Raw genomic sequence first — 144179 nt, forward strand, 5'->3', positions numbered from 1 at the left:
ATTCAGGGAAAGGATGTGGGAGCACGAACGTGTTCTCCATATCCTCTGTTTTGCAGAGTACCAGCAGACCACTGGTGCAGAATCAACTACTAATAGTCAGAAGAGACCCTGGAAGTGCTCCATGGTAACAGTATTCAGTAGAAGATTTAATCACATCTGAGGCTGGATTTTTAAAACAAAATTTAAACCAGAAAGCCTAATAAAGTACAGTGAGCAGGTACATAAAGCTGACCTTTTAAAAACTTACTGAATGTTGTATACCCCACTGTACGAATCATAGGAAAAAAATCAGCTTTCAATTTAAAATAAACACACACGCCGAAACCTAGGCCTCCCTCCAAAAACCACCAGTAAGAACAACAATCATAAAGAAATGGGAAGGATGCTTATAGGTCTCTTAGGCTCACAAAGCAGAGTTTTTGCAGGCCTAAAAAGTCAGGATTCCTGGTAACAATCCAGTGTGCTGTTCTACAATCTCTTTTAATGTAGCACAAATGCTGAGCTGGTGACAATATAAAAATATCTTCGGAACAGCACTGCATCACACAGTCTTTTTAAATGTTTCAGGCCTTTCCACTTCAAGGTACAGCTTCTTCTTCACTTTCAGTCATTTGCTGTATAAACGAAGCGGGGTCCCCCGAAACAAGAGCTCTGGTCCACATGTTGATTTGGGGCGGGGGGTGTCATTTCTTCCACTTTTGCTTTGGGGCTTTATTCTTAAATCTCTTCTCCTGTTTTGGTCCTATGGCAGCTTCTGATTTTCTTTTTTTGTCACTGAAGAAAACATAAAAACACAGGAAGTGAATATACCACCTGGGTATGATGCACTCAAGGCAACATTCTGTACCAAGAGTCTGAATGTTTTTTTAAGTCAAATTCTGCAACCTGTATAAAAAATCATGGCAGTAAAGAAAGTTTGGCTTTCCCCCCTTTATATAACTGACTATTTCTTACTAGGCCTGTGGAAGGGCCAAGAGCTATGCAGGGCGCCTTGGGCCTTGCTCTTAACTACTGGAAGTCACTCAGGATGTCTGCATTCAGTGCCCACAAATTTTCAAAACCTTTTTAATAGCAACAACAAGGTCTAGTAATTAAAAAAATATATTCTCAGGATAATGATTCCTTATCAAAGACCATGCAGCCAAAACTAAAGCTACATCACATAGGAGGGAGCAGTAATAGGGAGGCTTGTTTGTTATTCCCAGTTTCCTTGGGAAAGTCTGAGTTGAATTAAATGAATTCAGTTGCACTCCATTATTTATCGTATGCACTATCATGTCTTTATTGCACTGCTCTCCACATTTGTAGTCCTGCTTTATTGGCTTGTTTCTTGTGCACATGATGCTACTATTTTTGCATTCTCTAATTGTGATAGTCCAATTTTTATGCACTGTTGGTATGTATTATACTGTTTTATTGTGTGATCCATCTTGAGCCTCTGTGATAAAATCAAAATATAAATGAAGTAAATACATACATATGCATGGCAAAGGCAAAGGTCCCCTGGGCAAGCACCAGGCCATTCCTGACCCATGGGTTGAAGTCACATCCCAATGTTTTCTAGGCAGACTTTTGTTCACAGGGTGGTTTGCCAGTGCCTTCCCCAGTCATCTTCCCTTTACCTACAGTAAGCTGGGTACTCATTTTACCAACCTCAGAAGGATGGAAGGTTGAGTCAACCTTGAGCCGGCTACCTGAAACCAACTTTTGTCGGGATCGAACTCAGGTCGTGAGCAGAACTTTTGACTGAAGTATTGCAGCTTACCACTCTGCGCCATGGGGCTATTACATATGTATGGCAGGGCATATTTAAATAATCTAGTATTACAGTGCCCAAGTCAGTCATGCACTGTATTTAACCAGCAAGAAGTGAGAAGTGTTCCACTAAGGCGGCTGAACCACCTGAGAAAAAGGTACACCAGGCTGGCTTCATGGAAACAGAATATAGGCAAAAAAGTCTTGGGAATTAACTATAAACACATAAATACTTGAAGGAAATCTGACAAATGGCTCTCAAAGTCAGTAATTTGCTCATGAACTGATTTTTTTTTTAGAAGTGAGGGCCTGGCCAACATTCAATAAGAGCGAATTACTGAATCCTAATATTTACATAAACAAGCACAGCTAAAGAAGAAGAGTTGGTTTTTATATGCTGACTTTCTCTACCACTTAAGAGAGAATCAAACTGGCATACAATCACCTTCCCACAACAGACACCCTATGAGGTAGGTGAGGCTGAGAGATCTCTAAGAGAGCTGTGACTAGCCCAAGGTCACCCAGCTGGCTTCGTGTGTAGGAGTGGGGAAACAAATCCAGGTTACCAGATTAGCCTCCACTGCTCATGTGGAGGTGTGGGAAATCAAACCTGGTTCTCCAGATTACAGTCCACCACTCTTAACCACTGCACTACGCTGGCTCTCTTCTACTGCATCAATTCACTTTCCCCACTGCTGTTCATTTAGTTCTTCAGTTGCATGTTATTGCTGAGGTGCTGGATATACTAGGCAGGACACATCACTTTAGAAACAAGCCTGCCCTGAATTTCCTGCTGCACTAACCTTTTCAGACTGACAATGGAAGTGTTCTGTCCTGCTTTGGTCAGCACTTCATTCCATTCTTCATCATCGCCTCGGATTACGTATCTAAATGTGAAGCAGAGATTTTAAAAATCCTGTCAAATAGATCAGTTAGTTCAGAAAAAAAAATGACGTTGCTCTCCAACAACAAAGGCTGGGTTCAAAGCTAGCAGTTATGTATGAAACTAACTAAAAGAATCTCCTCAACACTTCCCCCCCCTGCAAGATAGCTATCACTGCGGAGGAGCTATTGCACAGGACGATTACTGAGGAGTGAAGGGACACATTCTCCAAATTAAACTAAGTATAACGGATTAAGACAGCTCAGACACACAGGATGTTCAACTTCAGTAGCCTTTGGGAGAGGAAAGCCACAGAACTTCATTTAGGCTCTCCCAATATTCAAGCTGTGTTTATATGTTAGATATGACCTTCCAGAACTTGACATCAATTCAAGGCCCCCATAAAAAGGGGGAGGGAATCCAAGAACAAGATTCAAGTCCAGTAGGACCTTAAAGACCAACCAGATTTCCAGGGAGTAAGCTTTTGAGAGGCAAAGCTCCCTTTCCGATGAAGTGAGTTTTGATTCTCGAAAGCTCATACCCTGAAAATCTTGCTAGTCTCTAAGGTGCTCCTGGACTTGAATCTTCAGAGTAGTCTGTAGAGAGACCTATTTGACCTTTCCCCCCAACAAAGTAGCCCTGGCACTCCTTTTCTAATGAAACACTAGCCCATGTCCTGTCTTAATATGGCTTCATGGAAAATTGTAGAGATGCAACCCTTGGCACTAGCAAACCTACCTCAGCAATGCATCAGAAGACAACATGCCTCCTGCTAAATATCTTTTCTAGGTGGCAAGAGTGTATGAGCGTAACATGAACTTTCTTCAAAAGCTGGGAAAAGTCAAAGCCTCTCCTGAAGGACTTGAAGCCTACCAGTCTGGCTTAATGCAGCCGCTAGCGTCCTAGTTGGTTTAGTACTCTATATAAATTGATCAGACTGCCTTTGCCAATGTGCTAGATCATGCCCTCCCCTATTTGCATAATAATCAAACATACAGAACTAAGGCCAAAAACACTATACTAAGTAAACGCCATAAGATGCAAAACAGCTTTTAGTGCCAAACTTCAACCATGGTGCAACAATACTATAACAAAGCTACTATTATTACAATCTCTAAAACAATGACTCCCCCATTTGCAGGCAGCCAATCAACGCTGATACCAAAAACAAGACTCATTTTCCCTGTACCATTCTTGGTCTTAAGTGGATACTGTGGCAAAAGTAGTTTAGGCCAATTAAGCCCAGTCTTCTGGAAACAAAGTATTCAGTGCAAGGGAGGGGTGGAGGGGGTGCTTACTGTGAAAGATTGAGGTCTTTCAGCTTCCCGATCTCTTGTTTGTGTTTCTCCTGAAATTCTTTTGCTGCTTCTTCCTACACCAGGGGAAAAACAAACAATTTTACATACAACATACACTGAAGAGTTCTGTCTTATGAAGACCATACAAAATCCTAACAGGCGCCAGCAAGCTGGCCACACCCTAGGAGACATTTGTTGCTTAACGTATTTAATACACCCATCTATTTTAAGTGAAAGCTGATAATGCCAAAGAATAATGTCCCCCAAAATACCCCCAACACTGTGTGTGTGTGTGTGTGTGTGTGTGTGTGTGTGCGTGTGTGAAATGCCGCCAAGTCGTTTCCGACTCATGGCGACCCTATGAATGAAAGTTCTCCAAAGTGTCCTATCCTTAACAGCCTTGCTCAGATCTTGCAAACTGAGGGCTGTAGCTTCCTTTATAGAATCAATCCATCTCTTGTTGGGTCTTCCTCTTTTCCTGCTGCCCTCAACTTTTCCTAGCAGTGACTCTTGTCTTCTCATAATATGTCCAAAATACGACAGCCTCAGTTTAGTCATTTTAGCTTCTAGGGTAATGTTCAGGCTTGATTTGATCTATAACCCACTTATTTGTTTTTTTGGTGGTCCAGGGTATCCCCAACACTATGGTACTAAATTACATGCCATATGGCAAGAAGGCAAATGACAAACGTTCTCTACAGAAGAAAAGCCCAGCGTTTCATTATGCAGAGTCACCATTAACAAGTCTCTGGGCCAGGATGGCAGCAACTTTCCCTGCTGCCCCCAAAACCTGATAATCAGACAGAAGGTGTTTCTCGACCTTTTCATCATGAACAATAACCAGTGATCGATTTACTATCCATGGACTGTGAGTTAAAGCACTATTCCTCTGGTCTGAGGGGGTAAACAAAACCAGTCTCCTCAGAGCTCTAACATTTGAAACCTTAAGAGAGTAAAATTACCAAATCTTCATTTAATGATTTCAGGGTTGGCTCCATTACGACTTCCTTTGTTGATGCCATCTGCTCTTCCACAGCTTTTTCCTGGATCGTGTTGAATAACTGACGAAAAGAATAACCAAAGAGTGATAGAACTTATTTCTTCCCTCCAGTATGATGCTTTACATAATACAGAGGCCACACGCTACGAGACTTCTGCAGCATTCCCCCTTCCTATTAATTGACATTGCCGCAACCCTGTTAATCAATGAGGTTTTATAATGCTGAAACTTGAAGGGCTTGAGATAAGCAGCACCACTGTCCCTTGGGAATTACCAATTTGTAGCCAAATGGCAGCTCTCCATTTATACAACCAACTTGAGGAACAGGAGTCCCACTCACCACTATCCCATTCAGGCTCAAATTAACTGTGATGGTCATGTGCAAGTTCCCTCCAGCTAGCACTTCCCCAGGGAGAAAGAAGCTTGAATTTATGTGAGGCATTTTGAGCAGACAATGAGAAGGAAGGAAAAGGGTTGAGCAATCTTCCCGCCAAGGCACAGAGGAAGATTAAATGTCCTGGGTAGTTAGATCCCCAGAAACAGCTTACCTAAGTCCTAAGAACAATTGTGGCAAACCCTGAAGTACACTGCTGATGTAAAGTGTACTGTCAAAGCAAATACCGAGTTGTACCCACATGCTCCATAGCTCTAATGATAGAGACTTTTCATGCCTCTTCCACTGAATCAAGACCCCTTGCATTAGAAGGGGGCTCCATACTGGACAGGTTATTGAACACAAGATCTGGAGACTACCATTTTCTTGCATTTGGTTAATCTGGAGATTTCAGCAGTCCTTCTAAAATGTTTGTTACCTGAACAACTTTGCGGATGATCCGGTTAAAGAGACCCATCAGCTGACCACTAGGAAGTTCTATCTCTTTCTCCAATTGATCCACAGATTTGTGCTGCAAGCCAATCCCAAGAAGAAGAGCCTGTTTTTTTAAAAAAAGAGATGTCCTTTCATTGATTCAATGTGACAAACACACTGCACTTGGGCAGGAGGAACTGGGCCCTTCAGCTGCCCCATTAAAATTGTTATAGTTTCAATTCTGGTTTTTTTTTTAATCCATTCTCCATTCTTTTTCTCTCTGCATCCAACATAACATTCTCTTCTTTCTGTTTTTGAGCCCCTTTCATTTAACCTTCTGTCCTGTTACCTCAGCCCCACCCACGCTGTTGATAGGCCTGTGTCAGTTTGCGCATGTTCTCACAAAGAAATGGAAAAGGGCCTCAGATAATGGGCATTTGGAATTCCACCAAGGAGCTCCACAATGTGTCGAGGGGGGATACTACCAATCATGCTGTAGGTGTCGTATTGTGTAGGATGTGCTATTATTTGGCCCAGGGAATGGGTCTTGGTAACAGCCTGAAGGATTCCAACACAGCTGTATCTCAGAAGCTAAGCAAGTATAGCCAGTTTCTGGATCCCATCAAACATCCCCATATGTACCACCATGAGCTTCACGGAGGAAGGGCAGAATACGAGTTCAACAAAGACTTCAGTATTATTGAAGCATATAATATACTGAAGCAATTCTAATATAGGCGCCCCATTGAGAAGACACAGGCTGGTATGCAAGTATGCCATTATCCAGTGAGGGGAACTAAATTAACATGGCTGCCATAGGGAAGAACTGGTGTAGATATAAAAAATAAGGTACCTACAGACTGCGTAGCAGAAAGGGTTATGTCTCCAAGCTGGCTGAGAAACCGCATCCTTGAGATAGTAGGGATCATGTCCATAATCAGATGATAATCGACCATGTTCCTTGAATACATCTCCAGCCTCTTCAGATCATATGGGATAAAAATGGCTTCTAATTCACTACGGCTGATTGCTGAGGGAGACATTCATTATTTGAAGATGGAGAGAAAAAGAATTGGAGATTATACTTGCTATACAGAACGCAGGAACCAGATACTCAAAATCATACCACTTCCTCAAGATCTTTGGCTTTTTTGTGGTTTTAAGAAGAGGAGAAAGAATTTCTTCTTGAGGGAAGAGCAAGAAATGAGCGCACATGATGAAAAAATTGTAAGTGGGTCCTGCTATTGCAGGTTAGGGTTAATGTGGATGTTGGGCCTGAAAAGGCTGAAGACTTCTGGCACACATCCTGGCTGCAGCATTCTGCACCAATTGAAGTTTCCAAACACTTCTCAAGGGCAACCCTACATAGAGTCTATTGTGTGTGTGTGTGTTAAGTGCCATCAAGTCGCTTCCGACTCATGGCGACCCTATGAACGAAAGTCCTCCAAAATGTCCTATCTTTGACAGCCTTGCTCAGGTCTTGCAAATTGAGGGCTGTGGCTTCCTTTATTGAGTCAGTCCATCTCTTGTTGGGTCTTCCTCTTTTCCTGCTGCCCTCAACTTTTCCTAGCATGACTGTCTTTTCCAGTGACTCTTGTCTTCTCATGATGTGACCAAAATACGATAGCCTCAGTTTAGTCATTTTAGCTTCTAGGGTCAGTTCAGGCTTGATTTGATCTAGAACCCAGTTATTTGTTTTTTTGGCAGTCCAGGGTATCCGTAACACTCTCCTCCAACACCACATTTCAAAGGAATCTATTTTCTTCCTATCAGCTTTCTTCACTGTCTAGCTTTCACACCAATACATAATAGGAAATACGATGGCATGAATTAATCTAGTCTTGGTGGCCAGTGACACATCCTTACACTCCAAAATCTTTTCTAGCTCCTTCATGGCTGCCCTTCCTAGTCTCAATCTCTATTAGTCTATTAGAGTTATCTAATCTAGAAACCAGGGCACATGGTGCCAGATCTTTTCGATCCAGGAAAGGCCGCAGCTGACTAAACCAGCTGAAGATGATAAAAGGCACTCCTGGCCAACACTTCCACCTGCGTATCCAGCAGTAGGCCTGGGTCCAGGAGCACCACTAGACTACAAACCTGTTCCTTCAAGGAGTGTGCAACCCCATTCAGAATGGGTGACACCTCAAACCCTGTGTCAGACCTTCTGGTCACCAGCAGCACTTCCATCTTGTCAGGATTATGCTTCAGTTTATTAGCCCGCATCCACTCCAAAAACTGGAGTGGTCAGTTCAAAAACTTTGTAAGAAGCCCAAGGGTGTATACTTACGGGGTTGTGGTTGCTGCTTGATATTCCGGTTCTGCAAAATATTCAAAGCCAATGAAGGTGAGAAAGTGCTAAACTGATATGACAAGAGAGACAGAAACCTCCTCCTGAAGTCTGCAAAAGAAGTGGAAAATAAAAAGTTACTCCTTAAGTCTTAAAGGATAGTTTTATAACACTTGTTCCTTCACCTTTAGTGTGATCAACACAGTCACTTCAGAGATGGTCTTAAGATGACTATTACCTCAGTGTCATGTGGAGAGACCACAGAGCTCAACATGTCAGACTGAAGTTCAGATTTCTAGAAGTACCAATTTCCACATGACACTAAGGCAGCAACAGTTGCTGTGCAAGACTATTTCCAGCTCCAAAATCACAGTTTAAACCAGCCCCAAAATGTTGTCCTTAAGTTGGTTACCTTTCCAGAAGGCAGACAGCCAGCTCCCCTCCTCATTCTCCTCATCTTCATTCAGCATCTTCAGCATGATGCAGGAATGCTCCCCGGTCAGATCATTCTAGAAATCAAGGCACTGTCCTTGTAACATTTTACGTGGCGCTATATTTTCAGTAACTGACAGCTTAAAAACAGGTTGCTCTCAGGGAGAAAATCAGCACCAGGAGAAGTCAAGCAGCTAACCAGCATTTCACGGTAAAACGATAACTGCAAAGAACTTTTCAAACCTCTATTTAAATTATTGAAAGGATTTCTCCCTTCCCCAAAGAAAAATAAACCAGGAGTTCTGTTTCTAACACAACATTTATAGTAAGGCTGTCAATCACTTAAGACTTTTTAAAGTCTATTAGTCTAGTAAAGGTAAATAATATGCATGTTACCAAGACCTCAAAAGAGCTAACTTTAGCAATGCTAAAGTAAGGTGGTGTTGGATTACCTATAATTTAATAAACGAAAGGTACGACATTGTTAGATAACCTATTTCAAGGACTTGAAGAAAAAAAGCCTCAAAATTAAGCAAACTTGCAACCCTACTACCCATTAAATTGCCCCACCACTAATCAAATAATATGCTTACTGTTAATTTATCTGCTGGTTAAACTGAGTAATGATTGCAATCCTAATTTTGAGTGTCACTCTGTAGGGTAGAGGTGTATTAGGGGTTATTTGGATAAGGAAATTAGACTTACTGGAGTCTGCCTCAGATAAACGGGTACAAATCCAGCTCGTTTCCAAAATCTAGTAAAAGGATAAACAAAAGAAACTTGATTGTATTTTAAAGCATATGCTGCTGCTTTGAAGGCTATATAATCCATATATCTTCAAATTACACACTTGTTTTTGCAGACTTTTGTGGCAGCCCCAGAATTTGCCTTGCCTTTTTTTCCAATGCATTTTTGGCACTGCTTCCAAAGATGGCTTCAGTTCTCCTTCAGTCTCAGCTGCCTTCACTGATGCCATTCACAACTATGTCTGGTAGCCTAGAAAGTATTGTGGCATCATCATATTCACTATGTGATCCCTGACAAAGTAAAAAACCAATCAGGGGGCTAATCCAGGAAGGAGGAGGAGCAAGAAGAAACAATGGTCACATGAGTTATCACATGAAGCTCCTTTAAACTGAATCAGACCCTTGGCCCATCAAGGTCAGTACCGGCAGTGGCTCTCCAGGGTCTCAGACGGAGGTCTTTCACATAATCTACTATCCACTCGTTTTAACTGGAGATGCTGGGGATTTAACCAGGGACCTTCTGTATGTGGAGCAGATGCTCTGCCACTAAGCCATGATCCCTTCCCAAAGATGACCCAACAGGATGAAGTAAAGGTAAATATTTCCACAACTTCTCCGAGACAATCTGTTCTCCAGTGCAAGACCTACTGAAACAAAAGGGAGCAGCACAAGAGCCTGAACTGCATTGGGGGGGGCATCCCCCCCAATGCAGTTCAGACTCTTGTGCTGCTCCCTTTTGTTTCAATAGGTCTAGCACTGGAGAACAGACTTGTCTCGGTGTGCATCTGTTCCATAAAAGCCCATCCGAGCACTTGTCCCAAGGTAAGATACTATTATATATACACTTTGAATTAATCAGGTTGTTTCTCAGAAAGATGAATGGATATAATGAAAGAATTAGCCAGACACTGGCACCCCTTTGCCTCTTTCCCATTAAGCATGCAAATGCAGTCGAACTCTTACTTTAGTAGCCTTGGTGTCAAGCCATAAGACACCCCAAGGTAGTCGAGATTCTCTGCTTGCCTCTCGCTCAGTTTGAAAAGGAGAGGAGGAAGGTCCTTCCGAGGCCTCACGGCTTCCTCCAACAAACTGACAGCCTAAAGCAACGAGAGAACGGTTGGCTTAGCAGGAAAACAGGAATTGCTGAAGATGGGCCCTCCCTGCCAAAACCGTTCCATGGAGATGCAACGTCACCACGCAGCAAGGCATGCCAAATCACGCACAGAGTTTTCCATACCTCGCTGCTCACGGTAGCAATTTCTCTTGGCTTCTGGTTGACTTTCTCTTCCAAGCAAGGAAACTTGCCTTCATAATACATCTGCACCAAACGCAGAGCTCTGCTGCCATAACCCATCTGGTGAAAGAAATTTGGAATAAAAGGAGGACTACCAAAAGAGAAGAGCACTGAAAAGATGACGATTCGAGACACTTCCAACATTTCTTTGCCACACGTAGATGTCAGATCGCTCTTGCATACAGAAACAGCTAACAGTCACTCAGTAAATGCAGATCGTTAGTCGTTAAAAAGTTGCAGAGGATGCATTCACTACACTGGCACCGAAGGATGCAACTTTAACTTCTGGAGTGGGCAATTCCACCCTGTTTTGGAATGCAATTTATGACTTTGAAACAATTGTTCCAAAGACTGTTCCCACATGACCTGTCACATACTGGATACCTCCACAGACATTTCCATACTCACTGACTAGTGTTCCCAATCATGAACTAGTTGTGCATGAGTGTTTGGCATACATCTCTTTCTGTCTCTCTTCCCCATATTTATCTGTACACACCCCAATTTTATATACTCTGCCTCCACGTGTTTTCTTATCTCTGCCCACCCCCCCTAATGAAAGTCACATGATGGGGTATGCCCTCTTCCTTCCACTGCAGCAGGTCAAACAGGGATTAGGGAGAGGAGTCCTTCCTCTGCTTCATGTGATCCGAGCAAACAGCCCAAATTCCACAACACAGTTATTCACTAGCCATTAGGAGCCACAGTGATGGATCCATATAAATTTGGTTTCTGCCTGGTTTTGAGAATAGCTTGGTCACCTTGTTGTGATCAAGGAGTGTTGTGTTATTTGTGAGAGGCACATTGTTTATAGATTTATTAATACAGCATAAGCCAGTAAAAACACATGTGTCATTCATACAAAAGGTAAAAAATTTCAGCAGTTCAACCAAAAAACATTCTTAATTAAAATTTCCAAATAATTTATAATAGACTAAAATTGACCAAATTATGATTTATCTAAATTGCAATTGCCCAACATTAGGGGTTGAACTTTATATGCTATTGCACAAAAATTGGCTACCTGTTTTACCATCTGGGCATTCCCTTCCCAGAGGAGACTCTTAATTCTCCGTTCACATTGTATATATGTATGATCTTATTTAATGTAATCCACCTCGTGGATCATTTTGACAGGAAGACAGCATATAAATAAATGTTTATTTATGCCTTAACCTGTGGCTATCAGGCCGTCTTACAAAATATTAACAATTACTTTGCAATCATTTTGATCTTTCTCTGTCGTTCAACAGGATAAGTTATGGGACAGTGTAATACATTACCCCTTGATAATCAGGATGGACTGCAATGCGGACAATTCTCCCACCAGAGAGGCTACCAAAATCTGGATCTTGGAACTATAAAGAGATAAAAAGGAGGAGGAGGATGAAGTCATTTATACTGAACTAAAAAGCATTCATAATATAAGATGAGCCAAGCAAATATAAACCGAGCAGTTGCTTTGTTACCTGCTCTGAAATGGTCCATGGAATAAGATCTCCTGACGCTTTCTTCCCTCTGGAAAGGCTGTTCATAATGGATTGGCGGGAGATCTCGCCCTCTAAACACACCTGCCAAAAGCAGAGGGGAAATAAAGCAGAGAGTTGAGACCCAGCACTGGAGCACTGTGCTGCAATCAGCCACTGAAGAGGGTAGAGGTATTTGACCAACACAGCTCATCTGAAGTTAATGATTTTAATGCCCACAACAGGAGTATGGTATAGTGGTCTCAGCCGGTTCAGACTCCTATTGAGCTCCCATAAAAGATAAATCCTATTGCAAGGTTTAAAATGTAGAAGTTGCTGGAAGCAGTTTTTAAATGAACTATTTGGTTTCTGTTACAAATTCTTCCATTTATATATGACTGCAAATCTGTACTAAACTGAGCCTTCGAAATAAACGTGTTCCATCTAGACACGAAATAATGTTCCCCTCTAGACTCAGCTCATCAGACTATGCAAACCCAAGCTATGTGATCTCTACAATTTACTATTGTAACATGTTCTGTGTGGGGCTGCCCTTGAAGGCAACTAAAAAGCATCAGCAGGTTTAAAAAGCAGCCTCCTGCTCATGGGATTGAGCTGATATGGCCTTACTACACCTGCATTGAGAGGTGCGCTGGCTAGCTCTTTGCCTCTGGGTTCAATTTAAGATGCTGTCTTTAAGCCCTTCACAACCCAGAGCCCACTTACTTGAAGGACTGTATCTCCTGGAATCAACCCAGGCACCGTTTTACATCTGCCCTAGAAAGAACCCCTTCTTTGTATCTAGCCTGACTGATCTTTGTTAGAAATTGAGCCTTTTCAGTACCTGTACCACCACTCCGGAACAGTCTTCCAAAGACCATGTACAGGTTGAGTGTCCCACATTCAGACATCCCATATCCGGACTGATCTGAAAACTGGACCCTTCAAGCAGGCATGCAGGCAAGTCCATGCGACCCGTCCTCTCCTGACTTCTGAGAGGCCGCGCGGATTTGACTCACAGCCACGCTGCCCGGTCTTTCCAAAGCCTGGAGACGCCGGGCGGCATGGCTGTGAGTCAGATCGAACTTTGGTAATAGGGAGAGATGCTAAACTGAAGGCCAGGCGTGCTTGCAGAATACCCAGCTTTCAGTTTACCATCCCCACCGCCACCGAAGTTTGACGGAGGCGGGGAAGGAAGCTAAACTGAAGAGCATGCCTTCAGTTAACTTCCCTCCCCGTCGAACTTCAGATCCAAAATCTGGAAAGATGTGAACTACAGACCACTTCTGGTCCCAAGCTGTCCAGATGTGGGATACTCAACCTGTACCAACTATCGCTTTAAGAAAGAAAAACGTGTGGGGTGGGGTGGGGGGGCATTTACTTAAAATAGTTGGAGTTTGTAGAATTTTTATGGTGATTAATAGATTTGGATTATTTGAGAGTAGTGTATCTATTCTATGTGCTCAATTCTAGCCTTTCGGTAAGTTTTATTCCATTTAATTAGCTGCTGTGTATTTTAATTACTTATTCTAAGACATCCTGAACCTTATTATAAAGGCAGGATACACATATTTTGAATTTAAACAGGAATTCTAACGGCAATAACTTCCCAGTTCCCTATCAGTAAGAAATCAATTTCTACTAAACTCATATTGGAAAGACTGAATCTTATTGGATATCCTAATTGAAACACAATATGAGTAATGGCAGCATGTATTGTGCTTTCTAGCTTGCTAGAAGTTTGGTACCTAGCACCATCAATACATAAAACCAGACACCGCCAGGCATCTTTCTGCTGTTTCCTTCCCAAATTAGTACAGGTCACTGAAATACAAAAATCTTCTCCCTCTTACCTGGACAACGGCAAGCACTTCTGGCAAGGAATTCTGGGTAGGTGGAACTGGTGGCAGAAGGCAAAAGAGATGATGAGCGGGCGCATCTGAAAGCATCTGGAGGTCATTGGGAGAATTCTGGAACAACACGAGCATGCTACTGAGTTAGGTCTCTAGCACACTCCCTCTTTGTTTAATTAACTAGATTTTGATACCACCCTCACCCGCCAAAGTGGGCTCACAGCAGTTCACAACATAATGTAACAAATACAAAATATCATACCAATTCATAAAACCAAATGTAAATAAACTGTAATCCCAGTAAAACCCAACAACAGATGGCATCCCCTACCCACAATCAATCCCCACATTAATATAAAGAGGGCAAATAACCCTGAATCAATAAAATCAGGGAACAATAATACACCATGCCTAAGGCTGTCAAAGATAGGACATTTTGGAGGACTTTCATTCATAGGGTCGCCATGAGTCGGAAGCAACTTGATGGCACTTATGGTAACACACACACATACGTGATAATAATAGTTAGCCTATAAACTGGCAAGCAAGTATAGGGTTGGATCCTGCAAATCCACGGGTGCACAGGTAAGAGATCCTTCCCATATTCCTGCCCTCCGGAAGTCCCCTCTGACTCCAAGAAAAATGATCTGGTTCTGGATCCACCCAGACTAATAACTACGCAGGTCATGGGACAACATTAAGGAGGTGCAAGAAAGCAGTATCACCTCCCTCTTCCACATCGACTTAGCTGGTGCCATTTCTACTTCCATTTGTTTATTTAAAATATATGCCCATAAAAACATCCAAGGTGGCAATGCTGCCTACACTTCACTGTTCCCTGACCCCTTAATGTATGACTCCTCTAATGCCTGCCTAAAGTTTCCTAAACGCACTCTGTAAATTGCATGAGTATTTTCTTCAGAATGCAACTCAATGCCATGTTAGGCACACATCCTTCCTTCAGAAGTGACAGCATTTCCTAGTTAGCAGCCCCACAGCGGCTAGATTGAATATCAATCTAGTAAAACAAAAAAGCAAGGATCTCTGCTCTCAGTAGATTTAACATTATGGATAAAGATTTTTTTTCTAGCTGTGCAACCAACTGAATGAGAAAATTAAAAGCTGGGGGCGGAGAAAGAGAGAGTTTATGCCAAGCATTTTATCTCGTAGTAGTAGTAGTAGTAGTATTTGTTTGTTTAGCCATAGGCCATTACAAAACTTCCTTACATAAATACAGAAAACTTAAAATGATATCAAAAAACGATAAAATTACAACAGTATGCAATTCCCTGGTAAAATAATTACATATGCAATATCTGTTAAAACATTATTTGGATTCCTGTGCAGAATTTTTCTTAATAACTTCAAGGGCTCTAATCTTCCTGGCTGCAATAGCAAATTGTGATATTCTAAAGGTTACGGTACATGCGAATCAGAAAGTAGGAAGATCAATTTATCAAATTCAGAACAAAAAGTTACTCCCTTCAGGATTCCATCCAGAAATTTAGCTCTTGGCTCACTATACAGTCGACATATTAACACATAGTGAAAGATGTCCTCCAATGATGAGGATCCACAGACACATGTGCGATGTTTCTTTGGGGTGTTTTCTCTCATAGAGCTTTTACTGGAAAGTCACAAGTCCCTATTCCCCAAAGGATTCCAACACAGGAAAGAAAACAACACCACTAACCTTGTAGTGAGAGGCCACATACAGAGCCATCAGCCTCTGAAGAAAAGCTTCCGACGCTCTGTGATAGCAGAAGAGAATGTCTCTGTTCACATAATACCTAAATGCCACAGGTTAAGGGGAAACACTACTGAAAGAGGCCACCCGGGGACATATCAGACTGCATCTGATCTCCATCTGCTCTACTGCTGTGCACTGGAACAGCCTGCTTCCATGCCTTTAGCAATCATCACTAGTAGAAACAGGAGAAGGCATCCTGCCTTGTAAGCCTGTTCCGCTTCATTTCCAACAACCTTTTCTTGGTGTTGGAAGTAATACTGAAACATCAGTCCTGCGTACAGAGGCACCTTAGCCAACACACACAGTAAGAAAGAGGTAATGCACACACACACACACAAAACAAGGGATTGCCTGCAACTAAGGAGCCGAGGGGCACTTAAAGTGGTCATCACTCCATGCTGCTTTGCCTTTAAATCAGTTCCCCTGGAGAACCAAGATCAGTTCCCCTGGAGCAAATGGCTGCTTTGGAGGGTGGACTCTATGACATTATACTCTGCTGAGGTCCCTCTCCTCCCTAAGCCCTGCCCCCCAGGCTCCACTCCCCCCAAATATCCACGTATTTTCAAACCCAGAGCTGGCAACCCTAGCTGCAGTGGCCAGAGTGCCTACAAATATAGCAGGTAAGACAAAGGAAGCTGTCAGGCATCCTAACCGCTGTAGCTTAGGCTTACTGCTATCCCCATTTTAATAGAAGAGGGCATCATCATCATCATATGGGTTTTTTACTATAAAGAGGACTGAACTGGTTTCAAGGCCTAGATATAGAGAGTCTCTGTGCTGGGAACAATCTAAGTGGTGGGGCAAGGTAGTAGGGCTTCAGCTGCAATCCCACGCATATTTATCTGCAGCTAAGTTCACTGAACATAGTGGGACTTACTCCAAGGAGACATGCATAGGACTGTGCCACATATCTTGAGTGCCAGCCCCCTGTGTGCAGTCCACAATGCTTACCCAGACATGCACATGTATGTGTCAAACCCATCATCCACCACATCTTCTGTAGAGGACAAATCACATGAGCAAAATTTACACATATAGGGATGTTAATACCCTAACATGACAGAGCTGTGGTAAGGTTGCACAAACACCCAATATGCAGTATAGTGCCATGTAAAGTCTACACAGCAGGCCTTATGTTAACCAGTCCCTTAGGGTGTACATTAAAAGTGTCAAAGATATAAAAGCCAAAGCTTCCATCTCACGTAGCTATTGCAAAACCCCACATAGCACGAACACCAGCTACAGCAGAAAGGATACAAGTCACAGGTCTCGGGTAGCGGGCAGCCAGAGATAATCCTAGTGATGTTGAGACAATCCAAGCACAGCAAGTCGTTCAGCCACTTTTCAACAGGATCTCCTGGGGCGTAACGAATGGATTCCTGGAGGGAAACTTCATGCAGCGTACGGACTGGAAAGAGACACAACGCGCAAGAGAACACAAGTGAAATATGTAAGACCAACAGGCAATCCAGGTTTCTTTAAGGGGGGGGAGGTCAGCCACCTCCTTCTTTCTCATCTCTGTTCTTGGTGGATGAGTTCAAAGGATTATCCACTCTGCACACAGTCCCGAACGGGAAGTGATTTCATATTAAGCTCCCATGAAACATGCTGAACTAGACAAACACTGAAGGATCTGAGTTAGGGGAAGTGGCAGGTGTGCATAGTACACGCTTTATCCAAAAACATCCTGACTCAGCACACGTGTTTGCTCTTTTCTATGAAAGCTCACAGGGAAAGTACCCTATTCTTATCCTCCGTGCTGAGCTCACTATGCAAATTTTGGAGGTGTGTTTTTTTTCCAATGCTGTTTGGGTGGGATTTTTGATTTCTTATTTTTAACGTAACATAAACATGACGTCAATAGGAAAATCAAAGTGAAAGAACTAAAATTGTAAAAGAAAAAAAATACATGTAACATATTCATCCAAAACCGTCAGAGAACAAATTGTTCCTTTGTAGTATCACCATTTTGTTCTTGTGATGATTTTGTAGAAAGCACCTTCATCCTTCAATACAGCAAATGCAAAAAGAAAATTCCCACTGAATAAGAGCAAAAGTCCAGCTAGCCCAGCATTCTGCCTCCAGGAAGCCAGAAGCAAGGCATGAAGGCATCTTCCTGTGGGGTTGCACCTCCAGCAACTGCTGTTCAGAGGTTCACTGCCTCCAGTGATTCCATGCCATCTCTTTATTATTGGAGAAATAAGCTTCATTCTACTTGCTTCATAAAACCAACAGTGCAGTATGATATGGTCCATCGACTCAATTCTCCCTGATCCACAGGGACAAAACCGCTCTTCCAGTGGTACCTTTTTATACCGGCCTTCTGTTATGGCTGAGGGGAAAGTATTACATCTTGCCATTGTATATGCCCTACGGTGTGATGGGACCTCTAAGAGTGAAAGATATAATGCTGGGGCGGCTATATATTTTGTTGCCTGTTGAGCCCAATATTTAGGAACACATGCAATGTCATTTTGCCTTTCTATATCATACAGCCTTTGCTTAACAATGTCCCTGGCCCTTTCAATCAGCATCATCTGTAAGGACAATCCATAAATCAGAAAACGACAGCTGTTAGTACTGTGATAGAAAATAAGCAGATTTTATACACATGTGGTGGAAATGTGAGAGCTATATCATTTTGGTCTGAAATAGTGAAATGGCTAATGGTTGGAATTGAGGTTGATATTCCATGTAAACACGAGATATTCTTGTTAAATCTGGTACCTAATCTAGTTAAAGATCAACTTTATATGGTGTTACATATGATAACTGTGGCTAGAACAACCTTTGCCAGTCACTGGAAACAAAAATCAACTCCAAAGATAGAGGAATGGCTGGTTAAAGTTAAAGAAATATATGTTTTAATTAAGCTAACAGCATATCAGAAAAACAGAGATACAATAAGATTGGATGCGGTATGGTCACATACAATAAGAAAAATAGAGAATTTCATAAATAAGGGCGGGAAAGAGGAATGTGTTGCGCTCAGTCAGGACGTAATAATGAATATGAAGACATAGAAATAAGCTGTAGCATGGGAGACTTGATCTTATTTTATTATGTGTATATATATATATATATTGTATTTTAAATTACAAAGACTGTCAGTAATTCTGCTTTTTTTTAGTTGTTGTTATTGTCATTGGTTTTTCCCCAATAAAATAAAAAAAAAAATGAACCAGAAGAACACAGGCATGCAAGCAGATCAGCAACACAGAGCTCATGCAATGCAGCCCTTGGGGAAAATACCTGAAGAGAGTTTAGCAGTTGCCGTTGTTTTGTTCTCTGCCGTCATGCTGGCTTGGGCTTGTGTGCTCTGTTGCCGTAACTGCTGGATCAGCTTCAAAGACAAGGAACGGCCAGTGCCTTCATAGCTATTAAAACGACAACATGCACAGTCAAACGGAAAGAGAAACACATATAAATGCTGGAGTGCTTAACGCACTGCCAGCAGCAGAAACAGGAGCCACGCTCCATGACTGGAAGATTCACATGGTACGAGTCTTTTGCCCTTGTCACACTTGGGAATGTGTGTGTGGGGGGGTCATGCTTCATTCTTCTTCCCCTAAAAATTATTAGCCCATCAGAGAAAGCTAGGCCTGGGTTCTTATGCTTGACAGAGGAGGTTCTAACTGATGTTAGAGGCACCCCGTGTAGTCACATCTATGCTCCTTCATGTTCCCTACTCAAACAGCATACTTACCCATTGATTGTAGAAGCCATAAATACAAGGTAAGGGCCGAGCAGTTTTTTCACCAGGGGCAGGGGAATAGCAGCAGCTTCATCAATCACTACAAGTTCAGCCTGTCCCAGTTTCACAGCATCAGCAGGGTGTATATACTTGCCAGAAAAGGAGAAATATGAGGGTGTTTTTAAAAAAAGTAAAACGACCGTTCTGCTAAGAGCTAAATCAAAGGGGCAATCCACAAACTTTCCCCCTCAACTCTGGTTCTATTTGAAGTAAAGCTAAGGTGGAGAAACCATTTTTTAAACCCTGTTTGCAATTCCAGTCACTGGGATTCAGATGGCAGTTGTGGTTACAGAAAAGAATACCGCATTAAATCATGAGCACCATCATCTAACACAGTTACACGAGCAGCTTAGCACTTATTGTGACAAAGTTAGCATATAAGCAACTTGTCTGTTGGGCAGATGACACATTTCACAATACTGGTTTATGCTGACTCTGAAGCTAGTGTTGGGTCTCACTGATTGGGGGGAAAGTGGGATATAAATATTCTTCATAAAAATGTAAATGACTGTAGCATTATGGCTTAGAGAATGAGTGCTGAACCAGGAAATTCCCAGTTCACTTCCCTTTGACACAAACTGACCTAGTGGTCTTAAGCAAGCACAGATCAGAGTAGCCACTTTCAGCTCCAGTTACCTCACCTTCAATAGTGTCTTTGTAAATATTATGGTCATAAGGGCCATGAAGTATTTCGGGCATTCTGAAGTACTACATATTATCATCAAGAATCAGGAATAGTCACCACACACCTTTGTTCTTCACAAACTGCAGAGATAGGGCCAATCTAATGCCTTAGATCTGCACTGGAATTTTTTTTGCCATATCTGAAGACCACTGCATACAGTTTGCAAGATGTCCTACTCTCTCACAGGAAGTGAACAACACCCTATGTAAATTTTACTCTCCATTTTATCCTGTGGTGCAGCTTAGGCAACAAGAATGTGAGTGGGCCAAGATCACCTGGCACGCTGTCTGACAATGGGGATTTGAGCTCAGACTTCTCCAGCCCTAATTGACTTCAAGCATTTCCCACACTGCTCTCCAAAACCCATGGCTATGAAATATTACCAAAGAGATCTGCTTTAAGGAATAAAATCTGACTGTGAAGAAGCAATAATGCCTGACTTTTGCAAAGCAGTTACTGTGCATAAGGAATCTCAGGAATCACAATGTGTTTAACGAAAAAAGAAAAATTGTATCGAAAATTATCTACCTGGATAGTCTGTCTGTGCTCTCTGAATACGTTCACTCTAACGACTGCTTTGTTAAATTCCGGGTTGAGAGACTGAATTATTTCGTAATCCAAGTGCTCCTGAAAATAGAAGCAAAGAAGAATATTTGAGAACCAATTAAAAAATTCACAGCACACTAATCAATAAGGGGAAAAGCTATTAACTTGCTTGGCAAACTGCTCCCAGAGTACAATGTGGTACACCAGGATCCCTTCTGCCCACCAAACCTATGTCTTTTTGGTAACATATAAGGCACATTCCAACATGGACAGGTCAGCTATGTGAAAAGTTCTCCATTTTGAAAGATATGGATAAATCATTACCAGGCACAGGCATGTGAGAATGTACATGCAGTTGCACCATATATACATCACATCAAGCTCTGGAGGTAATGGGTAAAGCACATTTATGCTTCTCCCACTACATGCTTGGTTTACACTTTATACAATGCGCTTAGCACGTGTGTATGCATGAAAACTATGAACGATCTAGTTATCAGAATGGCAGTGGTATCCTAAACAGAGTTATACCCTTCTAAGTCCACTGAAATCAATGGGTTAAGGAGGGTATAAAACTCCTTAGGTTTGCCATGTTAATAGTTGATCAACTGACCATTGGTGTTGCCATCTGCAGGATGACTATTTGCAATACCAACAACAGTTCAGGCACAGAACTCAAAATGATATTTTAAGCAAATAATTTTCTGTGTTCACTAATTTAGAAAAATAAAACTCCTCTATAGTCCTTAAATAAATACTTGATCTCATTTGCAGAAAGATTGGCCATTAACTTACTTTTGGTCTCTCACACAGCCAAGAAAGCCAGTTTACTTCTATTAAGAGCTTATAGTCAAAGGCTACAGCAGGCTTAAATACAGCAGGAACGATAACAGTATTAACACTCGAATCTTCATCGTTCAGAAAGACCAGTAAAAAAGGAAACACATTAAGTGCTTTAACTTATCATCACAGGACGGCAAGATGGCTGACTCAATAGTGAATTCTCTGTTCAGTTACCTAATCAGAGAACTGCTTGCGGTGTAGTAAAGATTATATGTAACCTAGGAATCTTTGACTGAAGATTGTCACATGTCATAAAGGAGCTAATCTGGTGACTGGTCACAGGCTAAACTCTGAAGGAACATGATGCATGCGTCTGTGACAGGACAGTAGATGGAGAGAGTTCCTGGAAACCCTACATACATTGCCCTGATTTCCATTATGGAAGGAAGGGGGGATTATAAATGTAATAAGAAAATACTGATGGAAGTTTAAAGTGACTATTATTAACATCAATGTACTTTACTGCATCAGTCACACACAAAAAAGTGGGTTATATCGCTCAATGGTAGAGCACCTGCTTTTCATGCAGAACGTCCCAGATGCAATCCTCTGAATCTTTAAATAGTTCAGGCAATGAGAAACACCTTAACCCAGGACTCTAGAGAGCCACTAACAGTCACAGCGAACCCTACTAACGTCGATAGGTTATCAGTGGTCTGACTCAGCTTAAGGAAGCTTTCATGGTCATCTGAAAGAACTACCAAAGTACTCTGCATGACGTGTTCATCTTACCTGATACTGTAGTGCATCAAAGCCTTTAAATACAAATTCAAACAAGGTGTGAAGGTTATCTGGACTGGGAGACGTGACGAAAATGTTGGAATAGCTACACACAAAAAAGGGGGGTGGAAAGAAGAGTTATAATTTTGGAGTGGTGGCTGTATTTGTCTATTGCAGAAACACATACAAAAAAGTCTTGTGGCACAACTTAAAATACTAACACATTAAGATAACAAATTAAAATACCCTCCTCCGCCATGCCAGTGTGTATATGTCTGTCAGTCAGGGACATGTTTCAGGCATCTGATCAATGTGCTCCAGTCCACAAAACTATAAATCTTAGTCTTTGAAGGGCCACAAGACTTCTTTAGATTATGTCGTATTTTTGTACAGAAATGGTGAAAATAATTCTTCAGCATACTATAAATGTTTAATGCATAAACACTGGTGTGAAGTGTCCCAAGTCTTAGAGAAACTGGTGTTCAAGACCTTTGAACTACTTTACAAAAAATGTTCCTAGGATTTGCGAATAATATGCCCTTACTGCTTTGTATGTACACTGCAGAACCATCAATGTACTACTGATGCAGCCCTTGACTCTGGCCTAGTCCTCACTGAGATGGGAAAGCCGTGCCCAGCTTCTGCCATTTCTCATTGTAGGTGGGGCACAATTTTCATGAGTTCTTTGCAAATATATTTAGAATTTGGGAGATTATAAAAGTCTAAAATCCTTTTGTCTGACCTGGATAATCCAGGCTAGCCCAATCTCATTAGATCTCAGAAGCTAAGCCGAGACAGCCCTGGTTAGTACTTGGATGGAAGACCACCAAAGCAGGCACTCTGAATGTCTCTTGCCATTTAAACCTTACAGGGTTGCCATAAATTGATGGCAAAAAAAAATGCTTATATGATTGATCTTCTAGTCAAAAATCCTTAAAACCATAAAGTGAAAAAGCTAAACTTAAACTAAAAATTGAAAGAAAAAAATTAAATCATGCACTAGCACACTTCAGTAACTAAAATGTATCTATGCTTAGCTAACCAAAACTTACCCAAAAGCCACTGCTCCAGCTACAGCCAATCCTAAGGCTGCAGATTTACCACGCCCCCTGGCAGCTGTTAAAGCCACAGTGCTTCTCAGTGTCTTCTCAGAAATGGCTTCAATGAACTTCAAAAGTGCTTTTGCCTAGCAATGAGGAAACAAGTAATTAGTACAGATTATTGTGGCTGATTGGTTAGCTTCCTTGATAACATTTCATAAAAGGTATGCTTGAGGCAGCTCACAAAAAAGTACAATATACAATAATCAAAAATACATTGCAAACTAGACTGTTTAAAAGTAAAAACCAGGGACAAAATTCTGATTCAATAATAATAATAAATAATAATAATAATAATAATTAAAAGTTTTCACTTGACACTGGAAGGCTGCAATGAGGGCACCAAACACAACCCCTGGGGGAGGAAGCTCCACAGCTAAACATTTAAAAACATGCAAGCAGGAGATGTTAATGGAAGCTCTATTTAAAACTATCACATTGGCTCACCCCAATGACCTGGGATCATCCCAGCATGAATGTAATACGTGCCTGATCCAGAGTCTTACAGCTGTCAACCAGCACTCCAACAGGTTGTGTGTCCTGAAGACTCTTCTGCAACTCCTTCAGCTCCATATCCTGAGGACTCAGGCTGTCGTCCTATGTGTGAGAGTAGAATTGCCCGAATCAAAACAGCTTCTGTCATTAAATTCACAAACACTGGATACAAACCTAAGGAGAAATTCTCATGCTCAAGCCCAACTGAATTTTTTAAAAAATGGATTATACGAATTTAAAATATTCTTCTGTACTGGAATTTTAATTACTTCATTTATAGTTGAAGTCCAAAAGCTTCAACTTCTATCCAACACATACTTGCCTGAGATCGGGGTGGAACAGGTACAATATTTGCAATGTGGCTAGAGATTGGGAGAATGTTGAGCTGATCATCAACTACCATACACATCTTACAAGAGGCCAGAGACAGAATGAACCTATGTAAGGAGACAAGGAAGACACCACCAGCAGAGAAATTGAATAGGTAGATTTTTCTTAGCCTGCAACCAATTCCTTATCCTACAGCCCATCTACATGGGATGCATCTCCCTCTGGATGAAGCGAGCCGAGGTAAGTGTTCGAAAAAAGTTAATCATGCCTAACCGTGATAAGTTTCTATTCAGTAGCTTTAACCTATATTCAGGGTTAGCACTCTGATTCAGCTTGCAGCAAATTTTAAACAAGATTCAGGCTTGGAACCCAAGCCCCACTTTCAGCAAGCAGTAGAAACTGTGTGGAATATTCCAGCTCTTGTTTATGTTGTGGCCCATGAGTTTCCAATGTATTTATTAGGAGGATTTAAGCAGAACATTAACTATCAAAAAAATCTAAATCAATAGACAGTAAAAAAGAAATATATGTGAATTAACATCTTAATTCACCCCTACTTCCGCCCAAGTCTGTGCATACATAGCTATCCTGTATAACCAGGATATACTGATTCCAGAACAAAGATCTGCACGTCATAAACAAAAAAATTGTATAGTCCACCAACTGACTTCTTAACTGCAAGAGGTCAAAAGAATGCAAGAGAGTGAGCTAAATTCTCAGAAATACATATTTTCTTATTGTCCTTCCACACTGTGAGAACATGCAAATCTACCAACATTTGTGCTTCTAGTCCCTTCACCTAAAAGAAAATTTCTTTGTGATGGAATTTATGCCCATTTACTTGCAAACATATCTATTCACATTTTAAAAATAAACAAATGGAAAACAAGCTCACAAGTGAGGGGAGCTAAGTTTCATTCTTGACTCCTGACCTCACTGCAGTCCATTCCTTTAAGGTCCATGTTTCAGCTTGGTTCTCTACCAGTGCAAAAGCCAAGAAAAATTTTTTCCTCATACAATGGAGTGCTGAGAGGTATTGGGGGGGGGGGGTTTTCCAGGGCGTAGGTCTCCTCATGTGTGCATTTTTTTCGGTCCAAAAAATACACCCCTCCTCCCTTTTACACATGAATGAGTAGACACACAAGTGCACATAGCTCCCTCCATCACATCTGATTTGGCCACAAGGAAGCTTATGAATATATTTAATCTTGAAAATACGCCAGTACTATCCACCACAGGACATTTGAACAGACAAGGTATCAGTTTTGACGGAAATTTCAACAAACAGACTACTCAGGGAGGTAGACAGACTTTCCCTCCCCACCCATACTTATGTGGGCAAAATAATGACAAAACATACCTCTCATTAAATCTGCCTACTACATCCTGATGTGCCTCTGTTCGGTATCGGGAATGTACATCCTAGAACAGAAAATGAAATCCAACAAATGTTACACAAAGACCAATGGGTCAAGCCAATTCAATACCACCACTCCCTCTACTTTGATTGTGCTACCCTCCCAAAAATTGGACTCTGAAAATTTTGCGTTAATGGCTCCTAACCCCCTTCCCAAAAAAACTGCTTAATGAAAGACAAAGAAAGCAGGTCCAAGTTAGATTCATTTCTACCCTACATTTCAGAAGCTTTTAAGTTACTGGAGATGCACCCACTAGGACACTCAGAATTATGATTCTGCAGGTAGGTAAGCTTCTAGCACTGACTTAACCTCTTTTAAAACAGGAATGATACTACACATGGTGTCGCCATGCAAAGAAAAATTCTACAGCTGAATTACAGCTTGTCCAGCAACTAGAAAAAACATAGATATACTGCCATAAAGGGGAAAATGCAAAACTAATCACCATTATAAATATAGGATACTCTGCACATGCTCAGAGATATGATGCATGTCACCCATTCTGGATTAGGTTCTGTGACTGAAAAAGTTTGTGTTAAGCCACTGTGGTTTCCTCAGTACCCTGATTAGAACTATTCCTTGGCACAGAAACACAGGAGGAAAAACAAAACGTCAGTAGTGTAGCTGTATGCAGACACGGAGAGCTCCCAAGCTCTCTCAAGCACAAGGGAAAGCATCCCAATAGGGCATACCATGGTCATCGTGTACAGCTGTTTCAGGGAGTTCATTGTTCTCAGAAGAATTGCAACTATGCCGCCACCTTCCACAGTTTCCACAGTTCTAGCCAGCAGGTTCGGCGTCAAGGCTTCAAAGTCCTGGAAAAAAAGTACGCAGAAGATTTTTGAAGGAAATTTCCTGTGAAGACACCACCTTTTCACATGTCCCTGCACCCATGGAAAACTATTCACAGATAATCAGTTCCCTTCATGCGGGGTGGGGGGGAGAACAGGGGCTGCAAGAAGGAATGAGCAGAAGTCCCTCCCCCACCCTTTCGTGGGCACAACAAGCTCCCTGAACCGAGCAAAAGATCTCACAGGGAGTGGGGTGCAGCAAAGGCAGCTGCAGAAGGAAGTCGGTTAAAGCCTTCAATCTAATCCATTACATTTTCAGATTATGTTACACATACGCTGTTTGAATGCCTTCAGCCTCATTCTTAATGTAAGTATTCACAAGGGCTTGAATCCAACCACGCAGTTCCAAAGACTTACTGGCTCATGTGAGAGTGGAATGCCCCTCACTTCAGTCCAGTGAGATCTGCATCTGGTGGGTTTTATGGATGCTACCTTGCAACTGACCAGTGTGCCTCTCATGTCATTCTTATGAAAGTACAATTAAAGTTGCCATTCTTATGAAAGTACAATTAAAGTTGGCCAATCTAAATCCAACCAATCACATGTGATGATTTGCAATACAGTAGGTGGCAGAAATTTGAAATAATGTTTTATGGATTCTTTTAATAATGCTTAATACGTTTACTTGTGTTCCAGGCTGAATTTTTCACGCTGAACCATCATTGAAATGACTGCAAAGATGGCGCATATCTGCTACGCATTACTTAAGAGCCCATTTAACGCGACCTTTGGTGTTTGCCCCAAAGAATCCCCTGCAGGAACCATGCAAAATAGCAGCGGCACATTAACTATGCACATGCTAATGGCAATGCAAACAGGAACAAAGGAACAGGCGAGTGGGGGTGGAATTTCGTCTTTTGCATAGGGGCCATGAATAGGCATTTTAAAAGTCGCATTTAAAAAAAGAGCTTTGAGCAAGCATCAAAACTGACTATGCATAAATGGCCTAAGTAAAATACTTCAGTACAAAACGATAAGTAACGTTCAAGTTAAGTGCTTTTAAATTTACTTTTGAAAATATTTAAATAAAGACATTAGTTACTGGACACAGCTACAGCACTTCGGACAAGCCAAGCATAAGAACCACCAAAAGGACTCTGGCATTTACAACATCTTCCTACCTGAAGGACACACATGCCAAAAGTATTCCCAAGAATTTTGTGTGTTTCATTGTAGTAACAGTACCGAATGTTTGTAGCTGCTACAAACAACTCAAAGGGGTCATCTTGTTTCAGGTCTAAAGTCCCACTTTTAATCTTCTTTTGCAACTGTCTCATCCTTTTTTTACGATGGCTGGAGGGGGAAAAAAAGGGGAATTACAGTCAGATCTCAGAAGCTAAGCAGGGTCAACCCTGGTTAGTATTTGGATGGGAGACCACCAAGGAATACCAGGGTTGCTGTGCAGAGGAAAGCAATGGAAAACCACCTCTGTTAGTCTCTTGCCATGAAAACCCCAAAAAGGGGTCGTCGCAAGTCGGCTGCGACTTGACGGCACTTTACACACACACACACACAAGAAATCCTCACTGGGGAAAACAGTCGTTTAAAATTATGTTCTTAGATTAGGAGCAAAGCATATTGATCTAGTTCTAACTTTGATGGACAACTATTTTAACCCCACAACTACTAGGTGCTTGTGCCCTTTTAAAGATCCAGGGTCAGCCCATTTCTATCAGCTGAAACAAAGACAGGTCCTTAGGTGGAGGAGAACTCCAGGCACAGGTTTTTCAAGGGGGAAATGTCAGAGTCATTACAGAGAACAATAAACTAACTACTGACACTACTAAGGAGACTACATGAGAAGTCTAGAGAAATTAAGACAGGAAAGGGTATGTCTGGCCCACAGGTAGACAAAAAGGATGAACAGTGCAATTCTAAACAGAGTTACACCTTCTAAGTCCATGGGCTTCAAATCTGTATAACTCTGCTTAGGATGGAACTGGAAATCTCCAACATCTGTTCAGCTTCAGGGCAATAAAACTGCGCCCTACCCAAAACCCAATATTTATTTGTTAACAGTTAGGAAAATGTGCTTTACAAATCTTTGGCTCCGATTTAAAAAGAGAGAAGGCAACCATTTTTACCTGCTGAAGCCCAGCTCTTTCTTATAACACCATAATACTGAAGGCCTGGCTTTTACAGCTGCTTTAGACAACATATGATGAAGAATGACCACCTGTCAAATGACCAGAAAGAAATCGATTACCTTGTAAGGAAATAATGACAATGCATCCACACATCAGAAAAGCTGCAAGGAAAACCCCTACATTAGAACTTTACTTGTGTTTGGTCTATGTATTTATGGCCAGGAAGAGGCAGAACTACTGTTTATAATCATCTGTTGCACTTCAAGACAGAGGGCACTTTCACATATGCCAAATAATGCACTTTCAATCCACTTTCAATGCACTTTGCAGCTAGATTCTACTGTGTGAAATGGCAAAATCCACTTGCAAATGATCGTTAAAGTGCATTTAAAGTGCATTATACAGTATGTGTGAAAATGCCCTGAGTCTGGAAGGGGGGAGGATAATCCCATCCATGGCAGAGAACTTTGGACATAATTGAATTAAAAAAAAATCCTAAGTAACGTGAGAGACCAATCAACAATTCCATCTTTTGAAAGCTTGCTCAAACAATGAAAGCAATGCAAACAGCAAACTATCTAAGGCAAGGTATACTGTCAACAATACAGAACGTGGATTGCAAGGTAAAGACAATGCAGGAAAAGTAAGATGTGCATTGCATTAGACAACAATCCAATTTCATTATAACTGAGCTGTTCAATTCTACTTCAACTCTAATCTTTTTTTTAATGCCTTCTTGAACATTACTGTTTTGGACAATTTGCAGAATAATAGAAATGTGGGAGCCTTCCTGACTTCCTCAGGCAGACCATTGCACAATAAATAGACATACACCCTATTTACTTGAAAGGAAGATGACCTTCCCCCCCAAAAAAATAATCACGAAATATTATTAACTGAAACTTGTATGCAAATAGAAGATGACCTCCTCTTTTCTTTTCTTTTTTATAGCATATCTGGAAAAAAAACCTTGTCTTGCATTTCAGTAAATCCAGTATATGTGTGTGTGGGTATTGCATGACTCTGGAGATGGCACCAGCTGAATGGATAGAGCCATTGCCTCTCAAATATCTAGCAAGGAACTTTTCCCACAGCAATACTTTTAAACAATGGTAACTTTTCTAAGGGATACTTTAGAACTCATCCACAGAATTAAGCTTTTTAAAAGGATGGAACATTCAGCATCCATTGTCATCAATTACACCTTTACTTTGTTCATCCTTTAACAAAGCTCAGAGAGGACTTTCTGCACTGTCCCATCTAGCCATGGATGCTGCCCAAGTGAGTTTCCACAACACTACAACATCAAGTGGGCTAATAATTTACTGGACAATTATAGCTCTGCGCAATGCAATTATTTTTGCCACTAAAATTTCTCATAAAAAGGGACCACCAGGGTCATCTAATCCAACCCCCCTGCACAATGCAGGAAATTCACGACTACCTCCCTCCCCACATCCCCAGTGACCAGAAGATGGCCAGACACTTTGCCCTACAATCACATGGAGAAAATACATAGTGAACTAACAATACACTGACACATTTTTATTTTATTAGATTTCTATCCCATCTTTTCCCTGCCAAGGCAGGGCACAGGGCAGCTCACATCCAGCATAGATGCAATTGGTCAAAAAATCAATATCATATAATATAACAATCATTAAAACTATAGCATTATCTGATAATTAAACAATTAAAATCACAAAATCCAATAACATCAATGATGCTTCTATATCAGTAGTGGTTGGAACATTCAGGTGGGAGAATGGCAGGCATGTAAAATAGAGTAAAGGTGGAACAAGATGGAACAGGGAGGCCAGATTATGATGGAACCATCACTGTCCTCAACCATAGGCCTGGCAGAACATTTGTGTCTTACAGGCCCTGCGGAATTGAGCTAGGCACCACAGGGTCCTGGTCTCATTAGGCAGAGAGTTCCACCACAAACCAGTAGATCTCTTGGGTAATTGCTGCATGTACCACATAATGCACCATAGGAATGCACCATGGGGAGAAATTTCAGTGGATAATAACTGCCTCAACTATACAATGGCTTACAATGCAGGATCATAAGCTGAAAAGAAGGCTCCCGTGTTTGCCTATCCAGCCACCACCACTATAGATACAATAAATGAAACACAGGAGTTTTCTACCAGAACATCAACAGCACATATAGCCAAACATTACTTTTTAAATATTTTACTCCTAATGGCCATAAGCTAGTCTTCACCTGATCTTTGCCATGATCCCCGACTACAACAAAGAGCGTCCTGTGCCGTTCAGCTACTCCATTCTCAATCAAAACTCGAATGCGATTATCCACCTTCTTGCGCTGCATTGTCAGCTAAAAACCCTGTAAATATTTTAGAGATGACAACAATAACAGTATTACTGCTGTAAAGATTATTGTAGCAGTTGGTTTCCAACCTTTTTATTCTTAGTTCAGACATATCACTCTTTCCTATGTATTTGATTTGAAGTAAGAAACAGGAAAGCTATCTTCAAACAATGACATTTCAGCATGGCCTTTATGGACTCCAAACTCTTAATAATTCAAGAGGCCTACCTGATGGTGAACCTTCCCATATGGAAACATTGTGAATTGTACACCATGCTATTACACTATTTGGTAAAACCAGATTGGACAGAGAGAAACATATTTTCTTCCACAACACCTTGGCATATTTTAAGAATAAATAACCCTTGCCCTTATTTTGAAATTGTTCACAATCATACACACAACGACATACACAGGCATTATCCTATGCAAAGATCTCCCCCTTCTCCCATATTGTACCTTGGGGAACAATTTTGAGAATTAAGAAGTTTCTAGGTGTACTTCCAGAAACCCCACAACTGGCTGTACAATATTTTGTGCAAGCAGAAATGCAGCAAGTTTGACAGCAGAAACAGCTACTGTGGACTTTTTTGCTTTTTTTGTGCAAGAACTCTTGCATTAAAGCTGAATGAATTGTAATTGTAACTACAATATAATTACTAGCAACATACAACAAAATTTTGGATGTACACATTCTTGAAAACCTTTTTTAGACATGCAATCACCAGTGTTAAAAATTCTAGGTATCCAACCACCAGAAGCCAGGGGTTGTTTTCTTCTGCTGGGTATGACCAAGCTTAGCGCAGTTGCCAGTGTTAGCACCCAAGTTCTAATCCCCACTTGGCACGAAGCTCACCGATGCCCTTGGCCAGTCATTTTCTCTACCTTATCTCACAAAATAGTTATGAAGCTAACATGGGAAGAGAGAACATTACACTGCTAACATGAAAGGTGGGATAAAACTGTAACCGACAGATAAGCTCTACTGTTCTCAGCTTTAGTTCTGTGTTACTATGATGAGGTTTGCCCATTTTTACTCAATAAATCCACTGATTTTAATGGTTCTTATTCCCACACGCATAGGATTGCAGCATCCATGCTGATATGGTAAACAAGGGTTCGTGGGGGGAGAGAGACCTGAGATCGTTATTTCAAGAAAACAGTTTATTTGCAGCTGCTGACTCAGAGGCCCTAATGGGCAGAAATCTCTGAGCCCCGATCATACTGAGGAAGGGATATTTATCCAAATTCAAGATATGACAACCCATCAACATTCAGGGTAGCGCTGATAACACTCTAGGCATCGAGGCGGCAGTAGAGTAACAGTAGAATAACAGTTTCACCCAGTTCCTCCTATCATTGTTTATAGTTCACTCTGACTCTCCATGACTCTTAACCCACTTCCTTAGCACACAGACATACAGGGATATTCTGCCCAGCAACAAGCTATTCCCTTGCTGTCCTAATACATTTAGAGAAAGGAAAAGAGATTATTACAAATTGCTAAATCAGTGATCTTCCATAGTCAGGGGAAGTCTACCTGCTGTCACAATGCAATGACAGAGAAGGATCTAGTACGCTTATGTGAAAATGAACTCTACCGCTGTCGTTGAATTTAGTTTTGTAGCTTGCGAGTTTCACTGGGGATCTGGAAAGGTTATAATGAGTACCCAGCTTGCTGGGGGGGGGGGTAAAGGGAAGATGACTGGGGAAGGCACTGGCAAACCACCCTAACCCAACCCCTAAACAAAGTCTGCCTAGAAAATGCCGTGATGTGACGTCACCCCATGGGTCAAGAATGACCCGGTGCTTGCACAGGGGACCTTTACCTTTAGGACACGAACGGGACAAGGGAGAAAAGAGACACGCCTTGCCTTACTTGAAATGCCTACAAGCCCTCGAGGAGAAGCTGGACAGATTTCCGACGGGAAAGAAAGGAAAAGCACTGGACGAACAGAAAAAGGAAGCCGGCAGGAAAAGGCCTCCAACGTAGGTCACTCTCGAGGCTGGAAAGCTCTGCACATTTTCTGCACGGTCAGCCCCAAGGGGACACAGGAGCAGACTGCCCTGTAAACAAGTCTCGGATCCAACACGCCCCTGGGGTCCAAGAGCACGCTCAAACCCACCCCCACAAAGAGCTCTTTTCATACCTTTCCCTCTTTCTTCCTTTTAAACCCGGGCGGCAAGAGAAACGGCAGCGGCAACCCTGGATGCCGAAGGCCCGCTGCCCACGTGCAAAACCATGTGGGCTGCGGGACAGACAGCAAGGACCCAGGGGCAGCCCTGCGACATGCCAGAGAGAAGCCTGCAGGGGGTTGGCTGGGGAGAACTCCCTCCCCTTGACGGCAAAGACGGAGGCAGCCTCCAGTGGGGCCTTTTTTTTTTTGCCCTGCACCCTGCTTTCACCGATGAATCGCAGGAAGAGGAGGAGCTGAAGGCGCGGCTTGTTTTTCCCTGGCTGTCTTACAAAAGTTGCTATGGGGGGCTGGGTTATTTCCTCCCTGTGTGCCAAGGCCGTTTATTCATGGAAGGTTTTGCATTGGATTTGTCACTCTACAGATGCACATTTCCCCCCTCTGAATTCTCAAAACTCTGCACGGGGGCTTATTGTTGAGTTTTGAGAATATGGATGGGGGGAAAGTGCATCTAAAGAGTGGCAAATCCAATACAAAACCTTCATTCACATGTAAGTCGACGCAGCTGCATTCCGTTGGGACGTTCTGGGGGGCCCGTGTGTAGGATTGAAAGCCAATCACGTGCGCTTCTGCCCCCGAAGTTCAATTCGGTTTTATAGTACGATAGTGGCCCTTTATGCACGGGAGGTTTTGCCGCTACCTGGATGCGTATTTTCCCCATCCGAATTCTCAAAACTCTGCACGGGGGCTTATTGTTGAATCTCGAGAATTTGGATGGGGAAAACGTGCATCTAGAGAGCAGCAAATCCAAGGCAAGACTTCCCACGCATAAATCCCCAGTGACACTCGCAGGCTAACACAATCCCGCGTGAGCTTTCCTGAGTCAAGGCTCACTTCGCCGGATGCATAGATTGGAGCATCCATAGAAGATAGACTCAAAAGTTACAAGCCACGGAAAGGGGGAAGTGGGTATTTGTGTATTGATCTCTTTTCTGCGAATGTACGCTCTGCGCATCTAATAAAAGAGCTCTGGGATTGTCAGCCGCTCCTTTCGGTTTAATGCAGACTAACGTGACTACTAAAAATAAACACGCGAGTGTTTTTAAGAGCAATGATAAAACTAACATGACATTCTGAACCCTAAAAAAGTATTCCTTTTGAAGCAAGTCCATTTGAACTAAAGGGGGATTGTATGCTGGATTATCTAGTTCCGGTATAGCTATCTCACGGGCTCAAATCCCATAACAAAGAAAACCAAAGATTAAAAGTTAGATTCGTTTCCAGCAGCACTTCAAGAGACCAGGTGTAAGCTTCCGAGTCAAAGCTCCTTTCCTCGGATATGAGGAGAAACGGAGATCTCGGAGTCCTTTTAACCCAGTCGCAAGGTGGGAGGAGTGGGGTGGGATGCTTGTAAAGGATGCAAAGGCACATTGCATATTGTAATCAGCTTGATTAGAGCAAAGAACGTATCCCCTGAAACTCCTGTTGGTCTCTTAAGGGGGTTACCGCATTAGGTATTCCCAGCGATGTATCAAGAGTTTGGAAAGTGACGGGGTCTACTCCCACTTTCCCCATGTGCCCTGTGTAACGACCCCTCCCCTCTGCCTCCTGTTCCCTCGTCCCAAAGCAGCCCTTTGCCTTCCCTCATGGTCTTAGCAACTTGCGCATTGGGGCATTTGCACTTTGAGGGGGTTTGACCTCCTCCTTCCATTAAATCCAGGTAAGTGGCACTTACCACGATGCCTTCCCACCCACGCCCTATGCTAATCTATGTTAAGTGACTTGCATAAATACTACTACACAGTAGTCTAGACTACACTAAACTATAAAATAATATTTGCTGCAATGTTATTGTGTTACAAATGGACATTGTGATTTGTCTCTGATTTAGTATCCCTGGGTTAGTATTGCAGTCACCTCTGCCACAGTGCCACCTCACTTGCATGTAGGTCTATGTGTATGGATCTTGTGCTGTATAATTTAGAGTATATGTTACATCACTTAAACTCAGTTGACATTACTAACATTAGACCTACTGTAGTACTATTAATAGCAATGACAGGATTATTGGATATATTTATACATTGTATATGAACCCAGGTATAGGACTATGCATAGATTATTAGTGATTGAACCTGAGATTCAATCACAACATTGAACACTTCTACGGTAATCATGTAGTGGTTATTTAAGATTATAAATTTATGATGCAGTACTAATAACCAGGTATTGATAGTTTGTGAATATATGAATGGATAAGCTTTTTAATTGTGCAAGTTGAGAAAATTGTTGAATGTAGTATGGTAGACCTATACATAGATGAGGCTAGATCAGGGCCAGACACCCTAGCTATGCCAGTAAGCTAGATCTAGGTCTTGTCCAGCAGTTTTGTGAATCAGCACACAGTAGAGTTTGTATTAAGAATAGAGACTGTTCGACCAATTAAAGGAATGACACGTTCATTATGGAAGCAGAATGTTTAAATATTTAGGTCTTGTTGCAAGCACACTTATATAATATAACCCTACATCGGACTGGTGTGGGACTAAATACTAACTATTTAAGATATATATTTCTTAATAATAACCCTTTCAGCAGAAATGAAAAGTAATGTTTTGAGTGGAGTACAGAAGAGGAAGGGAGCTGCAGAGAAGGAGAAAATAGGAAAACTTCCAAAATTTACATTGTGGCTCAACACAGGTGCAATGACAGCCACTTATACCATTCCTTCAGATATAGCATCCACATCTACATCCATTCCTTCTACCAATCATCCAGTTTCAGCAGACATACCACCATTGCCTGTTACTGCTGCTGGTGACATTTTACAAGAGGAAATACCCAAATCTGTATTAGTAAAGGAGTTTGCAATCCAAAACACAGATCTGGGGCTATGGAACATTAATGATACTAACACAATAGATTACTGGATTCGTAGCAGGCCCTCATCATGTCAGAATCATGACTCCTTCAAACGTGAACTGCGGAATGGCGAGTGTGTAAAACGTGAATGGCTACTCTATTCACCATCCCAAGGTCGTTTGTACTGCTTTGTATGTCACCTATTGTCCAAGAAAGAATCTCCCTTTGCTACATCGGGGTTCAATGACTGGAAGCACAGCAATGTTATTGTAGAACATGAAAATGGAGAACATCGAAAGTGCATGATAGCATATCTGATAAGGCATAAAGAAACTGGAAGTGTAGTTTATTACTTGAGCAACATCACTCAGAGCAGGAATATTGGCATAAAGTGTTGACACGTGTGGTTTCTGTAATTCGCTTTCTTGCCTCCAGAGGTTTGCCATTTTATGGAGAAAATCAGATTATTGCGTCAGCAAAAAATGGCTACTATTTAGGTATACTAGAGCTGCTGAGTGATTTTGACCCTTTCTTGGAAGAACATCTCAAAATGTATGGAAATCCTGGAAAAGGGAATCTCATATTTATCTGCAAATATTTGTGAGGAATTTATTGAATTAATGGGACAACAGGTTCTTTGTACTATTCTTGAAGTAAGAGTCAAAGTATTATTCAATAAGTGTAGATTCCACTCCAGACATCTCACACACAGATCAACTGACATTTACTGTCTGATACATTAAAGGCTGTGAGCCTGTGGAACGTTTCTTGATGTTCATCCCCATCTTTTCTCATGGAGCAAAGGATCTAACAGACACTGTTGTGTATTTTCTTAATGAGAACAACATTCCACTATCAAACCGCCATGGTCAGTCATACGATAATGCCTCAAATATGTCTGGATGATATACTGGATTGCTAACACAGATTCATCAACTCAATGAGTTTGCCATCTATGTCCCCTGTGCTGGACACAGCCTGAACTTGGTGGAATAAAAGCAGCAGAGTGTTGTCTACAGATGGTAAAATTCTTTGACCTTGTTCAGCATCTGTATTCATTTTTTGCTGGTTCTACTCATCGCTGTAATGTATTGACATCTGTAGGAAAAGATTTTGTGGTCAAGCGTCTGGCACATGATGGTCAGCACATTTTGATGCTGTTCATGCTCTGTATGGGGTTTTTGAGAAAATAAAACATGCACTGGATTCTCTATCAGCTGACAATGAACAGCAAGTGAATACAAGGCGAGAGGCAAAAGGATTGAGCAAAAAAATGGAAAACCTGGAAACAATTTTTTCTCACATTTATTTGGAATGACATGCTAGAATGAACAAAACAAGCAAGGTCCTGCAATCAAAGGATGTGAACATCCTTGTTGCCACAAATCTTTTTGAGTCTATGAAAACCTATCTTCTGGAAACTAGACACAAATTTAGTGAATATGAATTAAAAGCCAGGAATATGTGTCCAGATACAGATTACAGTGATGGGAAAAAACGGGAACGAAAACGAAGTATGCGTCTTAGTAGATATGATGGATCAGAAGAGGTACTTCTCAGTAAAACCGAAAAGCTCAGGGTGGAAACTTTCCTCCCTATTCTGGACACTCTAATCTTTGAACTGACAAAACGTGCACAGGCTTATTCAGATTGGAAATCTGTTTTCTTTCTTCAGTGAATTGAAAACCATTGCTTCTGATGCACTCAAGAAAAAGTGTTAACATCTGGCTAATATGTATCACAAAGACCTGAATTATGATGACCTTCTAAATGAACGTGAGCATCTCAAGCACTACATGGCTCTTGATGAAAATTGTGAGACTCTCCCTGCACTGTACAGAAAAGTAATTTCGGACAATTTGAAATCTGTATTCCCGAATGTTGAAATTGCACTCAGAGTGTTCATGTGCATGATGGTGACCAACTGTACAGGAGAACGTTCTTTTTCAAGACTGCTTCGTAGCACAATGGGGCAGCATCGTTTGAACTGGCTTTCACTCATGTGCATGGAAAATGAAATCCTGATCTTCCGCTAGGGCAGCTGAGCGAAGCACTCGTCTCCCCGGGGGCTCCCAGAGGGGGAGGCCAAGAAACGTCTTAAATAGGGGTGTAAACGCGTCCCTCCCGATTCCTAAACGGTGGAACGGGTATCAGGAAATCTCCTGCAGCCGATGAAGAGCGGTTTGACTCCTGAGTTTTACGACTTCGGAGATTCAGTAGTAGTCCCGCCAGCTTGAGGGGTAATAAATCGCCACAGACATCTCTTTGGAATTTAGGCTTCGCTCTCCCCTATCTATTACCATCTAGCAACTATACAGAAGGAAGAATACCTACTCTCCTAAAATCTGAGTAAGTTTAAAAGAACTCCTTTGTTTTACCTGGATTTGGAAGTCCCAGGAGACTGCTAAATACATCAGTCGAATCCGTATCTCCCCACTCAATGTTTAAATGACTCTTTAAAAACAAGAAAAGATCTGATAACTTGGCAGGGATCTTATCAATTTGATCAGTGGGAAGACATAACAACTAAGATTTTTGAAAGACGCTTCAGTTGCCAATCAGGAACTACTAGGTATAAAGGGGAGGGAGGAGTGGAAACCCCCACCCCACCCCAAAGAGTAGTCTTTCTAACTAAACAAAAATTTCCTGCCACGTCCTTCCCGGAAACAATCTATCATCGCGAGAGAGTCAGAGAACTTGGAATCGGAAGTGTGGTATTAGTGTGTAACTGGCAAATATTTCCCAAGTTCCTGACCACAAAGAAGACGGAAGGTCTATGATCCTGATTCCTGCAGCACCTCCTTGTTATTTACTACACTGGAATTTGCCTGGATCTTATTAACTGAGTTTCAACAGAAATTTTCAGAAGTAGCAATCATGGAATATCTGATTACACAGATGGAACAACTCTCTGCTTTGATGAACACTTCATTTCAACTTTTAATCAAAAACTGGACACCATCTCAGACGATCTTAAAGACATAAAAACCCAAATTATCACAATGAGATCAGAGGAGACACTAGAGGGCCCTCTAGCTGACAAGAGAGATGAAGAACAGAAGAACCCTGCAAAGGAAACAAGGAATTACAATAAACAATCTGCAATAGCCCATTTGACAACAATGGATTTGAATAAAAGACTTTACCAACAATCTCCAAGGATGCTCTTCGACGATTACTGCTAATGTGGAAAAGAAAAATGCTGGAAATTCCAGACAAAGGGACTAATTTAAAAGAGTCTAGTGTCTTTTCTGGATAAGATCGAAAAGGAACTGGTTAAAAGGATTGGTTATAATGGAAATAGAACTATATATGATATTAATTTACTAGAAAAACAATATGTATTAAATGAGTGTTAGGGAGAAATGGAGGACTTACAAAATAATCTTTAATGGAAATAATCAAATGCTTTTTATTATACTAATCCATTTATTAGTGAGATTTATTTCTTTTCTTCTTCCTTTTATTCTTATTTCCTTTTTTCTTTCCTTTATATGATCTTACTTACTATTAATCTTTTTTTTCTTGAAAAATATAAATGTTAAAGAGATCAATAAATATTAACAATAGTACCAGGATTAGAATATTGTGCAAAAGAGATTACTAATTTATCACAAGATGAAGGGAGGTGTAGGGGAATAATAATAAATTATTAAAAAAAGAAAAGAAAATGACATCCTGAAGACCATTGACTTCAAGCCAATAATAAAGCAATTCTCTGAAAAGAAATGCCGCAAATGCTTGTTATAATAAGTTCGTAGTAATTTCATACTCTAATCTATGTGGTTTACTGAGTATTATTGTTTTTCAAGCCTTGTGTATTGTTCAAATGTTTATCATGTTGATTAGTTGCTGCTGTACAGCATGTTTTTAATGTTTTAACACCAGTTTTGTTGAAGTGCCAATAAAATAAATATATGTTTAATATTATCGACCATTTACTTTTTATTCCTGTGAGTGGTTGTAGTAGGGGCCCCAGCACGCTGGTTTGCCCTGGGGCCCATAATGCTGTTAAGACGGCCCTGATATTGCCAGATATTTTACAGTAATACATCTTTCAATTGAAGGCTGTTTAATAATTGCATCAGGCACCAGTGTGGTATTAGATTAGGATTTGGGAGACTCAGATTCCGATCACCACTCTGTCATGGAAGCTTGCTGGGTGATGTTGACTAGTCACACAACCTTCGTCTCACCTACTTCACACAGTTGTTTTGAGGACAACATGCAGACAGCAACGCAAGCTGATTTTGGGCCCCTACTGGGGAGAAATGTGGGGCATAAATGAATAAATAGTATTCATGATAATCACTGATGGGTTAAAAACTCCCTCTAAACCTGAACAGTTAATATATGTAAGAGATTAGTCTTACTTTTGGGTGTCTCCTAACATTGATTCTAGCATATAATTCTAGGTCCCGCTTCCAAATCAGGGTTTAATTTCTGTAGTTGTTAGCAGAATATATTTAGGTCCATTTTTTCATTTGTACTGGCAGAAACTTGTTTGGAAGGAACTACTGATGACATCCTATGTAGAAGTTATCACTGGTGATAACAGCCATATAGAAATAACACTTCCAATAATTTAAATTCCATTATTTAATAAGCATTCCAATTCCCAAGCTTTTGCCACACACGAACTACAAAATAAATTCCACCATTGGACTGGAGAAGTAAAAGGCAATAAAATGATTCACCAACCTGATCTGCAGTCTTTCAAGTCCAGAATACAGCAGAATAGGCACCAATTTGAATTTCTGCCAGGAATTTCCAAAATAATCACTAACCTCAGATGTGTAATTTCTAAAATTCACAATATTTGCATAGATACATATTACAACTTTAGCTTTGACCAACTCTAACACAACGTACAAGCCATCCATCAGTCACATTAATGCAATACTCACAAGTTTTACTTACTCAAGTTTTAATGTAGAGGAAGTATTACTTCTGTAAGCACCCTTTTTCTTTCAGATGCAATGTGCAGTTATAAAATGAAGTAAAATTCTTGGAAATGCCAAAGGTAATTTATACTCTTTAAATTTGTACAGTAGTTAAAAATAACTCTTTAATCCAGCAGCAAAGGTAACTTGGTAGATGGGAAAAGTGAATTAGATTACAATGGCAACACCAACATTAGAAAAATACCAAGATGTGTTTAAATTTTGTGAAGCTGTGGTAGAAACAAGAATGGCCTAACTCACTTGAGTGAATGAGGGACATTTTAACAAAAAGTATTCAACAGTCATACACTGCAGACAGGGACAGCAGGGTGCCTGAAAGATCATATTGACACTAATTATATTTTAACTAATTAAAGAACCCTAAATGTACATCCACAATGTCTTAAATCAGCCTTCCCCTAAATTGTTCTAGAACACTAGTGTAAAGTCTTTATTCCCTTCAATAAACTATGTATCTCTCATACACATTCTGCCCCTTTAAAAGCATTCAGATGTAAAACTAGCAAGAGGAACTCAAAAGGTGCATTTTAGCTTCATGTGTGAGGATGCTTGAAAAGGATGTACATGATCTGTAAATGGACTGTTATTAATGTAGTCAGGAATTGTAGAATGGATGATACAAACAATACATTTTTTGTTACACAATTCACAATTTCTCCATGAGTACCGTTACCAAAAAGACTGTTAGGAATGGCAGTAGATTAGCTAAATTAAAACAAGTTCTCTCACTGCTATATACACTATGCGTTTGGACACTATAACCTCAAATAAAGAAATAAGAAAAAAAGAATCCATAAACCTTTGAATACTGAAAGGATGAATCAAGCCTTGGGCGCCTTCTGAAGCAGGTGAATGCTGGTCTCAGCTGCAGACAGGATGCTAAAGTATTTGACTGAATCAGGCAAATAAATACAACCACAGTTCTTCACTGCCCAGAACTTGCTGGAACTGAGTCAGGACTATTTAGCTTTTCTCCAAGCTCTGAACGTTTGGACAAGCCTTTCCCAGTCACGATTGTCACTGCCTGATGAATGTAAGGCAAAGTAGGAACAGAACCCAAACAGAACCCCAAATGGGGATCAAACTCAGTCTTTTGGTCATGTTGAATCAATCTGAAGAAAACAATGACTAATTTTAAAGCAGAGCCCTAATAGTTTTAAAAATTCTCTTTGCTTGATTAAATTCAGATACAGAAGAGATGTTACACCACCATCCGGAAAAATCGTGAAGATAAACCAACTAGTTCCCATATGAACCTTGCCCAAAGTTGTCTGAAATGCTCTTTGACAACACAGCATTTTGGGCTCCACGGAGTTCTGCAGCCTGAGAATAGAAGTGCTCATGGTAGGACCTCATTGTGCTGCACGGCTCTTTACCCACCACATAGCTAGATTATGCAAATCAAGCATGAATGTTATTTGCATAATTTATACCTGTCACAGCTTCTCCAGGTCACAACTGGCGCTACCTCAGCATAAAATTATTTTGTAACTGAATATACAACCCTGATTTACATTTCCCTGGGTTGGATCCAGTCTCCCATGAATGGAAGAAGCTAGTGGAAGCAGACCTTCCCCATCTGACACTCTCCCAGGAGACCACACTATAAAGCCACTAAGGTATGGGAGACCCTTGAAGAAAACGGGCCTCAGGGATCTTGCATAAATGGGAGGACGTTTTGGCAGACTTCCCCTTTGCTGCAGCCTCCTTTGCCACATGACACAGTCTAAAAGGGCCCTTCAATCCACAGCATCGGCTTTACACGGGGCTACTAGGAGAAGGCACGAAAGACCCATTTTTTTGCCAATTCCTTCCATTCCCAAATTTGTATCCAACCCAACAGTTTTGGGCCTTTAAACCTGATGACTGACTTTCCAGTAAAGACTTCTACCATGTGTAACATTTATGGCACAACATACCCTCAAAGAAAACCTTTACATAATCACTGAGACAAACTGAAGATCTTTCATATTGTAGTGATATGTGGCCAGGAAAAGATGTTGTAACTTCCTAAGAAAAATGAACACATTGCTCAATAAACAAAGTAAGGAATTAGCAGTTCTTGTTTCCCAGTGTGTTTGTGGAACAGAAATTATTTTAACCCACATTGGGGGAGGGGGGGAATCGCCATCTCTTCAATCCAGCAAGGACATTGTGCATAAGTTGGCAGAAAGTTCTCTGGGCTAGATGGCTGCACCCAGCATCTTGCCACACATACATTTCTCAGTGCTGACCCAAACTGTATGCACAGCCCCACACAGATGGTTGGCAATCAGCACCAATGCCACATGGAACCAGGGGACTAAATCTCCTTGGTAGATATCATCAGTATCATCTGTGAGTTGGGGGCCATCTATTAACCACTTGAATGACCATAGGAATGAAATAACCTTTAAAGTTTTAGAGAAAATGCTGTGAAGTCTATGTCACTGTTAAGCTTGCATCAGCCACTGAAGATATGTTAAGGAATACATTTTTTTATAAACATGTTTTATTTATCTTGCTTAGATCTGTAACGGCTGAATGAAGTTTTCCCTTAAAAGGGAAAACCAATCCAAACACATACTGGAGCTTTTCAACAGAGAGCAATTTAAAAGGGCAGCAGCAGGGATTCGAGATTTCTTAAAACCTTCAGACTGCAGAAAAGAAAGAACATGTGACCAAAAGTGTTATGAATATCCATTAATTTTCATCAGTACCTGCATAAGTTATTTAGGTGATAATACAGCAAGATCAAGTATTAGCGACAGACAATGTGCAAGTCATAAGGAAAGATAAAGGATACCTATCCTTACAAGTGTCATTGCTATCCAAGAAATGTGTTCAGGAGAGAGCTCTAACACTTCACATTGTAAATAGAGGCAGCAATCCACATTACATCTTCTATTCCTTACAGAAAATTTTAAAGTGCCAATCAAAGCCTAATTTGCGGTTTGCAGAGTTATGTTAACAGTAACACGAACAATTAATGCATCCCTTTGCCACAGCAAGTTGGGCCTACTAGGAAAATGCTGCAAATAAGAGTGTGCATAAACTGTCCATCAGGTTATCTAGTTGTGGTAGAGGAATTATAAATGTTCAGTGCTTCGCTCTAGCAAAAAAGCTGAAATGTAGTTGCTGTCAACTCACACTTCGCTTCTTGGATCTTCCTTTCATGAAAGTTTAAATATACCAATTAGGGATTTATAGGTTGCTTTTTAAAAAATCCAAATTTGCTGCACTGCTGGAGTCCAATTGAGTCAGTTATTGGGCCATTTCTGCCTGTGAACTACTGAGATTTTCATTACCCTGAAACTGCTAATTTTGCTTTTAATCAGAGCAAGAGTAAAAATTCTGGAACTCATGTGCAAGGCTCAAGATGACGCTTAGGCTAGAACATGCAGAGTAAACTTTGTTTCTTTCCATATCCAGGTAATATTAAAGTTGACAACTGTAGTCCTGTCTTTATGGGCAACGAAAATAATCCCTTTACTATGAACTTCCTAAAAAGGAGAACAAAGAGATAACTCTTCTGGTAACATGTATGGTACACTGGCCAGTATGTTTTTGGCGTTTAAATGTAATCCTGTGAATTAGTTTAATTCACTTGCTGAGCATTCATTTGAGGCATCCCTCTGTTGGGTCTTGGGGGCCCTCCACGACCTAGAACATAAAAATAGCATTTTATTTTATTTTTATCAAATGGGATCATTTGGTATTCAGAATGGCTCTCTCGCCCAGTCTATCTGTCTCATGACAAGAGATAATACAAAGAGATCTGACAGCTGTTCGTTCATCCAGAGGAAGATAAGATTTTGTACATATGAAAGATAAGCACATTGCATACCAAATACTTGCCATTTTACTAATCGGGATAAGCCCTAGGCTATGGTTCCAAAAATTATTTAACCACATGTTGAAATGTAATTAGTAAAACACAGTTTTCTGCACAAGTTTAATAGGAATAGCTATATAGACCAACAGTAGCCACCCCCCAGCAACCAGTGAAATGTTGGTGTGCCAGCATACAAATGGGGGGAGGAGACAACGATTGTACTGGACCAGAAACACCAGGAGCAAGCTGAGCCCCTGTGGCTGGGTGGATTGAAGAGGCAGTGATGGGCATGAAGCCACTGCCCATCCCCTTCTCCCCACACTGCGAGCACTTCACAGTCCCAGTCCCAGAGAAGAACAAAAAGGCAATACTTTATCAGACTAACTTCCAGTAATGTTTCAGAATTCAGCTTCATGTTACTGTAAGTTATTAGAAATTCCTTTAATTTCCTGTGGCTGCCTGCACCTTTTTTCATAAGTAGCTACAACCAAATTTGCACTGTAAGGTCTGAGATTTAGCTGTCTACTGAACTTGTGAAAAGTTGTAAACAAGAGCTGAGCCGCTAGAGATATTAGGGCTCAAAAGTCAGTCATGCGATAGCACTGGACCTGCATTCAGAATTCCCCACCTTGCCTCGAATGAGTGAAGAGCACTGTCTCCTTTATCACCCCTCCAAACCTTACTTCTGTGCCTCTCTGACTCCTGTGAGCAGGTGCTACGCCCTGCCCAAGACTAGGTCAAGCCCACTGCTTTATTCAGAACTGAGAAGTATTGGCACATTTAAATATATATGCAGCAAACAGGATAAAGCAGAAAATATTTAAATTTCTAATATCCTTATATAAAAACGCAGCAAAACTTATGTATCATACACACACGTACAAAAACAGAACTCCACAAAGGCTACAAGTAACACAGCATCTTTATTAAAACTCAAGTAGCAATAGCAAGATACAAATGCAGCAATTATTGAGGCTGAAAGGGGGATAAGAGCCTGCCAAACCCTTTTTATGGTATTAAGTGCGCGCCTAACCTGGGTAAGCTTACATTTTTTTCAAGTCTTATTTGTGTGAGGAGTACAAAATAACCACGTAGCCTTAAATATAAAGCTCAGCAGGCAAATTTATTCCATACATAGCTCAAAAGTTAATTAGCAGCTTCCAACAAATGGCTTGGAAATTTAAAAGTATTTGAAATGAAATATAGGATATGTTCCCTTTATAGTCTGCAACCCTCTAGTATTTTCTCCAGGTGCATATCAGAAATTCATCATTTGAATATTACCTCGAGGGGCTCCCCGAGGACCACTCTGTCCAGAGCCACGCTTGAAATTCTGTTGATATCCATCCTGAAATGAAACAGAAGACCAAATACTTGTACACTTGTACACCGTACAGTCCCAGGCTGGAATCCAAAGGCCCACGTGTGGTGTTCCACAGCCCCTTCTTCCAACTGCATTCCCCCCAAAGTTAAGGAACATTCCTGATTAGGACTGCCAACAAGAGTGGAGAAAAATGTCCTGTTCCTTCAACTGAGGCTTAATGTGTCGAAATGGGCAGCCAAAGCTTTTCAAGGCATGGAGGTAAATAACATCACCTAACATCCCATTAAGGTTCTATCAAAGGGACAGGACATTTTTCTCCAGACAGCTGGCAGCCCTACTCCTGACTAGTATTTTTAAAACATGTGAGGTGATGCTGCAGGGTACATTTTATTTAACAGTAAGCACATGCACACCCGGGTGCACATACACAAGCACTTTTCAGTCATCCATGGGGCTCCTTCAGATCCCAGCCAGTGATCAGATGTAATCGCATCTAATAAAGCACACTAGAAAATATAAAATATTAAGGGCCTGGCCTATTTTCACCTTATGATAAACTGGTGCTTATCAAGAACAAAGATCACAGAGAATGACCTACGGTCCAAGAAGACCCTGGTTTAAATACTGCCTTGGCCATAAATTCACTAAGCAACCTTAAATAAAACATTCTCTAGACTTCACTCCCTGCCCCCCCTTAGGAATAACAGTACTTGTCTACCCTAGTAGGCTGTTAAGGATTATAATACAATAATCTGCATGAAGAGCTTTGACTACTGAAAGTGCTAAACAAACAACTATTTTTATTAGTACTGCACACAGGATATTTATTCCTTATCAAGTTAAATTTATGCATAAGAAATTCATCAACTGTTAAAAAAAAAAAATCCAGACTGAACAGCCTCATAAAAACTTCTGTTCCAGTAGAAAAACATTTCTCAGTTCAATCTACTTACCCGCTGGTAGTTGGAATAGTCTCGAGGAGCATTAAATTGTGCCTGTGTGTAACCACTATTTGGAGTGTTGGAAAATGAAGGGCGGTAGCCATCGTACCCTCCTAGAAATCAGGATGAAAAGACTTTACTGAAAAGTATTGCACACTTTATGAAAGACAGGCGAATAATACATTCAGCAGACTAGCAAAACTCTACAGAGGAATAAAGCAATCTACGCTTCATCTCACAGATTAGGGGAAAATGGCAGCACTTGGGAGGCTCATTGGCCAGTGAGCTTTTTTTATATACATGGCAACCATAGCAACATTTCTCACATATGGAATACATTAAGCCTTCATGATGCAGTACAGTCTTTCTGGGTTTGTGCCACACAATCCTTTTTTATACAAAATCAGTGAGTAAGTGTTTAAACTGGACCTGGGCGCCATTCAATGTCTTCAATACTGTTCAAGATTTTCACGCTGCATATTATTTACATTTAACAAAGCCATTATTTCTATTTATTTATTTATCTGTCAAATTTGTAGCCCGCTCTCCCCAGCAAGACGGCTCAGGGAGGGTTTTAAAGTAATTTAAGAATGGGAGGCACCAATAACAAGAATCCCATCAAATGTCATAGTCTGAATAAAAGAAAGACTTGCTTTTGTAAACCAAGGAAGCAACAAACCCTGAAAAAAGATGCAGCTATTTAGCAGGTTACAAACCGGGGAAAGTCAGTTTCACATTACATTACTTTAATCTCTCTACTGAAACAACTTTGTTAGTTCCTTCACATCCTTTACTGTCATCTCCCTTTCCCCCCTGCTTTATGCATTGAAAACCATAGCAGAGCAAATGCAGGACAAGTTTAGACCACTCTGCAATTTAAGATTTTTTTTAAAAAAAGTTAAAGCATGCCAACATATTGCTTAAGCTTCTGGACATTTTGCATTTCTGAAACACATTCAGAATTAGTCTCAAAAGGTTTTTAAGTTTTTACCTCTAAACCCATTGGCTGGTCCCCTGTATCCATTCATTAAGCCTCGAGTGCCGCGTGATCCACCACGAGACACTCCCCGGCTGTTATAATAAGGCTGACTGTTACGTGGGAACCCAGTATTCTGTTGCGGAGGCTGCTGGTGGTTACCTGCCACTTGATGGGACTGGTCCGGGGAACCATGGTAGGTGCCAACCACTAAAATGAAAGAACCGACAAAGTACAAGGTTGGTATTTGTAACTGCTGTTTTCAAAGATTCAAAGAATATCAAGCTAACTCACCAATATACTCTGCTTAAGAGCCACCAAGTAGGACAGTAAATGTTTACCTATCTAAAGAAAGATTGTTTACATAATTAAATCCAACATGGCAGTCTGAATTACCTAACACGGTAGAATTTCATCCAAACTACACAGGGCTTAGCTTCAACATAACACTGACATATTTAACAGTGTTACTTAAATTACTTTTCCTTTACCAACAGAGGGGTAAATTATTTTATTTGATGTGGTCCACACCAACATCAACTGATTAATTGGCTTCTATAACACTTGCCTATTTATACATCCCTTAAAAACTGTAAAATTGTTTCTTCTCACCCTGTATCTACTGAATTTTATTCAAAATGAAGTTCTTAGCCATCACTTTTTTATCTGATCTACATCTCTTGAAAAATTGTTTTTGGAACTAAACATTTAGGCTTCATATTTCACAGGTGTACCTGTCTGGAGCTGCTGTTCTTGCTGAAGTTCTGATTGCTCTACTTGATGAGGCTGACTGGAGAAAGACTGGCTGTAACTGGTCTGGTACTGATTTTGTTGCTTTAAGGTTTCTGGCTCATTGACAGGAGGAACAGGTGCATTCATGTTAAATACCTACATGAGAAATAAATAGGACCCTGTGATACATTCACAGTACATTCCTTCTTACTAAACTCTCTTGTGGAACTCATGAAAGGTTAGGAGCCTTGTAAACTACCTCATGGCACAATTAACCATTGCTTTTCCAGGATGCTGACTTCCAAACATCGAAAGTAAAAGCTCTACATTAGTTTTGTACTTACTGTCTGCATGGACTGGAATGGAGCTGCGTTGACATTGATTCCGCTGCTATGCAAAGGTTTGCTAGTGGCAGCCTGGAATACCTGAGGCTGGGTTGCAGCTGGAAGCGGCGATGTTGTTGGTGTCTGGTCTGCATTTAAAGTTATTGAAGCCTGGTAAATAAAATTGAAACTGATGTTAGCAAACCTTGAAACGATATCAAGAGATGCTATGTTAGGAAATAGAGGCAATTGCTCAGCAAGGGTTCCTAAGGCAAAGATTGACTCTGTGGCTTGAAATTCCCTGGCATTTATTGTCCTGAAGAAATTACTAGAAGCTTCTTTCCCCTTACTTTTGAAGCTCAAATTAATGTGGGGAAAATAAGATATTGAAGAGGGCACACTATCTAAAAGTGTTCTTCCTGTCAAGTAAATTTCTATTTTATCTCCTCATCCTCTGATTAGCTGTGTGCAAATGTAAATGTGCATTTCTGAAGCAAATGCTTCTAATAAAAGGAGTGTGTAATATCAGGAGACACAAACAGTAATAAATATACATATAATCCAGAAACATGACTGAGCAAATGATACCTGAAGTCAAAATTAAAAGCCTGATGTCCTAGTTTTCCATTAGAGGGCCACACATTACCTTCACCTATAATTGTGGAAATGCAATATGTGCACCCTTGCCATACAAACTGAAATCTCATAACTTGCCTGAATCTGGTCAATTGATTCTTTCTGAGGCCGCTGCTCTGTTGAATGAGAAGGCTGATACATGGGCTGGGATGCTGTATATCCCTCACTTGTGGAAGAAACCAAAGGGACCTGTCAAAGTTTTAAGATTTAGCAGAAACTCCTGCCAGGACCTCTGGGTAAATCCTCTATACGAATTTCACGAGGTTTTGTGAACATTTATGCTAGCAACATTCTTCAGCATTAATTTAGTCATGGTTAGAAACACTGAGTGAGATTGAGAACTAAAAGTAATCTTTTCTCCACATACATAACCACAAAAGTCTTATTTCATCAGTTTTATCAAATCCAGATTTTTTGTTTGAACTGAATCCTCTTGCTGTAGCAGTATTTGCTTGCCTTCCCACAATCAGACTTTTGATAACAAATGAATTTCATCTTCTTGCCTTGTCCCCATGTGCCTTTTCTGCTGTTTGCTTTTATACTACTGTTTTTACTGGTTGCTGTTTTAAATTACAAATTATTTTTGTGGCTATTTTAGTTTGTTTATCCTGCACTATTTTATTGGGTTTTTTCCCCAGTTGTATTTTATGGGCTTTATGTCGTAGATGCTTTGTGCGAATGCGAAATGACCTCCCACTTTTTTTGATGACACACCAGAAAAAAACAACTAGTCTTCCATTAGAGTAAATACTGCAATTTTTTTTTAAAAAAAACAGCTAAAATAAGTAGTAACAAAAGTACAAGTATCTAAATGCTGGTTATGACGTTTGGACTCACAATCATGTTCTTTATGTGATGGGATAGGACTGGGCATGTAGAGCATGTTTACACAACAGTCTGCATGAACTGGTGAAAAAAGCTTATGGGACTGCACAACATATGCAATATGTGTAGGTTTTTTCCTGGATCAAAGCAGTAGAATAATACAAACTAAACAATTTTTTTACCTACTTATATGCATGACTGCACAGCTCACACAAGACAACACTCTCACAGTGTTGAGCAGATGCACTCCTGAGGCGCAGTTCCAACTCCCAATATGTACAGGGTACTACCATATGCCTGATGGATGAACCAAGCTGAAGTCCAATAACTAATTCAGTGGACATGAATTAACTAGTATGGGGGACCCAATTATATAATTTAAGCGCATTACTTAAATTTGTGTCAACACTATAAAATGAATCAATTAGAAAACTTTCCTGTTACTAGCGTAATATAAAATTTTAGCTTCCATCTTTTCTGGAGCATGGGTTTCTCATCTTTTCTAGATTAATCTCTTAATTTAGCTGAACCCCCTAATTTGAGCCTAAATTGTTAGATCAGCAAAGTAATTAAATTACTGCTACAGCAGAAATAGCTGAGGAAATGCAACGAGAAGATAACTGGTAACACAGGACAGTTTCAAACATATTTCAGAATTTTTTTTGTGTAGAATTTTTAAAAGGCTTAGAACAAGCAGAGGAAAACCTGTGTTTCTAATGTAACTATTTGTCTATGTTGCTAGACATAATGTTACGAAGTATTTACCAAAGAGACAGGCAAGGCAAACTGGAAAATGAACTACAAGTTCAGCAAACATGCAAGGACATCTAATATTTTCATTATTATGTAATAATGCCATTAAAATTTGCCTGGGCCTACCACATAGAACTCCATCCAAAAATTATGTTGCAAGTGGCCACCCATATGGGTAGTGCTTATATGAAGCAGGCCTTAGTCTTCATTTGATTGGACTAGAAAGAAATGCACATTAATTTTCATCTTTAATAGAATGCAGGACAAAACGATCTATTCTGAAGAACTGCTTCATTGATCAATATTGCCAGTTTATCAGGATTATGTAGTAATCACATAACAACTCATTCAGATCTGTTCCATAACAGACATCAAGGTATTATACTCTGTTGGTCAACATATAAACAGCAAATTTGCTATTCTTCCCACAAGGCTCCCTCGATACTGGTGCCCTTAGTTATTTTACTTCCCCATAGAAGTAGCTGAAGACAATAAGAATGTGATCTGAAATAACCAACGCTTATAATCTCCATTAGTGGCCTTGCATAAATTTTCTATGACAGCAATGTGAAAGACTCTGAAGTTAAACTTCATTTAGTACTCAAGGACTTGTCCATCTATAAACACCACATTTAAACTAACTTCGCAATGTTTAAAATGTACCACACACACACACTCAGCAAACACACAGTGTCATAGTCTGCAAGGTATTCCTCTTACCTGTGTAGCTTCAGGCTGCACAGGAACCTGGGTAGGCTGAGCAAGTCTGGATTCACTATGAACTGGAAATACAGTAACATTTGCCATATTAAGAGCTGCATGCAATTAACTACTGCTCTTCTGTACACTTAGTTCTTATATATTTGTGTTGTATATCATTCTTATATAATCTTCTACATAAGTTTTTAAACTCAACTAACAGCTGCAAGATCAGCTGATCCTATCAGGCTCTTCACAAACTAGTAACTGTTCAGTCTTTGATGAATACTCCTAAAACTACTAGAGTGGCAAAGCCATTAATCAAATTATGAACAATAGTTCAGCCTAGTAGTTCACTTGAAAACAAAACTACAAGACTATTTCTATCTTTTTTTCTCTCCAATGGGGACCAAAGCAGCTTGCATCTTTCTCCTGTCCTCCATTGTATCTTTACAACAAGCATACTGGTAAGGTACGTGAGGCTAAGGAGAATATGAGTGGCCCAAGGTCACCCAGCAAGCTTCCGTGGCAGAGTGGGGATCCCAACTTGGGTCTCCCAGATCCTTGTCAAACACTAGAACCACTACACCATGTACTACAGGTATTTCTACCAATCCCTTTTCATGAAATTACACAAGCTAAGTTCATGAAAAGATCTAAATACGCAATCACTATCACCAGATTTAGTTTTCTGAGTATTTAGCAATTTGGCACATGTGAATTATGTTCAACTGTTGCCATACTCTTAACTAGGTACAATTTACCATTACAAACCTGGAGGGCAAACCATCTGTGGCATGTCCAAGTTTTGTGCTGGATTCATGGGCTGGGCTGAAACAATAGCAGGATCGAGCGCCTGGTTGTCAAATTCCAGCATGGAGTCCTAGATAATTAAGATAAGACTCAAGCATGTTACACTAGAAGTCCCTTCCAGAGTGCTAAATAGCCAGGGGCTCAACTCTGACTGAAATCAATGGGAATGGCTAGATCATAGGAAACAATACTAACGAAGTGAAATCCTTTCTGTTTTTCTACATGATAGACTGATGTTAAACAACAGATTCCTCCTGTTGCTGCTTTCCTAGGCCTCCCCAAAAAGACTCTTGAGGAGAACACAATGAGGCGCAGCATGAGAAACGGGCTGAAACAGATGTCCGTGGAAATCACAGAACCCTCTTCCCATGCAACAACAGAACTGCCTTCCACTAACTCAAGAGCTGGTTTGGATGCGAACAACTGAGCATCTGTGAAGAAACTACATACCTGCATGAAGTTGTAGGGGCCTTGCATTTGGGCCATAAGGTCTTGTACTCGTTGTCTCCTAACAAGAGGATCAGCTTGAGCCACAGTAGTAAGCGTATGGGGATCTGGTACTGGAGGAGATGTAGCCTGTGGTTGTTGCTGGAGTGAATTTACCACCTACATCAGATGACATCAGAAATGGTCAAAATATGAGAGAGTCTGTCAGAAGGTTTAGTAGTGGCCCATTATGATGATCAAGTTGCTAAATCCACAATATACATAAAACAAAACATTTTTTTAGCAGCAGTAAGTATTAAACAACACAAAATAAACAATTCTGGCAACCTCTTTAAAATTACCTAGAACTGCAACAAAGTAACACAAGGTTGATTTTGAAGTTAGAAGTACTACTTCTTTAGCTTAGATAAAGATAGGAACAACTGAGAGGTAAAAGTCAGTAAGCGTCAACGGTAGTGAAACCTGGAAATCTGATGCTGGGACAGCAGTTTATCTCCAGGCTGGGTGGTTTTGCTCACATGTCTGATCATAATAATGATCAAAAGAGAATTTACCCCAAGACTGGCAATTAACCCTATATGTTCTCTTCAATACTGCCTGCTTGTATGAGCATGTCCATCCTATACCCTTTCCTAGCACTCCAGCCTCCTTGGTGGGCAGACACCCGTAAACACGGCAACACTCATAACTCATATGATAAGGCTATTGATCTGGCACTTCCTTGGTAAATAACCTCATCAATATACTTTCAAATACTCCTTCCCCAATTGTATTTGGGACATTTCCATTCATGATTAACAGTAACAAATACTCCTTCAACAAAGAGCAATCCTAATTTAGTAAATATGAGGCAAATTCAGCCATTCTATGGGAGTAAATTCTTACAGCTTGTGTCAATGGCTTGGATCCTAAGCTTTGCTTCCATTGCCCCCCTGTTTGTTGCAGAGGTGATCCTCTACTGATGAATGTTTTCTACTGAGCTTCTGGGTTCATTGAAACACTCTAATCTTGCAAGAGTAGAAACCCCTAGTGCTTGGAAGAACACTGTGCAGCAGAAGGCAAGGCTTAAGATCCACACAAAATTAGCTCCTACTATTAGTTCGAGTAAAACCATTCAGATTTTATGAAATCAAACATCTGCTCAAATGATTTAGCTTCTAAAGATATGTTTCATGTTTGTGTGCTACATGCATTAAGCCAAAACATACAGGTTAAGATGTTCAGGGAATCATCATCACTACATACTACCTCCAGTCCGCAGAACTAAATTATAAAGCACAAATAAATCCAAAATTAGCATTTCAAGCAGCAAAGGACTAGAACAAACACCTGCATAATACAAATAAAAGGTACAGGTAGCATTATGTTTGTAATATAATTTGTATTTATAGTTCCTAGAGCTTTACTTGATTCAAATGTAATTCCATTGCTCTGAAGTATCAGGATTTAAAACAGATAGTTCTTCTTCCAAAACTTTCACATACACACAAGATTTACCCTGCAACCTCATGATTAGCAATTAAGTGACAGAATTTCTTAAAGAGAAATAACCGAAGTTTGCCATGAACTGTCTGTTTACATACTAAAATAAAAGTAAGAGCTTTGAAACTACAGATGTCAAATGCTTTCAGCTTTTAGGAGTACATATGCTAATTCTGTGTGCAATTCCAGTGCCGATACTACTGACAAAGTCGGCAGAACAAAGACTAGAAATCTGCTTCAATAGGATGATGCCACCTTCTCTTCTCACATTTGAGACAACAGTAGACAAATCTTAGTTTCTATTCTAAGTTAAAATAATCAAAGTTTTGTGCTCATACACACTAGAAAGTCTTCTCAGCCTAAATGGATACATTACTTCCAACTGATATCAAAACAATCTGAAGAGCAAAGCAGGTTGTATGATGTCAATGGAAAGAATACAGAAAGACTTCAATAACTATCAGCAACTGTATGACTAAATATTAGTTTCAAACTAGTATTGAAAAAATAACCTTATGAGCTTATCTCAAAATCTTGTCGAAGGCTTTCACGGTCAGAGTTCATTGGTTCTTGTAGGTTATCCGGGCTGTGTAACCGTGGTCTTGGAATTTTCTTTCCTGACGTTTCGCCAGCAGCTGTGGCAGGCATCTTCAGAGTGGTAACACTGAAGTAGTAACAATTCTACCAACTATTTTGTCAGATTGCACAGAGAAGCCATTGAAATTCATAAACATCAGCACAACTTTAACAGAAAATAAGAGAGTTTAAGAATGAATAAGGCTTGGCTTCCTGCCCTGAAAAACCTCCAGACTAACAAAGGCTACAGTCAACAATAGCCATGCAGATTAGCTTTGGATTTCACACATTACCAGATCATTTCAGGATACAATGCTTCCACATTAACATACCACACTCTCATTAGTACATTATCTTGATACTTACAGGACAATGATTAGCACATTACGTCTGCAGGACAGTACTCAGCTCAAACCCAACCCCTCTCTGGCTCTTCCTACACACTTGACACTGAGAGACACTGTCCTTCAGTGTTACTACTCTGAAGATGCCTGCCACAGCTGCTGGTGAAACGTCAGGAAAGAAAATTCCAAGACCACGGTTACCCAGCCCGGATAACCTACAAGAACCAATTATCTCAAAATCCTTCCCATGTTCACTATAAGGATTATCTCATTTAAATCCATATACTTGAACGGTAGCTTAACTTTCGACTGTATTTGGTCTACGAAGTTCAGCTCACACTAGCTACACCATAAACCTATTTAGATTATAGCTGCATACCAGTTATGACAACGGAATGAAAATGATTGCAACTTTACCTACAGTGTACAGAACACCTTACCTCAACAGTTTCAACTGTCCACTCATCTACCTGTTCCTTCTCACTACTGCTGAACTGAGTCTCTGCCATGAACTGTCTGTTTACATACTAAAATAAAAGTAAGAGAGTACAACAGTAAGACAGCAGCATTCACTTTTAAAAGGTGACTACAATCTTTCCACTCAACAATACCTCTGTTGATTCAACTTCACTGGGTTCAGTGTATTCTTCTGTTGGCTCTGGCTCTACAAGGAGAACAGATCTTTTTAGGCAAACTGTATTAAATATATTTGTATTATAATTGCAAATGTACCCCTTTCATATTTTTTATATTCAAGACCATGAAAAAAAGTATACCCCACTCTGCTCAACAAGCTTAGAAACACAGCTGTGACATCACATGGACACTGCTTAAGAACTGTAAACTAATTTTAGAATTAACATATGTTCATTAAACTACCTAATTTTTGAAGTAAGTGAAGTCGGCTCTCAAGCAATTGCGGCTGCAACAGTTTAAACTGAAAGCCAGCAGGTATTCAAGGAACTGGCATCCTTATTTAATAGCAAAGGAACAAATTTTGACTGTCCTGTTTTGCAACCATCATAATCAGTATTTGCATAAAGTTCACTTTATTTCAATAAGAGTAAATCAGCTATCTAAGGCAAGGAGTTAATAATTCAAAATTTATACATTAACAAAATAAGCCTACATTTTATGTAAGTTGGCCATGACAGCAATAATATATAAAGCTGCAGTACAAATTTCACACAAGGGTTCGACGGGGACAGGAGAGAGAGCAGAAATGCAACTCTATATCACAGGAACAGTCACGTCTACAAGTATAAGATCTGCTCCTTTTCCGTGGCTCACCCTAGCAATTAACTACAACTAAGAATACAACATGAATGCAAATTGGAACCCAGAGGCAATTATATGCATATTTATTTGCTAGTTAACACCCAATGTGGGACTTCACTGAATAAACATGCACAGTAAAAAGCAGTCTGAATTACCAGGTGCTGCAACAGGATCCTCCACTGCCGGTGCAGGGGCCGTCTCCTCTTCTTCGCATAGTCCATTTTGATGGCTGTGGGTACTATCGAAGTAAGTTGTTTGCAGAATGCGTTCAATGACTTCTTTTAGGGCTTTATCTATAAATAAAACAAAAGAGATGGCAACGTTTTCAACCGCTTCCCTCCTTTTTCATTCATTTTATCAAATATTCTAACCAACTGCTCTACACACTTTTAACAGGTATATAAAAATATTTAACATGGATACAGCTATCCTGAAGCCTCAAATTCTTCAAGACAGTCTTTTGATATGAATGGACGATGTAAGCGCACATGCATTTAAGAGATCTGAATGTTTGCCCTCCTATGCTTATTTAAGAGAATATATGCTGGCACAGGGCCTGTTAAACGTGTTGTTGTTATTGTTTTCCTATGGAACTGGTGAACATTACATGGCTTCACAGCACCACTGAAAGGAACCTGGAGGACTCCTATTGCTGCTCTTTGTGGCCATGTCAATATAAGCCAACAGGCAAACAGACAAATCACACCCTATAATAGCATGAAAGAGTAGTCTCATTTCTTTCATCAGTGAGTCATTGTCTCTCCCCTCCCCCACCCGGTGAGATGTTGTTTGTATCACCAACTTCATGTTCACTGTGCTGTATGAAAGAATGATCCAGCTGCTACAACAGCAAAGGTATCTGACCTGGTTATAAGTGTGCAATATGGGAAGCTGACATACATCTGAACAGACACAAGAAGGATTGCCATTCTGAGGGCTAGCTGGCAAAGTACTGATTTTAAATGAAGGAAGTGAGCTGCAACAAAGCTAAGCTAAAATTTCTAATTGGATGGGGATGCCAAACAAAAATGTTTAGATTGAAAAGGGATGTGTAACTTCCTGTAGTGTCACTGTAGTTAAAAGCAGGAAAAAATGTCTAACAGGTACACATACAATGATGTTTGAAGAGAGCAGATAGGCAAAGGAAACCAGTGCTTTTAAAACTATTTTATTTATTAACTTCATTTATATCCCACTTTTCTGCACACTGGGGACCTGAAGTGGCACAGTCGTGCATTGTGACTGCAGAAAAGGACATAAGTTAATGATCACAGGACCAATTTGTCCTGCTCTCATGTGGAAAAGTTTAAGTGTGAACAGGTTTGTTAAGAAGGTGGTTGCACAAAGTCTTGTGTATCTTAATTATAGATGAGTGGTTAGGATCCCATGATGAAAGTGCTCTTCAGCTATATGGGAGGGGTTAGTTCACAGCCAATTGCATCAGATTACATGACAGATAGCGCGACTCTGTTTCCATGCTATTTAAACATAGAATAATGAATTAAAATGAGAAGTTAATAGAGTCATTAATAAATAAGATGCAAACAGACAATGCACAAGTGCACAGAAACCTGTACATAGAACTCCAATTTCCCCAATTAAACTGGAAGCGACCATTTTATGAAACACACAAAAATTGTTCTCACACAGCCCCTGATTTGCATCATTCAGTGTAATCAAATTCTGACACGGCCAGCAGTATAACTGGATTTTTCAGATTACACATATGGACAATAGTAGTACCAATGCCATGAAGCCATAAAAGCCAAAAAAAAGCAGCTTCCAAAGACATGAGCTCCACCAAGATGGCTATGTTTAACAACCAGAAAGATATCACCACCATACCCCATTGGACAACTTCCAGAAGTATCTAAGCTGGCTACTACCAGAAAACCAAATACTAAGTTAAACAGACTATTTGTCCCATCCATGTCAATTCATGAATCTGCATCAAACAAACTGATAAAGTTAGCCTACAAAAGTCTTCCTACAAAAAGCCTCATCTCAAAACATATACGAGAAATTTGTCATAAGACATTTCTAAGGAACAGTCTGAAGAGGTACTCCATGAACACTAAAACAACCAATTAAACATCAAAAATAGTTTTCAATCCAAAATCAGACTGCTGCAAAAACTAACACAATTATTTCAATGAAGATAGGGTAACTACTGAGACAAAAAAAGATATAATTATTACTAAAATGTGTTTTTTTTAATTAACATTCATATCCTACTTTTATTCAAATCAACAGGAACCAAAATGGCTTAAAAGTTAAAGGTCCCCTGTGCAAGCACCAAGTCATTCCTGACCCATGGGGTGACGTCACATCCTGACGTTTACTAGGCAGACTATGTTTATGGGGTGGTTTGCCATTGCCTACCCTACTCATTTTACCGACCTCGGAAGGTTGAGTCAACCTTGAGCTGGCTACCTGACTTCCGTCAGGATCGAACTCAGGTCGTGAGCACAGCTTGGACTGCAGTACTGGAGCTTACCACTCTGCACCACGGGGCTCCTTAAACAAAAGTACAATCATTTTATCATCACAAATAAAAAGAAGCAAACCGCCACTCACGGACCACCAAAAGCACATCAGAAAGCACACATTACAGAGCCTTCAAAATTTGTGGAAGGTTGGAGCCTTCCTCACATTCTCAGGAAGCCCATTCTACATCATGGGTGCAGCCACTGAGGAAGCTCACATTAGAGCAAAGGGCATCGAAGACCAGCTAATTCTGCCTAATAACTAATGATCAGAGCAGTCTTGTTGACACACATTTAAAAGTCCTGTACTTCTTCATGTGTTCTGATTTTTTTAAAAATTGTAGTCTTAAATTATAATTGTCCTGCTACAATGTTTTCAACACCATTGGCAGATTTAAAAAATCAACTTTACTTTCTTAACTGAAGAATTCTTTAAAAGGCTCTATTTTTTTTAATTCACTTTCTCCAAGTACAACTGAAGGTAAACATTTCCTATTGTTTGCATATGATCACATTAGGTTAGTTTAGCATCTATAGACTATATATGAGAGTCCAATACACCCACTGAAGAGCCCCGTGGTGCAGAGTGGTAAGCTGCAGTACTGCAGTCCAAGCTCTGCTCACGACCTGAGTTCAATCCCGACAGAAGTCGGTTTCAGGTAGCCGGCTCAAGGTTGACTCAGCCTTCCATCCTTCCGAGGTCGGTAAAATGAGTACCCAGCTTGCTGGGGGTAAAGGGAAGATGACTGGGGAAGGCACTGGCAAACCACCCCGTAAACAAAGTCTGCCTAGGAAATGTCGGGATGTGACGTCACCCCATGGGTCAGGGGACCTTTACCTTTTTTTTTTTTTAAATACACTTGCTGGTCCTCCAGCTAGATTTCTTTAAAATATCTGCTACAGGATCTTCTCCCAGCTATCAATTACTAGTATTTGTCTCACATGCATAGGAAACCTCTACTATTTTTCCCCCCTACATGAAGTAAAATTCTGTTTAGAAAGTTCTTCCGATAACCTAGTTTCTGGAAAGCAAAGCGTTGCTAAGCACCATCAGCTCCACAATAGTGATGTACAAGCAGAAACCAGCAAATAGCTTCCATTAACTGCTGAATAAGGTTGCATCAGTATAGAATACAGCATGCTGTGAATTTGCATTTTGTTAACTATTCAAATTCTATACAAATACTGACACAGAAAATGAATTAGCCTGAATATTCCAACAGATTGGCATTTGAAGTGCCACTTTAGCTCTATTGTTATTAAAGTGAAAGTATACTTACAGGTTGTTCCACATACAGGTTTTTCCTTTCCTTCCAATAAGTCCCAGAGATGAATGGATGCCTGTTCATACTGATCACTCAACCTTCAACAAAAATATTAACGGAAGCATAACATATCTCAAAACTCACACAGTGCAAAAGAACTAAATAGGCTGCTTCATTAGTGTAATCTATTGCAATACCTCACATTCATGTCCCGTTCAGGTTCAACTAGCTTGTAAAATTCATCTAGTGTTGACAATTCTGCCTCTGTTAATACCGGCACTCCATTTGTTCCTTGTTTTAGATCATTGCGCACTTCATCATCACCCAACTTGTCCAAAATGTACTGTAGTTCAAGTACTGTTTTTAAACGTTTTTGTTCAGCTTCTTCTCTCATTAGTTGTTCCCGTCTAGCTGTCTTCTTTATCGTTTTCTGAATCTAGTAAGAAAACAACAACGCATGCAGTTAAAAATCACTGTGACTTCGTTTAACTTATAAATTTGCAGAAAAAGCTTTTTTAGGCAGCACTTGGTTAACCGGAAACTCACGCCCAGGACCTGCAGGCTGTTTCACCGTTGCACACTCAGTGCTGCCATTGGCCACAGGGCCCAGCGACAAAAGGACAGCAGTGTTAAAGCAGGACATAGTCAAGCCTGGGGCTCAGTCAACACCTGCCATCTGCTTCACCATTGTTCGCCAAGCTGGGCCTGCTGGACAATAGCACCGAGGGGGCCGTGCTGCCACCCGTCTGCCACTGCTACTCTCTTGCTGCCAGGTAAAAGCTTTGTTCACCAGCACATTCAGTAAACCAACAACCCCTATTACCCATAGACACTGGTTAACAAAGCTATTACTGTACAGGGCTCTGTAGTAAAATAAAGGCAGGGTAAACTTTTAAATCCAACATCATCTACACACTTGAGTTGCATTTGTCATACTTTCTGAAAAGCCAAACTCAGGTTCAAGTTCCGTAAGCTACTGGACACCACAGTGACTCTTTAGCAAAGGATTGAGTAAAATGTCTAGCTGCTGGCATTGTAACTCATCCCTTAAGCATATGCTTTGGGTGTGTACGGTCATTCAATTTTTCTGGGAAGAAGGTATTGGTCATATCAATTTTGTATTAGAATCTTCACTGATTTTTGAGAGCGCTTATTTACATCTAAACTATCCGCCCATCTCTTGGAGGCTAGCCAATGGTCAACGAAAACGGCCTTTATGTGAAATTACTACAGCTAGAAGATTCGTATTACAGCATTGGAAAGATAAAAGCCCAACTGCGGTAAATCAATGGATTGAGGATCTTAGAATGCTATCAATATATGCATGCATAGCAAATAGGACGACAATCGCATATGGACTTATTTTTAGATATTTGGAAACCCTTTATAGAAACTTATGCGTAGATACGCCACCACTGTTGTTAAAATTTTATATGCATATGTTTTTTCTTATTTTAAATTTATTTACGGCCCATTCCTGAGCGTTGCGGCAGCTGGGAATAATGTAGCCAAGGAGCCACCGCAGTGTTCCAAAGAGAATACACGGCTGCTGCAAGGCTTAAAAAAGCCTTTATAAAAACAAAAAAATAGAAAATGGGGGGGGGGGAACCCCATAGAGAAAAGCGAGGCTGCGCCAGCAAAAACCTAGCGCAGCACTGCTGAGGCGTGAGGGGGCATTCCCAGCCTGAAAGGGGTAAGGAAACTGCCTACTGGCAGCTCCGCCCCCCAGAACACCCCAGGAGTGCTGGCGTCCGGACTTGCACCATTGGGAAGCTGTCGGGAAGTTGCGCCAGCATCCCAGGGCCGCACTGCCATGGCAGTCCAGGGAGGCCAGCGTGAGCGCCCCAACGCCGACGTCCGTGCCAATTTTGGCGCTGCAAGTGGCACAGCCACTTGTGCACCTCCTGAGGACTTTCAGCCCAGAACCTCAGGAATGGGCTGTTGTGTGTGTAAAGTGCCGTCAAGTCGCAGCCGACTTATGGTAGTTGCTTTAAATTAAGTCCCCCCCTTGTTCTTTTTTCCCAATTTTTTGAAAGAACATTTTTTCATAAGCTAACCACACTTCCATATTCAGCCACAACCCATCTGGCGAGTGTTTCTTTGAGGTTGCAGTTTCCTAAGATTTGTAGCCTAATTAAAAAGTTAATTCCAAATGAATTATATTTGATTATATGTTTTATGACTTTTTAAAATTTTATGAGCGTATTTTCCCTGATTACAACAGATCCCCTGACGAAGCCCCAGGCAAAACGCATCGGGATCAGGAATTAGCAATAAAGGATTCATTCAACACCTTGATTCTTCTGTTTGTTCACATGGCATCAAACCAGCACCCCCATTGCTACCCCTTCACACTCGCTTTTTCTATCTTCCCACACAGCTTTGGTTCAGACAATATGCAAAACCATCTTATTTTAGCTGTAATTCGTTGGTAAAACTAGGACTGGGCCCACAATCAGTGAAGCATGGCTCCGCTACTGTCACTTGTTTCCTGCCTCCCTGCAAAAGACCCAGGCTATCTTGTGATACCCAATCACTGTCAAAGCCTCCCTGGTGAATCACCAACCCCACTTATCACTGGTTGCTGGGAATGCAAGGGCAAGGAAACTTCTGAACTGGGCTGAGCCATGCTCAGAGGAAGCAGCAAGGCTTTCACATTAACTCTTTTCTCTCCTCAAGCCAAGGAAAACATCCGATTCCAGTTTCAGTTCAACTCCCACATGTAAACTCAACTGAATTCCCTCCAAGCATCCGGTCTCAGCTCTAAGACATGCTTGCAGTGGACAACACACACATGCACAGGGTCTTACTTATACTCCCTGGCAAGTTTTCATCTCAGCGCAAACTTCACTGTTCCCCACATACCTGGAGTATTCAGTACAGAGTTGCCAACCACACAAAAGCCCCTTGAAGGGAAACACTGGGACATGGAGTTTTGCTTTCCCTCCATTCAGTGACCCCCTTCCTCCAGCCACCGTCTCAGTGTAATAAATGTAAATAGGGTGCTTGTGTAAGCTGAAACTTAATCCTGACAAGACAGAGGTTCTCTAGGTGAGTAGAAAGGCAGACTTGAGGTATCTCCTGCCTTGGCAGAGGTTATACTCCCCTCGAAAAGCCAGGTTTGCAGCTTGGGAGTGCTGATATACCCAGCGGTCACCATGGAAACCAGGGGGCTGCAGTGGTTCAGAGTACTTTTGCCCAGGTTTGGCTGGTGTGTTAGCTGTGCCCATTCATGGGTCAGTCAAATCTAGCCACAATGATCCATGCCTTACAACCCATTCCTGAGCTTTCAGCGGCCAGGGATGGCGCGGCCAAGGCAACGCCTCCTAAGTCGTTCCCCAGCCGCCGAAAAGCTTTAAAAATCCTTTAAAAACCTTATTTTTAAATGGGGCTTTTAGCCCCATTAAGAACAGCAATGCTGCACCTGCAAAAAAGCAGTCGCAGCAACGCTGTTCTCCCTGCCAGTGTGCCAGGTCGAAAGGGCACAGGAAGTTGTCTATCGGCAGCTATGCCCCCCAGCATGCCCCAGGAATGTCCCCCCGGCACAGGGCTTTGCTCCAGTGGGAAGCCAGAGGAAGGCCCAGCCGGTGTCCCTGGGCAGCGCTGGCAAAGCAAAGCTGGGAGACTGGCGTCAGGCCTCCCCGCCAGTGTTGGGGCCACTCACCGTGGCATAAGTAGCCTGGGCACAGGCGCAGGGCCCCCCAATGCTGGCACAGTCCCTTTTTGGCCTCCTCAGGACTTTTGTCTTTGGAGGTCAGGAATGGGTTGTTAGTTACATCTAAACTGGAGCATCACAATGTGCTCTATTTGGAGGTACTCTAGAAGAGCATTTAGAAGCGGCAGCTGGTGCAGAATGCTGCAGCTAGACTGCTGGTTGGAGCCAGCAAATGGGAACGTGTGACCCCAATACTACAGCAATTACACTAGCTGCCAATCAGCCCACAAGCCCAATTAAAGGTGAGAGTTTTGTCCTTTAAAGCCCTTCCTCCAGCTTCCTCCGTCAAGAGTCTGGGAGTGATGTTCAATGCCTCACCTTTAGAGGCCCTAGTCAAGTAGACTGCCAGGACGGCACTTTTCCACCTTCACCAGGTCCAGCAGCTGACCCCCTATTTATCCCATACCAATCTAGCCACAATGATCTATGCGATGGTCACCTCTAGACTAGACTACTGTAATTGTCTCTATGCAGGGCTACCCTAGAAGTTGTTCCAGAAATTGCAGCTGGTCCAGAATGCAGCGGTGCTGGTCTTGACAAGGGACCCCATGGTCAGCACACATTCAACCAGTGCTCCACCAGTTGCACTGGCTCCAGATTGAATTCCAGATCAAATTCAATATTTTGGTATTAACCTTTAAAGCCCCTTAATGGTCTTGGACCACTGTACCTTTGGGAACACCTCTCCCTATATATCCCCCAGAAAGGTACACCTCTCCCTATATACCCCCCAGAGAGCCCTACGATCAGTTGGAAATAACTTGTCAGTGGACCCTGGCCCTAAGAATGTCTGGCTGTCCTCGACCAGGGCTTTTTTGGCCCTCGCCCCAGCCTGGTGGAATTCTCTGTCTAATGACACCTGTGCCCTGCGGGACCTGGCCCAGGCAGAGATGTTCCACCAGGCCTATGGTTGAGGACAGCAATGGTAGCCATCTGAAACTGGCCTCCCTCCCCCTCCCCCTGCCTCCTCCGTCCTGCCGTTTCCCTTTCTTCCCCCCTTTTTCTCCCTCCCTATTTCCCTGATCATCCCTATCTCCTCCATATTGTTTCCTTTCCCCTGTCCATCTCTCACCCCCTCCCCTGCATGGCATGACATCAACGATACTTGACGAAATGACAGTCACCATTAGAACACCTATCCTTACAGGAAAAAAATTATTACGACACCATTTAGAATCACTGCAGTTATTGATAAAGCCATTAAATACAGCATTGTTAAAATGTTTTAAATGTTTTAAAGTTGTTATGTATTATATTTGTGATGTTGAGCTGCCCTGAGCCTGGCTTTGCTGGAGGGTGGGGTATAAATAAAGTTTATTATTATTATGACATGGCTTGGAACCAGGGTATCTGAAAGACCATCTTCTCCCATATGTTCCTGCTGGAAATTAAGATCACAGGGAGAGGCCCTTCTGACTGGCCCGCCAAAGTAGTTCATCGGATGGGTACATGAGAGATGGTCTTTTCAGTGGCAACCCCGCAGTCATGGAACAACCACCCAGGGAGGTGTGCCTAGCTTCCACACTTTAAATCTTTACAAGACAACTGAGGATGGCATTTGAGTAACCTAGTTTTTCTATTTATTGGCTGTCTTAAATTGTGATTTTTAACGCATTTTATTATTATTGCTGTTGACAATGTAAGCCATCTGGTGTTCCATGAGGTGGAAAGGCAGCTAAAATATTTATCAATATATAATAAATAATAACAATTAGCCACTACGTAGCGAACTGGCCCTTTAACTAACAACGAAGGTTCCTGGCAGGCCGCTGCCTTGGATGGTCACTGGTGGCAGGGAGCAAGTGAAACCAAGCGGCCCTGCAGTACAGGTAGGGTTCCCATTTTCCCTCTTATGGCAGGAGAACTCAAGGAAATTTTGGCCCTTGCCTGCCGATGCTCACCTGTTAAGATTATCATAGAGTTCATGGTAATCCCTAGAGCTACCAATGTCACTTCCAGGTAGTTCTAGGAACCACCCGGAACTCTATGGTCAGAACTTTACGAAGTTACTCAGAAAAATTAAGGACCGTGGTTTATACTACTGTGTATAGCTTGCTGAAACTAAGATCCAACTATGTAATTTTGCATCATTTCATGTGTTATGTTAATACTTATGCTTTGCTTCAGTTCTGTTTCAGACTTTTAGTTGGTTCTACAAGTATCCTACTATATTTTTTACTGAATGTCCCACCCGTCAACTGTAATCCATCTGAATGTCCCAACCCGTCACTCTGTGTAATCCATCCTGAGTCCAAGTGAGAAAGACGGGCTATAAATAATGTAAATAAATTAAAAATAAATAAATATGCGGATTGAGTACAGGAAACTAAGATAGTCAGTGCTCTGGTTAGCATTGTTTTCCCCCCATTAGTTTGTTTCACTGGTGTCTTTAAGAGTGGAGACAGGGTAGAGAGGCTGTTGCAAGACATACCCAAAACTAAAAGCTTGATGCTAGCAACGGTCAGAAGGCAAGAATGATTTCATTTCAGACCTGCTCCTGGCAGGCAACTCTGTAGGCAGGGCAGGCATGGAGGACTAGCGAGTGGAATAAACATAATTAAGCCAGGGTACCTTGTTCATACCTAACATAAAATCATTGTTAAGATGAACAGTAGTTAATAAATCAGCTTCATATCATGGCTTGAGGTACCCAAACTAACCATACTTAGGTGTGATGGCATAGGCTAGGACAATCAATTAACTGTGAATAGTGTAATCAAGCCACGATTTCTCATTACATCTGAACTGACACTCAGAGCATTACAGAGGGGTAGCCATGATAGTCTACTGTAACTAAACAAAACAGAAGTACAGTGGCTCTTTAAAGATTAACATGTATTCCTGCATGAGCTTTCAAGAGTCAAAGCTCACCATTTCCATAAACAGAAATGGTCTACAATTGAAGAGATTTTCGTGTGACAGAGTGAGAAAGAAAAGATTCCCCTACTCATAGAAGAAAACAGGGAAGCCTCAGTATACTTCAGTGCTCCTAGATCACAGACCTATTCTTATTACTAATTCAGAAATGAAGGATGTGACTGATGTGTCAAAATTCTTATCAAGTGGCTATAAAATGATATTTCATTCATTGGCTTCAGCAAAATTGGAAGGTGCCAGGGGATGTTGATTATTACTGTGTGTCCCCCACATCCACAGTCCCTCCTGACCCCATTGAAGTTTATCCCAGGGTCACAGGACCCATGGGAACTAGCAGAGTTCCACTGACAAATTAGGGAGAAGAGGCGATTCTACCCATTTCTCCTCCCTCACTGCAGCCTCCTCAACTCACTTGGCTGTTCAGTCCACATGTGTCCTGCACACCAGAACTTTCCCGGGATCAGAACAGATTTGTGAGTTGGGGCTGAGAAGAATGTGGCACACACACACACATTCTTTCCACTGACAAACAGCTGAATCCAATCTCATGTATCCACACCTGATCGAGTGATGAAAAGGCAAGGTGAAGAACTATGTTCAGACAACACATTCTAAATACAATTTGCAACATAAACCCAAAGTCCGTGGTTTTGCATGCTGCCTTCCATTGTGCACCCTACTGAGGTTGATCATCATCTTGTTTAGGGGGATCTTCAATCTACCACACTTTGTAGGGACATCCAACTTCAGCAATTTCACCAATAAGGTCTCTTGTCCATAAACAAGAGATACTAAACCAGCTTGTTGCATAATAGACATCCCACCAACCCCCATTTGTTAAAGTGCCACATTCAGACATCATAACTCATTTTGGTTAGGAAGTCTTCAACTTCAGTGCAAGGCATGAGGGAAGGGAGTGCAGGAGCCCAAGGATTTCAGTCTACAAATAAGTAGTGGCTTTTTTGTGACATCTGAATGCAACCTAAGCCTCCGAAGCACCTTTAGTTTGCTATACAGCATACAGTCACGCCCTTAATTCATGCTAGAAGATTCTGACTCAATACAATACCAAGCAAGGGAAAGTTGATGAAGTAATTGTACTACATGTTGTAAGGCAAACATATTTTAGCCTAAATTTAGGGATCCGACAGAACTCGTATTAAGTAAACATGAAACCATTAAGAGAAAGTGGCGTGACTGCAGCCAGGAAACCACTTTCGGGCTTGTTAACATTTCAAGCAGAGAAACAGAAAGACTGAAACTCAGCCTCCCACTCTTCAGCAGCTGTTAAAAAAGCACACTTGCTCCTAAGGAAAGCTATTTCTTGTAACAAGTCAAGGAAGGGGGCTGTTTCTTTGCTAAATTTTGCTTCAGCAAACCCTCAAATGTACAAATTAACCAGCACTCACTGATTACAGTCTGTGTTCTGATTTCAGGGGCATGAGGGGAGGAGAGAGGCAATAATGTGAGAAGCTATACTGATGTTTTTCATGTAATTGCACACATACTAAACACAGAAACGGCACACATACTAAACACAAAATATAGATAGTTCTGCATAAACATTAATATCTTTACTGTCAAGCACACCGTTTCTTCTCAATGGCTAGTCGGCACTGAAACATCTACTTTCTACTTACATCCTGGCTCAGTGCCATAAAACTCCTCTGTAGTTCCTTAGCGAATTCCAGGTTATTACTGACTTCTTGGTGCTTGGACACAGCATCCTGCAGGAGGGAAGAAAATAGACTGTGTCTCTTTGAAGTGTAATAAAGCAAAGTTTGAGACTTTGCATGACTTTTAATCATGAGTCAGTTATTATTAATCTCTAACATTTAGACAATACATTTTATTTGTATACAACTTTAACAAAGCAGTGACAGAACTCTCAGTTCTCTTAACAATATAACTTGCAGCTCTACAAAGGTTACTTCTTGCCAGACACTAAAAAACTTTCTGTATTTTCTAGCAACCTTCCAAGTTTCCAAACTGCTTCTCTCCCCACACATCCATCCAAGCAGGCAGTATATATATCTGGGTGCTGATGGCCACCAAAGGCCATTCAAATCTTGCTTGGTATAAAAAGAATTTCCATAAGCTCACAAATAACCTCTGAGGCTGGACAGAAACCTGAGAGTCACAAGCTACCGTATTTTTCACTCTATAGGACACACCGCTCCATAAGACGCACCTAGTTTTTAGAGGAGGAAAAAGAAGAAAAAATATATTTTTCTTCTTTTTTCTTCTCTTTCCCCACCGCCCCCCTTCCTGGGACTCCCGGGAAGGGGGGCGGTGGTGGTTTAAACTGCTCTGCGCTGCAGGCAGCGCAGTTTAACCTCCACACACACACCAGCGCTTCCCGGTCCCCAGGCTCAGCTGTTGGGCAGGTCCCCGCCCAACAGCTGAGCCTCTGACCGGGAAGCAGGGGAGGTTAAACTGCTCTGCGCTGCCTGGGCAGGCAGGGCAGAGCAGTTTAAAGACCCACCGCCCCCCTTCCCAGGAGTCACGGGAAGGAGGGCGGTGGGTGTTTAAACTGCTCTGCCCTGCCTGCCCAGGCAGCCGCAGAGCAAATTCAAGACCCACTGCCCCCGTTCCCGGGACTCCCGGGAAGGAGGGCGGTGGGTGTTTAAACTCTGCGCTGCCTGGGCAGGCAGCGCACAGCAAATTCAAGACCCCACCGCCCCCCTTCCCGGGAAGGAGGGCGGTGGGTGTTTAAACTCCTCTGCACTGCCTGGGCAGGCAGCCGCAGAGCAAATTCAAGACCCACCGCCCCCCTTCCCGGGAGTCCCCCCTTCCCGGGAGTCCCGGGAAGGGGGGCGATGGGTCTTGAATTTGCTCTGCGCTGCACTGGGCAGCTGGGAGGGGCCTCCCGCCCCCAGCTGGCTGGCGGCGTCCCAGCCGGCTCCCAGAGTGGCCCGGCTCTGTGCCCTGCTGCTGCTGCATTTGCTCTATAACATGCACTGACATTTCCCCTCACTTTTGAGGAGGAAAAAAGTGCATGTTATAGAGCGAAAAATACGGTAGCTCACTGGACTCTTGCAACCATACAACAACAATTCTTAACAGCTAGAATGACACCTTGAGATTATTACCAATTGGCTACCTCCAATGTTTCCAATGGAGGCATACCAGAAGAGATCAAACACATGTTGTTTTCTCTCCTCGTAACTCACAGAGAACTCCATGCTTTTCTATGACACTTGTGGTCATCTGATTACAATGCATTTCTATCAAAAAACAACAGAATATAGTTTCCCATTCTTCACATCCATAATACAGGATTTACTAAAACAAAGCAAAAATGAACAAATAATTTATAGGAGCCTTGCAATAATGTATCAATTAATTTACCAGCTGATCTTGGTTAAGGCGTTCTCCTTTGTTCATTCGATCTTGATAATCATCAAGTTTGCCCTGGAAACAGAAAATACCATCAACTATGTGCACGTATATAAATACTTCAAAGACGTTTTAATATGAATAGGTGATAGTGATATATTTGCGCTACAATTGTCTGAGGACACAACACGAGTTTATGTTGTGTATCTCAAGCAGCAGTTACAACTCCCTCTCAATGGAATCCTGAGAAGCTGTTTCTATCCAGTTCATACATACATTTTCAGATTGCTTCCTAATTCAAGTTCCACAGGAAAAGCGGAATCTCAGTTTATTTGGATAATTCTTTGCCCATTTGTAATTACTACTGCTCTCTTGAACATGATGCTCCAGTAACCATAGATTTGCATGCCTTTAAAAAAAACCTTAAAACAACTCTTAAATAGTTCTGTCAGAGTATCACTAGAAGGCCCCAAGTGTAGGTACTTGTTTCAATCACCCCCTCCATGAAAGCAACAAAACCCACACTGAGGGCAACTGTGGTGTAGTGGTTAAGCGTCAGACTAGTATCCGGGAGACCCAGGTTCAAATCCCTACTTGTGCCATGGAAGCTCCCCAGGTGACCTTAGGCCCGTCACACACACTCTAGCCTGGCCTACCTCATAAGGTTGTTGCGAGGATAAAATGGAGGAGAGGAGAATGATATAAGCCACCTTGGGTCCCCAAGGTGGGGTATAAATGAATTAAATAAAGAACATATAACCTTGGCGGGGAGAGCTGTCAAACCAGGCTATAAGGAACATAAGACTAAAATGGTCATTCTCAATTTTCAGTCAATCCAAGAAAAGTGATACACCTGGTACTTGAAGTCTAAGATATTACGGATTTTTCTTTTACCAAAATAATGTGAACTCGCAGTTTACTGCTGACTTGCAGATGTTTCTTCTTGACATTTCCAGCCACTAAAGATCAATCACAACAGAAATTGCTCACATGCTGCCATGCTCTTAGCCACTAAGAACAGGAAGGCTATAAGATAATCAAAGCAGTTTTTCTTGTGTTACTCCACCGATGCGTACTGTTTAGTTTTCCACATATAATTCACTAAATGCCAGATTTTGCCAACTACATATGGAAACTGATTTTTACATACAGTTTTGACTGAACTGCTGAGGGAACTGAATTTTACTGTCATTTACCTATTCTACTATTTTCAACTTCAAATGAATATATCAATGTTGTTACCTGGATGACCCACCTAGCAAATGCCATTGTAAAAGTTAAGGTCATCAGAAATGTAAAGGCCTAGGTGGGGGGGGGGAGAGAGAATGAAAAATTGGCTTCCATTGTACAGCACCTTCTTCGAGTCCCCCCCCCCCTTTTCTCTTTGTTTAAAAGCTTAAAACTATTGGCTAGCTAACATCTAATTGCTTGTTCTAGAGACTAACGTACCAAGTTTCTTCAGCCTCTTCCTGTAACTTGGCTATCAGACTAGACTCATCACTGTCTTAACACGTTTTCAGGACATTAATCTCCATCCTGGACATGTCCAGAACACAGTATCCAAATCAGGGTCTTTCCACTATTGAATCAAGTTCAATTTTTCAGATTTTGGAAATAATGATCTCCAGCTACTAAACCAGCTGGGTCAGAAGTTCCTACAGAGCGACTATTTTCAGCTGCTTTTAAGACCCCTCTTACAGTGCAATCTTATGCAGTTACTCCAGTCTAAGCCCATTGAAATGAATGGGTTTAGACTGGGCTAACTCTCTTCAGGATTACACTATTAGTGTGCTGGTAACAAAGATTCCACATCTCCTGCCTCTGTATACACACACAGGAGCAGTAAGATAAAATCACTCAACAGTAGAGAGGACAGGCCAAATTAACGGAATTCCTACATGGAAAAGATATGGAAGAATTTAAAAAAACTTGGGCAAAGGCCGTCACATATTGGGATAAACTGGCAAAAATGGATTTTACTACTTTAATTAGTGAGTTATAGAAACTAGTTTTAATATTTTTATATTTTACTGTTAATAGATATTTTTAAAACTGTTTAGACACTTCTTTGGAAGTCGGGTGATGGGTCACTTTTTATGGTGGGTGGAAGGTTGAAGGGGTATCTTTTTGAATCTTATAATTTTGTAACCATGAATGTACTAATTAGTATAGATACTCTTTTGTATTTTCTTTTTTATATATTATTATTATTGTATTTGTTTGTTTTGTTTTATGTTATAAAAAGTAATAGAAATTTATTTAAAATAATAAAAAAAACAGTAGAGAGGACTGTTTTTTATCACAGGCAGATTCAGAGATCCCCCCCCACTAAAGGTCTCCTTTGCCCCATCAGCTCTCCAGCAAGGGACCCTAGTATCCTAGCACAAAATCCAGTTCAGAGAATTATTCACATTTAAACAATTGTAAAACACTATAATCATTGTACTCTACTTTCATAGTTTCACAACAACAGCTAACTTGTTTGTTTCTGCAGCCAGCATAAGCATTAACTTGGTTGATATTTGTCTTTGGTTATGACAACAACATTTGACTAACGAATTGGTCAAATCTTATTTTGACCGGTCAAGTCACCAAGCCTCCTATTCAGACACCACTGTCAGCACAATTATTGTTCGTCCCATGGTTTTTCCTCTTTAAATGACAAAAACTGTCTAATAATATGGGGGGGGGGGAGGGGAGAGAGACAATAGACTCAACTTATACATAAACCACAGAGTCTTGGGGGAATCCTAGAGTGTCACTCCAATGTGATGATGTCACTTCTGGGTTCATGCTGGAAATGACATTGTAATATCAACATGCTGCCTATTTGCATATCCTTGCCTCTGCCAGGTGCCACTGCTTGGCTAGCAACATATAACACTGTAGACAAACCACGTGAAACCTGAAGTGCAGAGACACACAACAATTTACAAAACTAGAATTAATCATTTATTAATTATTTCTATTTAATGTTTTCAGAATACGGCTAAGTTGTTTCATAAGTATCCTTGGACTAAAAATGTGTACACTACCTCATGTACACACAATGGAGTCACAGTTAATCCTTGCATTGTGGCAAATATACCTGAAGGACACAGTAGTAAATATATACATTTATGATGCACTCTAACATTCTAGGTGCACATCAAAAATCTAATGTCTAGGATGGTTCTAAGCCAATGCATTTTTATTCTTTACAACACAGTGAATACTGGAATTTGCATACAAGAAAGTTCCTTTCTTTGGCAATTTTTATTCTAAGGAAAGCTTTGTTCATATTAAGTTTCACTTTCCACTGATACTTTTATTTTCATTTGATTTGATAAATCTAACCACAGTAGAAACTCAAACTACGTTGTGCTTAGTTCTAAATTGTATGAATATGAATGCAAGCTTTATTAAGAGAGAAGCTATCAAGTTTAAAACTGAAGAGTCTAACTGAAAAGAACATTTAATTGCTAAGTGTCAATTAACCGATTCAACAATCTTGGATCACCACCCAGAAGTAGCTGACAAAGTTCATTTCAGACAAGGAAGTGCTTCCTCTACTGTTGGTCCTGATACTCAATGTGGTGTCTGAAGTCACACTTAGCTGTTAGAAAAGAAGCAGATGCCCCAATTCACTGCACATATGGAAGCAGGCTTCCAAGTGCAAATCCAGTGAAGTATAGTGCTTAACATCAAACTAGAAGCAAGAGACCCAGATTCAAATCCCCATACTCTCATGAAGCTCACTGGCTCAGCTTGGGCCAGTAACGTCTTCTCATTACGGGGAGTAACGTCTTCTCATTACACACATTACGGGGTTGTAGTCACATTGATCAACCCTCAACACTTCCTGATTAAATGCTTTAATTAACTCTACTTAGAGCTGATCTTAAAGATGCCTCAGAAGCCACAATAAGACCAGAATAAGACCAGTAGCAGCACAACTTATCAGGAATGGGTGACATGTTGCGTATTACAACAGTTCTTAGAGATACCCACTAGTTGTCTGTTTCAAGTAAAATTCAAAGTGCTGGTTTTAAAATTTTCAATCCCTCTGTAATCCAGGAACAGGTTATTTTAAGGACTAACTGCTCCCATACATTCCTGCTCTGACATTCTATTCTTCAGCACAGATCCTGTTTCACGTTGTCACGCCCCCCAACAGCAGACATGAAAGTTAGGGCCTTTTTAATGGTGGAACCTCCTGCTGTGGAATGCCCTTCCTCTCTCCCTTCGCCTGTCCCCTCACTTACTGCTTTTAGGTGCTATACCAAGTCATTTTTCTCTATTAATTGGGGGATAATTGGTTTATTCCCTACCCCCAACACTAGTATTTTAGTGGTCCGCTCTGGTTTTCTGCTACTATTCTAAGTTTATTTGCTGAAATTGGTTTTAAATCTGAGTTAGATTTTTGTTTTAAATTATTTGATGAATCTGTAATAGCACTATTATGTTACTTACCTCAGGTGAGGATACAGAGCTGTACATAAATATTTAAACAAAGGAAGAAAATTACATGTCCCCTTCAGCTCCTTGAAGGAAGAGCTGGATTAAAGGCACCACTAAAAATAACAGGGCTATATTGGGGTATTTTGCATTACACCAGAAAGACAATAAGAAGAATATAGCCAAGTATGGAATGCCACAAGGCTCAAAAACAGGCAAACTGCCAAAAGCACTTATCTAAATTCAAAATGGAGAGCAAGGCTGTGTATCCTCTAGCTAGCAACAGAGTACTTCGCTTTGCAAAAGTGGTGATGTTACCTGCCTTTTAATTCCCCCCAACATATTTGGGAAGTTACTCTAAGCAAAATACAATACATTCTGCAAGACCATCTGCCAGGCAATTCTTGTACAGGCAATCTAACTTCTCTTCTTTCAAGAAGTGAAAACCTGGATTACATCCATTCTAGGTAAACAGATAAAGAGCACTGTTACTGATAAAAATCATTTAAAAATACCTAAGGAACAAATTCTCAGGGAAAAATATTAGCATGAGATTTTCTCAGGGGGGGAATAGTAGCAAGTCTTCCGCAAAGACGGGTTTGGTTTTGCTAATACTTTATAATTATTTCTGGGTGACAAAGATTTAAGTGAGGCCATTGCACTCTTTGAATCAAATCACATTTATTGTCTTTACCATAAATCATAACAGAAGGCTTTTACAAGGGCTCATGCTTATATAACACTGCTGGCTTAAATTCCTTAAACACTCCTCAGGAAATTAAGCAACTATGGAACTTGAAAGTAAGTCCTCTTGTGAATCAATAACTGATTAAAAACAACCCTAACACTAACAGTGAAATCCTAAATAAAGTAAGTCTGCATAGGATTGCACTGCAGGACAGCTTTCCCAAAGAAAGTAGAAAAGTTTCAGCGATTATTGTCCCACAAGCAGCCATACCAAGACCAATGCCATTCAATCACAGGGCACTTTCTTCCTTCTTGTACTGTCAAAATAATTTCAAAAATTGGTTATTCCGGTGATTATATATATTGGATGCTTTCCAAGCTAGTTACTAGAATTAAATTTCTGCATATTTTATTAATGATTTACAATTTTTTATACAGTGGACATACATGCTCACATATGATAGTACTGGCATAGACTTTTACCTAGAGTTCCTGAGCAAGACGCTGACACACATAATTCTTACATTACTTCTGAAACTCAGAAATTGTCCATGTTCATTGGGAGAGAGCTGCTGAAAGTAACTGACCAAGTCAGATGTGCGCTCAGTTTGGGCATAGAAGCACATATAAGTAGCAGCTTGAACTCTGCATTACACACTTAACAGGACTGCTAATACAGGTCTGTAAAATGTATTGTTAGCATAAAAATAACAAATTCATTCAAAGTGCTGGTTGTTACCAGTAAGGCCCTAAATGGCTTGGGACCAGAGTACCTGAAGGACCACCTCCTCCCATATTGTCCGGCCCACCAGATGACACCCTCATCTTAAACTCTGCTCTCTGTACCCCTGCCAGCAAAGGTAAGGCAGCAATGAGACAGGGTTTTTTCAGAGCAGGTCTTTGGAATGTCCTCCTACTTGACACTTGCCTACTTTTATTATTTTTTTTAAGCAGCAGGCCAAGCCATTTCTTTTTACCCAGGCTTCTACCTAAGGGGTTCCACCTTTTTAGGGTCTGCTTCAAGTCTGAGGAGTGTTTTATCAATATCATTTTCATCACGTGACAACTTCTGAGCTTCCCCACCACTTGTACCTTGTCATATCCCACTAAAGTCACCAGTTTCACTGAACCTGTATGCTCAATTATAGAGATGTGTGCCACACCAATACATATTTATGTAGCTTGTATCCCATTCATATCTCCGGAACGCATACTTTTTCAGTAAAAGCATAGGAGGAAAGATATGCATAACTCCAAGGTTCCTTTCCCACAATACTAGGTTATGTATGTGGTCTAAAAATAGGAACAAATACCATGCTAACTTGCCAATCACAAATGCTTAGAATTTAGCTGTCCTGTTGCATATGGAAATGCTTTACAATCCTACACAGAACAGCAGCATAAAGTGCTATATAGCACACACACAATAGCTTGCTACTCATTGGCCGCACTTTAAAAAAAATGTTGGGCGCACATTGCTCATGATGTCAGGTAGGATTTCTTTTAGCGTGATTCTGCTGCCATCGCCCCCACCCTGAAGAAGTTTCCGCTTGTCACTTCGACGGAAGCAGCAACCAAACGGGTGCACACGTTTAATCCGTGCCGAAGCAATGCAGGCATTCCGTTTACTGGGGTGGGAATGCCTCCACGGGATGGCGAGGTCGTGTTTTCCTCTCGCGCGCACTCTTCCCACGCCACGGAAACGGGTGACTCAAAAAGGGGGCGAAGAACCGGGGAGGGGGTGGCCGCGCAGAGCCGAGTCTGCGCGTCTCGGGCAGGAAGGAAGCCTGCCGGGGCTTTGTGCAGCCGCCGCTCACACAATGAGACGCCCTCCCTGGCAAGAGCCGCTGCCTCTCGCCGCCATGTTGGGTCCTGGCCGGCTCCATGTGCACAAGCCCCCGGGGGGGGGGACGGAGGGAGGGGGAAGCGGGTGGCTCCGAGCGGGCCGCGCTCCAGCCCTTCTCGAGAGGACGGGAGGAGGAAGCGCGGGAGGAGGAGGAGGAAAGCCCCGCGGGGGGGGGGGGGAAGAAATAACACGAAAGGTTCCCGCCGGGGCCTACAGAACAAAGGAAGGACCGAAGGCAACGCCGCCCGCCTTTTGTTTCCGAGGCGTCGGGGGGGGGGCTGTCCACGCTCGGCGGCGTTTCAGGCCTCATCCCGCCGAGGGGGAGCCTTTGCTGCCTTTCCCCACAAACCTCCCGCGCGACACAGCACGTTCACCACACCACAACGGAAAGGGGGGGGCAGGGCTCCGCACCTTTTTCTTCTCCAGGTTGCGCAATTTCTTGTCGATGACGCCCAGGATCTGCTTCATGGCCTCGGTCTGGACCGAACTCGTGCCGCCGCCCGGAACTGCCGCGGCCGCACTCGCCGCCGCCGCCGCCTGGGACGGAGCTGCCGCCGCCGCCTCGCTGGCCGCTTTACCGCCGCTGCCCGCCATCGCGCTGCTGGTGGCTGAGGGCATCGCTCACTGAAGGGAGAGACCCAAGAGCGCGCGTTACGGGGCCCAGCGAGGGAGGGAGAAGAAAGGAAGCCGAGCGGGTGGACGGGCCGCCAGAGGGGACACACCAGGGGGGAGAAACAGAACGCGCCGCCCACAATCCCTTTCATTCTCCCAAACCTTTTTTTTTCCCCTCTCGCCCCCTCCCCCCGTTTCGAACACGCGACCCCCACCGCACCTGTCAGCGCGCGCCCAACGATCCCAGGCGACTCGATCGCTCCGCCGGCAAAAAAAAAAAAAAACCGCGCGGGCCCCCCCCCGCGCGTGCTCGCCACCCACGTGACCGGTAGCCTCACTGCGGCGCCGTTCCCCTCCCCGCCTTCTCTCCTGCTCAACGGTCTTTCAAGAACCGTCCCCCTTTTGCCGCCCCTCCTCACCGTGTGCGTTTGTGCGCGCGCCCGCGTGAATGGAACCGTGGGGGCAAGGGAACCGATGACTCGGTGCTCGGCACTCTTTGCCGTCAGTGGGGGAGGAGGAGGAGGAGGAGGGAAATGGCCGCCTATGCCCGCTCCAGCCCTTGGTCACTTGGCGCCGCTCCTCCTCCTCCTACCTCTGCACCGAGATACGGGAGGAAAGAGAGAAGGAAGAGCGCGCGCGCGCGCGACGGCCAGACAGGGCAGGGCGCGAGCGACGGGGCCTCCGAGGTTTGGAGCTGCCCGCGCAGATTGCCTGAGAAGCAGCGCGCGACGCCTACCACGCTAGCCTGACCAGGCTCTTGAGTGCGCCTCCACGAGAGCCTGACTTCCCTGTCGAGGGTCCTTCAGGCGCGGGTGTCGCCTAAACGTGGAATACAATGGTGAGGGTAGGAGGCTGGATGTCTCAGAAGGACCTCGGGGTGGGGTTCGTCGGGGTTGAGGCGACAGAAGGCAGTCTGTCGTGTTCAGAGGTTGGAGTTCGAGCGTGGCCCTCTTCGAAGGAAATGGACCTCTATGAAAGTGCTACTGGTTTTAAAAAGCCAGTTTTTAAATTTTAAAAATTTAAAGCCCTAAGAGGCTTAAATGTTCCACGACGCTCAATGAGGCTTAAAAGTGCTTAACTTCGACCAGTTCTTTGAACAGTATCTGGCACAGGGCTGGTTCGCTCGCAGTGGTCCCAACAGATAATTTGCTGTGGACAGATAACTTGTGGAATGCTGAGGCATTCAAAATATCCTTAGATTTACCTCAGACTTCTGTAAACTTCTGAGCGGAGTGAGGCTGTTTGCAGGGCCATAGTTGAAAGCTGCTACTGGTGCAATAACGAATCGCTAGATTTGAATATAGGTTCAAATCCACGTTAAAGGTACTGGGCAAAATCAGTTTCGATTAAATTTGTGTGCGGATTACACACTAAATACAGTCAACAGGATGGGACTAGGAGTAAGCAATGTAATAGGATTAGGGTTGCAGAAATCTGAGATCTAAGCGAAATCTGAAACAAACTATGCAGATCTAAAGCATTACAGTAATAACCAACAAGATTTAACATGACCAAATTTGGAGGAGAGGGACATCAAGGCCCCTTGTAAGCAGATTTTTTTTTTGGAGATAAGAGATTACAATGTCAGGAACTAAAATTATGTTGTTTATAGATGAAAAGCTTAGTTTTCAGTAGGTTTGGTCCTGTTTTTTTACTCTGTGCTATGTTCAGGTGTGAGTATCTTCCAAATCTGTGGTGCTTGCTAAGAAACCTATGGCTATCCACAGTCATCTTCATAAATTGGCTAAGAGTGAACAAATTGAAACTAGACGCTGAAACGACTGAGATAATGTTTGTTAGGAAGGCAGAGATCTTGAAGAACATTGTGCTTCTCACTTTTGATGGAGTTCAACTGACTTTCACAGACTCAGTTAAGAGCCTTGGGGTCATACTAGACCCACCATTACTGCAGGAGAAGCAAATGAATGCAGCTACAAAAAAACCTTCCAAATCAGTCTAGCTTGTAAGATGGCCCCTTACCTCGATACAGCTTATCTGCCAATTTGGATCCATGCCACAGTAACATTGAGATGAGACTATTATAATGCAGTGTACATTGGTTTCCCCACAGAATCTATTTGGAAACACCAGTTGGTGCAGAATGCTACAGCTCAGCTGTTATCAGGAGCTACATGGAGCAGCCACATTACTCCCATTCTGCAGCCATTTAACTGGCTGCTGATCAGTTACTGGGCTTAATTTAAGGTATTGGCTATCTCATACAAAGCCCTTCATGGCCTTGGACCTGCATATGTGTGAGATTGCCTTTCTCCATATGTTCTACCATGATAGCTTCGCTCATCTGAGCAGGGCCTTCTGCAAGTGCCAACCTGCAAATGAGTAAAAACTGCCTGTACACTTGCCGTCTCTGTCGTGGCCCTCACCTTGTGCAACAGCCTGCCTCAGGAGGTCAGGAAGGCTCCCGCTTTCCTGGCTTTGTGCAAAGTATGCAAAACTGAATTATTCAAGAGGGCTTTTCTGTGCAGGCAATAGGGTTGCACTGTACAAAATGATCACAAAGTTACTTGGATAAATTATTAGGGACTGTGGTCTATACTGCTGCATATAGCTTGCCAAAAATAGGATCCTGCTGCATTATTTTTGCATCATTTAATGTGTCATGTTAATATTTATGCTTTGCTTCAGTTTTGTTTTTAAACTTCTGGTTGGTTCAACAACCCTAATCCTATTGCATTGTACATTGAATTTCCCATCCTGTTGATTGTTCTGACTCACTTGGTGTAATCCGCCTTGAGTCCCAGTGAGAAAGGTGGACAATAAATAATGTAAATTAATAAATATAATTTTTTTCATTAGGATTCCATCTGGGCAAGTAAATTCTGAAGGTGTGTATAATAAAGGAAATAACCAGCAAACAGAACTCCAGAAACACACTGGTGCTCACATTAACACTTCCACATGTACGTACAAAAACACTGTGCACTACGGTGTGTGTTGCCTTTACTTAATACCTCAAGGACACAAGAAGCAATTTTATTGCATTGCCAGAAAAAAAGGGTTCAGACTGAGGGGTTATCTTCTATTGACCCATTCCCATAATAAAATCACTTGAATTGCTCAAAATAAAAGTAGTAATACCCATTTGAGACTGGTGTAAGCATAAAAAGAGTTATTTCCTTACAACGGTGAGCATTTTTTTTTCATAATGATTTTGGCATACAGATTTGTGTTGCTGTTACAGATTGACTTGACAGGTGATACAAAAGTTGGGGCAGGTCCATGGCAAGGGGGGAAAAGAAGGTAGAAATGCACAGAAGCTGCATGCAACAGGTTGCAAGGGTGAGCTCACTCCTAAGATTTTGTTCATACCTACAGAGCTTTGAGGAGATGAGAGAAAAGAGTTTAAACATATCTCAAACATAGGTCATTTATGCATGGGAGTTTTACCTGAGGTTCGTTGCTCACTGGGCCCCCACTTTCCTGTTGGGAATCTATGCACCAGCAGCCTCCAAGCTTGAATCAAGTCCCCGCCCCTTCAAATGATGCTTTGTAATTGACTTACTTTGTAGAGCTTACTGGGAGAGAACATCCCTCCCCCCCCAAAAAAACCCCCCAACTGCTGCATAAAAAAGCATTTTAAGAACAAGACAAAAAATGGAGCAATCTGAAAGGGGGGGCGAGAAATCGAAGCCTTGGTTTTAAAAAACCTTTCTTCTGCTCAGAAAGAGCTCCAAGGAAGCATTTGAATCTCTGCCTCTTTACATGCTGCTTTGTAATTGGTTGTGAGAGAAGCCAAGCTTGTGTGTCCCACACTGCCTTATGCATGGGGATTTAACCTGGGCTGAGCTCAGGGGGGGAGGGAAGAATCGGGTTAACAGGAACGGGATGTCCCGGGATTTGTGAGGGCTGGCAATGAAGTAGTCTCTGATGGACTCATGCATAACTCCAAGGAACAACTGAGACAGACCAGGGACAAATTTGAGTGAAAGTACCCATGCATAAACAACCATAGTCAAAATTGCTGACTCTGTATTAGATCCTCAGTTCACCTCATCTTTGGTGTGTGTTTTCTAGCATAATAAACCTGAAGGTGGCATCCTAATTTATCATAATTCTAAGTACTTTATTTGTAGTAGATTTAGAAATCACGACAGCATTGTTTTTTTACAGGAGTCATCAAAGTACTAGTCCAGCCTAAGAATTTCCCCCTTCTGTGGCAGCTCCGAACACCCCTTGAACTACAGTTCCTGGAGGTCCCCAGTCCCAGGAGCAGCATATTGTGCTCCTGTCACTTAGAGGAGGGCAGGGAGCTGTTCCTGTTGGCAGCAGAGAATAGGACTCGCAGGCAGAGAGGTACCAGCTGGATGTTAGGAAAAGGTTTTTTACAGTAAGAGTTGTTTGACAATGGAATCAGCTGCCTCACTGGCAGTCTTTAAGCAGAGGCTGGACAAACACTTGTCAGGGATGCTCTAGACTGATCCTACATTGAGCAGGGGGTTGGACTAGATGGCCTATATGGCCCCTTCCAACTATGATTCTGTGATTCTGGGGAGCATTTTGGGCTGCAGCAGGAGGGGAGAGGCAAGAAAGCCATGCTTCACAGACCAAAATCCTTCCACATAAGCACTCTGCTGCATCCAAGCATATGCCTATATTTCTGGAAGTATATCTATTTGATTATGACTTTAAAAAAAACTAGGAAGGTTTCAATTGATAAGCCAGACTTTATTGCATTCAGTGTATTTCCTTTCTGCAGTAAGAACTCTATTTTTCTTTGCTTACTGTAGAAATGGTGCTTTGCTTTACCTCAACGTATTTAAGCCCTAAATATGCTCATCATGCAGAGGATAATATTCAACTAATGCATTAAAATAACTGTGTAGAATTAGGTGTACATGGTATTAGATTTTGGTTTTCAGATACCTAGTTCCTTGACCGCTGTGTGGTTTGGGGTTCTATATCTTTCCCTAGACAATAGCCTTTTGAATATTTTATTTCTGTTCACTGAAACATTAATGTTTAAAATACATGGCCATGTTGGAATAAAAAGCATTCCAGTTTATTTACAGAACTGGTAGGCTAGCAATCCTTATTTAAAGGTATGAGACTTGCTTAGTTTAAATATAAATTTGTCAGGCTCTGACTTCTGTGTGTCAGTGTTTGTGATGAATATGCCTTCCAATGTCTTTTTTCCCCAAGGGTTGGAGCTCTGTTTAGGAGAGGAGGTGGGTTCCACTTCACCCTGAGCCCTCTCTCTCCAGCCTCGCTCCATTCCTTCGGCTGGCAAGAAGCACCGAGGTCCTTCTTCCCCAGCCCTCTCTGGGTTGGTGTAATAAAGGATTTTCTGGGGGTGGGATGGCCCTGGATTCCCCCAATGCCTTCATTTCTGGGGGAGCACAGCGAGTAAGGGAAATCTGGGCCAATGGCCTCCCCAGCTAGGCCCTACCCTCTCCAGCCCCACCTTCCCTTGAGGTTTTAAGAGGCCACTTTGCCAGCTCTCTCAGGCCCCAGAAAGCCTAGGCTACCTGACTGAATGGTGTCCAGGTGGGGCTGCCCACCGCTGGAGTCTCTGCTGCCCATCTGGAATTTTCCTCCAGAGTGGGTGAGTGCAGGGGGTGGGGCCACTATCCCCAGACAAACTGTCTTCATGGTTTGGCCATAGCAATACTTTTCTCTTGCTGATCAGCTTTGTTTGCAATCAGTAAATCTCTTTTGATCTGGTTCACTGTAACCATATAGAGATGTCTAGCCCACTGAAATATGCAAAACTTTCAAATACATAGAAAGGCAAAGGAATTCTGAAAATATTGGGCCACATGTATGGCTTTTTACTGCTCCATTACATAAGGGTAATGATTAATTTTATTCCTATCTGTGTTTATTCACAATAATTTTTATTAAGCTTCAATCAATTATATTCTATGATATCGAAAGCTTGGAAAAAGTTATTGTTGAGAGTGCCTGCAAAGGTTTAAGAACAGTTAATTATATGTAAAAGATGACTGGGGAAGATACTGGCAAACCACCCCGTAAACAGTCTGCCTAGTAAACGTCTGGATGTGACGTCACCCCATGGGTCAGGAATGACCCGGTGCTTGCACAGGGGACCTTTACCTTTTTAATTATATGTGGCAAAAAAGTAACTGCCCTTGATTTGTTTCCAAGCTGCACTAGTAATCATATTTGACCACCACTCATCTGGACTATGAGAAAAAGCTCTTTACTTCATTATAATACAGATGCTTCTAAAAATAGATTACAGAAGTGTACAAAGAGGAACTACAGTTTGCTAGGACTGTATTGTACTTCTGTTCTAAGGGTCATACCATAGGGGCGAGAGAGAATTAGCAAGAAAGAAACTGAGAAACGTGAACATATGAGATATAAACTTAACAGTGGCTCTACATTACAGCTTGGGGTGAAAGGTGGGTCCTTTCTGGCTTTGTTGGAGTTCTGGAGAGTGGATGAGAATTCACAGGAGAGTGGATGCAGGTGACAACAACCAAAGGAGAGGATATTTAACTGCCCCACCATACTTAGGTGGTTGTTCATGAACATACTAGATTTTCTGTTTCAGGATTCTTGAGACATTTAATCTGGGAAGCACTTTTACCGTAACTCCTCCTTAATTTGGTTTTATCCTGTGCGTTTTAAAGTGACAGGTTCTGCATCCCTCAGCTTTGGTGTCAAATGTGCAGAAACTATAGTGGGTCTCTGCTAACTACTCTAACTTGCACACTGGGGATTCGATGTAGTGGGGCTTAATGCAGAAGACCATTGTCTTGCAGAGATGGCAATTGGCATCTTTTTAGGTACCCTTCGAAGCAGAGGCTGGCTGGATCAGCCTGTAAAGGAATTTTACAATTTATTGAACTGTTTATGAAGCTTTTCAACAAAGGATCTCTATACAGACTGGTACATATATTTATATTATTGGAGAAACTGAAGAATTGAAAAACAAAACAGGACCATGTCCAGATTCCTGTCTTTGGCCTGCATACAAGGTTTTTACCTGCTCTAGATGCAAGACTTCTGCTTTACATGCAAGATTCGTTGTATTCTCCATTTTATGCAAGACTCACTGTTGAAATCTAGATCAGTTTTGCAGGCATTGCTTTTTGTATTGCTTTGTACGTTTGTTCTATGTAGATTTTTCCTTTTGTTATATAATGCACACTGAATTGTTATATCTTTTGTTACAGCGTATGCTTGGCTTTTTTTGGTATATCTTACACTACTTCCTTCTTTACTATATAAAATTAAAACGATGCGGAGTGGGAGCACAGTACTTATTATTTGGAGAGGGGCTGTGGCTCAGTGGTAGAGCATCTGCTTTGCATGCATAAGGTCCCAGGTTTAATCCCCGGCATCTCCAGTTAAAGGGACTAGGCAAGTAGGTAATGTGAAAGACCTCTGCCTGAGCCTCTGCCCGTCTGAGTAGACAATACTGACTTTGATGCACCAGGGTCTGATTCAGTAGAAGGCAGCTTCATGTGTATTGTCCAATACAATTTTGTCTTATTTGATTGATGCTAATATCATCAGTGATTCAGTATATAGTGATTCAGTATCTCGCTATTGATAGTGAAACATGAATCAATGGGAATATCCAGTAAAATCTGAATGCATGCTTTTGTTGTCAGCAGCTCAGAATCTTCATAGTGTTTCTGGTTTACCACAAAAAGTGGAGGTCTTTCTCCTTCCCACATAGTTTTTCTGAGTCTATGCCATCTTGTATTCTTGCATTAAAGGCATTACATGCACTGGAGGAGAGGTTTGTGTAAAAAAATTAATGTGTGAAGAGTAGCTGGCATTCTTATCAGCATCATCCTTATAGTATCAACTTATATGCTTCAATATTTCCCACTGTGAGAGGAAATAATTAAAGCTGATGTGTGAATCCTTGTGCAGAAAAGAACTTTCCCAGAAGCCTAACTCTTGAGTTTTTATTTATATTGTCCCGTTTATATTAGATCCAGTCACATGTTTATTGTAATTTATTTCACACAGTAAATTTCATCAGAAAAGTATGCTAAAGAAAGTTTGCTTGATGACCTTGGTCCAGTCACACATTTTCAACCTAACCTACCTCATAAAATGGAGCATAAAATGGAAAAGGGGCAAATGTAAGACAACTTGGATCCCTATTGTGAAGAAAAATTGAGTACAATGAAATAAATATGCCAAGTTCAGTATGGCAATGTTCAGCAGGAGCACCAGTTAAATCGCCCAGTTAATATGTAGTATTAGCTCTGTATTTGTAGCATGCCCTTAATGTATAGATACCACAGAGTATAAGGTCTATTTGCTTGGCCCAAATTTTTGAACCATAATGTGTAAATCCATAATGTGTAAATCCAGTACAGCATTGTTTAAAGTGATGGCAACTTTGGCTATCTGTGAGCGCAAATGATGGCAACCTTTGCAGCTAGAACTCTACCAATACGCCTTCTGTTCTTGCAAGGATGGCTGAAGGAGAGGTGCTGCCCCAAAACACGTCCGTAGAGCCATTGACGTGTGTGTTTTTTATGTGACCCATCAGGGAAGTAAATTTTACGGTATATGTATTCAGTAGATGTTTAGGTAAGTGGAAATTTTGTCCCCTGTTGACAAAACCCCATGGTAGTATGCTAGTCTCTCATCCCATGGGATGCCTAAGTAAATGGTAGGCATATTGTACTGTATATTCATGCTTCTGTGTTAAAACCTTGTGCACACAAAGCCTGTACTTCATGCAGGCTTCAGTGCAGGTGCCTAGTAAATAACTACAAGGAATTAAAAAGTAATTTCACCCAGAAGCAACGGACTCAATAGCTTGTGTCTAATTTAACTAGAAAGGAAGACATTATGCCTGTCCACCACTAGGGGGTGAGTGGTATGTGAAGAAGATAATTGGGGATTCTAGCCTTTTCAAAGTTCATTAATGCATATTTCAGTGCAAATATTTGTCCATGGGTTTATTAATACAGTTAAAGAGGTAAGCAGGCTTTAGATTATTCAGCGAAAATATATTTTTGCAGTTTTTGTATTCATGTGCTAGATTGTATAGCTTTCAAGATTCTGGAGCATGGAAGTCCAACAGGAGCTGATACATATCAAACCATCTACAACACATTTTAAATGGTTTTTCTTCAAAATGTTTGTTGGGAATTAATAATGTGTTTGCATCTAATCTTGTTAAAAGGTTAGTAAAGAACATTTGAAAATTGCAGGTACACGTTTATGCTAATGTATTGTTTTAAAATAAACTGTTTTAAAACATTTCCCCAGGAATATTCTAATGCCTAAGGAAAACCTCAAAATATGTGTATCACCTGGGTTGGTTTATACTGGCCCTCCTCATAATGAAGATGACATCCAACTCATTTTCTGACACTTTGCTGTTACAATACTTGTTATTAAAAGCTATTTGTTTTAAGGCCACTTCCCATTTTTTTGTGGTTTCTGTGCATCTATGCTAAGAGACACACACCTCCTCAATTACACACACAAAACACACAGGTGCCCCCAAATTAGTAAATGCTCCCTTACATATGGCAATTGAGTCTCACACAACCAACTGGAAAAGCATGGCCAGTCAACAGGCTCGAACCAGCTCCAACTGTTCTCAGAAGCCAGCAGCAAAAGCCTGTTCAGGAAAGGCAGGGCTACAATATATGCTGGAACAGTCACGCCTCTCTATTGACTTCCTGAATATTCTAACGCCCATTGGTGCTTTGTGCCTCATTTGAATTCTAGTGAGCTGGGGCAAACTCTTCCCCAGCATTAATGCTGGGAATTCCACTTTTTCAGCATTTCTTTACCAGTTAAGGCATAACCAATGTCTGTTAAATGATCTTGACTAAGGGGCCAACTAAATGTGCTGGACACACCTCTTTTAAAGAATAGGATATCTAGCATAGCTCTAAGAATTCTGGCTCAGAATAATAATAAAAAGTCCACCTAGTCCTCCAGTATACTTTGTAAGTGTTCTGGCACACTGCAGAAGTTAGGTGATCCATCAGAAATTGGCCAAAAATCCACCATTAGACCTTCTGCTGTCTTTGGTTTAAATTGTCATATCCTTAAGCATTAACTCTATATCTAATAATGTTCTTGTCTTTAATTACATAACTTTTAACAAAGGTTTTATCAAATCCAGTCATTGACTGCACAAAGGTTTTAGGTTAAAGAATGAAGGTGAGCAAATAAGTCATTTTGTGCTACCATATGGTTCCTCCTCTTGAAATGGTTGCTATAATAAGCTTAGCAAAAGCAGCTCATAGTACCATGCCTCATTCGTGAAAGGAACAGCATGCTTTTGCTTATTCTCTGTCAAAAAACCTACATTTTTTCTGGCAGTCTGCAGATGGCACTAGTGCTTCAGTGATCAAATCAAGCTTTGGCTTTATGAATACATGGCCCCTTTCTTTTGATGAGATGTAACTGGATGCAGCTTCAGACGAAATTGCATGGGCAAATATGTGCAGCTAGCTCTTTGACTCTATTTGCATTAAAAGCCACTTTGGGAGAGTGCAATGGATAGCAGAGAAAGAGGGGGATTAATCCTTTACCCACCTACCATTTTCCTGCTCCAACCCCAAGCAGCCCCCTTCCCCATTTAGAATATGCATCCACATTTATTTTTCAGCCAGCACACAAAGGGCATGAAATAAGTTGAAAGCTTGTCTAAATCTGGTGGGGGGACTATTTATATATGTTAAAGGATATGTTTATTAGCCCTTTGGTCTGCTAGAACAGGGCCTTTGTGCTGTGTTACGTGCAGCTCTGTTTAACGTTAGTCTGTATCAGGCGTCTTGCTTATGCTGTCTGTGGGATAGCCCCCTTCAGGTGCCAACCAACAGCTCCATGGCACCCTTGGTCCAACTGGAAGCTGAAACAGCTGTTTCAGAGTTCAAGAGATGGTGAACTCCCCGGCCTCACTCTGCTAAAGGCAGTCAACAGGAAAGGATCTTGGCAGCCCATGCTTCTGATACATGTAACCTCCCAAGGAGCTTCTCTTAACCTCCTGAGAAAGATGTTTTTGATGTTTTTGTTCAAAGTTCAGACTGAATGCCATGTTCCGCAGCTTTGGACCTGTGCAATAGCCACTTCTCACAAGGGCATCTTGTAAGCAGTGGGTGAATCCTATGCCCTTCCGAGGAGGCAGGACCAATTTTCATTTCCTGTCTCCTTGGCAGGAATTGCCCTGGTGGACCCAGTTTTCATCCTGCCTCTGAGGGGAGAGCAGCTTAGTTACACAGAGCTGAGTTTTTTCTAGAGTTTCAAAGGCTTTCTTGGGTAAGTTAGTCAGGAGAATATGAAGTCAATCAGAGTTGCTGTTTGTCATGGAACAGGTCAAGAGCAAAAGTTGCCTAGGAAACAATACATTGGGGGAGGGATTGTTACAAAAACAGACTGCAAATTACAACATGTTCAAATGCTTTAACAACTATGCACAAACCAACCTATCATTATCCATCAATTCACACTCAATATATTACAACACAAGGAGCCAACAAGTTTCCAAGTTTTCAATCTCTCAAGACTTCTGTAATGCAGTGACCCTTACCATTCTGTACTTTGGCTAGCTTGGAGTACGCTGGGATTTTTAGTATTGTGCATACACCATTATAGTGGCAATCAACACGCTTAACATGCCTTCTTGATACAAGTTTAGCACCATCACTACATAGTTCAGCAAGAACACCCTGGCCTGAGCAGCTGGGAGAGAGACAGAGAAGGAGCTTAGAGAAAGCTGTAGCTGGCTGAAGGTAATTGCTGTGCTGTTGATTGCTGAGGGTGGGTTGAGAGTATTTAACAGGCTCTGCTTGCCAGAGGCGCGAGCCAAAGGGTGAGAGCACAAGGGCTCTTGGCCTGGGGGTCTGGCCTGGGGGCTCTGTAATATTTTTTTTCATGTGCTGAGTGTTTTACTTCTTCAAGAAGGGAGCCTTGAAAGAAGGTTTGCCAGGGGAACTATCAGAGTCACCTAGGAAAGAAACCTCAGAAATGGATCACAGCATTGTGGCTAGTGAGGAGCCGAGTTAGTAACATGCAAGGTCTGTGGCATGTTTGTCTTTTTACCTGAGGGTAACATTAATTACACTTGCAGCAAGTGTAAGTTGGTAGCCCTGCTGGAGGAGAAGATACAGGGTCTTGAGGCACGCTTGTCCACACTCCATTTTTTAAAGCAAGGTGAAGAGTTGATGGACAGAACTCATGAAGCTCTCTTTAGCGAGCAACAGGAGCAGGAGAGTAAGGAATCTGAACAAATGGAGGTACAAACAACACAGGAGGAGGATGCATGGAAGAATGTGCCCCACAGGAGTAAGAAAATCAGGACACATCCTGATCCTCTCTTGTTCAGCAATCTGTTCCAGGATCTCCCAATAGATACTGATTCTGGACCACTGGAACAAGGGCTATCCCTCCAAAGTGTGAAAGAAATTCCTCACGCTCCTGCGCATGAGAGGACTCGATCTTCTGCCCCACAATTTAGGAAGAGGCGTGTTCTTGTAATTGGGGATTCCCTCCTGAGAGGGGTAGAGTCTAAAGTATGCCGACCTGACTTGTTGTCCCGAGAGGTGTGCTGTTTACCGGGTGCACACATCCAGGATGTGACGGAAAGGGTAGGAAGACTCATCAAGCCCACAGATTATTACCCTTTCTTACTTGTTCATGTGGGAACAAATGATATTGCCCGGCACAGCCCATAACATATTAAAAGAGACTACATGGCTCTGGGTGAGAAGGTGAAGGACTTGGGGGTGCAGGTTGTGTTTTCGTCAGTTCTGCCTGTTGAAGGTCATGGCTTAGGAAGGGAAAGACGAATACTCCAAATTAATGACTGGCTGCATAGGTGGTGTCGTCAAGAAAGGTTTGGATTACTGGACCATGGCTTACGCTTTCGAGAAGAAGCTCTTCTGTCGGGGGATGGTTTACACCTCACGAGGGTAGGAAAAAATGTGTTTGGTGAGAGCCTTGCAAACCTGAACAGGAGGGCTTTAAACAAAATCCTATGGGGGAGCAAGACAACAATTTAAAGCCTTGTATGCTGACAATACCTGGAAGCAAGAACAATAAAGATATGCAGGGAGTGGCATGTATGCAAGGAAACATAAACTCACAGGTAAGTACAGAAACAAAAACCATGGGGCACATAAACCACGGATTCCGATGTCTGTACGCTAATGCGCAGAGTATGGGAAACAAGCAGGAAGAACTTGAAGCCCTAATACAGGAAGGGGATTTTGACCTAATAGGCATTTCTGAAACTTGGTGGGATGTCACTCATGATTGGAATATTAAGATTGAGGGGTACAACTTGTTTAAAAGGGATAGATTGATAAGGAAGGGGGGAGGAGTAGCACTGTATGTCAAAGATGTGTACACTTGTGAAGAAGTACATGAATCTGAGCAGGGTAGTGCAGTCAAGACTCTATGGGTAAACATAAAAGGAATAAGAAATAATCATGATATTCTCGTGGGGGTCTGCTATCGACCGCCAAACCAGGCAGAGGACTTGGATGGGACGCTCCTAGACCAGATCACAAAGTTCTCAAAAAGACGGGACATGGTGGTCATGGGAGATTTTAATTACCCGGATATCTGTTGGAAGTCCAACGCTGCTAAAAATGCAAGCTCCAATAAATTCCTGACTTGTCTTGCTGACAACTTCCTATTCCAAAAGGTGGACAGGGAAACAAGGGGGTCTGCTATCTTAGACTTGATTCTCACCAACAGGGAAGAACTGGTCGATGAGGTTAAAGTAGTAGGCACCCTGGGTAGTAGTGACCACGTACTCTTGGAATTTACAATCTTGGGGAGAGGAAAACCTGTATGTAGTCAGACATGTAGGTTGGACTTCAAAAGAGCAAATTTTAACAAACTTAAACTTATGCTAGGTAGAATCCCATGGTCAGAAATACTTAAGGAGAAGGGAGTTCAAGAAGGGTGGGCGTTTCTTAAAAATAAAATACTGAAGGCGCAATCCCAAACCATTCCTATGAGAAGGAAAAATGGGAGGAGCCTAAAGAGGCCAGGGTGGTTCCATAAACAGCTTTTTAAAGAGTTGAGAAATAAAAAAGACTCATTTAGGAAGTGGAAGGAGGGCCTTATAACCAAAGAGGAATATAAGCAAATAACTAGTGCTTGTAGGGAGAGTGTTAGGAAAGCTAAAGTTCAGTATGAACTTAGGCTAGCGAGAGATGCTAAACACAACAAAAAAGGGTTCTTTTCCTATGTACAGAGTAAGAGTAAGAACAAGGACAAGATAAGCCCATTGGTGGACCGGAAAGTGAAATTGTAACAGGAGATGAAGAGAGGGCAAACTCCTCAATTCCTACTTTTACTCAGTTTTTTCTTGTGAGGGAAGTGGTGCTCAACATGGCATAAACAGAACACGTGATGAGGGAAGGGACTTGCAGCGTAGAATTGGCATTGGGGTAGTGCACAAACACCTGGTTTCCTTAAATGAAACAAAATCCTCTGGGCCAGATGAATTGCACCCAAGGGTACTCAAAGAACTTGCAGATGTAATTTCGGAACCTCTGTCCATTATTTTTGAGAAGTCTTGGCAAACAGGTGAGGTGCCAGAAGACTGGAGGTGGGCAAATGTTGTCCCCATCTTCAAGAAGGGGAAAAAGGAGGGTCCAGGTAACTACCAACCCATCAGCTTGATTTCTATACCGGGAAAAGCGTTCGAACAAATCATCAAACAGTCCGTCCTTGAGCATTTAGAAAGGATGGATCTGATCACTGAGAGCCAGCATGGGTTTCTCAAGAATAAGTCATGTCAGACTAATCTTGGCCGAAAACGCACGGGCACTTACTCCTGTCTCCGCCCAGTCTCCTCCCATCTTAACGCCATTTTCAGCCCGCAGCAAAATCCCGCGAACGTACCACGACCCCAATACTCCTGGCTGAGGCTATTTTCAACCCAATTTGAAAGCGCGTTATTGTTGGATCCCCTACCCCGTTAACGCTGGTTCGCCGCACAATACTGCTTCCGGCGTGACGTTTTTCCGCCCGACCTCGAAGTCCTTTTTCTGTCTCCTCTGCCTGCTCGCCAGCGTGAGCGATGCCAGGACATCCCGGAAGCGGGGCGTGGACAACAGAGCCGTTAATGTCCTGCCCGCCAAAATTTCCCACCCTATCACCGCCTGCCCGAGATTCTTGATTACCGCTTGCTCCCAGTCCTCGGTAAGGACATGTCTGCCTCTAGCCGACCTATTGGGGTGAGGGGGGTCTCCTGGAGGGAGAGGGAAACACTCGATCTGATTGGTTTCTGGGGTGAAGCTAAGGTGCAGGAGGCCCTGGGGTCGTGCCATCGCAACTATGATGTGTTTGAGCGTATAGCTCGACAGATGCAGGGCAGGGGGCATTCCAGAACAGCGGTTGAGTGCAGAAACAAGACCAAAACTCTGAAAAAAGATTACAAGAAGTCAGTGTCTCACAACTCCATATCGGGCAATGATCCTCACTACTGCCCCTACTTTCACCATTTGCATCGAATTTTTCGTGGAGACCCAAGCATCTCACCCCAGAATCTAGTTAAAAGCATGAATCTGGTAGTGGTTACCGATGATCATAGTCCCGAGTATCCTGCAGCAGAGGGCTCCGCAGAACTCTTCAGCCATGAGTTTGTCCCCGCTTCTTCTAACAGTTCCGCCTTCAATCGCAACATGTATGGTGAGTAAGCTTTATCATTGTGGGAAACCAACCATTTCAATGGGTCCCCAGCGTTGAATAATGATTACTGAGGTCTGTGGACGTTTTGTGATTGCACAGAAATATTAATCCACTTTTTTCAAAGCTATCAAACCACTGTTCCCTACAGAGGCGGATCTCAGCCAAAATACCCAGTATATGGAGGACGGCGTTTCTTTGGAGGAGGTGGATTCCGATGAGACCATTGTCTCGCTATTTGGGGAAAAGGATTCAGCTGTGGGCATCAATGCAGGTGTGTGTGTTTTTTTTTCCCTTGTGGACAACAAAAGAACACTGTGTGGAACGTCTTGTGAGAGAGAATGTGAGCAACTGCAGCACAGCCAAAATTAAAGCGAGATTGCTGTTCGCCATCACATTGTTTTCTCTCATGGTTTGCATCAAATGACATGTGTGCATGACTGTGGCTCCCTTTTCTCCACCCAGACCACTGCCATTGGCACGGAGTCAATTAGAAGGAGCCAGCGGCCTTTTGATTATAACATTTGCCATTTATTCATTATACCGATCCCACAGTACAGGGGCAAGATGAGCACCATTGCTAACGGATCACGTTACTACTTGTCAACGGTGTTTATTAGAACCACCCTTTGGGACATGGTTGACTCTAAAGCAATGTGCTTGGCTCCACACTGAGCACGCCGTTTGGGTGGTTGTGTTGCTTATTCTTAACGGTCAATTTATCATGCCCTGAAATCTCCACTATCTCTCCTCATACTGGTTTCCCTGAAGAGCGCGGGGGCGTTTTCTTTTTCCCTAACCGCCTTAGACTGCTGGACTTCTTGCGTTTTTAACTAATATCTCAATTGCTTGCCTCAGGTGAAATCGTGGGACGACAAGAAATTAACATTGCTGAACATCAGTCTACAGCTCCTCTGACAGGTTTGTGTGGTTACTGTCATGCTTTTTTGAAAGAGGTTTTTGGGAGATGATTGATTTGAAATAACGGACATGCGTGGAGAGGAAAGTTGCCTGTGTTGACATCTTTCCCAATGTGGAGTACCTAACTTGGTTTTATTTTTTATTTTTTTTGGGCACATGAACTTTATTTTCCCCTTCAGATACACAGTGCCATCTTGTTCTGTGTCATCCTCTGGTGAACCATTAATATTTACACCTGAGATGACAGTGCCCATCATGAATTTGGAGACAAACAACTTCACAGGGTTGAATAGTGGATGCCAGTGCCTGACCCAGTGAATGAGAACACCTTGAGCGCGACTGGATTGTTCAGTGTTTGAGTATACATTAACTCCAAACTTTTTACTCCCAAAAGAACTTCCAGGAAACGAAGCTAGACAGCATGAAATGGTTGAGCATGGAGGGGCTGCCGGTGCATTCTCTCGGGAAAGTTCAGGTGAGCTCCAATCACGGAGATGTGATTTTTGGATTTTGATTTACTACTGGTTTGTGGTGCAAATGCTGAATGGATGAAGATAAGGATGGAATTTACACTTACAGTCTACATCATCATACTATTTGCCTAATTTTTTCTCTCTAGGCTAACTATTGCTGAGTTCACCTGAGGAGATAAAATGCAGGGAACGGATCTTTTCCGGTCACGCTGCTGTCTTTTTTCTTTCAGGAACTCTTCTTCATTTAGTTACAATTAGGTGAAGCAGTTGTCCCTTGTTGTGTTTATTTTGACGGTTTGTGTTCCCTATCTAGTTCCCGCCCTAACCTCCTTTTTTTGGTACCACTGTCGCAAAGGTGCATCACAACCAGAGGTTTTCTTTAAAAACTTTGAGCGAAATGTCACTTGTTTGCCTGTCCATGGATAGAGGTTAGCCAAGACCTAGTTTGCAGGTGTGATTTGCAAACTTTGCGATGAAAAAGGTTTTCCACCTTTAATTATCAACATAACCAAGAAATCACATCAAAACAGACCAAGCTTTTAGGGCAGTGATGAAACTCTGGGATTTTCACCATAGGTAATGTAAATGCATAATGTGAGGAGTGCGGAGAGGGTGCTTAATTACTCAACTCTCCAGCTTTTATGTTCACCCCCAAGATCAATTTGTACTCTGGCACACCGTAATTTATGTCTGCTGCTCAAGCAACTTAAACTTTCAAACATCACGAGAGTGCTGTTTCGCCGTGATAATTTTCTTTCCACTCAATGCTTGATAATGTTCAGTAGACACATTCTTTTCAGTGTGCTTTTGCAACATTGGCCACGATCCGGGGGGAAAGCATGAAAAGCTCACCAAGAATTTGTCTGAGCATCTGCTTGGATATCCATACGTGAGTAAGGCGATCTGATAAACTGACACTACTATTCTGTAAATGAGCCACTGTTACAGCAACATGAGATCTCCACTCTATTTTTCCTGGGTTTGGATGGGGCAATAACGAAAATCAAGCCTTTGACAAGAGGTGAAAATCATTTTCTTCTTGGAATTACCAATCATTTGTGCAAATTAATTAAATGAGATGTAACTTTGGTGTCTCGGTTTGTTAATTACACAACTCAGGGGATGTACGTGTATCTGACGACCTCCTCATTGTCCCGTCAGACCAATTCACTTCAACATGACTTCAAACAATGCTGTGTTGCTGTGGCGATTGGTTGAAGGTGTGAGGTGGACCGTTCATGGGCCACGTTGTGCGGTTGCCATGGGATAAACAGAATTCTGCATGTGACCGTTATTCCAAAAACAGGAAACTTACGTTTTCGAATTTTGTGCCATAGGTGGGGCAGAACAGCAGTTGGCCTCTGGTCATCGACCGGGGGAAGAATCTCCAGCAAGCCGGATCGAGAATGAAAGAAAAAGAAAAAGGAGGGTGGCGGTCCTGACTGATGTGGCCAATGCCTTGATGGAGCAGGGAGAGAGAGAGGAGATCTCAGCCTTCAAGAGGCATGAGGATGTCATGTCCGCAGAGCGCCTTAGGCGTGATGTGGAGGAGAGGAGATTCCAGGCCGAGGAACGTCGTACAGATCTATTCCTCGCGGAGGGAAGGGAAGATAGAAGTGCTTTCATGGAGGCTATGGATCGCAATGCTGACATAATGTCTGCTGCGGTATCCGCAATTCAAAAAATGGGAGATTCAATTTCCAAGCTGCAAGAGTTGCTGCAAGCTACGGTAACTCGTCATCAAATGAGACCAGGTCAAAGCAGAACCACACCTCCATTAGAAAGTGTGGAGAATAGGGTCAGTGGGGATACAGCGTTAGTACAAAAGAGGGATAGGGTTAATATGGGAAGTGTTGTCCGCAAAGGGACAGACATTGACGGAGAGTCTGGCGTTCGGAAAAGGAGGTCCTGCATTGGGAAGTCTAGGGATAGACTGACAATGTAGAATGGGGTGGGTGTTTTGCTTTGCCACTCCATGCATCTTATGATGCCAGAAATTCAGAAAATAAACACATTCCAGACCATGACGGTTTAACCTTTCAGATTTTACTCACTACTGTTAAATGTTAGGCGGAGAAATATTGTAACATGCCAAATCATAGAGGCGAGCTACACTGGTTAAGTAAAGGCTTTTCTGTGACAATAAGTTCTCCTGTGTGGATGAGTCTTCTTTCATTGGATTAACGTTGGTCATTAGGCAAATGGTATGATCTTTGGAGGGACGGGGATATTTCTATTAATTTATCATAGTCTCCTTAACCTCTGGCATTTTCGCGACATTAGTTAATTCAATCAATTGTAAGGAGAGGAGCTGATTCAAGCATTTGTTAACAGTTAATAATAACAATGATGTCAGTATCACAAGGATTTAACAACAGGCTAAATTATTGGACACCAAGCATGTCGGACAACAGTCTTACTCTTCTTTGATTTCTTCGCACTGCACGATCCAATCCGTTCTGAACATGTACTAGCGTGGAAACTGTGGAAGAGAATGGACTTCTTAGAATTGTTTCATAATTTGTCACTTCTCTGAGGTTAGAATATGCTTATTTGTTGCAACCCCTGTTCAACTCCCACACTCCTTACAAGCAGTAATTGTTACTGTGGGGAACTCTTGGCGATGGACATAAATTAATAATTGTTAAAGTTCTTTACGCAAGGGACTCACATGGGTCTTTATTGGAATGGGGGGCTTAATGCAACTCACTAGCATCGCTGAGACGTTTATCGATGACAACCAATGAGTGTCTGATGAATTCTAGGTCAGCATTGCCCTCCACATTAATGCCAGAGTTGAGGTGGGAGGCCTTCATGTGTCCATCCTGCCCCTCTCCAAAGTTAACGTTTGACTGACCTTCTGGAAAGGATTTATTTTCATTGTCAAACTCTGCTGAACTTGAAAGACATTGTAAAATCAAGTGTCATCTAAAGAGAGGAAACGTTTTAATTTATAGAAACAAAGATTTACCCGTGCATGGTGAAGTTTCTCCCTCGGTAAGCACCTGTTTCACCGTAGGCCTGTTGGACAGTACTCCATCAACATTTCTCCCCTGAACATGATCGTCCCCTCCAAAGTTTGTGTCAATCAGAATTCGCTGTCCACAACGTGAGCAGAGATGGCGTACGTTATGGGAACCTGGGGCTGATCAGAAAAACAATCTGATTCCAACTAAATGAGGACGTGGTAAATTTTAGAAATTACTCCTTAATTAAATACACTGGATTGCCCACGGGTGACAACTGCTATGTAAGGTTACATGCCCAGCGCGGGATAATCATTCATAATTTGAGTTTCTAGTTGGTTTTGGAGGAGGGGCTTCCTTAAAACAATGAGGCTGATGAGACATCGTTTTCGCAGTCCAGGTAACCAGCAGTCAGATTCACACATGCAGACATGACTTTCCCGTATCTCCTAGTCACTAAATCATGCCTGCCAACCAAGCTGAGTCCAAAAGTGCACAAAACTCCTTCTCATAACCACCAATTGTGTTTTTTTTAAAGCTTTCCATAATGACTAAAAGGCGTACAATTTTTCGCAACAGAAGCAGAAAAATAAAATCCCCCCCCCTCAATCAACATTAGGTTTGCCACCCACCATTACAGATAACATTACTTTACATTGGGGAGAACTGTGGACAGAATTATTTTGGCTGTGCGTGGACTTTTAAAACCCGGGGATAATGTGGCCCTTGACATTTCTAGCAATAACCACATCACCTTGGTCCCTACCTTGTATAGTCTTCTCATTGTTGTGGAGATGGTCTCTGGTTACACCTGGAATGCTTGCACTTCCAATCACACCACGCTCCTCCTCCGAGGAGTCCTCTGTGGCTGATTCTGCTTCTTGAGTGAGTTCTCTGTGTTCACCCAAGGCAGTGGCTTGCATTGCTTTCCCGGTCGTTGCTGTCACGCAGTTCATGCGTCATAAACAGAAAATATTAATGCCCATTAGTTGCACACATAGAGTTGGTCAATAAGTTGAAAATGAATGCTTTTCAATTATATTTTGAATTGAGCTCAGTCAAATATGGCTGGTGTTAGTGGAAAAGTACACCCATCTCCTTGGGAGATTTCAAGGATGGGTTGTGCTTGCATGTCAGAGTGTCATTGGTGCTTTTCCACGAATTTGTCAGAGTTCTGTTGATTATGCAGTTCGCAATTTTGCTGAAGGTTAGGAGACTCTGATTTGAATATCATCGCATTAAAATAAACCAGTTTCTACTTCTCCACCCACCCCTGCCGTTGACAGCGCTGTTAATCATGCTCTGCTGTGAATATGCTCCTGACAATGGTTAGTTAGGGGCATGGTTTGATGCAAGTCACCAGTACAGCCTCAGCCTTTTAAAAAGAATGTGGTTGGGGGAATTAGCTTGACTTTGAGGGTAAGTTACACTCCTATTCCTGCATAAATGATTGCTGGGTTACGCATTTTTTATTAAGACTACTTCAAGGAAGCTAATCAAATGGGTGGCAACTCCACTCTTATCATTCATGATAAGACTGGTTCGCCTCTGAAAGGGTGTTCTGCTTCAAACGATTCTTTAGGAAACCCCGGGCAAGGTATATGGCAGTCTACTGCAAACCTCGCAGTTTCCTCCCTCTTGTCATGCTCGCTCTACCTGGTGAGTACACTTTCAAAATTAAATGTGGTTTAAAACACCAAGCGAGGCAGGGGCAGCCCCCAACACTTGCCTGCATGACGTCTGTCCCGCCAATGTGGCTTTCCAGCAGCACTCCACAGACGGAGCATTATAGGGAAGTGTGCTGGCTGCGCGGACCGCGGTGGGATGCCCTTGAAATTCTCGAGAGCCTCGAAGAAACTGTTCTTTATCCTTTTAAACTTGGACCGACATTGCTCCAACGTTCTGGGGTACCCTTCCAAGGAAAGTTGCCTGGCTATCCGGGAATAAACAGAGGCATTTCTCATGTGTGTGCTGGTCATCAGCTTTTGGGAAATACCACTCCTCTCAACGTAGCGCAGCATGATTGACTCTTCCCCCCGCTGCCAAAAAGTTCCATTTCTTTGGCGCGGAATTTTTAAATCAAGACACCTGCCAAGGGCAAGCGTGTGTTTCCTTGTCGTCTCCTGCGGAGTCAAGGACCGTGATGTCACTTTGGAGTGTGCACTCGAGGAGCTCTACAACAATCCAGGGAACACACCGGAACAAAATAAACAGACGGCACAGGAAGCAGGGCAAATTACTACTTCCGCTTCCTTCCCTAGTCAAGACACTTCCTCTCGAATAATGACTTTGAGGGTTACTGTTTTTCCTAAATTAAAAATTAATCTCCCCAAAATAAACTGTCAAACCATGTACAAGTTTTCCTGGAAAGTGTCCAAATTTTACATTCCATGCATTTGCTGTGATTGCGGGGGAGCGTTGTGGGTCCATGACTAACGCGTTATTAGGTTGAATGCGGAATCATGAATGCTGTAGACATTCTGCGCAATGGATACTCCCCAATGCACTCAATCGTGCTTGAGCTTAAAGATATCTGAAATCGCCTCTGTTAGTGCGTTCAAGGCATGCACCGGTTCAGTGATAGAGACGGTGAGGGGAAGGTTCTTAAAGGAATGACAGATCAGCCAATTGAAAGCAGTGGCAAACGCAACACGGCCCATGTAAGATTGTGGGGAAAGAGAGTGTCGGTGGACTTGCATTGGCACCATTGGAAATCAATAGAGCGCATCAGAGGTAGCAATGAAAACGTGGTCTGGAATTTTGTGTTACGGTTCTCAAAACCATTCAGAGATGGGGATAGCAGATCCCGTGGGGGAGAGAAAGCATCTTGTTCCGGCGGAGTTTTTTTTTATTTATGCCAGAAAGCACCGTGATCCCCCTCTAGTTGAACACTAAAGGTGAAAACAGATCCCAAAGGGAGGTTGAAGCCTCTTAATCCCCCTGAGCGTTTATGCTAATGGTAAGGCGAGACCCCGGTATCTCCACCATTCTTGCTAGGTGGTGTTAACACATCACCATAGAGAGTACATGCCCGTTGGACCCACAGATGGTTACTTGGATGGGAATAGCTGCCCTTTGAAACCCAGATGTTATGATCGCTAGTGATTACAGATCCCAACGGTCACTTCCCTCGGGGATCTCTCATCCTCACCGAGGAACAGTTCTGGGGGCACCATGGGTGGAAATCTAAACAAGCTAAGGATTTCTGGGTGTCCAATCTGCTTTCACAGCACATGGGGATCTGTCACCCAACCATGAGAACAAGCCTGGGGGTGGCACGGGGATTCATCCACACCCAAAACAAAATCCTGGTGTCCAAGACGCTATCAATCCTCTAGGGGATCATTCTTCACCACTGAAGAGTTATGATTGGGGTATCAGGGGGTGTCATTGCCAGTTTAAGATTCTACATGTGGTCCTAGAGGTTTTAGTTGGCCTTGGAGATCTGCTCTTACCAAACATGAGCAATTCATTTGGTCCAAGTTGCTTTCTCATCACTTAGGGTTCTGTCACCACCTCCTACTGTCGGTCTAGAGCGTGCACCTGGGAATGCATTCCAGGTGGAGTTTTCTACTGTGTTTTGGCTGTGATGTCTTTCACGGGATTCATTTCAATTTGACCAACGCTAACTTCTCTCCCATCACTTAAAAAGGGCTGTGCAGCCTCTCCCCTCGCTTCTAATGGGAACAAATGTAATTTGATAGCCAACTGTTCCTGGAGAGTGTCTAGCAAAGGTGCGCATGCAGCCATTAGACACCCCTTTTCTAGCCACATGTGATTACTAATGTAGATTTCACTCTTAATGGGACAATGACACTCTCAATATTGACATCTCTCCTATTCTCCCAGTTCTGAACGCTGAACTTAGACTTGCGAATTCACAATTAAGATGGCGTTACAGAAAGATGATGCATCTGCTATGTGACCCATTGTTTGGGTTCACGAACCATAGCTCCTACGAGTTTAAAGAGGGAGCACTGTGGAAGAAATCCATCGACAACCATCATGAGATTAATGTGCCTTCCGAAACAAGCAAACACTGCACCAGACCAAAACGAGTTGGAAATTTGTAGTCTGGGTCAAATGGTCTGAACATTTGCTCATTCTCGCATTTTAGGGATTTCCTTCTTAAGACAACACAAGCTTGGTGCTACCTTAACAATGCCTCCATATATTTTAACCATCCATGAACTTTCGGTTTACTGGAATCAAACAATGGGCAAGGCATGTCACAAGAGCGGTGTGCGTATGTCAAGTTGTTTTTTTCGGGCGAATGCTATGTTTGTTGCGATGTCAAGGGGCATTTCTAACCTATTGAGTAAGCTTTAACTAAGGGGAAAAAATAAGAAGCCCATGAGAGAGAAACTACGTGCCGCGGTGACAGTTCCTACAAGACTTAAGTTGCGCGCTGCGAACTCCCTCTCAGTGAAAGAGTGTCTGCTGAATTGTCTTGAAATCCGTTGTGCACGAATCAAACATCCTAGGGAGGGTGGGGATAAAAGAGGTGGGCACAAAAAATCAAAAACAACCCAAATTATTTCGAAGCAGATTTCATCAATTGGTGTGGGACTCCTGGTGAAAGAGATAAACCTTTCCGCGAAATCTGGTAGTAAGCATGGGACCCACTGCTAGGAGAAGTGGGTGCTCCCAACATTTCTTAATTGAAGATTCACCGGGACACTTAAACTGCTGCTCATGCTCTGGACATTTTGATAATCCCTTTTTAACTCGAAAAAGGTATAGCAAGATGCATTAATGAATCCTACACAATCCAAGCTACATTGATGTGAGGTCAAAAGGTCAGTTTGGGAAGTGGATTGTTAAATGTAACTCAAAGGAATGGTCTCTCACAATCCTGGAATGGTCAACTCTTCTTAACGTTTGAGTTTGGGCACTCCTCAGATCGTTCCCACCGTATCCTTTTACTGGAAGGATGGGTGGAAAGTAGAGGTCAGGACTCAAACTGAGATGTTGGCTGTATCCAGGAAAGGAGAATAGACCATAGAATTGCTGTTTTTTGCACCAGGGCAGAGCTGACATGCGACCGAGGCCAAGACTTCCTAGAGATCACAAGCACTCCCAGCTAGTCATGAAAAGTCTCAACAATGGCATTCTGTGTTCTCTTTACTCAGAAAAGTTTGGAGACCTTCCCCGTCACATCGCTCCTTCACAATTGAAATTTTTCCCGCTGGTCCATGTGTTGTTGTGTGTGGCCTCATCGGAGTTACTGCAATGCTGCAGTTTCTGTGGGGCAAGAAACGCGTTGTTTGGGTTAACCCTAAGGATAAGTATTTTAAACATCCAACAATGTCATCATGGCCTTGGGGGGGGGGGGAAGTGATGTGGTGACTGATCTTGGCCTGTCAATAGGAGCCAATATTGCGATCCTCGGAAGAAGACCCTGTAACCATTCAGCACTAGATTTTGAATGCTTCCACAGAAGACAGTGATCATCATTTGCTTTCATGTGGCGAGTAGGCACGATAATACAAGCGTGTCCTCAAGCACGCGACCCTCCCCTCCAAACCATCACTGTGAAAAAGAACCGCTCGCAGTTGGGCATACAAGATCCATGAACTTGTCCAACCTCACTCTCTTAACAAGACGTTATTATGCAGCACGGCAACAGTATTGCAGCGTGCAAAAAAGTTCATTGGTAAATTTTAATTTGCATCAGGAGTCAGATTGTGATGTTTTCCCTGGTGTTCTAAATGCATCAAAAACTGTGTTTTGGCCAACACTCGAGAGTTGATTGTTCACAAGCCTCCGACTCACCACTGTAAATTGAGAGAGCTACAGGAGATTAACAAATTGGAATCTGTTGACAACAATGTATTACAAAAGGGAAGAAAAAAACAAAAAAAAAAAACCCTTGAAATGCGGTGTCCAAACTGTTCTCACGCTAATTTGGTCCTTAGTCTCCAACAGACACGTTGCCCTGACATTTGCCTTGGTTGGCCTCTTTCGCACTCATGGGTAACGACATCAAACGGCAATGAGTCCACTTTCGTCAATACATCTTATGGGGAAGCGTGAGACCACGGGTTAGACAGAAAAGCTTCCCTGCCCATGAGACGTAGATAATTGGAAACCCCTCAACCCAACTCCACCAAAATGGCAACATGTGTTTTCCCATGCCGTGAATAAGGTGGTCACGTCCAGGGAGTGTAGACATGCGAGGGAACATTACCTGTGTGAGAACATCGGTCATGGGCCATGACATCCTAAGTTTATGCGCATCCTACCCGACACGTCAAACAGAGGTTGCATTTCGCCTCTCAACCCCGCTGTAGATGCCCCCATTCCTTGCCGAGGTGCAAACAATGTTTAGAAGAAGACAGTAAGCGTGCTGTGTTAGGTGTTTATCCGTGCTTTGAATAAAAACCCTTTGAAGGAGGTCGTGGCACCCTGGAAAGGAATGAAGATTGAACGCATGCAATATCTCTCCAAACGATGATCTATCCTACCCTGACACAAACAATGATGCACCACATCACGCTGTCCTTGCCAAAGGAGTCACACTGGTTTAACGTTGCGTGCATCCCCCATTACACCTGCAAACATGTGAACATTGGTCAGCAATCACACAATGGAGGCCACCATTTAACCTAAGTTTTTTGTGAGCTTCCAACGTACAATGAAAAGTAAAATAAATTATAAACCATTGCAAAAAACAATAAAACTTTAATGGCTACCCTAAATTTTCTCAACAGTGAAGGTGTGATTCCGAAGCGTTGGAATGGTAACAATTTTCAAACATGCAATACTTAAAAAGAATGCAAAATGAAAGATTACTCAACAAATAAAGTGAGATTCTTAACCCAACCAGTTGGCTTTGTTCCGAAATGAGAATCAAAATCCAGAAGAACAGTTGCCTCGTGTTCTCAAACTGTTCAAATGGGCCACCATGGTATCCAGGCGATGCTCCATTACCCTCAGACGTCGCTCAAGTAGGCGCACTAAGATTTAAGAAGAGAGAACAATGCTGACTTGCATGTTTTGGGCGAACATTAGTACTTACCATTCAATTCTTGATAATCAAGAAAAGATCTGCCCCGTGCGTTGGCTAACACTGCATTACTAAACCTGGCCCCTAGGTCTTGAATTCAAAAATGGCCGCTCATCACACTGGAACTCACTGTCATAACTCCAACGTTTCTCCATCTGAGCCAGGAGTAAATAGCTTGGACAAATTCCTCGACCTGGTAAGATAAAAACCGCCAATAGTACATCCGGAAATAATATCAGCAATTGAGCACAGTATTCAGTTCCGCAAACCACATTGTGTGAGAGTTCCCCCCCCCATTTTGAGTTCCATCTTCCCCTGATTGGAAAAAAATATGATAAGGTTCTCCTATACTATAGGCGGAATGTAGGGGAAATCACTGTAACTGGTCATCTCATTACTGCTGTGGTCCAGGAACTCTAATTGTGATCATAAAAAGAGGGGAGTTTAACAACTCAAGTCTTATAGCAAATCTGATTGTCATGTTCCTGTAACAACACGGCGAGGCAACAACAACAGAGTCAATAGGAACAGAAGGAGGGCCTGGATCGCCGTGGCATTTCAAAGGTAAGATGGCAGACTAAAGACACAGTTGGTCTGGTTTTGATTAGCGCAACCGTCTGAAGTAAGTTAAGTCTTAATTCAAGGCGTTTTCAGGAAATGATATATCAAAAAAATGTTATTTCATGATCAGGATTGGCGAGTGAGCGCTGAACAACAGCGCCAGAAATTGTACGAGAAAGCATTTCAACAACGCACCCACCTCTTACTGTGTTCTCCCCCGGGTTGACATTGGCCCATCCGAGGTCCACTCTCTCATCCTCCCCTGTTCGGTATAGAAGAAATTGGTGACGTTATTGAAAACACTTCGCTTGTTAACTAATGATACAGAGATCACCTTTACTTTTGTGAATCTACACTGAACTCTCGCCACCGATCCTCTCTCTTTTCAAACTCACAATCTAGAGTCAATGAGTAATCCATCCATCCGCTCTGCATTAGCACATTCACACTAATCATTGATGAGAGGAGAACCGCCTTTCACCAAAAAAATTGGACCCTGTAAAAAAGGAGCCACCCTTCTACAGAAAACTTCATTCCTGTTTGGGTTTTTTTTTTCATCTGTCCGACTCGCTCAGGCTTTATCAACTCTCCCAAAGAACCCCTTGATCCGATGGCCACACACGTCAACAGCAAGCAAATTTGAAGACCCAAGAGCAGTCATCATCTGTGAATTAGAAAACCTTTCCTCGCATCCGACGTAGCCCACGCTGAACTGTCAGTTTTGGGGATACATTCTCATGCATTCCCCTGGCTCGCAGTGATATCACGGAGAATCCCTACCCCTGAAAATATGACTAGACAAGCAATGTCGAGGTTCATTATGCTGGCCCCTTTCCAGCCCTTACTTTTACTCCTAACTATTGTGGACCACGTCATGTGGCCATTTTCAAAACCCCTGTTTTACTGTTGGAAGAAGAGTCAGTTCAGAATTCAAACTTAAACTTGCAATGTTGCCTTTTTTAAAAAAAAAAAAGACCCACCCGTAAAATTTACTTCCTAACCATTAACCAGAGATCCATGAACTTCAGCAGAAATCTTTGAACTCTTCCGGAACACGGAAGGCTCCCCAAGGGTGATTAAAGCCTCTGGTTCAGCAGTAATATTTATTGAGAGGGGATTTCAGCCTAAGGCAACCCGAGCAATGTGTTTGGGTGGTGAGTTGAGATCACCAATGGTAGGACACAACTGTAGGATTGCCATACTAATTTAAGGGGTGGGCAACAGTGGCCCCCTCGACCCCCGGAAGTATAATGTGGTGGTGATGACAGATCCCCAAGTGGTATGAAAGCCTCTTTGATACCCAATCGAGTTCTTTGATAGGAATGACAACCCCGGGGACCCATACAGGGGTTCTTAGGGGATGATGACAGATCCACCATGGGAGTGAGATCCCCCGGGAGCCACAGAAGTATTCCTGGGCGGGGATAAAAGTAACTGACACCCCTTGAAGTGTTCTTTCTTGATAATGACAGATTCCAACGGGAAGTCAAAGCATCTGGGAGACAGAGGCTTTCACTCACGTTTGGGATATGTCACCTCCACCAAAGAACACTTCAAGTTGTCCCAGGGGCCGACATCCCCTACCAAGATCACTTCTTGATCTCGCCAAGGCTGTCACTGGCCTTTGGAATCTGTCATCTCCACCCAAGAACACTTCCAGGGATCCAAGGGGCTATCATGCCAACCCAATTACTGTTCTTGGTCTCCCTGACGCTTTCTGTTCCCTTGGTGACCTCTAATTTCCGCCCAAGATCACCTCCGGTGTTCTCATGGACTGCATTACCCACCCCAAGACAGTTATGGGTGTCCTGGACGCTCTCACTCCCCCTGGGTATCTGTGATCACCACCTAAGGAAATTTCTAGGTTTGTCAGTACCTCTAATCCCAACCACAGAACTCTTATTGGGGACCAAGAGGCTTACACTCCCCTTGGGGATCTGTCATCACCACCTAAGGAGACTTCTAGGGGTCCCAGGGGCTGTCATCCCCAGCTAAGAACATTTCCGGGGGTCCCAGAGGCTTTCACTCCTTTAGAGGATCTGTCATCACCACCTAAGGAGACTTCTAGGGGTCCCAGGGGCTGTCATCCCCACCCAAGAACACCTCCGGGGGTCCCAGAGTCTTTCACTCCTTTAGAGGATCTGTCATCACCACCTAAGGAGACTTCTAGGGGTCCCAAGGGGCTGTCATCCCCACCCAAAAAGACTTCTGTGGGCCCCAGAGGCTGTCACAGCCCCTGGGGATCTGTCATCACCACCTAAGAACATTTTTGTGGTCCCAGGGGCTGTCATCCCCACTCAAGAAGACTTTTGGGGGTCCAAGAGGCTGTCACTCCCCTTGGGGATCTGTCATCACCACCTAAGAAGACTTCTAGGGGTCCCAGGGGCTGTCATCCCCACCCAAGAAGACCTCTGGGGTTCCCAGAGGCTTTCACTCTCCTTGAGGATCTGTCATCACCACCTAAGAAGTCTTCTAGTGGTCCCAGGGGCTGTCATCCCCACCCAAGAACACCTCCGGGGGTCCCAGAGGTTTTCACTCTCCCCGAGGATCTGTCATCACCACCTAAGAACACTTCTAGGGGTCCCAGGGGCTGTCATCCCCACTCAAGAACACTTCTGGGGGTCCCAAAGGCTGTCACTCCCCTTGAGGATCTGTCATCACCACCTAAGAACACTTCTAGGGGTCCCAGGGGCAGTCATCCCCACCCAAGAAGACTTCCGGGGGTCCCAGAGGCTTTCACTCCTTTAGAGGATCTGTCATAACCACCTAAGTTCACTTCTGGGGGTTCCAGGGGCTTTCAATTCCCTTGCGGGTCTGTCATCCCCACTGTAGAACACCTCTGTGGGTCCCAGGGGCTAGAACACCTCTGTGGGTCCCAGGGGCTTTCAATCCCCTTGGGGGTCTGCGACCCCCACCTCAGAACAGTTTAGAAACCTTACTGCGAAATCCATTCCACGTTTTCTTTGCAACCGTTTTTGGGCTGTAATGTCTTTCAATGGAGTCAATGCAAGTCAACCGACACTCTTTTCCCCCATTATCTTCAATGGGCTGTACAGCCTCTCCCATTGCTGCCAATGGGCTGACTTTGTCATTCGTTTTAGTACATCCCCCTGAGAGCTTGGTTGTTAGAAGCATTCTCCGTTAAGGGTGATTTCAACCAACGATGGGGTGTGCTGAGTTGGAGATCAATAGTAATCCTCCCTCTACTTAAGTCTTACCACTGCATAGTATTAAATACTGGGACTTACCCACACATCCCTCTGTCTGTCCATCTGGATCGAACGCCCCCGGATTCAGAAAATGCAACCAATGACGCTGCATCATTTGCACGTGCAACATTGGCATCTCCACCTCTTGCACTCTAGACGCTGCCAGTAGAGTACGCGCTTTCTCGAACTCCAAACAAAGACCGCGATACTTCGCCAAGCATTGTTTTCCACTCCTCCCCCACCAGCCGAAGGCCGTGAGCGAACTGGCCATCTGTTCGAAAAGTGATTCGATCGCGGTCTCTGGGTGTCCCAGGACATTAAAACCAAGCCCCCGAGCATCCAGAAAACGGATCATGAGCCTCAGTTCCTCAAGGCCCCACTGACGCGACTCCATTTTCAATAGTGTCTGCTTCGGTTGGGGTCAAAGGGTTCGGAAATGAGGCTCTTCGCAAGCGGAAAGGGCAAGCGCTTGAGGACACGTGTTTCCCACGAGATGATCGCCACATCGAAATCCCGTTGAAGCGACTTTGCCAATCCTTTCTGCACATGCCCAGTTGTGACGTCCCCTAATACCCCAAACTAAGAAATCTTTTTTTTCTTGCAAATAAGGGTGGTAAGCTACACTTCTAACACGGGCTAAGCAGACTCAATTATTGATATTGTTTTTAAAGGACCCCGCCTAATTAAAAATCTTGGCCAATGGCTGTACATTCCCAGACCCGCAGATGGAAAATCCTTTATTTTTATGGGTTTTTTTAAAAGGGATGAGATATCCATGCACCCCGGCAAAATACAGTTGCTTGAGCTCATGAACCTGTTTTCCCTATTCCTCGCATCACTTGTTTTTAGGATCCATTTTATAAGTAAGAACTTCCAAGTAGTGTGCGGGCAAACTTTTAATAATTTATGCACCGCGCCACAGAGAGGGGATGGGGGGAAAACCAGCATTGTCATCTGACCGCAGAAAGTGCTTTCGAAGCCTCTTTTATAATTGAACGCAGGAACCCGGATGGTTCCTTGTGCAAGGGACATTCCTGTCGAAATGGACCCCCTCCTTAGTTGTTGACAACTCCCTCCTCCCACCCGCTCTGCCTTCACCAGACTAATGCTTTCCTGTCAAAAGTGCTTCAGTCGCCAGAGCATCTGCTCTCCTTAACATATCCCCCGCTTCAGGATCCAATGCGTTCAAATCTCTCCCGCTGAAGTCACCTTGAACACCACCTGTGCGTACTCCCGGTTCTCTTTTCAAATCCGTGAGTAATCAGGCTTTTGTAATCAAAAAAAAACTTTGTAGATGCCAATATGCACAGTTAACCAGTGAGTGATTAAAGTGAGACTATTTTTCAATGAGAATTAATCTGAGCCGTTGTAGACTCCGCAAATGCATGGAAGAGTTTTTCTCACTCTGGCCAACCAGTGTATACCTAAAGAATTGTCTCAGAAAAACAAATGTTTGATGCACATGAATGATGTCCCACGGAGAAAGATTGCGTGGAATCATTTTTCCATTATTAGTGCTCATCATTGCAGTTAACAGCCCATACCCCAAACGTCAAATCTATAAGTCCAAATTGCAGCACAGAGGGAGTTCTGCTCGCGACAGGGGCAGAGTGATGAGGAGTTATCATCCAAATAATTATTCACACTAATAATTGTGAAACTGAAGACAATCTGAACCATGAAGCATCGCAAGCGTCATGTGGCCAGTTGCTTAGCAGACAGTAAGTTTTTAGAGAGCCTGATCTTAATCTGCTCGTGTGTCACCTGAGGCTGAGAGCATGAGTGGCCCCACAGTTTTAGAAATACGAAGGGAGGAAATCTCCCCTATAAAGACACCCATCCCTTTTTTTAACGGATTTCATTATTTTGTCAAAATACTATCACACGGTCATATTCCAAGTTATTGACAGTTATCATTAAGGTAAACCACACAATGTCAACTGAAAAAATCAAAATTTATTGTGTCAAACACAATCCAAAGTTGAGAACGCGGTAACGTGTAGGAGAAATGCTCATTCCTGAGGCTCCAACTCTCTGATCTCAGTGAGTTGTGTTACTGCAAATGTGGGTGGCTATAACATCCCGAATCCGCTTGCCCATGTTAAGGTGACGTTCATCGTGAGGGTTGTAGGATTCAGAAGCCTCTCGATGAACCACCACATCGTTCTCTTCCTGACAATCAGACACGTTAACTCTGTCAAGCAAGCAACAGCATGCGTGACCTTTACGTTCACAGATGTTGTGCAATGCGACACAAGACGCAATAATTGTGTTAGCATTACCCAAAGCCACACTCAGTGGACCAAACAAGCAGCGCCATCGCCCCTTCAGACGACCGAATGCTCGTTCAACAACGTTGCGAGAGCGACAGATGGCACGGTTAAATAACCTCTCCTTTCGAGAGGAAGGTTTAAGGTAAGGCTTCATTAGCCAGCGCCGCATGGGGTATGCCCCATCCGCGATCATCAAAGCGGGGACAACAACCCCACCCAAAGAGATGGTTGGATTACCTGGGATAAAAACCCCACTATCCATTGCCCTGCATAGATTTGACCGTGCGAAAACACACGCGTCGTGAGCTCGGCCGGACCAGCCCACCTCGCAGTCTATGAAACAGCCTGTGTGGTCCACCGTTCCTTGTAATTGAATGGACGAAACATTCTTCCTATTGCCAAACTCTGCCACCTTTCCTCCTGGGTTCCGGATCTGAATGTGACACCCGTCAATGGCCCCCACACAGTGGGGCATCCCTAGGCTCGCGAAGCCCGCCATGTTCTGAAAAGCAATGTTTTCAAAGGTTAAATAGATTGCAAAGCGTATCAAAAAATATTCTCAGATTCGCTCTTTTGGAAGGATTAGGAAAACCATGGTTAAGAAACCACGAGGTCAAGACGTGGCCACCATCGTATTATGAATCTCGCAGCACCTTAAGGAAAAGGAGACACAGAAATTGATGATGGCCGTGATGTGATCATAAAGCTGATTGAGGGGAGTAAATGTTTTTTCTCTGTGGTGTGGAAGTGCATTGGTCAGGCTCAAAGCATTAACAGAAGGGGGAATGCGTCCGACATGACAGCGTGGACGGGAGTGCTAGCCATTATTCCACACATGGCGTTTTCGTTTTTTACCTCAAACGCTTCACAGAAACACTTTTTTTTCTTTGACGGCCGTCCCACGAAACACACACCACCCTTCCCCACAATCAACAAATACATCAGAATCCTAATCAGAAAAGCATGCGAAAATTAAACACAGGACCACGCACCTTGTACACTTCTCCATCCAGGCGTACTGTTTTACTGAACAGCTCACGCTGAATACAGACAGTCACCTCACGCACTATTTCGCCCACGGTGGTGGGGCCCACTCCAAATTGGGTGGCGACAACCCTGTAAGCATGCCCATTTGCAAGGTACCACAGCGCTATCGCCACCCTCTTCTCCACCGAAATGGGTGACCGCATGACAGTTGTCCGCTTTACCAGACCTCCCCGAAGCCGCCCCACCATCTCGAAAAAAGTGGCTCTGGTCATGCGGAAGTGCTGTATCCACTGTTCGTCGCCCCAAACACGGGAGACCAGGTGCTCCCACCAGTCCGTGCTCTTGGGGTACTGCCAATCACGACGTTGCATGGGGACACTGGCCAGGGTGAAAAATTGTCTTCGGGATCTTCTGAAGAAAGTTGTAACTGGGCAGTATGGCTTGGCTTTGAATGGTCTTTTACCAAGGGTCAGCTGTGTCATCATTCGCCTTCTTTTGCCCCTTCTTGCAGAAAAGGAGGACAAAATCACAGAAGCGCCTCTGACGGCCGTCAGCACAGTTTCCAGTAACACTCGCATCTCCCCCACCAAGATTCCAATCAAAATTGCCTGCACACGGAGGCTTTCCATCCCGAGAAACTCTGCAGAGGTCTCGAGGATTCACATTAAGCGCTGGCGGGTCATGGAGCACGCTAAAGCGTCACAAGGGATTGCGGTCTGGAAACTCGAATGCTCGATATGGCGAATTTTTAACAAAAGTTTTCAAAAAAAAGGGATGGCAGGCTGTCATTGGTTGATTTGAGTCCACCAATCAAGACATGGCGCTGCGCATGCCGGGAAGAGATTGCGTGTGTCCGGCGATTTGAAATTTGAAGCCAGGAGCGGCATGCAGTCTCGACCAGGCTCACCGCACAGATTGTCCACCAGCCCGGGTTCGTGAAATCCGGGGTGGAAGGGGGAGGAGACTGGGCGGAGACAGGAGTAAGTGCCCGTGCGTTTTCGGCCCTTATCTCCTTTTTTGAGAAAGTTACTACCTTGCTGGATCAGGGGAATGCTGTAGACATAGTTTATCTAGATTTTAGTAAGGCTTTTGATAAGGTTCCACGTAGTATTCTAGTAGACAAATTGGGAAAATGTGGGTTAGATCCTATTATTGTTAGATGGATCTGCAACTGGTTGACAGATCGTACCCAAAGAGTGCTAGTTAATGGTTCCTCATCCACTTGGAGAGAAGTGACTAGTGGAGTTCCTCAGGGATCTGTGCTGGGCCCTGTGTTGTTCAACCTCTTTATAAATGATTTGGATGAAGGAATAGAGGGGATGCTTATTAAATTTGCAGATTATACTAAATTGGGAGGGGTAGCAAATACAGTAAAAGACAGAGCCAAGATGCAGGATGATCTTGACAGGCTGGAGAAATGGGCTAGAACTAATAAAATGCACTTCAACAAAGACAAATGTAAAGTTCTGCATTTAGGTAGGAAAAATCAAATGCATAATTATAGGATGGGGGAGACTTGTTTGAGCAGTAGTGTGTGTGAAAAGGATCTTGGGGTCTTAGTAGACCAAACACTAAACATGAGTCAGCAGTGTGATGCTGTAACTAAAAAGGCAAACGCAGTCTTGGGCTGCATCAACATAAGTATAGTGTCTAGATCACGCGAAGTGATGGTATCACTTTACTCTGCTCTAGTTAGACCTCAACTAGAGTACTGTGTTCAGTTTTGGGCACCACAATTTAAGAAAGATGTAGACAACCTGGAACGTGTCCAGAGAAGGGCAACAAGGATGGTGAGGGGTCTGGAGACCAAGTCCTATGAGGAAAGGTTGAAGGAGCTGAGTATGTTTAGCCTGAAGAGGAGAAGACTGAGAGGGGATATGATAACCATGTTCAAGTACTTGAAGGGCTGTCATATAGAGGAGGGTGCCGAGTTGTTTTCTGTCGCTCAAGAAGGTTGGACCAGAACCAACAGGTTGAAATTATACCAAAAGAGTTTCCATCTAGACATTAGGAAGAATTTTCTATCGGTTAGAGCGGTTCCTCAGTGGAACAGGCTTCCTCGGGAGGTGGTAAGCTCTCCTTCCCTGGAGGTTTTTAAGAAGAGGTTAGATGGCCATCTGTCAGCAATGCTGATTCTGTGACCTTAGGCAGATGATGAGAGGGAAGGCATCTTGGCCATCTTCTGGTCACTGGAGGTGGGGGTGGGGAAGTAGTTGTGAATTTCCTGCATTATGCAGGGGGTTGGACTTGATGGCCCTGGTGGTCCCTTCCAACTCTATGATTCTATGATTCTATGAAAGGTAAAATTAATTTTAAAACCTCTGCAATGGGTTGGCTCACCATTATTGAATATGTCTGGTCCTTTTCACACGTCCACCATAAATGAATAAGTCAACTTTTTCACAAGGACAATTTCAACACTTCCCAGATAAACTCTGATATGGCTTTGACAGTCGTCATGGGGATAAATGCTGCTGATGAACATTTTAAAGCAATTCTCTCTTGTTTGCAAATTCACCAAAGACAAAGGTCCTTTCCTGCTGCCATCCCCAAGCATTTTGTGCCATTTCAATTCATGTCCTTTGCACCTCTTCCTTTCCAGCTTTAACAGCAGATAATGTTTTTGATGATGGCACAGTTGCTTAGGAACCATACAACCTCTCCTGAAAAATAACTATAATTCCATGATGCAGTGCAAAAATGCGCACACATGAAAAATAGTCTGAGTTCTGCCTTTCCTGTTAAAAAACAATTGGTCACCCAGTTATTTTAGAGGAACAAACTTGTAAAAGCAAGAATTTGGCACATATAGAAGAGAATTTCAGTTCCCATGATGCAGTGTGAGCACACACATGTGTGAATTTGTCCACATCCAGAAAGTCTGTTTATTTTTGTCTTTGATGAATACTGAATCAGGCAGTCAAAAGGGACGACAACACAATTAACATCTGAAAGTCTCAGTCAAAACACTGTTTTTTTAAAAAAATGTTTTACATTTATGAATTTGTTGAACTGTAGGTGGGGAATAGGAACTTTGTGGGAAAGTAGTATGAGACAGTGCATGCACAATAATCTTTTAGCACAGTCATGCATGTTTGAGCTGTTCAAACACTGACAGTTTGTCAAATGTTCAACTGTGCTAATTGCAGTTGGTGAGGAGACCATGAGCCAAACCATTAGATTTTTTTGGACATGCACAATGCCTTGATTTCATGCCATATAAGGTGATAATAGTTCGATTAGCTAGCGAAAGCAGGCTTGAATCTAAATGGGTTGATTTTAAATGTGATTGGAACTTTTTGTTGTAACAAACATGGTTTTTGCTTTAGTGTTATCATCTGAGCCATATATCATGTTGATAGCAAAGCTTTTTAAAATCCTGTTTTCTATTTAGCTACCTTTCTTCGTTTCATCTTTACAGCAAGGAGCTCCTATCTTGCATCTATTAGAAGACTGATGTATGGCTTTATATCAGCACAATGATCAAGAATGTTACACGGAATATGAAGATAATACAAGAATACTGTTGGCAGTTATTGTTTATGTCACCATCACAGTACATTTTTTTCATATTGCTTTACTAATATCAATGTGTCTAGCAATTTTTCCATTTGTACCATAGAAGAAAGAGCCCACCTTTTCCACTAGAACTCAAATAAGCTAGTTTGTTTATTTTAAATATAAAGGGGGGGGGGTTCATATAGCATCTCTTTGTACAAATGAATGAAGAATCTCAACTAAGAAGAAACATTTTTCTTGTTTCAGGGAAGATACGGTTAATGAAGTCAGTGTATCAGGATCCTCCCCCCCGCACACATTTACCCTTTTAACTCTCTTAGGTAGAGAGTATTATCAAGGAAGAATGCACAAAAAAATATTCCTGTAATCAAAAGAAATGAAAAACCTCGATGGATGACTGAGAAAACTCTGAAAATTGCTAAAGATATCAGAGAAGCAAAAGTAAAAAAATGACAGAAAGAGAATCAGAAGTCTAAATGCAGCATTCCAGTGACTGGCATGTAAAGATAAAGAGAACAGAAAAAAAGGAAGAGCAAGAGATCTGTTCCACAAGATCCAAGAAATCAAGGGGAAATTAGGCATGATGAAAGGGAAGGGGCTGTGGCTCAGTGGTAGAGCATCGGCTTGGCCTGCAGAAGGTCCCAGGTTCAATCCCCAGCATCTCCAGTTAAAGGTTCTAGGCAGGTAGGTGATGTGAAAGACTTCAGCCTGAGACCCTGGAGAGCCGCTGACAGGCTGAGTAGACAATACTGACTTCGATGGACCAAGGGTCTGATTCAGTATAAGGCAGCTTCATGTGTACATGGAAATACATTAACTGAACAGGGCAAAATAAAGAAAAGATGGGGAAAACACACTGAAGAACTATATAAGCAGAGATGAAAGGATGACCGATTCCTTCCAAGAAGAATCTTTTGAAGAAGAACTGCACTGAAAGCAATTGGGAGAAATAAATCACCAAGAATAAATGGATATCAACAGAGCTATTCCACGCCACAGAAATAGCTTGGATACAATGAACCTCTAAAAAAGACAAATAAGTGGGTTCTAAATCAAATCAAGCCTGAACTCTCCCTAGAAGCTAAAATGACCAAACTGTGGCTATCATACTTTGATCGCATTATAAGAAGACAAGACTTAGTGGAAAAGACAATAATGCTAGGAAAAGTGGAAGGCAGCAGGAAAAGAGGATACCCAACATGAGATGGATTGACCCAGTCAAGGAAGCCATGGCCCTCAGTTTGCATTACTTGAGCAAGACTGTTAATGATAGGATGTTTTGGAGGTCATTCATGCATAGAGTCGCCATAACTTGGAAGCAACTTGACAGCACTTAACACACACAAACACACAGGTAGGGAGTAGATTTTAGCTTAGAATTGATGTTCTGCTAAGGATTGTTCTGACTTTTTTGTGGTTTTAAATCTGAAATGTATTGCTGACATAATTCTCTTGAGAACTATTATACTTCTGATTTCTTTTTAAATGTTAATTGAGTCATGCATACCTGCTGTAGTCTATAAAGACTTTTGAATTTGGAGAAGCAATAGATTTCGAACATCTAAATGCAACATCTTTGTTGCCAAGCCGCAATTCCCTTATCATAGTACATTCTGTGCAGATCCTCTTCACTAAAGCATATTCTGCTATCTGAACAACAGAAGCTGGGGGGAGGCGGCAAGACCGTAGATATCCGATGTGTTCCTAGAAATAGTTTGACTATTTTCTGCTTTAAAAGTGATGGGGGGGGGAGTTTTCTGTACCCTTTTCAACAGTGACATCACCATGACACGGTTGTTTTGTATCCCTCTTCAGTTGCTTCCCGCTTTAGAACCCCTTAGCTGTGTGCTTGGTGCTTGTCTGTGAGAAGATTGATAATGACTTGATGGGTGGTTACCACTCCTAGTTTCACCACATAACCTTGTCTTTACTGCTTTCTTATCCTCTCTTCTGGGATGGCAGAATGTGTGAAAGGAGGGATAGCTGTTGTCTCATTATCATAGTGTCGCAGATAATTGTCCTGCCAACACTGTCTGTTTACAGTATGGACAGATTCCGTGTACATTTTCTTTAATTCCCTTAGCAGTTCTTGTGCCTCATGTGTTCTTATAAGCAGGTCTACTTATGTCTTATATCCTACCCATGTGGGATTTGCTGTGTAATTTGGTACCTGTTACAAAATTCTGAGAATCTTCTTTTCTTTATTAAACGTTTGAAGGCTATATGTGATTAAAAGAGTTTTATTTATATAGATTCACTGCCTGCAGAGTTAATGTTAGGACCATCTTGTGTTCCCTGCATAGCCTTCACTCATGATCTCCAGTCACATTCGTATTCCATCACCATCCATACATAGTCTACCTCAGATGTCCCCAGCATGGCACATGTGGGCACTATAGCACCTTCTGGCCTCTGATACCTTTCCTGGCACCCACAAAGCATTTTTAGAAAGTGGGTGAGCCCATTAGGGCATCTTGTTGGCCACTGGAGATCTGATCAGCTGTGCAGATTAAAAAAAAACATTTCAGTAGCAGCTGCCTCCTTTGTGTGGGGTTTATCTCTCTCTCCTCTCTCCCAGTTCCTTTTTAAATCACCCCTCTTCCCCCCTGCACTTTGTGTTTATACCCACCAGTGAGTATTTTCAAGGAGCAATCAAATGAACATTGCAATATGACTTCAATTTCTTTATGCATACTTGCCCAATATTTTGCAACCACAGGGCAAGTCCATCATAGATGAAAAAGGAGCCCTTCTCCTGTTCACATTTCCAGCGTACATTGGACCCTCCTGAAATTTTAGCCAGTCTTGTTGGGGTCAGATTCCCTCCATACATAATTTTCCTTTTTTTCCCTTTTATCCTTTAGAAGCTCCTTGATCAATTGATCTTGAGCAGCATATATCTAGTGTTGGAGGGATATAAGGATTGAAACAAATCTTGCCACTGACAATGTAGCCTTGGGGTCCCTATCGCTTAGTAAAAAAGGCATTATGTCAGTCACAGAGGCATTGGATTTGTATATTAAAAGGGGGGAAATATAGTGCGATCGAAGTTCCTCGTAAAAGCGGCATTCCAAAAGGGCATGGGCTAATGAGTCAATAGAGCTAGAAGAGCAAGGGCAGATCCTGTCTGAGTATGGTATATTCAGAATTGTGCCCTGCATTACCATAGAAGGGTTAGCATTCAATCTAGCCAAGCAAAAAGCTCTACAGAGACGAGGAGTTGTCAGATAATATGTATAGGCTGGGATGAACAGACGCGACGAGCACGAAAAGTAGTGCTGTTATAAAGTAGTGCTGTCCCCCACACCCCATGGCCCTGAACAGGATTAGGCCCTTGTGGCATTTGTAAAGAGAGTGGTAAAATGGTGGTGGTATCCCCGGGAACACAACAGAATCAAGTTTGGCCCTAAGAGAGTTTCAATGTGGTGCAGCAGTTACAGTGTTGGACTGGAATCTAGATGTTTGCTAGGTGACTTTGTGCTAGTCTCTCTCTTAGTATAACCTACATGATGTGTTAAGGGGAAATGGGGATAAATCATGTACCCTGCAAAAAAAAAATACATCATTTTCAAGCATTGTTCTCTGATCTCCACTTTAGAAACCCTATAGAATGCTCTCTCCCGTTCCTTCAGTGAGATACGCAGACCTAAATTCATTTCCCACTTAATATTACAATTCCACTATCTTCCATCCTTCCTGAAGCCCTGCATATATTTTTGCCTCAAGCCTTTTAGATTGACTCTGCCCATCCAATTTTTTTCTGTTCTAGTCAAAGGCCTAAATACATTCCTAGTCCTCAATACTGCTAATGTACACGTCTCAACTATAAATACCAAAAATAGGGATTTGTCCCAAAACACTATTCCCCAATTCCTCCAAGGCCCAAAAAACCCAAATTTCCTTTCAAATCAATAAACCCTGCTTGCATTTATCAACGTCATGCAATTCTTTGGCATATATCCAAAGGAGAATTCTTAAATGCTAACCTATTAAAGCAACTATCCAGGTCAATGCCTCACTAATTGAGTTAAAACTGTTAACACATTGTCTCCTCTCCTTCCATACCTATTATCTCAGAGGTATTGGTGCATCTTCTTGTTCCATTTCCCAGATCGTGCTACTACTGTTACAAAATTACCTAGCCATTGCTGCTAATAAAGCAGCTTGATAATACCTTGTAATATTAGGTATTGACAGACCACCCTTATTAGCGGTCCCAAATAGGGCTGTGCATTCGGTAAAAACCTGAACCGAAAAATACCAAAAAAAATTGGGCTTTTTCGGGATTGGCTTTCTACGGCTCCTGGGGGGATATTTTTGCAGGTAACCCCCCCCCCCAAATTTGCAGCGTGGCTGCAAGGAACTCTCCTTGCAAGAACTCCCAAGTTTGGTGAAGATTGGGTCAGGGGGTCCGATTTTATGGGGGTTTGGAAGGGGTCACCCCAATCCGATTCTCCTCCATAGAAAAGTTAAGCAATAGTGAAGTGCTACAGTCAGAATCTCTATGGTGAACACAGCTCGTATTTTTCAATGGAGGAGCCGGGAAAACCCACTGCTTTAAACAATGGACCATTTAAAGCAATTGCCCATTTAAAGGTAATTTTGACCCATAATTGGAAAAGAGGGGTTGGACCCACCCTCCCTGTTTTCTGCTAGAGAAAACAGATTGGTCCCCAGCTTTCCTCAGCAGTACCCTGTGATGCCCAGAATGCTGATGCCGGAGACCCTCATGGATATAATGCCATGGGGTTTGGGGGACAAGAAGTGAGAAGAAAGTAAGATTGCCCTTCCCTCTCTTTTGCCAGCAGGACTTCTGTTCGATTCAACATGATACAGTTAGATACTGCAAACAATTACTTCACATAATCTCTTAGTGATATTACTGATTTCTCCTCTTCCAAAATCCATTCACAGAGTACTCTTAAAAGAAGCAGAGTTCTGGATTCTCACCAATATAATTCTAGGTCCTTGGGGTGACTCTGGGAGTGGAGGATAAAGTATAATTAATTGAGTCAAAGGAAAAATCAGAAAAGTGGAATATAGGAGACGGTATACACTATAAATAAATATGTTTTAGGCATTCCACCCTTTTGGATGTTTTATAGTCTGCTTCTAGCCTGAGCAGTTTTTCGTGAACATCATTTTTGGCTGCTGAATGTTGTTTTTATGCTGTGTTTATGTCTTGTTTTAGTATTTATCATTCTAACATTGTTTTAATGCTTTTATTGTATTGTTTTTACTTCATGTGCTGCCTCTGCAGGTTTCTGGAGAGGCGGCATTTCAGCTAAATAAATTACAATATTGTGAATTCATGTGATTTCTTTCAAACAGCTTCTTGATTCTTAGGCAAGCGTGCATTGTCATTTAGAGACCAGTTTGAAAAGCAATCTGACAATATGTAAAGTTTGTTCCTTCTTGCTTTTTTTGCAGCTTCCACTTTGATTTAATTTTCATTGCCTGTTCCATCCCAGAATGCTATTCAAATGTGCTTCCGCTGCCTCTGCATTTCCCAGAATGCACAGTGTGCTACGCTTTCTGGCCTCACCTCAGTTGTACTTTTGTCCTTAGAGGGGTGGGTATAGCTTAGGATAGAACAGGGATGGCAGAAGGTCACTCAGTAGTGACCAGTTATTCTTCAAGCAATTCAGTGTAGTTCTCTGCCTTTCCCACAATGCCTAGACATCTTCCATCCATGTTAGGCATTTCCATTGACCTTATCCATACTTTCTCCAATACTCTGATGCACCTTTTTGAGTGTTCAGAACTGTGCACAGTATTGTAAACATAGTTTCACCATAAATGATGACATTATGGAACTGTTCTATTTTCAGTCTCTGTTCTAATAATAGTTGCTTGGCTAAGAAAGTGGGGAAAGATCTGTTCAAATATTTTCCCCTTATATCTGTTCTCAGTGCTTGTTTGTACTGTGAAACTATTCCGTTTAATTAGCAAGAAGAATTATTTGGCAATTTACTAGTAAGCCATTCTGAGACTGAATTTCTATCTCATATTAGAAGCAAGAAATACCAATGATTCAAGTAAAAAATGTCTCTACAACTCTCTGTTGAAGCGATGAGAGAAATAGCTTAGGTAATAATCCAGTCGGGAACTGATAGGTATAATATGATTTCCATCATCCATCAGAATTAAATACAGATTAAAACAATTTTCAATATGGTTGTGTCGCAGGTGCAAAAAAATTAAACATGGTTTGCATTCTATAAATTCCCCAGCGTGGAGGCTATCCAGACATGGGTCTGGATAACATTCATGAACAAAATATTCACAAAATACAGTTGACAAAAAATAGGGAGTTGTTTTATTTGAGAAAAAGGGCAAGGGGAGGTCAAAAAAAGAGGAGTTGGTTTTTATATGCTGACTTTCTCTACCTCTCAAGGAAGACTCAAACCAGCTTACAATCACCTTCCCTTCCCCTCCCCACAACAGACATCCTGTGAGGTAGGTGGGGCTGAGAAAGTGTGACTAGCCCAAGGTCACCCAGCTGGATTCATGTGTAGGAGTGGGGAAACAAATCCAGTTCACCAGATGAGTCTCTGCCCCTTGTGTGGAGGAGTAGGGAATCAAACCCGGTTCTCCAGATCAGAGACCACCGCTCCTAACCACCATGTAGCCAGGACCATCTACTGGCCACCAAGCAACAGTCTCATTGCTGGCTGGACTCACTCACTGGATCCTGGAGAAGGCAAAAGAGACTATGGGGGAGCCTGCCCTGAGCCGGGCAGCTGGAGGAGCAGAAGTAGGCAATGCTGCAGCAGGTTCAGGCACCACTTGGAAGACTGGAGGATGGATGGCAGGGACGGGGGTGCTGCCCAGACTTTGGTTGGACGGTGGCCCTGAGTGTGTGGCTCTGTGCACCTCCCCTATCAGCAGCACAACCAAGGCAGGGGAAGGGCCAGGTGGGGCCTGACTGTCACAGCTGGCACCACACCCTGTAGTGGAGGACTGAGGGACAGGGTTGCCAGCTCTGGGTTGGGAAACACCTGAATATTTTGGGGGTGGAGTCTGAGGAGGGTGGGGTTTGTAGAGGGGAGGGACTTCAACGCCATAGAGTCCAATTGCCAAAGCGGCCATTTTCTCCAGGTGAACTGATCTCTATAGGCTGGAGAGCCGTTGTAATAGCAGGAAATCTCCAGTCACCACCTGGAGGCTGGCAACCCTACTGAGGGAATAGGGTGGAGAAAGGCCCTAGCACAAAGGGAGCAGAAGGTGAGGGCAGAGGGTGGTGGAGACAGAGCTGTGGGGAAGGACAGATGGTCTTCTCTGGGCCCCAGGTAGAAACACCAAAAGAGTAGAGGGCTGTCATCACAAAGAAGCTTTGTACATGGACGTGATTGTGTCTGAATAAAGATAACCTTGAGCAAGCACCCCTTAGTCGTTCTTGAGGGCCCTATGGAAGGGCAGTTCAATGTGCCCCTGCCCCCTGAAGCCTGCGAAGTTGTAAAGTGGAAGGTTAATGTTTTCTTCTATACACTGTAGGTGAAAAAAATGCCTCCATTCTGGGAAACAGAAGTTCTTTCTTCCTTATACTGCCAATGTTCTGTGGGCTTGCCAGGAAGGAACAGCAACCAACACTGGCCTGCCTTGCTGCTATCACTATATCATAAGTTGATTTACAGTGAATTCAGTTTTCCTTCTAGATAAGTTATTCTTAACAGGAACCATATGGCCTCACTGGGTTAACATACAAATCACGGGGGAGGGGTGTTGTTTAATGATTTCATGCAGCTCCTACTCTTCACTTGCAACAGCTTCTGATTATCAGTAGAGGAAAGTTTTACCCAGCTCAACCCCACCAAGGATAAAATTCTAGATTTCTCCTCCAGGGTCTTTAAAAAGTGGTATACAATAAATAGGAATCAAATTCAATATATTTGCTTAAAACTATAAGTCATCACAAAACAGTGCGCACCAAAGGAATTCACAGAAGAAATCAATAGATATGTACACATCACATGAGTTTACCTGTAAGCCAAAATAGGTAACCCTCTAGATATATTGTTTAGCATCTATGGCAGCCCAGAACATAAGAAAGGCCCTGCTGGATCAGACCAAGGTCCATCAAGTCCAGCAGTCTGTTCACACAGTGGCCAACCAGGTGCCTCTAGGAAGTTCACAAACAAGACAACTTCAGCAGCATTATCCTGCCTGTGTTCCACAGCACCTAATGTAATAGGCATGCTCCTCTGATCCTGGAGAGAATAGGTATGCATCATGACTAGTATCCATTTTTACTAGTAGTCATGAATACCCCTCTCCTCCATGAACATGTCCACTCCCAGGAAGGCCCAGACTCCATCAGCAGCCCTCATGGGCCAAGAGCTTCACCAGGACATGACATCTCCCTCTTGACCAACTCACAGTAGCCCAGTAAGTACAGGAGAGGAGGAGTTCCCCCCACCCCAACAGTTCCTGCATCTGAAGTGAGCTTTGAGTCAAGAAAGCTTGTGCTGGAATACATTTTGTTACTCATTGCCAGTGGACTTATTTATTGTTGTCATTTCAAAAGTAATCACTACATCATTGGCTATGGGAAAGACCTGCAGCTCAACAAGTATGCTCAGAGATCTGACAGTGTATTCTGGAGATGAGGTCACCCTTCCTCCAACCCAACTGCCATTGGTAAGGCCAGGGGGTCAGACATGCGTCCCATGCGTCCCTAGATCACACCTGGCTCCAGAACATTTGAGAATTCTCTCCACAAAGAACATTTTATATTCCTCTTTAATCATTATTTGTGTTAGATTCTGATACCTGTGAGCTCCTTTGGGAACCAACTTACCACTGAAAACCAAGATAAAAATAAAAATAAATATCTGCCAATTGGACTGAAAACTCATTAGGCATCCAAGCAATTCCCCACAAGTACAGACTAACTGTGAACTGTGTTAGCAAAGGGGTCATTCTAGGCAGTTACCCCAGTAACTCCAAACTACACAAACATGTGAAGCTTTCTTACACTGTGTCAGGTCTTTGGCTTGTGCTGTCTACCCTTTAACCAGCCATTTCTTTAAATGACTCACAGCGCATTCCTGAGCCTGAAGGGCGAAAGCCTTTGGGAGGCCAGGAAGGTGCTGCGTTGGCATTAGAGCCCTTTGTGCTGGCGTCCAGGCAATTTATGCCGGCATTAGTGGCCCCAATGCCGGTGGGAAGGCCTGGACGCCGGACACTGGTCCCTGCCGTGGCAGCGCCAACCTGGGACACCGACAGAGCCTTCCGCCAGCATCCCACTGGTGTAAAAGCCTGTGCCAGTGCCCCGGGAGGTGCCCCGGCATCCTGGAAGGCGTTCCCGGGGCGTTCTGGCACCGGGCTAAGGGAGGAGCTGCCTTTAGGCAGCCTCCAAAGCCCTTTCAGGCCAGGAACACCCCTTTTTTATTTTCGCAAGATACACCACCTTTTTAGGTGCTGTGCTGCCTCCTGAAACCAGCACAGCCATTTCTCTCAGGAATGTGCTGTATGTACAATAAATGACCACACATAGACCAAATAAATAATATTTCACATATATGTATTACTATTTTTAAATGTATTGTGATTAATAAAATACAAATTAATTAAAAAGTGTTCCTGAATTCATAGCAGAGGTGAATCTTCAGCTTTCCCTGCCTTCCAGGCTGTGCCCTTTTGGTGACTAAAAAACAGCTGGGGTTCTGCATCTGAGTGTCCCGGTCCAGGAACCATGTGTCTGCCCAAGCCCCAAAGGGTGCAGTTTGGAAGAGAAGAAAGGCTCAACTGTGTTCTCCAACTGCACCCAGCTGCGGAGCAGAATGGGGGCAGAAATTACTTTTAAAAGTTAGTCTTCTGTCATACATCTGACATGAGTTGGGTTGGGGTTTTTCCCAACCTTGCTCACATCAAACATCTCATGTAATGAGATCCTTCATTAACAAGTGACAGGCAGAGCAATCCTGAAGGGGAGGGGAGAGAAAGGGCATAGGAGCCGGCTTGACCCAAGTGCCAGTGTAGATGCCTCTAATGCCTTCTAAATTGGCATCTATGCCAGTGAAGGGGAATTTATGCCAGTGGGGTTAGCGGCGCGGCAGTGTCGCCGCTGGATGCCAGAGCAGCCGCCGCGTGAGTGTGGCTCTGGTGCAGGGCTTGCACCAGTGCCAAAAGGGGCGTTCCCCTAAAGTCAGCTCCTAAGCCCTTTCAGCATGGGAACGCCCCTTTTTGCAAACTCCAAGTTACATCTGCAGAAAGGGTGGCATAGCCCTATGGAACTCAATGGAGAGTTTCACGGGGTTTTCTTTAACATTTTCGGCTTGCTGCACCCAGCAGCAGGCAGCACCGTCCCTGAGTCCACAATAACTACCACTCCCATTCAAGATTGCTCTGTAAAAACAAAGCATTGATCAATTGTACTTTTACCTTCCTGAAAGTCAGCTTGTTCTTCACTATAATTTGGTCTTGTTCTGCCTAGTCTTCTAGTTTAACCCTTCCCCTTAAATAGGTATAGATTGTACAGGCTACATTTAAAAGACTAATTGGTCTATAGTTTTTAACAACTTTCCTATATACCTTTTTTTCTAAATAGGGACAGTTACACTTGAAAGCCAGCCAGCAGGTCATCTGCCCCTCTACTATATTTGAAAAGCTTGGTCAACACAGAAGGCTTTATATAGATCAGGACGGCTTTATATAGATCACAAGTTAACAGATCCTTACTGACGTTTTGCCACTGGCAAACCTTGCAGTTAACTTCTGGACTTCGTTTTCTGTAACTGAAGACCAAGAGGGAGCATTCTCTAAATCTAGTAAACTTACTGTAAAGGATTCTCTGATCTATTTTAACTGGATCATTACAAATTTTCAGCAGTGCTGTTCCCATTGAAGGGCTGGTATTTGCGATCAAACAGGAATTAAACCTAGCATTGAGGAGTTGGCTGATGACCAACGGTTCTTATTAAATGTATGTCTGAGATCTGTATATCATATGCATATACCGTAACTACCTATATAAATTACATTGCCTTGTCTAGAGGAAAGGAAGCAAAAGAGAGAGAGAATTAACAATTATCTCTGGAATAGTTTACCAAAAGGATATATTTAAACAGAAACTCTAAGCATTCTCAACTTTTATTGCTGGGATTCATCCATAGTTTTTGTGCAATTGAAAAAGGATATTGCGTCACCAGATTTTTCATGCTGTTCTTTATACAGACTTTCAGCATGGACACAACATTCTTTTTGCTCCATAATCTCTTCTGGACTGGCCTTTATGGTAATCTTATTTCTGCATAATTTCTGCCTGAATCCTTCATGTACTTCTGAAGCAGGAGATGCTGTAACAAAGCTTTTTTTTTTGTTTCTTTTAATATCTCAGGATCACAATATAAGTCATTCACACTTTGCCCTAATGATCTCCTATGGAGGCTTGCATAATCACTGGGAAGGCATTATTCAGGGCCAATCTAGATGCAAAAGGTGGGAACACCAAACGGTATGTTGGACAAGGTACCTGAACTGACAAACATAGTTTCTTGTAATTGGTCCCCATCCAGAGACCACCACTGAGAGAGTGAAGGACACAGCATAGGAAATCAAAGTTTGAAAAACAGCTCTGAACCACAGCTGTTCATATGCAGGACTTCAGACCATGGCAATATGTCTGAACTGATTCACACCAATTTCAGGGCAGCCTCAAGGCATCATCATTTGGGGCAGCACACAAGATGTAACGTGAGACAGGGCTGGTTCAACATCCAAGTGACAGCAGTGGCTGCTTGGGCTGCCAACAGAGGACAACACTGTGAGAAGAGACAACAGGCACAGCTGGCTTTCTTCACCACTTGGAAGACCATAGCAGACCCATCCATAAAGCCTACTGGGTGGCCTTGAGCCAGTCCCCCACAGTACTTTGGGTTCTTGTAAGGATAAAGTGCAGGTGGAAAGAACCACAATCTCCTAGGAGGAAGGGTGGGATAACTATCTGCAGAAGGATACTGCAGAGAGATACTAATCGATTGCAGTTCCATTAATTTTGTTTGGGAGACCCACCCAGCTATTGTCATGGGTGTAAATGCTGTTTCCTGAGGATGGGGTTTTGTACACAATTCATTTGTTACGTACAGTTCTGGCTTCTAGTTTTCTGGAGTCATATTGCTATTATGCCCATTACAATGATGTCATGTGTGGCAGATGGACCAACCAGGCCGCCCAGCAAGGGCCAAGATGAGGGCATGGAGCCAGTGGGGAACCACACATCAAACCCATAGGGCAGGACTGGCCTAACTCCCATAATATTGGGCACAGCTGGCTAGTAGGTGCAGCCTCAGCGGTGAGAGAAAATGGGCCTTTAGGATGGTGAGGGAGGTAGGGTTGCCAGGTCCCTCTTCGCCACCAGCGGAAGGTTTTTGGGGCGGAGCCTGAGGAGGGTGGGGTTTGGGGATGGGAGGAACTTCAATTATGTAGAGTCCAATAGCCAAAACAGCCATTTTCTCCAGGAGAACTGATCTCTATTGGCTGGGGATCATTTCTAATAACAGGAGATCTCCAGCTAGTACCTGGAGGTTGGCAACCCTAGAGGGAGGTGAGCCATGGGTCAAGGGATGCTACTTGCTAATTACCCAGAGCAGGAACAGCTGCTGGGGAGGGATTTAAATGTGATCTTGCATAGGAGCTGGGAGGGTGGACTCTGAGACAAGGAACGACTGGTGAGGGGAAGTGTAGCCTGGCAAGGGAACTTCCCTGCGCGTGGGCAGCTGGGCGGATGTAAGGATGAAACCCTGCGATAAAGAGGTCTTGCCTTGCTCTTTCTATGCTTCTGGAACTTTATTGGGAATATGGAACTATGCCCCCTCCCAAGCCTGCTGCAAGCACCCATACTCCTTGCCCCCCTGCCTCAGTCCACAGGTGGGCCTCAAGACTACATCATGACCATGCGATGATGGCAAAACTCACTCATTTATTAAATAGAAGACCCATGGGAGAATTTAAGAAAAGATGGAAGTTGTATTTTGACCATGTTAAACAAAATTCTTAAATGTGTATAGCAGATTATAGTAGTTTTGGGCAGAAAGTTAAGTAACATTAAGTAGCAAAGCTAAGCAGGAATAATAATAATTTTTTTAGCAGGAATATCAACAATTAAATGGCAGCAATGAGTGGGGTAGTTTCGAAGGCGACTTTCATAAAATAGAATCAATAATGTATACAATGACTAATGTGTGTGTGTGTGTGTGTTAAGTGCCGTCAAGTCGCTTCCGACTCATGGAGACCCCATTACTAAAATGACTAATACACAGATCAAATAAGAATAACATGGAACATTCAAGCCTAACGCACTCAGTATATACTACGTTTAAAAAAACGTGTTATCCAGGTTAGATCGCACCTCAGACCTCCCATTTCAGCTTGGAAATGCTTTGGAAGCACCAGACATCTGTTTTCCCCCAAAACGCCTATACCACGATGTATTTCGTTATGTCGTTTCAAAACCGGCAATCCAAGGGGTGCGTTCAGTTATATACGCTATTCAGTTCTCCTCCCCTCTTTCTGCAACACCCAATGAAAAGCCTTTCTCCTCCCATCCCACCTTCCCCCTCCCCTCCCGTTTGCATCCACCAATCATTATTGTTACTTAATCCCCCCCCCTCCCAAGTGCTTGTGGTCTTACAAAAGAACACGGGACCGTTGGAACATTAGATCAACCATTTGTATTTGTGCAGGGTCCCAATCAAACATTTCCCTCTTTTATTTGCTTGCGTCCTCCTTTTTTTTTTTTAATCGCATCTGCTTTTGCTATCATTGGGTTAAAGGGAGGCTTGTTCATTGAGACAAAGGGGAGGGGGTGGAAGAGAGCAGGCTACAGGATCCCAGATGGGACCCACTCCTTTTGATTGGTTTGTGCTTGGACTGTACCATCACTTAAACATGAGTGGGTGGGTTGTATTGCCAAGCGTTCCCCCCCACCCATCACATTGGGGAATTGTCTGCTCTCTACCTAGCCTCAACGGGAATGTCATGTTTTTGGAGGGAAAAAAACCCTTTCTTAACCTCCAAACCATCACAGCGAGCATTCCTGGCAGCCTCTGGTAATTGGAGAAATAAAAGTGTACGCTTGCAAGCCCCCCTTTATTTAAATCATGATAACTTCTAGTGCACACAACCCCCAATCTCTAGGCAGAAGGACTTTCCCTATTCTGCTTCTGGGTCCCAATTGACTGCAAGACCCCTCTGTTTTCCCAACCACCCAACTTCTTTGCGGAAGAAGGAGGAGGAGGAGTAGTTGGTTTTTATATGCCGACTTTCTCTACCACTTAAGGGAGACTCAAACCGGCTTACAATCACCTCCCCTTCCCTTCCCCACAACAGACACCTTGTGAGGTGGGTGGGGCTGAGAGAGCTCTAAGAGAGCTGTGACTAGACCAAGGTCACCCAGCTGACTTCATGTGTAGGAGTGGGGAAACCAACCCAGTTCACCAGATTAGCCTCCGCCGCTCATGTGGAGGAGTGGGGAATCAAACCCGGTTCTCCAGATCAGAGTCCACCGCTCCAAACCACCGGTCTTAACCACTACACCACGCTGGCTCTCAAGTTTAAGTTCTGTACTATGTTATGGCTGGGGGAGGGGGAATCTCTATCAGAACTGAAGTGTCATCTATGTTAGTAAGAACAAGTGCTCACTATGAAAAAAGCTAGATGGGTAAGAAACCAGAGAAAAGGCTAGAAGGCCATGGCTCTTTTCACTCTGGTTAGCTTCCCTTTTTGGCCTGAAAGAACAAACCGCTCATTTGTTTCTGAGGTGCTGCACATCTGTTTCTGCGTCTAATCACCATTAATTATAAGGAACCACTGGCTTAGTGATATTCCCCTTCCCAGAGCAATGGCATGCTTGTTGTCGTGTTCTGCAGTGTTTATTGCCAACGTCTGGCACTGCCTTGGTGCATTATCAAACACTAAAAAAGGTTAGCGCTTTCACTCCATCCTTGGCACGTACTACAAACTGCCCAGCCTTAATACCAAAGCGGTGACTAATCAGGGAATCCCCAGGAGGAAGCTTTGTAATAGCTCTCGCAAGGGTACCAAGGACAATTTCCACAGCCGTGGTGTCTGAAGCCAAACAAAACGCCACCATTTATTATTCTTGCACGGCAAGAGAGAGAAAATTACAACCCAGAAAGCAAACCGTTCTGGGAAAGAACGGCCGTCGGGCTCGCGTGCAAAATTTGTGTTGCTTTATCATAGCGGGGCTAATAGCTGAATTCTATTAATTGCTGGATGCTGTTTTGTTTGGCAAATCCAGGAAGCAGTTTACATGGCTACGCAGTGCTCTGGTTCGCAGTGTCTCTGAAATAGTATTATTGTAAGGGGCTAATACTGATTAGGGACAGTTCCCTGAGGAAGGAGGGCCTTTTGATGATTGAGTCATTTCCTTTCTCTGTTCTGCTTCGGTGATACAGTGCTTCTCTCACCACAGACACACACACACACACACCCCTTCTGTCCAGAGAGTTCTTCAGCAGGGACTTCAAAACTGCATGCCTTGGCCTGCTACACAGATGGCTGGGTTTATGGTTCCTAGAGAAAGCAATGAAGCAAAGATCAGCTGAAATACAGCACAAGACCAGGTACTCGCCTCTCACACAGGAATGCAGCTTTCTACTTACACTGGACTCAAGGGCTCCAAATTGCCTTACAAGTGGCAGATTTGCCCGAGTTTATAAAATGGCTTTCCAAGTAGGGTTGCCATCTCTGGGTGGGGAAATTCCTGGAGATCTGGGGGTGGTGCCTTGGGAGGGCAGGGTTTGGGGGGGGGAGAGGGACTTCAGCAAAGTGCAATGCCATACAGTCCACTCTCCAAAGCAGCCATTTTCTCCAGGCAAACTGATCTTTGTCGTTTGGAGATCAATTGTAATAGCAGGAGTTCTCCAGGCTCCACCTGGAGGTTGGCAAATGTATCCTTCTTATTGTCACACAGCAGGCTTTCCAAATGTTTTTCATTTTCAACAGTAGTTCCCATTTTAAAGAACTCTCTTTTCTTTAAGACTGGTACAGGCCAAAAGAACACATGCCCAGTTATGCTTCCAGAGGCCCATAGAACTGATATCACTGCTTAGCAATGTCTGTTGTTGACATTTTGATAGGGTTGCCAACCTCCAGGTACTAGCTAGAGATCTCCTGCTATTAGAACTGATCTCCAGCCGATAGAGATCAATTCACCTGGAGAAAAAGGCTGTTTTGGCAATCGGACTCTATAGCATTGAAGTCCCTCCCATCCCCAAACCCCACCCTCCTCAGGCTCTGCCCCAAAAACCTCCCACCGGTGGTGAAGAGGGACCTGGAAAACCCCACCCCTCCTCAGGCTCCACCCCAAAAATTTCCCGCAGGTGGGGAAGTGGGACCTGGCAACCCTAGTGGCTGGAGATCTCCCGCTATTACAACTGATTTCCAGGTAACAGAGATCAGTTCACCGGGAGACAATGGCCGCTTTGGCAATTGGACTTTATGGCATTGAAGTCCCTCCCCTCTCCAAACCCCACCCTCCTCAGGCTCCACCGTAAAAACCTCCCGCCGGTGGTGAAGAGGGACCTGACAACCCTACATTTTGACCAGACAAGCCTTACAGTAGGATATATGTGATCTACTTACTGAAAAGTGGAGGGTGAGTCCATAACAAAGCCAGAAATACATTACTTCTCTCATGTGTCCCAGTTTCTGCGCTGAAACAAACTACTGATTGCTAGTGAAGCGGTGCTCTCTGCATTTAGAAATTTAGAAATTTCCTCTTTGGAAACAGAAACCATGCAGCTGCTATGTAGTTGAAATTCTAAATGGGGTAGGTTGCCATAACACTTGCCATCAGAATTGGAAGAGCTAACTGTAGCCTCTGGCTTTCACTCCAAACAATTGGTACTGGAGCAAAAGGTATCCCTAAACTTACTTTGCAGTTTCCTCAGACATTTCACACATGACAAATATGCACACAGGTCACAATCTTATGTACCAAGTTCCTTACAAATGATATGTAGGTCATTATGCTTCTTCTACTGGGTGATTTCCCTTGTAATGTACAGCCAACGATGGCTTCCCTGCACATGTACATGCAGTGGAATAGATGCCAACTTGCTCTACAAAAGCTAAGTGAAAGTTACATCTGATCTCAAATGCCAGAGGGATTGTGTTAGTCTACTGCAGCAAAAACATGGCCACCCATCTGGAATTTGGAGGTGTCGTCGTGGCGCCTTAACAGCTAACAGATTTATAACAGCATAAACATGTATGGTCTAGAACCCACTTGGGCAGATACGTGCAGCTTATCCTCAAACAATCTCAGCAGTTTCTTGCTACAGTAACCGTCGCCAGAGAACTTGTCTGTTTTTTCAAGATGTTGCAGATATTAAGCCCATTATCCATTGTTTCATGTTTGTCACACATTTTTCTAAATGTGCACTTTTAGCTGACATTTAAGGCCAGCAAGGAAAGGATTGACGGTCACAACTAAGCTAAGCCTAGATGTTTGAAAGTACGTTTTCCTCTGGAGGTGCAGTAATTGCTTTACGATTAGACAGGAAGCTGTATCAGCATTATTGCTCTAAAGGAGCCAGTGTTATCAAAAGACAACACATCGGGGCCTGTCCTCACAGGAAGGGCATCGTGAGTAATCAGTGGTGCTATAATCTAATTGGCTGTGGGACCCTTGGTGTAGATGGTATAGTGTTTCAGGGAAAACTGTCTGGCTAACACCACGGATGTTAAAGCTTTTTTTTCTTTAACCCTAATTGTACACACTTATTTGCATCCATATATTTTTGTCTGCCCCTTAGGGTTTTTGCTGGTGTTAAAACTTTCTACTGTGTTACTGAGTATGAACGCTCACAAAAGAAATAACAAGGTTGTGATTACAGCACGTTTCAAAAAGGTGTTTTTTGATCACTTGTAAAATGAAACACGTCCTCGTTAGACATTTTAGTAAGCCCTAAAGCTAGGTATCTTCAGGATATCGACGATCTAACGAACTGTCCCAGTGGCTTCCAATAGATAATAAATAAATAAAAATAGATACTATAGATCTTCATGGAACTTTTCAGGTTTAGGTTATCTTCCTAAAGGTAAAGGTCCCCTGTGCAAGCACCGGGTCATTCCTGACCCATGGGGTGATGTCACATCCCAACGTTTACTAGGCAGACTTTGTTTTCGGGGTGGTTTGACAGTGCCTTCCCCAGTCATCTTCCCTTTACCCCTAGCAAGATACCCCTTTATCCAGGGTACTCATTTTACCGACCTCGGGAGGATGGAAGGCTGAGTCAACCTTGAGCCGGCTACCTGAAACCAACTTCTTTCGGGATCAAAGTCAGGTCATGAGCAGAGCTTGGACTGCAGTACTGCAGCTTACCACTCTGTGCCACGGGGCTCCTAGACAATCTTCCTGGAGTCAATGAAATATGTCCCCATTGTGACGTTCTGGGACTGCCCAGGAAGAAGTGGAGAAAAGTTAAGGCCATGTCCCTAATTCCCACATAGTCCCACAGCTGGTCCCACAGAATCTGGTGATCAACCATGTTAAAAACCCCTAGGAAATCCAGAAAGATCAGCAGGATTCTATGTTCTTTGCTGATCTATGACTTCTGGAGTAAATCAGAATGTGGTTGATGCAATGTGCTGATAAGCAGAATTTGTGATATATGGAACTGAGAGACTGGATTACGAGTAGTCTCTACTGAGTAACTCATCTGCCTTGAGTTTTAGCAAGAAAGGCAGACAATGAATGAACTAAATACATTTAGTGAAATCATCAGCACATTTTTAATAAAGAAATAAATATTACATGTATCCTGGTGATATCAGGAGGATAATGATTTTAATTAATATTAAAAGGGCACTATCAGCCTGACAGAAGTGGGGTATTTGATACTTAAATGGATCCAGTGTGTAAAGCTAAATTAGTTCTTCAGGCTGACAGTTGTTGAGAAGCTTATCAGGTTCCAGGCTCCATTACTAGTATCACACATACCTTTTTGGAAGAAATCCTTTCCCTAAGCATAAAACTATTTGGGGCGGCAGCAGTGGCTTCAGTTTCTGAATTTCCCACTGCTGATGTGGCTAATACAGTGCATCAGCAGGTTTCCTTGGTAGTTTTTCTTTTAATTGGTGATTGAATAGTGTTTTATTGCTATACCATTATGTCAATGTATGAATCAGGTTCTGCAAATTATCAACTTTCATTTTTTTAAAAACTCTCTAGCCCCAGTCTTTGCAGAGATACCCCTTTATCCAGGGGTGTCAAACATAAGGCGAGACAGCCGAGACAGCCACCCCACACTCTCGATCCAGGCTGGCCTTGCTCTCCCCGTGCATTTTGCCCACATTTTCCAGATTCTGGCTAAAACAGCATCTGGAAAACAAAAAGAAGCCCTGAAGCAGTCGGCAGGGGATGACTGTGGGGAAACGCTGCATCATAAAAGGCCCTCGTCACTGGGGAAAGTAATAGGTGGGACTGGGGAGATATGGACTTTCCCACCCATGCAGCAGCTACCCACACATTGTGTGATCTTTCCCAACAGTACAGAGCAAAGCAGGTTTGGGAAAGATCAGAGAAAAGCTGGGGAGATGCATGAATGCACCATGATGTTGTAGGGAGACAGGAAAAAAACTGCTTCCCAACAGCATTGAATTTGGGACAAGTAACCCAATGAATAAACACTTAACAATGTTCTGGTCAACTTCTTCCACAAGTAGAAGCATGAGAGCTGTTGCAGAGCTTAGGTTGAATCCGGTTTAAAACTTTTGGTAGTGGAAGGGAAGCAACATTTGCCCTTTTTATGTGGGTGAGGGGGGGGAGGCTTTTCCCCTTCCACTGTAGACCTCTAACTCCCCCCTAATACGGTACTGTTCCTGGGAATCCCCTGTCACCCAGGAACAGCATTTGAGTGGGCGTTGTGAGCTGCTACAATATGGGGGAAGCAAAGATGTTGTGCCTCGCTGTGGCAGTCCCTTCCATCAATGGAAATCATCCGCTGGATCCACCTCAAATGTGTTATAACTCTGAACAAACCCTCTGTGCAGGCTTTTGCACTAGTGTCCATGGAGCAGGGCTTGTGGCTTATTCCTTTTGTTCAAAGTTCTTTGGCTCAAAGCCAATTCTCTTCAATGGAGGCATTTCACACATTCATCTGACGGTTATCAAGAGACAATTCAGAAGTTCAGAATGTTTTCACGCAATTTATCAATGCCTTAATATGTAGGGGACCTCTGATGATTTCTGCATGAAAGGCTGGGATGCATTGTGTGGAGTACATTTTGAACTTCTGAACCACCCTAAATATTTAGTCATCTGCTGTCCATGTGTAGGGTTGTCAGCCACTGACGGGAGATTTTTTGGGCAGAACTTGAGGAGGGTGGGGTTTGGGGAGGGGAGGGACTTCAATGCCATAGAGTCCAATTGCCAAAGCGGCCATTTTCTCCAAGTGAACTGATCTCTATTGGCTGGAGATCAGTTGTAATAGCAGGAGATCTCCAGCTACTACCTGGAGGTTGTCAACCCTAGTCCATGTGGTCCTGCTTTAGTCTGCACTTGCCCCCTTTGCAGTGTTGACTGAGGGCAGAATGTATGGTTAAAATGTTGCTCTTGAAGACATTCCTGTGTGTTGTTATTCTGAAACCGAGATTTGGGACCAGTTCACATATGCATAAACGTTGCTTAAATTCTCATCATGTGATAACTCTTGGAGCAGGTGTCTAAAATTGTTCATTTAGTGGATTCTGCAGAATAACGGGGGAGCTGCCTGCATCTCACCATGTACAATGCATGCTTTTTCTGTGTCCTTTCAGTTTGTAAGATGGCTTTAACTTGCATTTTGCAGAATCACATCCTTTAATAACAGGCCAAACTTTGTTATGATGAATACTCTGAGTTCTAATTGTTTGGTGAAAAATATTGCTCAGTGACTACATAAACAATTTTAATTGGCTCGGGAGCCCAAAATGTGCTTTTTTTGTTTGACTGCCAAGGCTGCTTTCTTCCTCGCTAATTATGCTGAGCTCTAGGTTTTTAGCAAAAACAGGAAATAAAGCATCCATTACTCAAATGACAACTTCTCACCCAGCCTGCATTTCAACATCCATTGTGTAATTTCCTACTCCTGAGCCCAGTTAAGAGCTAAACGCATTTAAAAAAAACAAGTTCCCCCTTTTTTGCAAGGGCCATGCTACAGCTTATGCTATCCATTAGTAGACTGCAGTGCTTGCAGTTCTAGGAACACTCCAAAGAGAGTTGCTGCCCCCAGCGTGCACCTGTGCTACTGAAGTCATTATCTCCCAATACGGTTCCTGCTGCCTTCCTTACTTTCAGTAAATAAGCCCACCACAGGACACCAATCAGACAACAGGTAAAACTGTCCTCTGGGACTGTGGCTAGCCACTGTCCTTCAGGGATAACCTCTTCTTATGCTTCCCAACAAAGGGTTATTGTCAAACATCAGATACCCTCGCATAGTCCTGATGGATTCAGCAGGTTCTCCCAGCTTTATCTAGCAGTGAAGAAATAGAGTATTGACTATTTTACACAGATCGAATTGGGCAATTATTCTTGTGGGAAGTCTGTGCTTTTGAAGGGAGAATTCCCAGCAGGAAAGAAGGAAGCAAGAACAGAGCCGTGACCTCTTAGAGGAGAAGGGCTTGAGGACTTCTAGATCTTGTCCTTCCCTAGGGTAGTAAATTGCAGGGAGTTGCTAGATGAAGACAATTGCATGACAGAATTGCATGATTTCTGCAGCTGATCTGAAATGTGTCTTGTTGCTTATGGTATTGGAATACTCTGGCTGACATAGCTATTTGGGGTTTCTTCACTGTTTAGGTGTGTAAAGAAATATCTGCTTTTGTTGATTATACAAATGCACCGCATTAACTAAAACTAGTCCTCAGGCACTTAGAAAATGCATGTGTTAACATTCAACAGCGCTCACAGTGGAATTTTCACTTGTAGAAACTAGGGTTGTGCATATATGAACCGAAAATAAACCTTAAATTAGCTGTTTCGGCAATATTCGGTTTTCGGTTTTACCGAATACCAAAACCTGGGAATCTGGCCAAAGCCGAATAGGCGATTCTCGAAAAGATTATTAACCTTTTTTGGGTTTGGCTATTCGCCTGTGCTCAGATGCACGGTTCTGTGCTTTCTCCCATTTTTCTATCATTTTTCCCCACTGGTTTTTTAGGGCCCCATAGTTGGGGGCCAATAAACCCAAACTGTGTGTGTGTGAACTGGATTGAGGTTGTGGTGCTGGGGAAAGTAGGCTAACCGTTTCTCTCCCATTGCTTCCTCACTTTAAACAACATCACCTCATACCCCTAAATTATTATGGGCCAGTGGCAGAGCACCTAGTTTAGATGCAGAAAGTCCCTGGCTCAATTCCCGGCATCGCTAGTGAAAAGCAACAGGCGGTAGATGATGTCTAAAACTTCCATGTGAGAGCCTGGAAAGCCATTGCCAGTCAGATTACACCATGCTGACCTTGACAGAGAAATGGTCTGACTGGTAGCTTCTCCTGTGTGGGGGTTAAACCTTTCCTCCCACCACACTATGGCCATGATGGGATTTACCATACCACAACCATCATCTGAGAGCTATTAACAATTTTTTGGTCATTTTGTTTATTTATTTTCATTTTTATTTATTTAGAACATTTATTAACCTGCCTTGTGGAACTCAAGATGGTTTCTCATGTAAATAAAACAATTGTAAAAACACCTAAAAGGCCACAATTTAAAATCTCATTTAGCACTGACAATAAATAAAACTAAATTACTCAAACGCAGTCCTGAATAAAACAGCCTCCTGAAGACCAGCCACACCTCCTTGTAGAGGTGATCCCATAATATTGGGGCTGCCACCCAAAAAAGGCCCCCCTTTTGTGCCCACAGGAGTCAGGAGGGTCTTTCTCTGTGATCTTAATTCCTAGGCAGGAAGATATGGGAGAATGCCCACCATCAAATATAGTTTAGCCCTTGCAATGTTAAATAATAGCTGCTCCAGGACAGAACATGGGCAGACCACAGGATCTGACATACCAGGCTGCTATAGTCAAATCCTAGTTTCAACTTCCAAAGCAGTCAGTTCCAGTTTCCTATTATTACTTCATACTCAGGGCAACTACTGGACTACCTACTCTTGAGCTGCTTTGTGTGGAACTATTTTCCTCACAGATATATATATATTACATGAAGGTTGGTATGTGTCTTTTTCTACTACTGGAGTGGACAGCCACTGCATGTATTAACTTCCCTATCCATGTACCTGCAGCAGAGACAATATTTGTGTTGACCTCCAGATGCTACAACAGAAACCGTTTTTCCTACATCAGGGTTATTAAAAAGACAACAGATTAACAGTCATTTCAAGGTCTCTTGTAAAGGATTCCCTTTCTTCTGTGTTTGTTTAGATAATCATAGACCAGGTTATTTTAGGAGATAGCCTGATGATCACTCAATTAATATAGTGTAGAATTAATGTTTGTTGAAATTAATGTCCTTTGAAATGTGGTGTTGGAGGAGAGTGTTACGGATTCCGTGGACTGCCAAAAAAACAAATCAGTGGGTTATAGATCAAATCAAGCCTGAACTGACCCTAGAAGCTAAGATGACTAAACTTAGGCTGTTGTATTTTGGTCACGTCATGAGACGACAAGAGTCACTGGAAAAGACAGTCATGCTAGGAAACGTTGAGGGCAGCAGGAAAAGAGGAAGACCCAACAAGAGATGGATTGACTCAATAAAGGAAGCCACAGCCTTCAATTTGCAAGATCTGAGCAAGGCTGTCAAAGATAGGACATTTTGGAGGACTTTCATTCATAGGGTTGCCATGAGTCGGAAGCAACTTGACGGCACTGAACACACACACAGAATTAATGTACAGTAGTAGTGATGGAATAAGAAAAAAACATTTGAAATCCGACTAACAATTAAGCACATTTGTTTATAGGAATATTGATATGGGGGTTGCACATTTGGAATGTTGATGAAAATATCTTAGGGCCTCATTGATAATTTATTCCGACCTAAGCTTGATAAGAATGTGTTGGATAATGTAAATCATTTTTCCAACAATTAAACCACAAGGTTTTCTCAATGGAAAAAAAAAGCAATTATCCAGCAGACAGCAGACTTTTTCTACTGCAACTGCAATTATGAATGTAAGCATCACATGTTCCAGTGAGCTACTGTGTGATGTTGTTAGTGACAAAAGTCACAATTCAACCCTTTGACTCATGCCATACTGAGTCCTGTCTAAGATTTTGAGATTTGTTTTAAAATTATTTAGAGTCTGTATAAGATGTAATTGTCCATGGCTTTAGATAAAATCTGGAGGACTGCCCTGTCAATTTTATCACCATTACTGAAAGGTCACTGGAGACAAAAATGATTAGAAGTTCACAAGGGTCTTCTCCAGATATTGCTGTGATGTTCCTTCATCTGTGATTCCCCAACATGGTTCACAGGGATGCCATGGTGTTTGCCAATGTTTCTCAGTGCCCACTTGCTTTTGGGCGATAAACTGAAACAAACTACTGAGATAAACTGTTTCATTCTTTTTGTGTGATGGATATCTGGACCTGGCAGTTGACAGAATATTACTGCCTGACCTGCTGACCGGGGGCATCTGATAGAATCCTGCTACCACATAATATAACCAGCTGAGGACAAAGGCATAAGGATAAAGGAGAAAAGACAACTGAAGAAACCACGGTTATCACCCACAGAAAAGTGATAACTGATGGTCCTAAGTGTGAATATAAGGGGAATGGAGCACTTTTCAAGGAACACAGTTGGCTTGCCAAGTCAATGAGACTTATATGCAGTTATTGCACAAATAGACTTGTTGACCCCCTACACATTCCTAAATCAGTCTATTACCTTTTGTTTCCCCTTATATTACCTCATCTTTACTGCATGCTGGACCTTGATTTCATCTTGCCCCTTGATTGGTATGCACTTCACCCCTTCCAGTTCTCTACTACATATTCTGGCCTGGAACCTTTATCATAGTTCCTTAACCAGAATTTTTTCATATTAATACAGACCACAGGCAGAGTGATCCTGGCTTGTATTCTTATAGTGAGATGCTGTCACAGAAAATTATACTGAGAAAATTATACTGAGAAAAGTCCTATCTTCTAACTACCTGCTCAGCAGATGCAACCTATGTATTTCCAGTATTTTTCTGTGCAACACAAAAGCTAGAAGCATAGTAAAGTCAATGAAAGCTCATATTCTTATTATGTCAACTTCTATTTCAGGTAGCTTATTTTACACTTGAAATGGTGTTACAGTATAGAAGATAGCTGTGGGCAAAGACAAAAAACACCTGAGAAAGTAATACAGTCTTGTGTGTTTAATATAGGCCTGCTTATGTTCCTAATTTACTTCATTAATGTATAATGAGGTACTTCACTTTACATTAAGAAAGTAGTTTTGAATTATTTAATATGGACTACATTAATGGAACATGAATTGGGAGGGGAATTAAAGTAAAATCATTGGGAGGGGGAGGAGGAAAGCTCTCTATCTTTCATTTTGTTCCTCGTGTTCCATTTCTAATAGTCCACGAACAATTCAAGATCCTGAGCAGTTGCCAGTGAAATAAATCCTTCAGTAGTAGAAGAAGAAGAGTTGGTTTTTATATGCCGATTTTCTCTACCACTTAAGGAAGAATCAAACTGGCTTACACTCTCCTTCCCTTCCTCTCCCCATAACAGAGGTAGGTGAGGCTGAGAGAGCTCTAAGAGAACTGTAACCATCCCAAGGTCACCCAGCTGGCTTCATGTATAGGAGTGTGGATACCAACCCAGTTCACCAGATGAGAGTTCGCTGCTTCATGTGAAGGAGTGGAGAATCAAACCCGGTTCTCCAGATGAGAGTCCGCTGCTCCTAACCAATACACAACACTGGCTCTCCTGTAGGTGATGCTTTCTTTTATGCCTATTGTCCCTCAACTCTGACCTAGATTAATTACATTTGTCCAGAGGCATGTAGAGACAAGTGCCTCTTATTCAGCATATCACAGGTTCAACTGCACTCTGTGAATGCATCCAGATATCATACCCTACATGACTGGTTATTTTTAATGTCAGGCTCTTCCCTCAATTCTAGCCATGAAAGCTAATTCCAGTTTGGCATGCATGACAGCATTCTGTAATGCGTAATCCATTTTAGGAGAGTCACTGTGATGTAGGGGTTAGAGGAAACCCACATTCAAATCTTGATTTGACCATTTCCCTTAATTCTCCTGGTTATATGTTAATAAGATACACCTAAGGTAAAGGTCCCTTGTGCAAGCACTGGGTCATTCCTGACCCATGGGGTGACGCCACATCCCGACGTTTACTAGGCAGACTTTGTTTGCGTGGTGGTTTGTCAGTGCTTTCCCCATCTTCCCTTTACCCCCAGCAAGCTGGGTACTCATTGTACCAACCTTGGAAGGATGGAAGGCAGAGTCAACCTTGAGCCGTCTACCTGAAACCAACTTCCGTCGGGATCGAACTCAGGTCGTGAGCAGAGCTTGGACAGCAGTAGTGCAGCTTACCACTCTGCGCCACGGGCTCTTCAAAGATACACCTACCTACATGTTTAAGTGCAATGGTCTTTCTCTTTTCCTGCTGCCTTCAACATTTCCTGGCATTATTGCCTTTTCCAGTGAGTCTCGTCTTCTCATAACATGACTAAAGTATGATGGCCTCACTTTTATCATTTTAATTTCTAGGGAGAATTCAGGCTTGATGTGATCCAGGACCTGCTTATTTGTCTTTTGAGCAGGCCATGGTATCCGTAATACTCTCCTCCAACACCACATTTCAAATGAATCAACTTTCTTCCTGTCAGTGCATGTGTATGATGAGATGAGGCAATGCTGTATTACAAGTTATGTATTTATTTGCTTCATTTATACGCCACCTTTCTCCTCAATGAGGACCCCAAGTAGCTTAATTTTTTTTAAATCTCACAACAACCCTGTGAGGTAGCTTAGGCTGAAAGCGAGTCACTAGCTCCCACTCCATGGGAGAATAGAGATTCGAACCTGGGTGAGCACTCTACTACAGCACACTGTTGAACCATTATAGATACTGTATATATTTTGGTTTTATATGAGAAATAATTTAGAGAGTAGAAAGAAAAGCCTTAATTATGGATTGTATATAGACACATTTTCAAAGGAAGTAATAGTTGGTTTTTTAGTTACACGTTAAGCTCTGCACGCATACCCTTCATTCCTCAACAGACACACATACAATCTCTGGATCACAATCACCATCACTGTCCATTTTAGCTTATTTTGGCAAACACCTGGCATATTTATCCAGTCTAAGGTTTGCTTGCCACTTCATTTTTAAAGCTGGTTCTTTTTTATGTGCTCATTTAAACATTGAAATCTGCTTGGAAATGGCATGGGAAACAGCTTCATAACTGACACAAAGGTCAGCCCATTTGCATTGTATAAATTTTGTTTCTACCCTAAAGTAAAACAGGTCCTTCCCCATGCCTGATGCTCAGAAGGCTGCGCATATACATATGACAGTTGCAGTGAGTGTTGCTTTCATAAGGGCCTCGATTCTAAGACATATCTATATTAATTTGGGGATTGTGGCAAGTGAGAACTACCATTCTGTGAGGGTATTTAAAAAAAACCAAGAAACAGTCAGAAGGCTGAAAATTATACAGTTCATAAGAGCCCTGCTTGGCAATGTATCTGCATCACTTCCAACCTAGACTATTCAAGTGAATTTATGGACTTGGTAAACTACAGCCTTTTGTGCATGGCTGTTTCCCTCGTGGTCACCCTTCCAACGACTTCAGGTCTTTCAGCCCATTCCTGAGGCTGGGGGCCGAATCGCCTTAGGAGGCGGCGTGACCCCTACACTGGCATCCATGCCACTTGTGCTGTGCAAACTAGCATGGATGCTGGCGTGGGGACACTTACGCTGGCCCCTGTGGACTGCGGTGGCGGCACAGCCCTGAGACGCAGGCGTGGCTGCCCGCTGGTGTTCTCCTGGCACAAGTCCCCGCGCTGGTGTCCCAGGAGGCATTCCCAGGGCGTTCTGAGGGGCGGAGCTGCCTTTAGGCAGCTTTCCAACCCCTTTCTCCTTGGGAATGCCTCACGGGACGCTGGTGGGCCTGACCACCTTTTTTGGTGGTGCAGGCCTGCTTTCCCCTATGGGGAAAAAAGCCTTACTCCTGATTTTTATATTGGAAAAAAGGTTTTTTTCTGTGGCAGCCAGGGAGCCTCTGAGGAGGCTTCTCAGCTGCGCCGTCCCAGCCGCCGTGGTTCGCCCCCCCCCCAGGAATGGGCTGTTTGTGTAGTTTATGCATGCCGTTTCCAACCATCAGAGGTCGCCTCGCTCTCCCCCTGCATTTCCCCATGTTTTGTCTGTGTTTTCAAATTCGAGATAAAACAGGTCTCTGAAAATGCAAGCAAAACATGGGGGAATGTAGGGGGAGAGTGAGGCGACCTCTGACAGTCAGAAGTGGCATGCATGAACAACACAAAGACCCAAAATTGTCAGAGGGGTGAGCACAAGGGAAACAGCTATCCATAAAAGGCCTATGTGAAATACTGCTGGATTTGAGGACAAAGCTGAATTTATTTGGGCTGTCAACTGATCCATAATTTGTAATTACCGAATCATTTTCTTTACAGCCTTACAAATAAATACTTGCTTCCATTTACATACATTGTATATTATTAGAACCTTGATT

General features: G+C 42.6%; 2 protein-coding genes across 5 annotated transcripts; both read right to left on the reverse strand.

Moving 5' to 3' along the window:
• Positions 1–683: 683 nt before the first annotated feature.
• Positions 684–30759, reverse strand: NAT10 (N-acetyltransferase 10). Its single transcript, XM_056851623.1, has 28 exons — positions 30635–30759; positions 28402–28493; positions 27439–27610; positions 26159–26281; positions 25409–25470; positions 24033–24155; positions 23713–23812; positions 23176–23309; positions 22136–22229; positions 20543–20641; positions 19282–19418; positions 18828–18952; positions 16833–16983; positions 15519–15615; positions 13826–13942; positions 11976–12077; positions 11790–11864; positions 10450–10566; positions 10176–10309; positions 9172–9220; positions 8447–8543; positions 8035–8145; positions 6602–6774; positions 5749–5868; positions 4899–4997; positions 3937–4010; positions 2559–2642; positions 684–774 (listed from the first exon to the last, which is right to left on the reverse strand). Exons 1-28 carry the CDS (start codon positions 30740–30742, stop codon positions 684–686), a joined length of 3060 nt encoding a protein of 1019 aa, XP_056707601.1. The 5' UTR covers positions 30743–30759.
• Positions 30760–43941: 13182 nt separating this feature from the next.
• Positions 43942–77936, reverse strand: CAPRIN1 (cell cycle associated protein 1). Of its 4 annotated transcripts, none has more exons than XM_056850992.1 (18): positions 77730–77936; positions 70361–70423; positions 68650–68736; positions 60615–60853; positions 60433–60515; positions 56822–56959; positions 56000–56052; positions 55829–55915; positions 52990–53145; positions 52501–52609; positions 51748–51809; positions 49528–49638; positions 48835–48984; positions 48493–48646; positions 47921–47968; positions 46795–46895; positions 45802–45865; positions 43942–44345 (listed from the first exon to the last, which is right to left on the reverse strand). In XM_056850992.1, the coding sequence occupies exons 1-18, from the start codon at positions 77934–77936 to the stop codon at positions 44281–44283; spliced, it is 1977 nt and encodes a 658-aa protein (XP_056706970.1). In that variant the 3' UTR covers positions 43942–44280. The 4 variants fall into 4 exon arrangements, with proteins under 4 accessions (XP_056706970.1, XP_056706966.1, XP_056706967.1 ...); XM_056850988.1 differs by having other exon boundaries at positions 47774–47968; XM_056850989.1 differs by lacking the exon at positions 55829–55915 and having other exon boundaries at positions 47774–47968.
• Positions 77937–144179: the final 66243 nt, after the last annotated feature.

The sequence above is a fragment of the Euleptes europaea genome, chromosome 6, assembly GCF_029931775.1.
Source record: "Euleptes europaea isolate rEulEur1 chromosome 6, rEulEur1.hap1, whole genome shotgun sequence".
Lineage (NCBI taxonomy): Eukaryota > Metazoa > Chordata > Lepidosauria > Squamata > Sphaerodactylidae > Euleptes > Euleptes europaea.

Excerpts from the sequence above, each read along its gene's own strand:
- NAT10 (XM_056851623.1), bottom strand. The coding sequence starts at position 30,742 with ATGCAGCGCAAGAAGGTGGATAATCGCATTCGAGTTTTGATTGAGAAT. Across the intron at positions 22,230-23,175 it reads GCTGGAGCAGTGGCTTTTGG|CTATTCCAACATTTTCGTCA; the intron begins GTAAGTTTTGGT and ends TTTTGTGTGTAG. Across the intron at positions 18,953-19,281 it reads ATGGCTTCTACAATCAATGG|CTATGAAGGCACTGGCCGTT; the intron begins GTAAGTATGCTG and ends TCGTTTTAATAG.
- CAPRIN1 (XM_056850988.1), bottom strand. The coding sequence starts at position 77,936 with ATGCCCTCAGCCACCAGCAGCGCGATGGCGGGCAGCGGCGGTAAAGCG. Across the intron at positions 60,854-68,649 it reads TTATGGCACTGAGCCAGGAT|ATTCAGAAAACGATAAAGAA; the intron begins GTAAGTAGAAAG and ends TTTTCTTACTAG. Across the intron at positions 52,610-52,989 it reads GCCCCTACAACTTCATGCAG|GACTCCATGCTGGAATTTGA; the intron begins GTATGTAGTTTC and ends TTAATTATCTAG.